At 38.2% G+C, this 144,179-nt stretch overlaps 1 protein-coding gene across 7 annotated transcripts; it reads left to right on the forward strand.

Annotated features, from left to right (window-relative positions):
- The first annotated feature begins 3,991 nt into the window (after nt 1-3,991).
- Nucleotides 3,992-74,400, forward strand: znf516 (zinc finger protein 516). Of its 7 annotated transcripts, none has more exons than XM_088601284.1 (6): nt 3,992-4,234; nt 47,982-50,061; nt 60,646-62,109; nt 66,788-66,892; nt 68,035-68,102; nt 71,614-74,400. In XM_088601284.1, the coding sequence occupies exons 2-6, from the start codon at nt 48,090-48,092 to the stop codon at nt 71,671-71,673; spliced, it is 3,669 nt and encodes a 1,222-aa protein (XP_088457410.1). In that variant the 5' UTR covers nt 3,992-4,234; nt 47,982-48,089; the 3' UTR covers nt 71,674-74,400. The 7 variants fall into 7 exon arrangements, with proteins under 7 accessions (XP_088457410.1, XP_088457408.1, XP_088457412.1 ...); XM_088601282.1 differs by having other exon boundaries at nt 3,992-4,167; XM_088601286.1 differs by lacking the exon at nt 3,992-4,234 and adding an exon at nt 4,675-4,719.
- The last annotated feature ends 69,779 nt before the right edge of the window (nt 74,401-144,179 follow it).

A 144,179-nucleotide genomic window follows, 5' to 3' on the forward strand; every position in this document is an offset into this window, starting at 1 on the left:
GTTTGTGTTTCACTATTTATGCTGAAGAAGTCTACTAGAATGACATTGTCAATGCCTTTGAGGATTTTGAACTGGGTACCCTTGAAGTCTCTGTTTGAGCCTAAAAATGTTATTTTAGCTGTGACTTAATACAAGCCTATGACTGGAGATAATCATATTTCTAATCTGGAGGAACCTATTTATTGTTTAAACCAATACCTAGATAAACTTTGTGTTGTGTGAAATTTAGAAGTTGGATGTACAGCAGGAGAAACCATATCACAGCATAAATGCTCAAAAATCGTATTTGTACAATTAAAGTCCTTGATCTGTAAAAATGCTGTGAAAGTATCTTGCATAAAGTAAAGCCTGGCACACAGCAGGAATATTTGCTTCCAGAAATATTTTTCTTCAGAACTATTCAGGAAGCATTTTCAGGAAGCATGTTCAAGCAACACATAATTATTCCCAGTGCCCAGCTGAAGATTGAAAGGAAGCCATATCACACTGTGTGATGCTGCACTGAAAATCGCACTAAAACATCACTGAAGATGAAAACAGCCTTTTCTGACAGTGTGCAAATTTATTCAAACAAATGGTCATTAACTGACATTGGATTTGAAAAAGATGCAGACAACAAAAATCCACAGAAATTATTTTTGGGAACAAATGTTGCACAAAATTAATAATAAAAAAATTAAACTGATGCCTTTGAGGTGTATCCAGGGAATGTCTATCCTGAATCTGGAAAAACTGATATATCAGCCTCTGACAAAAGTACAGTATGGTTACATAAAGTAAATGTTTTACACCATTCTCTTGAAAAAAATTGTCCTTACCCCTTTAAAAACCCATTGCTGTTTACCAATGATGGAAGTCTTTAATCACATTTTGGCATACTACTGTATATGTGAACTTTCTGCCCATTTTGTTTTTTGCAAACTTCCTCCAGCTTCTGCAAACAGTTACTGTTCTCTTTAACTCTGTCCAGAATATTTCAATCCAGTTGTAGTCCTGCAATTAAGAAGGGTAGTCAAGAGTCATGTTGTTTATATTGTGAGCTGTTGATTTATTAGATTCTGAAATTCGAATTCATTGGTCTACAGGCAGATAAAATTAATCCATCCATTTTCTGACCACTTTGTCCAGTACAGGGTCATAGGGGAGCCAGAGCCTATTCTGGCAAGCAATGGGTGCAAGTCAAGGTACGCCCTGGACAGGACACCATTCCATCACAGGGCACACACAGACACACACTTCCTCACACTCACAACAGGGCCAGTTTTCCCACAAGCCAATTAACCCAGTGGAAGAATTTACTTTTTAAAGACAGGTTACAATTCATGTTGCAGAAAATGTTGTGAAATGTACTTAATAAATTAGATGTTTCACAATGCATATTTTGTATCCACAGGAACATTGCAATTTTTGAAATAACAAATTATGGTCAAACTCTGTTTGCAAATCACTCATTAATTAAATCATTATTTTATTAAGTTTCATTCAATTGCTACTGTATGTATTTTACAGAGGGTGTGAATATTGTTTGCCGTAAAAGTGTGTGTTTAATTTTGTATCTCACATATTGATTGGAGAAGTAGGCGGGTAATAGCTTGTTAAGATAAATTATTGTGCAACACAATGACTCACCTTTTTCCTACATAATCAAAGGCTTTTCTCAGACGACTCAGTAGGTTGAAGAATGAATGTAATGACTTTCTTACTCTACCTATGCTTTTTTACAGTTTATTTTTCACTACAATTGCTTACAATGCCACAATTCAACTTCATTCAGTGATATGGTAAGTGAAAAACAAAGTCCTTATCTGAAACAAATAACCAGACCTTTCAACAGCTCTTTATTGGGATTTAAAAGGGAACCAGGGCATACATTTGTTAAAGGGACAACATGTATTGTTAAAATCCACTCTGAAAGATTTTATACATTTATTTTCATTGACTGTAAGAGATTAAATACGTGCCATTTTATATCACCAAAGGTGACAGAATGCGAACATAATGTAGCCTCAAATCACTGAAGTGCAAGTGTTTAAAGTCTTGGACAAATAAATACATAAAATAATAATGCAAACTCCATTTTCTAGTCATTGGTAAATAATTGACCATGGATGGATCTATGGTTAAAAAAGATTTTGTTCAGAAAGGATTTCAGTAAAGACAATGTATTATTCAAAAGCCTATATTAAAATGAAAGAATATGATGCTACTGTTAATCTTCCATTCAATCACAAAATGGGAATTTAATAATAAAATTAATAATTCAGTGTTAGAAAAACTACCAAATAGTTTGAGCCAAGAATTATCATATCCTGAAGGCATTTACTTAGCAATAACAATATCCAACATACTTTATATTAGTGCTTCAGGCCTGGCTTCGACAAAAATATGAATGATCTATTTCTTAATGCAGTCATCTGTTGTGTGGTCTGGCTATATTATTGTATTTGTTCCCAGTCTTATTTTGTTTGTTCTGAAAGATTCTGTTTTTTTCTCCCTTAGGAATGATTGGGATATTGAATCGCGAGAGATTTCTCTGAATGAAACGGTCGGCTGGCCATTAAGAACTTTAAATGTTCTAACGACTAACACACTTAGCCCGAATCCTTCACAACGGCAGCCTGGTGAACTTCTACAACATGACCTAGAAGAGCGATAGCTGAAAGAAAAAAACTGATCTCAAATACATATTACACAGTGCATAATTCTCAATTGTTGCAAATGTGCAGTCGGGACTGGACGGGTGATATTTACAATGAATGACTCTCGCAGTGTTTACCGGGAAAATGAAAATGTGCTTCGAATTCCATTCCCACTCACATGCAGGCGGAGACCTCCCGCGACCTTTAGTATGGATACCATTCAGATATACGGGTTCGGCTGATCGCCTTGGAATCTGAATGTTCCCAGGCTCTCCCTTTTCTTATTATCAGACCCGTGCCTTCAAATGGTGCGTATGAAACTAAACTGAACTAAAACTAAATATATCCTTCACGCTATCTGAATATAGCCTGTATTCGACATCAACAGAAGAAGAATCGGTCGATGTATTAAAAAAATAACCAACATAAATGCAAACGTTCGGCCTCAGGATTCGTTTTAAATATGACTAATCGCTCTGCCAAGGAGAAAATAGCTCAACATGAATCCAAACTTCTAAAAGGTACCGATTGAGTGTCTTAGAAAACAGAATGAAATAAAAATGATATTATCATCTGTCTACAGCTTGCATTAATGTTAAGACCAGACTCCTGTACTAATTCTGATACAGATAAAAAAAAAATATGACTCACACCTTTAATGTATGTTATCGGTCTTTGGGCTCAGTCTTATCTTTTTGGGAAAAAGTTTTTTTTTGAAAGCGTCCTTTGTGTTTCCCATAGGCTGCGCATCTTTCACTTTCTTAGTATGGACATCGCTTTTCACCGCATTTTTGGACGGAGACAAATGATTGGCGTGTCGATAAACACTTTGTGTGAACAATTTAGGCTTGAGTCTGTGTAGAGTGCAGACGCTCTTCAGCTATGAATTTACAGGGATCCAGCTTGTTATATATTCGACATAATCTGCCTGCAGTTTCGTGTCTCTACCGATTACGTTATGCGTACGATGCAGAGATCAGCCAAATTAACCTGTGTGCTTTAGAAAGACCAAAGTAAAACAATATGTTGAAGCAGCACAAGTCTTTCTAAGGATATCTAAAATCAGGAATATCTGAACGAATGTGTTCAATAAATGAGGTAATAAATTGCGCTTCTTTGTCACTTAACACGTTCAGACTTTCCCCGCATCGCAAGAACTTTGTGCTGATGAGACAATAGTAGATAGTGTATGCATTTAATACGGGAGAAACCATTACTGGCTCAGGTGTACCACGACCAAGACCAGTGCTTTATAAATGTTGGCTTTCTTTCAAAATCAGCCTGTGACGCGCATCTTACAATTCGACGTTTAAGGAGGTTGTTCTTGTCGCCTAGGTTTACAGCTAGAAAAGGAGCAGCTTGCGTTTTTTTCGGTCAGGAAATTTACGTCCGATTCACAGTAATCCCCTTTGGAATAATGGAGCCGGCTCAGTCAATCATGTGCAGTTCTACATACAGCGCATGGTTTCACCTTCAGCTTTTTTTCTTTATCGGTCTGTCCTTTCTGAAATATTGAATATATACAAAGGTAGGTCTGATAACTCTTCCTCCCGTGGGCTCATGTGCAACGTGCTTGATCAAGATGGTTTGCTCAGGTATATTACTGTAATTTCGTGCCACTTGGAGCTGTAAAACAAAAAATATTAAACTTTGCTTTTAGGAGGAATAGATCGTTTTAATATTGCGGTGCCGGATACATTGGCAGTAATCCTTTTCAAATCTTTGTAGTTCGCGTAGCGACAGTATCCTTCCATTCTGAAGTGAAGGGGCTTGCAGCACTTTAAAGTAAAAATTGTATGTAAACATTTATATATGGTTTGACTATTGTGGAAGATAGGATATAAAGCATCAAGGCTACGACACCTTTCTAAATTATTAAGGGTGTCCAAATGTAATTGATTCAGGTTGTGTATATAATGCTGGATGTTACATTTTTAATTGCGTTACCTTACTTGATGCTTCTATGCGCAAAACTATAGAATCAAACGAAGCGGACAGTTAGTCTCTCGTTTTAAGGAAGTTGCGGGCTTTGAATCGTTTTAAATGTTGACGGCAGAGGCAAAGACTGTCGGAGCAAAGGGTATGTCTTAATTACAATTGTCTAAAATCATATCCAGGTCAGCGCTGGGCTTCAGAAATCTCGTGTAAAACGAGGGAAAGAGTTTGAAGGCTCGGGAAGCGCTCTCCATTGTAAAACTATAATTGTGAGCGGAGTTTGAGAAAATGATAATGACTCGGTGATTGTGCTGAGGATGGAGGAGGGTGCGGGGCGGCAAGGGGGGGTCGATAGTGAAGTGAAGACTCACTATAGTTGATAGGCATGATGTGTCTTTGGATAAGTTCGTTAGGGAGGGAAAGGAAGATCCGTGCCCTGGGTGAGGACAGTTTCTTGATAAAAGAGCTTTAGCTTATGAGGTGTAACCGCAAATAAATTTCTGGCGGAGAATGTTGTTACTATTATTTGCTTGAATGACGTAATAATACATTTAAGAAACACTGGCTCTGTGCCGGGAAGGCTGTTGACTGCCTCCTGTATTTTTTTACGAACGGTTTAATGTCCTTCTTTATATGTGCAGATGATTTTATTATACATAGCTCATTGTCCGCTTAATTGTATTTTCTCATAGAAGAAGAAATGAAAGGACTGTTATAACCTGTGGAATTTGTAATGCAAATAAACGCCAGTGGGAGTTGAAGCATATTAGCATAGTGTTACAGACTAACTTTTTGTTGAAGAATGTGGATTTAGCCTGCCAGTGCATAAAGAATTCAAAGCATTAACATTTATTGAAAGTTCGGGGTTTCCCAAGTGCAAGAACGAGACAAGTGAAGACTACAAGATAAACATCTGTTTGCATGGCAGCTTTTCGGTAGACAAAAATAGGTCGCTGCTTTCTTCAAGCTGCCGAAAGAGATACATTTCGAAACATAACATTACAGCTTGCTGTAACACTTAGAAGCCCGCAGTGATATATCGCATCTTCAGATGTTTTTGATTCAAAGAGCTACAGGATCAAATAAAGGTCAAGGAGGTCAAATAGCCATTTTTATTATCGGAATCGCTTGGGACACAAGTGTAATTAATGGACAGGATATTCATTTTCGTTAGGTGTTGAAAAGGTTGTTTAGAGGTGGAGGGATGCATGTTGGGGTAATCACCTTTCTTTATTATTTTGTATTCACTACGTGTGTCTGTTCAGTTGGTGATTGATGTGCGCGACAGCAACGAGAGAATGAAGTGTAATGTAAAGACACTCTAATACAGTACACACAGCTCAGGGAAATGAGTGACAGATGTTTCCACCAATCCGGGGCCGGTTATTTCATTGTGGTGCCTGTATGCTGCATGACACTCCAACTGTTTATAGTACATCAGCAAATCAATGTAGTTATGAAAGATTGTGCGTAGTTAAAACAACACATTACGCTGAAGGGCGGTTAGCATATTGATTATTCATACCTTTCACGACAACAAACTTAAAAAAAATTAATGTTCACGGCTCCTGTCGATTGGGGTACCCAAGGCGAGGGTTACAGTTTACAGTTAATTTGTTCGTTGGACACATGGTCGAAAGTCCTTTTCGCTACTCTTTTTTTTTCTTCAGATTTTTTACTGCTTACTTTATCACGAGTTGTATTTTGAAGAAATACTGGGGTTAGCAGCCACTACAAACATTTCTATATTAAGATCATTTTAGGCAATCAATTAATCTACATCCATGTTCATTCTAGAGGAAGGCGGAAATTGTGTTCGACTTGGAGGAAAAACAGAGCTGAAAAGTGAAACGTTAAAGCTAACTGGTCATGTCTGACCCTATAAACTGTATTTTCTTTGACAAAACGCGAGCTGTTCTCTCCAGAGCTCCATTTGCTGTTGTAATAATACTGCCGCCGAGGGAAAGAACGGTGAATTGTAAAGGCCATATCTGCATTCATACAATAGACATATTCAGTGAGGGAAGGCAGCTACTCACTGCACTGTTCTCACATCACCCTCTTACAGCGCAGGGCCTGTGAAGCTCAACAGTTTTTGCTCATAGTAGTGGCACCTATAAAAAAAAGGCAGGGAGACTTCAAGTAACCTACACAATAATGGAAAATTGCTTTGTGGCCACACGTAACACTTCAAAGACATAAAGTAACGCTTTTGTTTCCAGAAGGAACAAACCTTATTCGTCTATCAAAATCAAAGATGTTTTCTGTAACATTGTTGTCAAAAGACTGGCCGTTGTTAACGAAGCTCACACTTGTGTTGATGTAAAAACGAAATCGGTATTTTGATGTTTTCAAAATTTCATTGTGCGGTGTTTACTAAATCCTAACTCTATCAGTTGTTGATATCGATACAAAACAGTAGCGTGCCCCCCAAACACACACACATTAAAAATAGTGTTTACAAACTGCAGTATGTCGAAATAAGCAGCACAGCTTTGTGTGTATTCTATTACGTTATTGTTATTATTTACACTGAATTATTTACATCTCACTTTGTATTCCAACCGACAGTTGTGCTGAACAGTTTATCAACATCTTTGTGATAAGGGAACAAACTTATTAGTAAGCATTTAGTTTGTTGGTTTTAACTCAGGATCAGTGTTTTGGGAACAAAAATGATTTGGGCATTTTCCTTCGAATGTACATTTCCTAAATGCGTGTTGTTGTGCGTTTAGTGTTGGAGGGGGAGGTGATGCAATCCGGTTTTTATTTAATGTTTCAAGCCCTTATGTAAACTAAAATGAATATATCCCTGTCCTAACCAGACCTCACCGGCCTTTGCGTTTTCGGATTTGCTGGTAGCAGGGCTTGCTCAAGCGTTTACCTGGCAACGGCTGCTCAATGTTTGCGGTCCCCGGGTATCAAAGGCGGGGCTTGGGACTGAGCAACTTTTTTTTTTCGAGTGACTTGTCCTCGTCTCCCTGTTGAGGAGACGTCACACAGCCACCCTGAAGCCTACTGTTAATACAAGTAGCGCAACAGCGGGGGTGAACTGGCAACAGCGACCTAACTTCTAACCCTTGGTGTACCGATAGAAAAAAACAACACAGGAATCCAGCGTCCAGTGGATACAGAAAACAGTACCGTAAAATGTTTTAGGATTTGGGTATTCAGGAAGTGCTGAAGACTCTCCAATATCTAAAAAAAAAATAAAGAAATTGCTCGAGTTGTTTTTTTTATTTCATTTTCCAAATTTTGGATTCAGCTGCTGCATGGATACTGCAAGTACAGATCCCTTTGTTACTCGGCGTAGGTTGGTAAGAGATTTATTTCTATTTTAAGATTTTTAACTTATAATTTTGAATGTAAGAGTGGCAGTGCCACTGTGACGTTATTTTCTGAGTAAAATGATGGCTTTTTTGTTGTTCGTTTCGTGTGTGCCTGCAGATGTGCTGAGATTACGTTTGATGAGGATGAAGGGTGTGTATTTAAATACTGAAAAATGCATATGAAATTAGGTGATCGACTTTTCGAATGTCTTGTGTAAAGAACTTAATTTGAGTATATCAAAGGTTCATTAATATTAATTAAAGTGTGGGCCTTCACAGCTTTTAATAATATACAAAAACATAGTATTGTTTGTATTCGCGCAGTTTAATAATAACAACAACAAGAGGAACAGTATCGATAACGTAATATTATTCCTGGAATATGGTGCTTGCAGCAGTTATGCAAAAGTGTGCCCAGAAGTGAAAAAAACTGTTGCTAAACTGTTTTGTTGTTTTTGGCTGTTGTCACTGTAGTTGCAGCACTTTTTAAACTACGTCGATCTTTGTTTTCGCGAGTTAAAAAAACACGTAGGCTATAATCAGATGTCTTCACCGTGCTAGTTTAAAAGCGTGCAGTTTCGTTCCGTAATGGGCACTTTGGGGTACTTGGTCCCCTTCCTGGAATCTTGCTACCTTATACTAAACATAGAACCATTCGCTACATATTTTACACTATGATGTTGGCCAGGTGCAAAATCTGATAAGGCAAGAATAGATACAGAACTAACGAGTGCGGACGTAAATGAACAGGTGAGAGCTCAATCCGGTTATTTCCACACAGCTGGAGACTGGTGAGCAGCTATTTAGCTGCGTGTAACCGTAAGCAAGCGCAAAAATTAGCGTATCACAACATCAGTTTATGACTACACTATTCTTAAAACGACGAAAAGTAAACTGTACCAGACTGAAAACCCATTATACCACCGTAGGCTAAGGCGAGCAGCATTAGGATAACAGATTTCTCTGGTGAAAAGGGTACACTGATTTTTCATTTATTTTTTAACAGATGTCTTCATATACTGTTTTTGAAGGGGAAGATACTGTATTCAAGGGGAAAATCTCCCCGAATATGAGGGGTCATATTCTGAATCTCGAATAAATCATGTTTTTTTCGGAGAAATATGCTGTTATAGAAATTACAGTTTTAAATGCAATGAGGCGTAATTTAGGTTTAGTCATGTTTTAAGCGATGTCAAATTAAGAGTATCAGTAAAACAATAGGGTTAATATGTATATTGTCCAAAGTTATTGTTTTGGACTCAGGAGGCTCCTGGAGAGACGTCAGGAAATGGATTCATTGTCTTTGCGTTGGAAGAACTCAGGCCCCCTCTTCTCACAACGCAGCTAGGCTGCATCGGTAAAATGCTTGTGACGTTTAATCATTCGCTTTGGAAGCTGTCCAGATGAACCCTGAAGAATGTTAATGCACAATGCGCCCCGAGCTGTTAAAGTATAAACAGACATCTTAAATATGCAGAATTAAACCGCTGGTTCCGTCGAATTTTTAATTACTCCTTTCACTAATGTTAAAGTATAAGGAGTAGGTGCTCTACATGTAGTTACAACATTTTTCGCAAAACGTGCTGGCAGACGTTGTAAAATAATAACTCGACAAGTGTTCTCTTCTTTTGATTTTGGTTCTTGTGAAGAAATTGGGATTTTGTTTAGAGATCTTCACTTTGAGCAAGTTTTCAGATAGATTTTATCATATCCGAATGCGACTTTATTTTCATTTTCAGTTCTCATTGCAGAGACCGTATTCATTTGTGATAAAAAAAACTGAACCGCCTCTGCAACCAACTTTGCACAATACTCTCTGCTGTGCATTCAGTTATTGCCATTTTTTAAAGAAACACAATGTTTGAATTGCAAATTCAATATTTGCCTTTTTTTAACCTTTCCAGGCTTCTAGAGTATTGATTTTTTGTGTCTTCCAAGCATTATTTTTAAAATTTCAAAACCTTGCATAAAATCTAAAAAGGGTGGGACCTAACATTTAACACTAACTACAAGTCTGACTGTCCCATAATGAAAACCAATCTTGAAATCTTGAAAACCAATCAGCTATCAAGGTATAAGTGTTATAAAAATCAAGGTATAAGCATGAACTAAGTGATTTCAATCTTGAATGTTCTGCCTGGGTTGTAATGCTTATTGATGGGCATGAAGTTGTTTTTGAGTTTTAAAAAGTAGCATGTTCAGATCTTTTTGCATTATACCTTACATGCAAGTTGGATACTGTACAGTTCCACTTTGTCGAATATGTAACCAAGTGTCTGATAAAGACAAAACTAGCTGCAACAAACATTATTATCTCTTAAAAAAAGCAGTTGGTGACTAAAATATACTCTAGAACTACATGTATACGTGATTAAAACAGCCAGAGTAGAACAAAGATTTTTTTTTTATGGAATGCTAAGTGGCTTTGGTATTTTAACCAAGTTCTTAAAGCCCTACTGTGAGGAGGTGCAACAAGCCATTTAACATTTGTAGAAACTCCCTGATGTTGGGCAGTAAATTATTAGGCATCACAGTCTCTGCATTAGTAAAAATAACTCAGAAGCTAGAAGTATGAAATTAACTTCTATACTTGGAAAAAAAGAGATGATTTTGAAACCAGTGTTTAACTAGGCTTAGTTAGCTGAAGTGGGGTTCTATTTTTCCCTGTGTGTCAGGGACTGCACTATTAACGCCATCCTGATATTACATCATGTTTTCTCTCGGGATATTACTTCATGCTTGCTTAAAATCTGGTAGACTTTCTCAGGATAATATTATGAATGGACAACAAGGCATGACAGGAGACTGAATTCCCAGTGAACTCTTTCCTTGAGTGTTTTTGAGGAAGGAACTGGGAGGGGGCTTGAGAGACAAATGAGTCTCTTAAATTGTGGAAAACTGTGATAGAACTGCCTTTACAGACCTTCTTTATAAACAAGGACTTCAGTCCAAATTTCAGACTTCACCTTACATTGCCTGCAGAAAAGACTTTGCTTTGCATACATTTCTATGCATATCGAAAATACAAAAGCAATATTTTGAAGCAAAATGGGCAAAAAAAGAACTCTACACAATGTAATGTCACACATGGAATGATAAATCCCTATATTAAGTGATATGAATTAGAGCTGTATGGTGCTCAGTGTGACGTGGTATTAAAGCAATAATAAAGAATAAAGCGGTAATAAATGCAGTAAAAATGACAAAGTATATAACATCTCAGATTATGTGAAATATTATGGTTTAGTTTCAAATCAGTCATGTAGTTGCAGTGAGGTTACATTAAATGATACTGTAGCTTAATATATTTGGAACTCTTCATCCAAACAATACAGTAGGTACTGAATTTACACTTCTTTTATGGACTGTATCCAAGTTATACCCAGCAGCCATATCACCCTGCAACTCACAACTGGCAACCCACTGAAGCTAAGCAGGTGTGAGCCTGGTCAGTACCTGGATGAGAGACCTCCTGGGAAAATCTAAGGTTGTTGCTGGAAGAGGTCTTAGTGGGGCCAGCAGGGGGCGCTCACCCTGCAGTCATGTGGGTCCTAATGCCCCAGTGTAGTGACGGGGACACTATACTGTAAACAGGCGCCGTCCTTCGGATGAGACGTAAAACCGAGGTCCTGACTCTCTGTGGTCATTAAAAATCCCAGGGCGTTTCTCGAAAAGAGTAGGGGTGTAATCCTGGCGTCCTGGCCAAATTTCCCATTGGCCTTTATCAATCATGGCCTCCTAACAATCCCCCTCTATGAATTGGCTACATTACTCTGCTCTCCTCCCCACTGATAGCTGATGTGTGGTGAGCGTTCTGGCGCACTATGGTTGCCGTCGCATCATCCAGGTGGATGCTGCACATTGGTGGTGGTGGAGGGGAGTCCCCATTACCTGTAAAGCGCTTTGAGTGGAGTGTAAGCAATTATTATTATTATATCAGGGTTTTTGTAGTTTCTTATATTTCCAAATCACAGCCAAATTAAAACAGCAGCTTAGAAAGAAAACAAACAAACATAGTTTCCCAAAAGTTGGCAGCAGTCTAATTTATCCAGCGTAGACCTGAACAGGAGTTAGAAAATAACTGCAGCAGCTAAATGATTAAATCCACAAGAACAACATCAGTTCAGATCCCCCAGTCCTCCCCAGGTGATATCTCACTTGATTGATTCCTGCTTTGGCTCTAGACAAGACTTTAATGTTTCACTGTCAGTTAGTTCCAGAACGCATAGTGGCATTGTGTTGAGAAATAGAGGGCATTAAAATAAGGAAGTAACAGATGATGGGTAAAAGTATTTTGACAGGTAGAAGTAATTCTGCATTGATAGCAGTGGAATGATTTTAAGTAAGTAGACAATAAATACAACCTGATACCACTTCCTGTACACTACCTGCAGCTACTAATGAGTCAGATACTACAGCTAAAGAAGTATTTGTGCATTAGGAGTAGCTGAATTAGTTCAGTTTTGTTAAGTACAGTATACAGTATTTACTAGACATGCTGTTGTTATGGGCTTCCTTTGTATCTTAATTTGAAATAAACCCAGCCACAAAAATCAGTGTGAAAATGCAGAGCAAGGTCTGTGTTACTCATACATGTATCTTTGTGTAATATGACTTTGACTGCAGTAAACGTCAACTGTTTCCTCTTCACAAATACCTTGTCTGAATCACATTTACATTTCTCTTTCTATTACCTGCAAAGATAGAACAAACATTCATCCAGGAATGCCAGATTCCTTTTTTATAGTTGCCTGAATGTTGTTGTTTTTTTGCGTGTGTCCTCAGTTTAATTGAAAAGGACACCTTTTGTTCATAACAACTCCTCCTGAGTAAGAAAGTTAAAGAAGTGTTTTTTTTTCCCCAAGTCAAATGCTGTTAGATCTTACTGAGTAAACATCAGGATTCTCTTCACCTGGCTGTGTAGTATTCACAGGGTGAAGGTCTTGTAGATGAGAAAAATCTTCATGTTTATGCTACCAAGACATGGAATCTCACAGGATGTCTTTTGCATTGTTTTGGAAAATCAGATGACAAACTGAGCTGTTGTCCACCAGGATGAGTTCTACCCATAAAGTTTGTCACCCTTGCTGTCCTCCAAGATCAAGGATTTTAATCGGAATCCGTTTGTGGGAGCTGTTTTGAGTCAAGAATTTGGGGTTTTGTGTGTTCTGAATAGATAACTTGGAGAAATTAAATGGATTTACAAATGACTGGGTTGTTTACGAGTTGACAAAAATAATATGATGCTGGCAAAGGAGTGCAATTGCTAGTCGAAGCAAGGCAATAACATTAAATCAGCTTTACCCAGGGTTTAAATAATTCAGCAGTTGGGTGTGGAAAGCTCACAGAAGTGGCCTTCTTTACAACAGGGTGGAGTGTTACAGGACGCGCTGGGAGCTACAAAGAAAAAGGACGCCCGGCAGTCCCTGTTTTTAGTGGTATTTAGCAGTTCTTATATTTTGGACAACGTGGGATGACTTCTCTCAATCAGGTTAAAAAATAGCCAGCAATGTAAATTGATTTATTTATAAAACAGGGCAAACACTAGGTTCTAACAAAACAAAAAGAGGAAGAAGTACTCTGTAGCAACAAATTAAAGAATATGTTTGAGAAAATGTAACCCACTGCTTCAGAAATTCAACAGGCACTGCTAAAACTAAAATAAATGCAGAAGTGCTTAATATTGTATTAAACATAAGCCAGCATTTTTGTATTTGAGGTCTCCAATAGAATAAAGCTGTTTGCCTTCAGTTAAAATGACAGCAAGAGTCCATATTAGTAAACTGTGTGGAAACAGGATGGAGTTGAAGAGCTGACTTGATTACTGCTTTCAGTACATTTTTTCCTTTCTGATTTGGAAATGTAAATGATGCATTGTGGGTTCCAGACCTGTTGAGTGACCTTTTCTTCCTTAATAACCCAAATACTCCCTTCCCATCTCCCTCTCTCCCGATAGAACTTAATTGCAGGAGTTTGTTTTTCAAAGGTGATTTTCCTTTCATTCAAATTTGACATACTTTTTTACAAGGATAGTTGGATGTATGCATTTGGAGCATTCAAAACAAAAGAGACAAGGCTGCTATTGTGACAGGGTATCAGTGTAGGAGTGTCAAATCTCACATAGTAGCTGAATAGACTTTCAGTTCCCTCATCTGTTAACAGAAACACATCACCGTTATTTGCAATTTACTGTAAGTATGTTCCTTTAACTCCCTCAAATGTCTTGTCTTTTTTGGCAAAAACACAGTATGTAGCATGTATTGAATCTACAGCCTGGGACCTAGAGAACGAGTCCTTGTTTTATTTTCTGGAAAGACTTAGTTTGTAATAGATGTTTTGGTCAGAGCTTTAAATAAACATCCTGCTTTTTTAAAAACAATTAGGCAGTGTTAAATATAGAAAGAAAGCTAGCAGTCACTCACAAAGTTTAATATAATTCCACCTTTCAGCACTTTTCAGTTACCTGAAGATCTGTAATGTTTTCTTCATGCTATTTGTGTGAGAGCTTGAACATTTCCTAATATTGGGTCACTATTAAGTTGACAAAACAGCTGTGTGTAGCTTCTATATGCAAAACCATGGAAGAACTCTGCAGGTACTGTAAATGTAAAGTAGGGTTGACTCTTTTGTAAGGCACACAACCAGAAGACAGACACTCCTGGAAACAGAGCTTTCAATTTACATATTACATTAATTTGAATAACAGTTTGCTTGATGAAAATGAAAGTTTTTCTATGTGCTGAGAACGGCCTTATTTTCTTCACTGAAATTATAAATGAGTAGCAGGCCATGGGGAGCTCATGAGAGATGTTCTGTTCGGAAAGACTGTGTTTTTGGAATGTGATGTGTTTGCCATCTACCTTCCCTTTGTGTTCTCCTCAAACAAACAGTCTCTGACTGCTTTGAAATTACGTGCAGGGTTAACATGTGGCTGCTTAATCCCGTTATTAAGGTCATCTCTTTGTTGGGATCGATACAAAGCATGCTCGGTGGCTATCAAGCGATGTATCTGGCAAAATTAGAAAAAGAAAACTAATTTGGTAATCACTGGGATTAGTGGATTCTGCCTGGGATTTGCCACGGTGTGTTCAAATTGCCACATTTATGGAGATGCAGTTGCCTTAAAAGGAGATTGGTTAGCCAGCGTTTTCTAGGTTGATTAGGGATTATGGGCTATATTGTCCCAATTTGGTAGGATTTAAGTTTAGGTCTAATGTAAGACTAATTTCCCCCCTCCAATCCTTTTAGCTCAGCAAAGCGTATGTGCTAAAAAAAGTCAAAACTACAGCACAGTAACATCCCCTAAATTTTGCATTATCTTCAATTCTGAATGCACTGAAATTCTGACTCTGAAAACTTTCGTTATTTTTTAGCGACTCATTTGAACTTAAACGTTTGTTTTTCTTAGTAACTTGCACTTTCTGAGTGAGTCATGCTATGTGATGGGACTATATTAAAATTTCAGTTTTTTAAGGTTCTGCTAAAATGTCGTATCAGCCCATTTTGTAGAGTGCCATTTTTGTCTTTACCTTATAACAATATTGTGCAGTAGACACACCGTTCAAGCTACCCTAATGATCAGCATCTTTTATATCTACTTTCTTCTACATAGAGATGACCAAATAGCACCACTGTAAAAATATAAGCCTTATGGTAACATGATATAGACTGGTGTGTCTAATGCTAGTTTTCTCATTTAAAGATGTGACTAAAAAATTACAGTTGCAGTATGGTTACATTTAACAAACAGAGGAAGCATATTTTCTAGTGTGGATCTACAGTATGTAAACCACTTGACTTTTGTGATGACCTGAGAGGAGAGGATGACTGAGGATGATGTATGATTCAATGGGCTGACGGTTTTGTCCTCGGACTGTGATGCATCTGGGGTTACAGACACAGAATCCTCATGCTTTATGTGTCCAGGCACGGGCTTTAAACAGGAGTACTGTGGTGACACTGTGCAGAACATACAGTACTTTGTACAGATCAGTAGGAAAAGAGCATGACCAGTTGTGTTAGACCCTATCCACGTGTCGGCAGACATGTGGAAAGCCAATGAGACTGTCAAAGCCAACTTTCCTCTTCTATTCTTAAACTTTTTGTCTCAGCCTGGTGCCATCTTGAGCCTTCCTCTCAAGTTCACACAAACATCCTGAGAGCTACCTACAGGAGTACTGCCATAAAAAATGCGGTTGATACCAAATCCGTGGATGTGCTTTTGTAATGAGCCTGTGAGCAACTACAGTTACACAATACAACTACAATGTACGTTACGGTGTTTCAGAGTAAGTGAACTAGACTAATAAAAATATTTCCTGTTAACAATATTCATATTAACAATATCAACATTAAATTGTTATCAGAAAAATAATTCCAGTGCCCATTTGCAACATTGAAAAACCCTCCCAAGTAAAGAAGAACTAATGCTTGTAGCCTGTATCATGTTTTATGCTAAAATGTGTATTTTTCACAGTGGATATTGATTTAGAAAATGATTTAGAATTGGATTTTATTGTACAATAAAAAAATCACAATATTTGATCACAATATTTTTTAAAGGTAGCAAAACCAGATCTAAAGATATGTGTTATTTGAAGTTTTAAAAAAGATACAACGATAACCCTTTTATTGAAAAAAAATATGACTTAAAGGCCTCAGCTTCTTTGCCTTGGCTGTGAAAGACTAAATATTTACTCCCACAAAGAAAGCAATATAATGTTCCTTTTTAAAGTTTTAAGAAATCTCTTTTACACGTGGACAAACATATTCATCAGTCAGTACATTGTTGTTTCCCTCATTTCCTGAAGCAGGTTTGAGTGTATTCAGATAGTTTCCTGGAAGCATGTTTTTTGGCTTCCGTCAGATCTGCATTGAATGTTTCATTTGGATGCAGGCTGGGGGATTGTAAAGGCCTGTCCAGAGCTACAATCCTTCCTCACTGTGCTTTGTTTCCCTACACTCACACAAAAGGTTGCATTCCCTAAAGACCTAAAGAAAACCATGATGGATCTTCAATTGTGTTTGCTAGAGCTTAGCATGAACTTTTCATTTAGACATTTCTTCTTATTTCTCTAAGAAACAAATCGGTGTGCTTGGGACATCTGACCACACAATGCATTAGACTTGTATACAGCATGTGCTTTTTTCTTTTCCTAAGATAATTTTCTATGAAAAGGCTAGCTCCTTGACCTTTATATGAATGTTGTGCTTGTTTAGCTATTGATGAATAATTCTCAGGTTATCTTACACATTTTGTCACAGCAACATATAGTTGCTTACCTGTTGGTTTAGGGTTTTTATGGGCTTCATGCCTCCTGATGTTATAGACACAGTATACTAAGTCCTTCAGATATGAGTTGAGTCCTTTTTGTTTCCTTCTGTCTTCTAAAGTACTTCTAAATTATTCATACTGCTGTACTTCCAAGAACAGCCTGTGCACCTGCCACCTATGTATAACTTTGGCATTCTTTGTGTAACTTTATAACCTGACTTTGGAATTGTGTGATATCCTTACAGTGACACATACTAGCAGTGCTAGTAAGTGTCACTGTAGTAGTGTAGTAGTGTATCACTATGAAACGTTATCAGCACAATTAGTAAATGTCATGGTTAATCCTCTCTTTACCTAACCATTGTTTGGAGAGATACACCATGTAACTGCAAAGTCGTTTTGATTGAGCAGATTTTGATCTGTAGTACACTGCATGTTCACTAATGTGCATAGCTCTGCAGAGACACTTTTTCAATGTGCAGTGAAATCATGAGACAGTTCGCTTGTTTTGTGCTGTTATCTTCAAGTTGTCTCCTTACAATCCAGTTGAGGGAAGTCCAGTGTGTAAAATGTGTCAGGAGCTTGAGATGTACAGTACATGCTAGATAGCCAAGGGCGGAGCTTGCCAGTCTCAAACAGTCAGACTGACTTCGACCCACAATGTCCTGGAAAAGTTGCATTCTCTTTTTCCTGTTCTGCATAATCCTTCTATCAATTCATTTTTAGTGAGCCTATGGGACTGTTTCTTTGTTAAATTTGCAACATTGTTATTTTACTAGAAAAAGGAAGCATTTTTTATTCCAGCTCAACTGTGTGTATGTGAAAGCAACAGCATGCAGTGTTAAATGAACACAGTGTCTTGGCAGGATGTTTAAAAATAGGAACACAAGGTTCTCCTTTTTTTTACAGATGTACTGCAGAAACTAGTTTATGAGAGGGTCGTCTTTGTGTGAGCAGAATTCATTTACAATATGTCCTGTTCACATGTGGGAAATTCAAGGCTAGAAAATCTGCTTTTGTGAGATAGTAAGGTAACGCTACTTTCAAAGTACATGTTTTATTCTTTCAAGTAGTACTTCAGTGATTGTGATTTCTGAGAAGGAGATAGATTTTTGTGGAAGATTTTAAACAAGTGTGTATAATGTAGTTGAAAACCTTACTTTCTTTGCTTTCTTTTTTGTGTAAAATATGTACTTTTTCTTTGGGTAGAGAAGAAGATGAACTGGGTAGTAGTTCAGTTTCAGAGTCAGTGTGGGCCAGTATTTTCTTTGACACCTAAACTTGTTAAATGTATTTCACATCATACCTGTTATTCTAGATTATTCCTGACCCTCTCTGTCAAAGAAACAGCCAGAGTTCAATTTGTGCCTACCTTGTTGTGTTTTAGGAGTATTATGTAATAAAACACTTTTGGGTTTCTGTACCTTCTCAGTGACGTTTCTCAAGTTACTATCAATCTTCAGGCACAGCACATCATCTTTTGTTCAGGGCACTAAATGCACCCAAAACATATTTTAGGAAGTTGGGTAGAGACTAAAATACCACATGGTTGTTCGTATGGAGGGATATTTTGCTAGATCAAGTTTTCTAAAATGACACGTGTAACAGATGATTGTCATCATCAGGCGTCAATTATTCAGTCATTCTTTTTTTCCTTTTCATTTGTGCTTAGATTCTGTTTTGGTCTTAGAAATGAATAAAAAAAACAAGAGAAGGCCATTGCTAGGAGACATCACCTCGACTACAAACTTTTCAGCAGAAGAAAATATGAAAGAGATGGAAATGGTTGAATCTGTAAGAAGTACACAACATTTGGGGATTATTTCATGAGAAGTATTGCACTGGTGAACACCTGTCTTTGAAACTGAGGCATTTTCCAGCTGTAAATTGTCGCTCTCCAAACATAAATGGCAAAAACCATGTTAAGAGTTTGATGGTCCTGGATATTTGTTGTGTCTGTGGGTTTGTTATTGTTTCAGAATGGTTGCCAACGGTAACAAGCTGATTTAGGTTGTTAAGGTGAAATGGAAACCTGGAGAGCCTGCAGGGGCAGGACTGGAGACCCCTGCTAGCGGCTATTAGGACTAGAACTCTGCTCTGTCTCTCTTTGCTTGTCTGATGTTGTGATGTTCCCCAGAACTTGGGCAGGAACACCTCTTTTTGGTGTGTGCATCAGTTTGCACATCCCTGAAATCCACAGTTGTGGCATAGATGCTTCATGTAACTGAGACACTGCTGGAGGAATCGAAACACAGATTCCTTCACTCTGATTCAAGGATGTGCTTAAGAAGAACCCAGGTTGTGATATTTTTCACTTCTTACTGCTGTAAAGCACATCAGGCACTCTGCAATCCTGTCCCAGAGGCTGTGTGTCATTTGGCTGCCTGCTCCCCAGGCTCCTCATGCATTTTTGATGGCTTCTGTGCCTGAGATTAAGTACCATACCGTGGCAGTTAAACTCACATTGCAAGGTAGGTCCGTGAAAGAAGCCTAATCCGGGTGCGTGCTTGGTGTGGAGTGCAGACAGGCCTTCTCCTAGGGTTGCCAGCTGAGGTTTAACTCAGCCATGCTTGATGTCTCTGTTGGTCTTGTTATTTCTGAAAAGTTTAGTTAAGCACTCAAATGGGCTTCCTGTTTATAAAGCAGAGTTTAGCAGCTGAATTACAAGAGGCTGGAATTTCGATAAAGCCAAACTCTGCTGTTTCTCGGTGACCTTGAGGAGACTGAGCTTTTGTTGGCACAGCACATTTTTTTTTCACTGATGTCAAGCCACTAACAGCACATAGTATAGTAATTAAATGTTCTCTCAGTGTTGTGCTGCTCTGTGGTGGGTGCTTAACATAATTAGATTAGTACTTTAGGAGTCACTGGACATCATGCATTTTCAAATAAGATTCATGAGGTGGAATTCCAAATCATTTTGGTTTTCATGTTGCCCCTGTGCATTGATTAAAACAACACCATATGTGTAATTACTGTTTCCATGGAGGAATTAGTTTGTTTGATGAAGTGGCATTAGGTACAACAGAGAGCAAACTGGTTTTCCGTTTTCCACTAGAGAACCACTGCTAAAGTACATGAAGATATTGAGCATGAATTGTCCCTTTATTCGCTGTGTATTCTGTTACCCTATCCCCATCATTTTAAAAGTTTATGACCTTATCCTACTTTTATCACAGCGTGGTCACATAGCGTTTGTTGCCATGGAGCTCCCTTCCTTCTGCGAATAAAGTTGGGGCTGTTTTTATACAGTAGTTTTATTTTCCCTACTGTATCTTAAGACTTCCCTTCTTTTTAATAATGAATTGCTTGATGACGCTCTCAATGACCTATTATAATTTAAAAAAAAAGACTGAAAGGGTGGCCAGTAACTACTGTTCCTGTAGGTGATAACTAAATGGATTAAACTCTTTCAATGACACTGGAAATCTCTTTTTTTAAGACATTAACATGTTTTTTATTGTTATGCCTTTTTATTGATCATTTATGCACCTGTCCATTGGAAAAATCAGCTATTCCAAGCTGCCTCATGTTGTCAGTGTTTAAGGCAATATCTCTCACTTAAAGGTCATTCAAAATTGGAGCTGAGATCTGCAGGTCAGATTAGGATCCAAGCACTTGTTCTTATTTCTATATTTTCTTAAAATCATTTGGCTGCAGGCTACATTAGATATCTGTTGCCTTATACCCAGGGGTGCCAGCCAACATAGAGAGGCAGCTTTCTTCCATTGCTTATTTAAAAACACCCTCGCCCTGTCGCCAGAGGGAGGTAATGAGGAAATTCCCTCACATGTCCCTTGACAGACAATATTTACACTCCTTAAATTTGTTACTTAGCATCAGAAAAAATGCTGACTTGATTTGGTTATGATCTTTGTCAAGCCCACTGATGGCACTGTCTGAATAATTTAGGGAAACAAACTGGAAAAGTCTCCAGGCAATAACTAATAATGTAATGCAGTGGATGTGTTCATTAACAGTGGATGTCACCCTAACCTTGCCTTAGTACACAGGGGGGATGCAGGATTTTGCAGATGAACTGCTGCTGCACTGCACACTGCCAAAGGCTGCACCAGGTGATCAACAAAGAAAATGCAGGTTAAGTGATGTGTTCTTTAGTATGAGTTTTTATGAAGTGTGCTTTTTTTTTTTGCATTACTCCCATAGAGTTTTTGTCTGAGCCCTGTGTCATTAATCTGCCCCCTCTTTTCATTGGTGCCGCATATTCATGTAGAAAGCAGCAGAGGATAGGACAACAAGATGCTGCTAAAGATTCAAATAGTCCAGAGAGAAATGTGACTCAGGATCACTAATATATTTCTGTGATCTTTTACGCAATTATTCCACCACTTCTGCAACTGCTCTTAAGCATCCTGTTTCATCTGAGAAGTGTCAAGTTCTTAAAGAATTCATGAAAACTTTCCTATATATATACTTCAACTTTGCACTTAAAGTGGTACATTTGTTGCATCAAATTGTGTTTTCTCTGCATAAACCTTTCATACGCATGAAATTACATAATCCATCCATTTTCTATTGGCTTCCAATTCAGGGATGTGGGGGAACTGGAGCCTTTCCTGACACGCAGCAGGAACAAGACATGTCCCTGGATGGGGCACTAGTCCGTTGCAGGGCGCACACAGACACAAATGCATGTACTCACACCAGGGCCATTTTTCCTTGAAGTTAATTAACCTACCAGCAGGTCTTGCCATTATTGGAGGAAACGGAAGGAACTGACAAAAACCCACACTAACACCAGGAGAACATGCAGACTCCACACAGACAGCAACACAGGTTCAGAGTTGAATCGAGGACCCCAATGCTGAAAGGCAGCAGTTTTAATCCCTGCTCCACTGTGTCTCCAGAGATTACATAATTTACCTAATTTAATTAACATAAGGAGTGACAAAGTCAGTTGAGCTTCTGAGCTTTCTTAGCAAATTGATTTTTTAATAGCAATTCTAATTGGGCCACGGATGAACATTTTTAGCATAGCTGAGTCAGGACACAGAGGAAACTGTACAACACATGCCCTCGATTAAAAAATCTAATATAATTGATTCCCAGTTTGAAAAGACTTTGCTTTCAGTGGCATTACCAACTCAAGTGTTAAAACCAATCTATGTTTTCTCATGTCAAACCCAGTCAGCACATATTCCCCTTATCTTCCTTACTTACTTTCTTACATCATCTAATGCATGATGTCCACTTTAAGAAGTGAAAATGAAAACAGTTTTCTGAACAGTAGTTTGTTCTGAGAGTGTCTCTCAGATTCACTGTATATTATTCATTCTCTGAAATTGTCTCTTATTTCAGGAACACTGTTGCTACATTCCAGTTCTGAATGAAAAGATTGAGTCTACAGAAGACTGTCACTAATTCATTTGATAACCAAGACAAATGGGTGCTGTACAGCTGTCACTACTGATACCTGCAGCGTAACTGGTGTCCGACGAAGGGAGTAGCTCTGCTGTTGATTTGAACAGACAAAAGTGGCCAAAGAGGAAGCAGATGTTCAAATTAGTAACGTCTCACCCTCACAGGAACCAAAAATAAAGCAGATTTTGACAGTTCTGAAGAAAGAGGCCATTTTAGATTACGACATTTATGGTGGATTTGGATTAACAGTTCCGACAGTAAATTCCACAACCATCTGTTTGATTTCTTTTGTGGGTTTTAAGGCCGGAAGATTTCAACAGCGGACAATCGTATTCTGAAAACAGTTGCTATTCATGGTGTCCAATGCTTGCAGCAATGATTTTTTCTGAAAACTATGGTAGCTGAGGAGCAATTTTGTGAGACTGATGAACATAACGGCCAAACATACAGGTTTGCAGTGGTAGAACAAGATTACAAAATGAGAAAACACAGTGATACATGTGGGATGCACTTGGTGACACCTAGAGAGGTAGGTATAGTTATTGATGATGCAAAGTCAATGGAAGCAGTACTGTAGGTATGGTACAGTAGACTGACTGAAAACACCTTACACTCTTAGTGTGGTAAACTTTCTTCTTGAACTTTTAGATGCTATCTTTGAAGCCTGTCCTGTGTGCCACATGTCCTAATGGTGTTATGTGCAGCCATTTTGTCTGTCATGGAGTTGCTGGAGGTTCTGTGTCAGTTTACAGCCACCTGTAAAGAATTCTTCAGAGGATATGAAGATTGACACTGCGCTCCTTTCTGTCTGTTCAGAATGCTGTCATTTCAAAACTGTGTGTTACGTTGGGAGAGGCAGCAGTATGGATCAGTATGGATCAGTGGTTAGGGGCCTTCACCTGGTACTTGGAAGTAGGGCTGGGCGATATGGCCAAAAACATTATCATGATAAAAATTTTCATATCAGTTGATATCGATAATTATCACGATAAATGTCAAATCATTATTTCTTTCAAGTTTAAAGGTAGAATTTTTCTCCTGAGTGAAAGTTGAAGAAACCAGACAGTTAATTGGTAAATTAAACAACTCTATATTTTAAGAACACAACAAACACTTGCCAAACAGCTGAAACATTAAACAAAACTGAGGTAGAGAGTATTCAAGTCTTTTTTATGTGAAAATATGCATGAGTAAAATTTACAAAATAAATATCTTAATATAAAAATTAAATACTGCAGTGTGATAAAACACACATAGAAGATAGCTCAGGCAGACTGCAAAGTTTAAAGTGCTCTGTTTTATGTCTGATTGTAAAAAGCCAAAATATCTCCAAATTACCGAAGTTGAATGACCTTTTCTGTCGACGGAGCTGGTTGTTGGCAGCACTACATTTGCTTCAGTGTCACTCATTTCTCCACTCTAACTACAATCCTGTCAGCCACCACTGTGTGGATAAAGAACACCACATAAGCTGCCCGGTTTGCAACACACACGCGCACTTGCGCATTAATTTGTGCGCATGCGCATATCATGCGCAAAGCATAAACATATATATCGAACATTTATCGAACTTTTGTTAAAATTATATCGAGGAAAATTATATCGTGATAATTATCGTTATCAAATCATCTCCCAGCACTACTTGGAAGGTTGTCAATTCCCAAGGGGTAGGCCCGGCCTGTGTACCCTTTGCTTAGAGTGCTTCAGTTTAACTATAATGTGGCCGTAGAAATTTAAGTTACTTTGGATAAAATAAATGAAGAAGAATAATCAGCCAGTGCAGAGTAAGTGTGCTTTTCCAGGTCCTGGCTGAAGACCAGAAGCTCTTGCTGTCACCTCCTCTTTCCCTCCACTTCCTCTGGTCAAGAGCTCAAGAGGAGGAGGACAGAACGCTACTCTGGTTTCTGTTCTCTCGTTTCTATTTGCTCTACCTAAGCAATGGAAGAAAAGGGAGATGCTGTATATGTTGGGGTGTAGGATTACCTGAAACAGATGAGGCTTTAACTGTTTCTCTGAGGTTGACGTGGTATTATCATACTCTCATTTGACCAACGTCCTGCAGAAAAACAGGCCGCAAACATTTGACTTTTTTAACAAATCATATAAAAAACAAATATTAAAGAGAAGCTATTATTATGTATCATATAAAATCTAATATGCAGTTATTTTTTGTAGAGTTTTTGGCATTAGTGCATTCAGGCATTAGACCAGCCTTGCCTTCTAGGTCTTTCTCAGCAGTTTGTTGTAAAGCAATGAAGATAAAAGAGAAAGAAACTCAGGGAAGGAAATATTAATAGAATTTCATTTCTAACTCAAATTTATGTTGTTCTAATAAACTAATCTGTTGAGGGAAATCTAATAAATCTAATATTCTGACTTTGTAGCCTATAGTCAGATGAATATTATTGATTTTAAGGACACGCTGTAGTCTGTCCTTCTCAAGCACAACACAATGTCATTAATCTTTCCCAGATTGTGTGCAGCACACCTGATTGTGTCATCAGCTGACAGAGAGGCACAGATCACAGAGTAATGGGAGACACGTTGTCCTCAAGGCAGGTCTGCTATCGAGTGCTCACTTGATTGTGGGCAGTGCATGGATTTTTGAAGGAACTAGGATGATGGCTCCCAGGATTGAATTTCTTGGTTAAAACACTACATGGGGATGGGTGGGTTTCTGAAACTTTTTATGACTGAAGCAGAAATGGCTGTATTAATGAATGTTTACCGTGCTATCTCTGCACAGTATGTGTGAAGTTCTACAATGGTTTCTGCTCTTGAAGTTGTAGTTTCCTGTGGTTCACTGTAGGTCTTTATAATTTACCACGTATTTACAGTGATTTCAAAGTGCTTTACTTCACTATATTTTGCTTTTACTATTGCATCTGGCATTACACTGTAATAAGGAAGAATGCTTTGCAGGAGGGTGCAAACCCACACTCCCTTCTGCTCCAGACTTTAAAACTTCACTCAAGACACAGTGAGCTTTCAGGAGTGGGGTGGCTATCTGTGTCACATGGCAGATGTGCTCCCCCTAGAATAACTTCCATATCATAAATATTGTATTACTGTGTGCGTCTTATTGATTATTTTTCTGGGTAACACAAAAAAAGTATTTTTTTTTTAAATAGAACATTCTTTTATTTTCACTCCAAGCCATGAATAGCCTGTGGTTAAGCAGCATTGCCTTGCTAGAGCCCCTGTACTGCACAGTAGGCAATGAGGACCTCCGCAGGACGTGCTTCAAGCTACAAGCGGAGAAGCTTTTTGGATTTGGGGTACCCAACTTGATTGCACCACCTCTGGAAGGAGCCCTTTTTGCAGCTGGCTGTTGACGTAGCCCAGACTGGGGATTTTTAGACGCACACGTTTATTGGTTGACCTTTACTGTTTCTAAAGTAGCTCACGGTAGTTAAGAGGGATTTAAGATTTGGACTTACAATTCTGTAGGCATGTTTTAGTAGTGTTTGCTTTACACTGCACAAAATACTGTAGCGCTTTGCTCTCTTTCCACGGGGGGTAATAATTGTTTGAACTAGTAGGAGACAGGCCATGGTGAGGAAGGTTGATCACATTTTAAGTTCCCATATTTTCTATTTGGGTACGGGTTACTGATTAATCAATTGAAGGTTGTTGACCTCTTTTGGACACCTCCCTGTAAAAAAGGTGCTGTATCCTGTCTCTTTGACTCTTTAGAACAATAGCAGTTTTTGACTTGCTCACTTTGGCCAGGGAAAATGATTTTAAAAGAACACAAGAAATATATTTAGATATATTCAGTAAAATAAGAGACTCATGTTACACTTTTTTGTGATGTAAAAATATTGCAGTTTATCTCTACCTATAAACTGTAGAGAATAGATTATTGTGTTTTTGTAGTGATTAAAGAGGGTTTTGTATCTTAACGTTCGGAACTCACTGTGTTTCTTACAAACACTGCCAAAACCCTAATTGCAAAAGGCAGTGGAGGAGTGTTTGCAGTTTGATGACAAGCTGAAAGAAAACAATGTTGGGCTTGGTGATTTAATGCCAGAGAAAGTCCCAAACCTTTTGTGGGAGACAATGTGTTTTTCTTCATATCTCTCAAGTGGATGGCTATATGTAGGTGGAAGTAGGACGTTATTTCTTACTACATCCCATTTCAGATGTGCAATTGCTACATACTAAATGCAACACTTTCAATAAGGGCAAAGTAAAAATGGAAATGTACTCTAAAACATTATCTTGTATTTGAGCAAAATGTCCCAACATGTCAGAAATTACTCAGTAGAAGAATATAATATTTTGCTTTACAAGTGGTTCACTGTGCTTTGAAACATATTGGTAGTAGTCCTTTTGCTTCTTGTGTCTAATTTGTAGAATAAGCCCATAACCATCATATTAAGTCCTTTGACATAATGCTGAGCCTAGCAGGGAGCTGAAGTTAATTTGAATTTAATGGCATTGGAAGAAAAAGATTTGTTATGGTGGCTGGGATAGTGTGACTGGATCTCACTGTCAAGCAAAGCAAAATTGCTCCCACTCCTCTACAGTCCTCCTTCCTGAGGAATTTACTTAAAGAGTCAGCTGAAGAAGAACTATCTGTAAATATGGATCTCTTTGGTTGTCAGTAGTGCCAGTTTCACAATTCCCCCTCGGTGTCTGACATTCAGCACAGTGTGAAAATATAAAGCTGGGCTCCAATCTGTTGATAGGAGTCACTTTCATTAGCTAAAACTTTTATGTGCTCATGTCATGTGAGATTTCCTTCCCAAGAGCCACTAGATATTGAAAACTCGGTATGAGTGCCTATACTTATGTAGGCCCCGAGGCGGTGTGGCACTTTCTACTGGGTTGCCTGGCAACCAATGACATTGTAACATGTGAACTTAATACTGTCTTAGGTAACTTGTTATGTTTAAACATTAATTTTAAATGTTAATTTTGTTTATTTTTATTATTTGTTCCTTGAATTATATACCCAGTTTAGTTTTCTCCTAGTTTCCATAATCATGTTCAATACTGTCCATCACCAGTATTCTGGCAATATATTGTATTGCAGAATTCTTGATGTGATTTTGTATTTAAATACATTTTATGCACTGCATAAAGATACTGTATCTTGTAGATCTGTTTATTTTTGTTTTTCTATGAATATGATGAGAGGAATTATTGTCTTTGTAACAAAAAAAGATATACTGTAGAAGTGAGTACATTTTTCCATAATTTGGAATTTGGCCATGATGATGTATCTCAAGGCTGTATTGCTGCCAACAGAGGAGATGATCTGAGTTGAGCTGTCTGGAAGCATTTAATAATCCTTGTTCACAATGCTTTATTTAGAGACTGAACCAATGGCATACCAGATTACACTTTTCATACTCTTAATCTCAATCATTAACTACCATACAAAATAAATAACACACTGGTAATGAGCTGCCAGCATGAGGCGTGTTTAGTGTCAGACCTGAAAGTACTCTTAAGTACTTTAAAAAAATTGAATAATTCTGAATGCTTTTAGTCTTCCTCAATCCTATGTGCCTTGTTTTTCTGAAGAAAGTACTTCCCATTCAGATACACGTAGAGCATGTTTGGTCGTCTGTCTTGGGCCAATTCTATTTTTTTTCTTTAGGGTAACTCAGTGTCTGTGTGCTGCTAAGAATTCAAAGAAGCCTTTGTAAAAAGTAAGGCTTTATCCAACTCCTTATTTAAAACACCTTGTGGAGCGCATTATTGTGCCGCAGTTGGAGCAGTTCCTCGGGGTTAAAAGGCATTGACACTACCTTTAGTGCGAACTCTTTCCTCATAGGTCAGCTGTTATATAATAGCATCTGCATTTGGCATATGATCTTCCATCAGCAAATTTGTGTTTAAAGTGCTTTGTTCTTATAATAATTTGACGTGTCAACATAAATAACAAAAACAGAAAAAACAGTGAAACCTTTCACTTTTACTGTCACATGTCATGTTTTTTAACAGAATTTGCTGATAATTGATGTAGAGGACTTGCTCTGTGTTTCTGTCACGTGTTGTGCAAAGGCAAAATAATAATAATCTATTCAGTGCTTGATCAAAAGCTCACAACAATAATCCTTGCTTATTTGTTGTGTAACAGGGTTAAGGATTTAGTGCTCAGGCATAGTAACAGAGCCCCACGTCAGAATGACACAGGCAGCACCAAATGACTCCCTACACTGAACATCTAATCTGAAGGCTGCACCTTTGGGATACAAATATTTCTTTTCACCATTTTGTATCACCCTTGAAACATTTTTATACATCTTTTGCAGCCTTTATATTAGCAACAGTGGTCATTTTTGCACTAGTACTGGAGAAGGTTTTCTGCACAGATACATCTGTAATATGTACACATGGCTGGGCCATGTGCTCACAGTTTCACCTTGAGTGTAAGTAACTTTAATCCGTCTTGGCTTTTAATATCGGGCAGGAGCTCAGTCTCACTGCCACACGCTATCACATCAGTTCTCTGGGAAGGGTGTAAGTGGTCGTGGTATATAAACATACCGATAGTATAGGCAGATAGAAGTATAAAAAAAAGAGTACCCTTTGTCAAGGCCACCCCAAGAAATTTTTTTCTGATATATAAAAAAAAGTATATAAAGAGTGTTAAAATATACCAGTAGCAATAGGGCGGTGACTTTGTATAAATTGTTTACTTTGTGTTATTAGGAAGTATATTTCTGTACCTATTTAGTAAGCAATCTCTCGTAGCAAAAAGCCTTTGTTCATTTTTTAAGGTTTTTGTCAATGATTGGAAGCATGAAGTGAACTGTTATAAATGAAGCCTTGAGATGAATATTCATATAGAAGAATGCATGTAGAACTCTTTTTTATTTGTCATGAGGCAGTTCGGGAAGGCACAGGCAATGTAGGGAGTCATATTTTGGCAAGGCATGGCTAGAGGAGCTTGTTTTGTGTGTGAATTTGAAAATATGTTTTCTTTGTGTGACCCTTCTGCTGAAGTGTAGTGGGACCAGGACAGCCTTTTTTTCCTGAAGACAAAAGCCATTGTTCAGTGGAAAGAGGAGAATTACTTCATTTTAATTATTCTCCTCCCCCATAACCCCGGTACCTGTATTAGCTAAGGCCTTGTGGGTGTCTTAAGAGACGGAGTGCTGCAATTCTTTTTAATCACTGGGAGAGGTCACTTTTTGTGGTGAAGGGGTTTCCTTTCATAGCCTTCCCAGAGCAGAGTACTTTTGTCCGCTGTCTAAAGTGGGCCGCTCCTAGAGCCGAGAGGTTCATTCTGCTTAAGCACACCAAAAATATCATCCTGTTGCCACCTGTTTGCTTCAATTTCAAAGAGTTCATGATGTCTTCTGGAATTCCACTTTGTTAGTTGGGTTTATTTGCTTGATCCACCCCCTTTCTCTTTGTTAAGGAAATGAACTTCACTCCCAAGAGCAGCAGGCAGATGGCACTCGACTGTCTCTACCAGTGCTGACTTAGCCCCTGTTGTCCAGATGTCAAGGGTTTGACCCTGACTCTGACTAGATTTCTTCCAGCCTGCTGTGCACTACTAGGACTGAGAAGGCACAGTCAACCAGGCTGCCCCGACTTGCTATGCAAAAGCCAATTTTAGAGAATCTTGCTGTCAGTGAGAAACACAGTTGCCTTTTTACTGATCACACCGTACATGTAAAGCTAAATAGTGTGACAGAAATACAGTACCAGGTGCATTATGAGCAACCACAGTAAATTAGAGTCAGGATCAAAATGATCTGTGACGATGAAACCTGTGATTAAATGTGACTAAAATGTATTCTTTCTGACAACCCAGCTATTACTGCATTTCATGCTGTCACATGTTTTCCCAGTAACTTAAAATATTTACTTATTCACTTTACAAGTGTACTAAACATGAAATATAATTATTTTCAGTCTGTTTGAATCATCTTTATTAAACGCCCTGTTTCACATAATGAACTCATTTGCTCTGAAGTGTTGAAAATGGTGTTTCTTCGAAGACCACAAGACCACAAGAAAAATGTATGAATGAGGGAGGCTGTTCAGTCTGTTTTGCTCACTTGGTTGGTAGTACTGTAGCTTAATGCTCTAATAATCTCATCTAGTCTTTTGTTTAAGGTTTCCAGAGAACCTGCCCTTTTTGTTCTAGATGTATTTCATGCAGATTTACCTATTCCAGGAGAAAAAAAAAACATCTGTGGAAAATGCATCTCTGGGTTTAAATTTGGGGAAGAAAAATAGCTACAGTACTACATTGACACCTCCACTTTAGTATCTTATTTTTAACAGATTTGTAACAGTGACTTTCTTCAAATGATTTTTAAAAATGCAATCACAAGTACAGAAATGGTGTGAACTCTCTCAGAACATTAAATGTTAATATTAAATGTTGTAGAGAACATAACACTACCGTACAAGCAAATCAGTGGAAGCTTGAATTTTTCATTGTGCGTGGCTTTACACAGATGCTCATAGAATGCTGTTGTGTACTATGCTGTGTGCCACAGAGTTCATGCAGTGCAGTGTGAAAATAGGGCAGTTCTGCTGTGTCTGGGGCCAGGCAGGGTTCTGTGTCGTGGAAGTGATTTTTTAGTAACAGGAAGTGACAGCAGACCCTGTTAAGTGTGCCTTTAACAATATGTGTTTTCAAAAAGTATAATATTAGTATGTTCATCTCTTGATCTTCTATTTTCCCTGTTTTGTGAAAAAAGAAAACCAAAACTAGCTACTGTTATCTCATATACAATAAATCTCAGTTGCAAATTAGCAAACTCAAAACTGAACTGCTGGGCCTTGATTAGGGTGGAGTGTTTACTGTAGTTCAGTTGATTGTGTAATGCAAATGACAGATCTGTCCTGTTTTCTAAAGTAGCCCTGCTTTTTGTTTTTGTTTCCTTTTGAGTAGTATTGGTGCTGTGTAGCAAGTCTTTGAATTTTAAAAACCTATCTACCATAGCTGATCAAAGTAAACAGGCTCCCTGTCCAGCACCTGCAACACATATTCCATTAACAAATCACTTGTTAGTATCCCAGCAATAAGCTTAAATGTTTGCTTAGTATTAGCTTCCTGTTGAACTGAAAGACAAAACACAGACTGCCATGCTTGCTTATCTGCAATTGCTGATATAAGAATTCATGCCCAATATCTCCAACAATGTTATTCACTAAAGTCTAATGTATATCAAACGTCGTTTCTTAAAATATACTGGTGTTATGGCAAAAAAAATCTGCCCTTTAAAAAAAAAGATTTTGAGTCATTACTAATCACTTGACAATGTTTGTAGCAGTAAAGATGTTAATGTCCTGGCTGATTTCACTCTGGCCTTGTGTAATGTGACCTCTCTAAAGTTCCCCTTTAATTGAATTGATGAAGCAAATTCTGCTTTCTCTATCTGAACAGCTGTGCAGTGGGGGGCTGTAATTCTGTTACAGGTGAAGTGGGTCCCCTCCTATATGCACAGCACCATTTTATCCATTGGGAAAAGAAACACTGTACAATGTAAGCAATCAATTTTAAACAATTTTAAGCAATCAATTTTAAGTTTATTGAACATGCATTCATTCTAGCTAGTGGATGTTTAGTTAAGCAATTACAGTGAGAATATTCCTAGATATAAATCTGTTCACATATATCTTCCTGAAAATTCTTATTTATTGAAAAACAAGAGTATGAAATAGAGATTTGATTGCTGGATTGTGTTGCTGTATTAAATCTGAAACCCCTCTTGGGCCATATTTGATGTGTATTAACAAAAGATCTTTAATGCGCTATTAAAGGCTAAGCTAAGTACTTGATTGCGCTTTGCATTGTTTAGATTTAGTCAGTAAAGTGTTTTCACAGCTGAGATATAATTGCCAAAACAGGTGTCTGAAAAAGAGATGATTGCATTCATCCATTTGAGCTTGTTCCCTTTGAGTATGTTCGAGATATTTCTTCATTTTGAATATGCAATATGCATGAATGGCTTCAATAAATTTGCATCCTTAGGCAATTATGCATATGTGATTTTTGGCTATATGCTGCTACTTTGTCTGAGAATGTCCTCTCATATACAGAGGATTGTAAATGATGGATTAGAGTCCTAAAGAAAGCTGATTTTAGCTATCATGCGCCCGAATTCCATTTTCACTATCATGACATCAATATTGTTATACAGCATATATAGTAACAACAAACTAGTTTGTGTGAGCTGAAAATTTCCCTTAATTGATTGGTGATGAAGATATGAAGGATAGATGCTCCACTGGTTAAAGAAGAAAAGGCAATTCTTTTTCAAGCCATGACACAGTTACTGACCTATCATGTGCTCCATCTAGAGATTCTAGAGATATCAGTGACTCGACAGTCATTTTTGGTACCAAAATTCACTAAACTGAATAATAAGGAAGACTATACAGAGTTATAAGTATTGTTAGTTGCTAAGGATTAAAATAGAGACCTCATTAAATATAAAGAAATCACCTGTGTTCTGAATGTTGGGTGATGCTTAAAGAAATGAAGTGTTGCTCAATTTGCAGAGGAACATTTGTTCTTTAGTGGTTTGGACTCAGTGAGTACGTCGAGAGAGACCGATAAAAGGTTTAAGATACTTTCTAAGGTTTTTCTTTATTACTGCCTTTTCTTCTTTCCCTTCTTCCTTATCCTGTTCTCTACTAAAATGCAGACACTAGAATGATTAATGTATGTTTCTACAGTGTATGAGCATGGACTAACAAATGTGTAAGAAATATGTTCAGACGGTGAAAAAGTAAACTTTGTAAACTAAAATAAAATCTAATTTTCAGGTAAGAGTTACTATTCTGCTTGCCACAGATGTTAAAATACACTTTCTTTTCCATTAGATTTGCTTTTTCTGGTACTTTAATGTACCATACAGCTGTAAATAGTGTTAGTGGACCGGCAGATGTCTGAATTTCCTGTGGACTGGAATTTTCCTGTGGACTGGAAACACTGTGCTTTAGAAGGTGCCTTTCTTCAGATAAGGTGTCAAACCCAAATCCTGAGTGCTTGGTTATTAAAGATCTCAAGGCTCTATTTGAAAGAATAAGGGTGTTAACCCCAGGGCTCCTGGTTAAATTTCACTCTAGCTTTGGACAATCTGGCTATTCAAAAGTTCTCCCTTGTGTGACCTGGTGAAGGATTTTGTCATTTGTCCATCTGATATTCTGTGTAGCGGGGCTGCTGGTGCAGAATGGCTATTGTGTGTCACTCAGGAGGGGACTGCTATTGCAAGTGGCTCCTTAGCACCTTTGGGATCAGAATTGCTTTGCTTCGACGCAGCTAAGTTGTGTCAAATAGTTAAAGCACTATCAATTTGACATTGCAAAGTTGTTTTGCAAAATATAGTTTTGTTTTTGAGAACAGTTTTTAGGGTAAAGTTTAACAGGGTGGTGTTTTTTGCGCATATCAGTATTCATATTCGCATATCAAGCTTTCTCTCTGATTTACATTCTGAGGTTTCTTGAATACTTAGTATAATTACCCTATACATTGTTTGGTCTTCAACCTGTTTTAAGTTATTCTACTGTTCTCTATATAATCTTTTTAATTTTGTTTTTTAGCTGGTCACTTGATATGTGATTAAGCTTAAATATACCCATGTACAGTATATTGTGTATGTCTTTCCCCCACCATTTGCAAAATGAAATTAGTTCTTTAAATTAGGAGTAACAGTAGACGACTAAAAGTCTTTTTCCCATTCCCTGTGAACCCCAGGCTGGGCAGGCGGTCAGCACCCAAAGCATTATTTAAAATATTCTTGGTCACGATGACTTAATCCTTTGGTTGTGTGCCTTTGATAGGGTCCTCTTGCTTTTCACTGCTCAAAATTGTAAAGTTATGAACTATGTGTTTTTGCATTTTAAATTACAAATACAGTAGCTATTAAGCACAATTGCATGTGATTTGCAAAACGTATTTATTTTGTAGACCTTGAGTTTCTCTGCATCATGGAGGCTGGGACCCTTAGAGGTTATATGACAAGATGTAATGTTTGCGATAGCAGCTTCGCTTTCTGTAGGTAAAGAAAGGCGATTTGTGGGACTCATGAATCCTGCAGGGCTTACAATGCATGGCTGAAGCTGTAGTGTGTTGATGTTGCCTTATTATTGTGGGTGATTTGAAGTGGAAGAGGCTGAATTATGTTCCCAACCTCCCCCTCTCTTCTTCTCACACACCTTGGAGACTGCTCTGGGGAATATTAGGAGTGTGTTTTTGTTCTGGTGTTTTTTGTTTGCCTGGCAGCTACGTGAAGTAAGTAGGTTGTTTGCCTTTTGTTCCCAAGGTTCGGGAGTAAAAGATAAAAGATCACAGCACCGTTGAGCTCCCAATCTGTGGTGAATGCCCAAGCCCCCTTTTCTGTGTTTGTGCTGAGCTGGTTATAACGTCAAGTAAAATAAATGTTCTGACAGCTGATTGGACGCTGTTCTTCTGCAACAAATGCACAAAAAAATTGCTAAGAGCAGGATAGCAGATTTTGCGTGTGCATGAATGTGGTTGTGTGTTTTTCATACAGCATTTTATATGGATGGCCAGCTTGTCTCACAAGTTTTTGTAGTTAGTTACTATATTTATTGTCCTTATATTATTTACTGTTGTAGAACTCTTGTTTCCTGCACACGCTTGTGAGAAAAATTAATACATAGCCGTCCTTTAGTCAGCTATCATAAATATGCATAAGTAATTTTGAGATTTATATGTGATGGGCAGAGCCAGGCTGTGAAGAATATTGCTTTAAAGTACTTCTCTTTAGGATAGCAAACCAGGCCTCCATATGTAGGGGTGGTGCTCTCAGACACTCCCTGATAAACCTTAGACACACCCTGAGTGTTACAGTACTTGCAGAATGGTACTGGAGACATTTAAGAAACAAACCTGAAAGGTTTATTCATTTCTGAATTAATCAGCAATGTACATAATTTATTTCCTTAAACTGCTACCTAAATGAGACCTACTGTATAACAAATTCACTTTTTTAGGCCTTTAATATTCCTGTACTCTTGGTCGGTGGATGGAGGCATGGAGTTTGCACATCTCACACTGCCATCTGTACTGAACCCTCAATAGGGCTGTACGCTATTTTGTACTGTTGTTTATCCTTTGTTTCAGACCTACAGGTGGATTGCTCGTAGTTTCAGACCTGCCACAGGTCTGTGTGTTGTTTTGGACCTGCAGCAGGATTGTGTGCTCTGAAATTTAGGCGGTTGGGTGTTTTGTACCTGCATCTAGACTGCACACTGTATTGGCTGGACAGCATATTAATAAAAGCCTGTGGAAATATGGAGAAATCAGTGCTGTAGGGAGCAGCCTTTTAATAGCACTAGTAAACACTGGAACTCAGCCCTGTGTTGTGCCTTTACAAAGTCACTGGCAGTAGCTGCTTTTGTTATTAACTTGCTATTGAAAGAGGTGAATTCTCACCACTGCTTCCACAGATCCTATTATCCTGTGGTTGTATCGGCAGCAGCTCTTCTGCAGAACATCCCACGATAGTCCCCTGGGTTGCACTAAACCCAACTCCATTAAGCACAAAAATTCCTAACAGTAAACGTGACTTCATCAGGAGTGATTAAATATGGAGACATTTGTTTCGAGGCTTAGTTTCCTCAGGGAACAATACTCAAAAGCTTTCACTGCCAAATGCCTTTCAAAGTAAAACAAAACAAAAGACTTGAACAGACATTATCAAAAAAAAATTTTCCTGGGCATTGAAGATGTTTTTTTGCACGTGTATACCCTTGTCTAGCCTTTCAGAAATGAGCAAACAAACACAGTTGCTTTCCTGGTTCTGGGGAGTGAATATCCTTGTGAACATCAGCCCTTGCTGCAGCCTCTGGTGTGGCTTTAACTTTGATAACTGCACAAGCAACAACATTTTGTTTTCTCAAAAAACAGTTCCTGTGGCAAAACCAAGAAGAGGAGAAAAAAATACACCCAGCTTTCTCGAATGAAAAATGCAGCACCTTGGAATGTCAGGTGGTGGAACAAACAGCAAAAGTTTGGCGGCTAAGATTCTTAAACATGCAGTTTCAATGCTGAGACAAAACGTGGTTCTTTTTTGATTTCTTGTCCTGCCTGGGATACGCTCCCTAACCAAATGGAATTCTAGTTCTAAAAAGGTCACACCAATCTACACAAACAAGGAAGCGGAGGAGCAGCCAGAGGTTAGTGCGTTGTGTAAGAAATAAAAAAGAGAAACTGGAAAGGAAACATTATAGGTCACAGGTTTCCTATTACTATAAGTGAAGCTGTTTGCATGTATACCACTAGATAAGTGAGTGCAAACAGACTCCAGGTAACCAGGGAAGCTTTGAGTTCTTTGATGTCCTTCTGCCTGATGAACCTCCCCCTCCCACAACTGTTGTGTTAGCGATTGTGTAACTGCTGCCAAAGTTGGTACTTTTCAAGCGACCGCAGCCCTTATTATCAAATCAATAAACAGCAACTTCCACTTTGGGTTAGACACGACTGCGTACAAAAAAGGGAAATAAAGAAAAAGAAAAAGAGGGAGGCAACATCTAAAAGTAGGGTTGCTGGTAGTAATGTAAAGTGAACTTCGACATGGCAGGAGCCATGTGTAGGAAAGTGTTGGGCCCTAACTTGAAAAAGTATCACAAAGGTTTTTGATAGTCTTGGGTTGGGGTTCTGTTTCCCTTGTGACAAGTAGATTGTGCAGGTTGCAATAAGCTAAACAACCATACTTACGGTCAACTGTAAAAGGAAAAGTGTATCAGAAGAACACAGCGCTTCAGGCTGTCGATGTGTGAGACTCTGGACATGTCTGTTAGCCTCGGGGTAAACTGCTGCATTCCACAGTCAAAGTTCCTGGTTGCTTTTCAAGTCCCATTTTAATTGGCTGTGTAGAATAGGATTGTGGGGTCTGGAGAGGCTGTTTCCACAGAGAATGAATGCCTCAACTTTTGGCATGGAGACCGTCGTCTCTTTGTAAGGCTTGCAACACGTTCTGTACCACAGTTAATGCTACTGTGCTCAATCACATGGTTCGTCCACCAGTTTTAAAATTTCATTCTCTGAAAGCAAGGTGTTTCACATAGTCATAGATTTGGGAAGTTTGAAAAAGCTGATCAAATTTAAAAGTAAAATTGTATAGTAAAAAAAAATGTGTGTGGTAGTAACTAGAATTCCCAGGCTTTGCAAATGTACACAATTTGATTTTTTAATTAGTGTTTTAAGGTATGTTGCATACTGAAACTTTGCTGCACATACTAACTTTGTCATATATTCTGAATTTGATTAAGTTGATAAAAGAACACATAAACCAGGAGTCAGGGGTTAAAGTCTCACAATTCTGTAACATACTAGTTATTATTATTGGGATTCAACAGTTTAATAAGTAGAGCACAGTGCTTTTCATAACAAAATCTAATGTGACAGTCAACCATACCACCTGCAGTCTCTGTCCTTTGCTGCTGTAGAACCAAAAAATAGCCTTTTATTTGCAATAATTGCACAATTTCGCATTTTGGGCAGCACGGCTTTGACTCTTTGGCATGTTGTTCCCTTTGTTCACACCCAAATATATTTGTGGTGCAAATCCTCCCTTGGCCAAACCCCTTCGTCCACAATAAGCTGTTTGAGACCCCTGCTGTTATCTTACTCCCTGGACATGACGTGTTCTGACAGCCCGTGTGATCAACACAATAGAGTTCCAGTCCAGCAATGAGGTAGGCCGGTCCCCCATCCTGGCAGAGTGGGAGAAGACATGTCACAGTCACAGTTAACTGACTCTTCTTCTGAGGCTCATGCTTGCTTTGGACCCAGAACACAATTCCCTGACAATTAATGGATCTGACAAATTCTTATTCTCAGCAGCTCTGCATACAGTAGGCTCTTTTTCCCAGGAGTCACAGTGGGTTTTGGAAGAATATGGTTCCAGGTTTCGAATTTCCAATTTCCACTCTTGTGTCCAAACCAGGGAGGATTGGGCAAGAGCTTACTAGTTTGATAATTAATGGTGCTTATAATTTTACAACTTTAAACTTTGATGTGTTAAGTTATTTATTGCTTCTTAAAAGAATATGTGGAAGTTAAATCTTCTAGTTAACTTCCCCCCAAAATATTGGATTTCATTAGCTAGATCAGTTACCGTGCCCTTATACAGTTATCCTTTTCATTTATTAAAGAAGTCAGAGGTACTGACATTAAACGATGTACTTTAATGAGTCAAGGCACCTTATAACATAACTTCCTGGGCTTTTACATTTTAACCATAAAATAGGTGATACAGCAGGGTTATCATGTATTGGTCTGTTTGAAAACTTATTTTGCTAGTTAATGACATGTTTACTATGATTCTCTGAAAAAAAAATATGATTAAAGAATACACTGTTTGGCACTGGTAACAATTAAAAAAAAAACTTGGCTTCCATTTACCTGAGCTGGAAATATACAGTATATAATAGTGGTTAATAAAGAGCTGAGATGCCTTTTTGTCTCTCATGACTAGATGATTGAGTTATTCAGAATGTGTATAAAGAATATCTTCCAGAGGAATCTGTATGCTTTGCTTAGTAGCAAATGGATTTTCTTTGCAGTCCACATGGATATGATTTGTTCTTCTTTACACAAAGGGCAGTGTGGGACCCTCTGCCCAGCCATGTTGTTGAAGCTGATACCTGCTAACTACCAAACTGTTAGTGGTAATTTATTTATTATTAATGTATTTAGGTCCTTAACCTAAATGTTCTGCCATGATACTTTTGTTCAGGAATCTTTTTCAATGTTTTTACCAAAAGTGGACACATTTACTACAGTATGAAGATTTGTTTTTCACAGATGCTGGAGCTACACACAAGTAATGAATTGCAAAAAAAGAAATATTTGTTCAGTAAGCTTGTGGTTAGATTTGTTATTTCATGGATATAAAAATGAAAGTGATATGTTAAACATTACACCTCTCTGACAGGCCAAAACATGCTTTACTTTCACTTTTCACCGTCTTTGAACTGCTTCGTCTTATCCAGGACTGGGAAGCATACACAGCACACTGGAATCTTTGTGTTTATAGGATAAAAAGACAGATTTATGGAGCTTAGCACAAGAAACAGATTTAGCTCCTTTTTTTCGAGGAAGAAATCTGCATATTTTGTTTTTCATTTCGGATTTTAGATACACAGTCAGTTATTCAGAAATGTCTTTTAGTTTGCCTTCTGCTCTTTTTAAACACAGTTTGGAAAGACCGTGGTTCACTATGATATTGTAGCATGCAAATTCAAACTCAGTAAATGTCTTAAAAGCACAGAAGAGAAAACTAAAAACTTTGGAGCACCGACATTTTTTGTAATCATTTTTTAAATAATGCTGGTGAATAAAAGTCATAACTTAAACAGCTAAGGTGACAAATCTAATCTTCTTTTAGGGCCTTCAGACAGCCTTTAGCCTTTGTTACTGTTTAATTGGATTTAAATAGTATTGAGGAGGAAATTTACTGGAAAAACGTATGGGTGGATATAAATTTGGCTTCCAAATGTCCCAATCATTGATTTTTCAACAGTGCGCAGGGCCCCTCAAAGATATTATAAAGTAGAACTTGTCCCCAATCTCTTATTGTGTGTCTTGTCCATGGATGGCTTTAGTCACCCTTTTCCATGTTGTCTACATTCAATTATTTCACACAAGAATATTCCTTGCTCGCACCTGGTGCTCCTCTGAAATTCCAGTTTTGGCCTTTCACAGCAGCAGTAAGGTGGTGGTCTTTGGCTTATCTCATCGGGCCTAAAAAGATGTTGTTGGTGTTTTGCTGGGAGCCTTCCCTTCCCTGTCATCACTGGATCCTGGCCTTTCTAGATATTATTGAAATGGGGCAGCTTTCTACTGCTCGGATTCATCATGCCAGGGGGATGGTGGAGGCACAGGGTCAGGCCTTTATTGCTTCTATATGATTTCACATCTGGAGTTCTTTGGCAGGGGACTAAGCGGGAGGGAACTAGTGATTGTGGAGATGTGTGTTGGGTGGGGAAAATGCTGCATTTGATTTATGTTCTAGAAAATTAAACAAAATTAAAAATGTTCACCAGATAATATCTCATTGTGTAAGAACCATGATTGTATGATTATGTAAGACAGAGGAAGGATGATATAATGAATCAGTTTGTTTAAAATACAATGAATGTGGATCTTTCTTATGCCAGTTCTATCAGTTCTTAACACTGTAAATATGGAAGGCACACAAAAGAATCAGGTCCAAATTTGGACATTTAATTAATTTATGATCCTAAATGCAATTAAGCATCTTAGGAAAAGCAGACAGCAGATAAACTTAAAAATAACAGAATCAGACAAGTTCCTGTCACGTATTAAAATGTGTATATACAGGATAACATTTCTTTAAACTTGGCCATTCCAAAAATGTAGAAGAACTTTAGTCAAAGCCATGTAAATGTTAAAGTGTATTGACTGGTCCAGTGATTAGTAATGTGAAGAGACAGGAGTACACCGTTTTTTTTCTCTGTGCTAATAAACACCAGTTTTATCATGGTTGATGGGAATGTTCTCTAATCTTCACACAGATGAGCTACCTGTGACTCGGCAGTGGTAGTAATTTAACGCTTGTACCTTGGAAAGCTGCTGTGGAGCTGTGGTTGCAACCTAACCAGTTAAAAGGTGTATATACCCAGTATAATAAAAAATTTGCTTAATTTAAGAAATGAGGGATTAAGTAAATTTAATTCATTTTACATCCTTGCATCTAAAAAAATAAGATTAATTAAAGCAATACAGTAGGATTAAAAGAAACAGTCAGACAATCATAGTGCAGTAACACTAGATCCTTTAATATTTAAATAGAGAAATAAAACTCTTTTTTTGGTTTCTGTGGTTTGGAATTGGACAGCCTTAAAATAATGCTCTTGTTTGCTATTTAAATTGAAGACCAATACACTTAGCATTACAACAGTCAGCACAGCTCAATTTGAAAAATTCTGTGGTCTTGCTTGATGGAGCCTAGAGAAGAAATAGCAGGGGGTATATAGGTCAGCACTAAGGTAGGCCTTTACAGTGGTGTTTCACTTCTTTAGAAACTGCTGTTGCTGTATACCTTCTCCAATACATCCAATTCATAAGGATGTTTTTGATAAACCTTTGAAAATAATTAGCACATCAATAAATTGCACTTTATGGTAACAGCTAAAAAATGTTCATTTTTGCATATTTTAAATGTTAAATTTGCAAACAATTAAACATATTCTTATTTTCTGTGCAGTATTGTTAATACGCTTCATTTATTATTGTTATTATTAAATATAAACCTATTATTATGTAATTACTTTTAATGACGCAAAGGAACAAGTAAAGGTTTATTTCATGCTGAAAAGAGGAAACACTTCGGGCATGAGTTTTAATGATGTATTAATAGTTTTGATGATGTCTAGTGAAATTTTCAAAGCAGGATGACAGCATCTGTAAAGTAATGCTGTCTTAATTGTTAAAAGCTAATCTGTAAAGAAAAATTACACAAGTACCGTTTATCTCCACTGCCAGCAGAGAACTGAAATATAGACATTTTTTAGATGTGTAATTTGCTCATATAGGATACAAAAGAGGTGAAAGACCTTATTAGACTGAATAAAAAGAGCATGATTTATGTTTTCCTGAATGCATTGACCCATGTTTGGTTCTTTTAACGTTTTTGGGGTATTATTTTTCTTTCTTTTTCTCTGGTAGCGAACACAGTGGGTCTCTTTGTCTTTCGTCTTGATGCGAGAGTGGAAATGGAGTTTGTTCATAATGGATTATTGATTGGTCTCAGAATAGGCAGCCCCCGAGGCCCTGTCATCACTGGTACTTACTCTCTCCCAAAGCAGAATGCCTGGCTTCACACAGTCAATTCAGGGCTCAGTCTATAGAATATAAGCCTCTAATTGTTAATTCCATTTAGGAGAGTTGCATAAAACAGTGCTCATGCGTTCATATAAATTTAAGGAATTTGCTTGGTTTTGTTTGTTTTTTCCCCCCTTTTTTGTTGAATGTAGTACTTTCTTCTTTGAAAGCTGATCACATTAGGATGGTGGATAGTAACTTAATATAAGACTTTATCTTAAAAGGCTAGTAAATACACAGTCTTGTTTGCCTGATGACTGTGAAAAGAGAGGTGTAAAGGGATCTCTTTTTCCAAAACACATTTACGAGTTTCAGCAGCTTTTGATTTTTACACAGTAACAGATAATGTCAGGATATCCTGATTCAAAGGGTGTGATCGCTATTTTCAAGAAAACTTTTTCCTTTTCTATGTGTTGGGCTGAAGATCTCTGTAATAATAGCAAAACAGCATATTATCCCACAATTAGTATTAAACATTTTGTTTTATTTATATATTTACTGGCAGTGTTGTCATAATTTAAAAATATTGCATTTTTAAAACTGATGAAGTTGGATCACCGCAGACATAGAAACTCTTGTGTTGCTTAAAACCAACGTTAATCTTATTACACATTAATTTGTACAACATGTGACTACCTAGTAGATGATGAGCTTAACTCTGCATTCTGATCTATTGAGTAACTGAACAGTTTATTAACTTGAACTTTTTTCAAGTGCAGAAAAACAAACAAAAATCGCCTTCATTTTATAAAGAGACTACACATTTAGTGCCAAAAGCATTCAATAATGCTTAACAATCAAAAAGGTGACCTGAGAGCAATTCAGGACATAGTTAGCAGGGCTCCCATTATTAATTCAGAATAATAATTCAGGTTTGAATAGCACTATGTGTACTGATTATGTTTCTATGGCTATTTTTTTCGGTTTTAATTGAGAGGGATACCAACAACAGTTTCTAACTGTTATGGAGATCTTTGAAATTCTTCATATTATGGAAAACTTAGATTTGGGAAACGTGTTTAAAAAGTATTTCATTACTTTTCAGAAGGGAAGTTTATGATTAAATAAATAGTGGGACACCAGCAGTAGTATTTCATTAGATTTAGATTTATACAGCGGTTTAGGATTTAAAAGAAGCGTGATCTATTCTGACATTATGTTACAATGGTTTAAAACACAGGCAGCTTATAAGACTGTCTCTTGGGGATCCCTGTTATGCCTTTTGGGCAGTTTTCCATGGTACTGTGTAATGACCACTCCTTTCCCCCACAGTAGAGCGAGTAGAGGAAAGAAAGATCAGTTTCTACTGTGCAAAATGTATCAAGGTGAATGGGGAGTTTCAAGGTGGACATGTATGTGATTTCCTTGCATCTCCTCTATAGATCTGAATGCTAGGTTACTCCTATCACCCTGGTTCCATGACAGGCAAGAACGTCAAATATTGCCATGCCCAGGGTAGAGGACTGAACATTGCCACCACCAGACCAGAAAGAGCATGATGCCCTAACTCTGCAACCTTTCCTGAAGTGATACAGAGCTGGCACACTTCCTCGCTCTTTCTTTGACATACTGTACGCCTGTGTAGGGGCTACCATTCAACACCAGGAGCTAGGTGGCTAAGCTTCTCTTTCATTTTGAAGAGGAGCTACCAACAGAGATGAAGGTGTACCAGTTTCATAGCAAGATATGTTGGTGTTAAGTGTGCCCAAGAACTAATGCCTAAGCATCAGGTTCAAAACGACATGGTGCCTCTAAGACTGTCAGCAGAATGACTTGAAGAATGAGCTACACTTAGGCAGTAGAACCTTGAAAGGTGTATGAATTAGCACAGCTAAGCTCAGTAAAGATATTAGACTGCACACTATAGTATTGGGGACCCAAAATGTGCCCAAGCCTACAGCAGTAGATCCACTCAGAGCAACCTGCTATGGAAGGAAAGCCAGGAGCCAGGAGCAGACTCAATACTGAACTAAAGTCTGTGAGGCCAATCTCTAGCCATGAGTAGGAAGACTAACACTTGCTTCCTTAGGACTCTCAGAAAGACCAGAGGTAGGAGTCAAACCCCTGAACTGGGCAAGGCATTGACCAAGCATGAGCTCAAGCTTGTGCAGTCCCAGTGCTCCCTCAGCTAGGTCTGATTTTCTTTGCTGAAAAGAAGAAGTTGGAAATCATTTGTAGGCTGGCCTGTGGTAAGATGTAGTCAGAGCTCCAGAAAAGCAAGCAAGAGAAATGTCGCACTCCCTTTCCAGATCCGTAACTGATCTATTTTGAATAATGCCTCATGCCAGATCATTTGTTGTGATGCGGGATTTATAAAAGCCTCCTCGTCTGCGGCGGCAGTGACACAGTGAAATGCATTATGATCTGCAGTGTGGAAACAGTGACAGGGACTCAGCGGTGTCTTTGAGCTGGAACTCATCCAAACAATTTATGCAGCAGCATTAATAGTACAATATCAGTTGTGGATTCTATGTTGCAATTAATATCCAAAAATGAAATAAATTGTTTTTTGGGGGGGGTTTAATCTATTCTTGGTATAAAGACAGACTCAGTCGTTTAATTGTTTCTCATGACACACATTTTTATGGACCTAATTTTAGTTGTAGTGATTGTACCCAGTTGTTACAAATGGCAGCATTGTGGCAGGATTCTTTTACAAAAAAAAAATGACATCAGCTGCCATTTTTCTTCTAAAATAGTTCTGCTAAGACTGTAAATATGAGTAGGAGTCTAAGTTTGTGGCTTTGCTGATCTGATAGACTGTAAGACAGATGTCGCTGAGATCTAACTGGGATCTGGTACAAGATCTGGTGCAGTATCACCCAAATTAGTTTTTCCCCAGATATTACAAAAGGCAGAACTATGTTTCAGTTCTGCCTCTGTTTAAACTGTAATCAGTTTTAATGAAGTGGCTTATGCATGCAAATTTAATGAAAGGAATTTGTGGCTGTCTGGTTTTAAGAATGGGTTTTTTTCTGTAGAAGATGGGGAACCCTATGATGTAGGTGGTGAGTTTAAGTTTGTACACTGTATTGAGAAACATTAAAAACACAAATTGGTTTTGGAGCTAATGTCATGTTTTGTCTTTTTAATGCCTTCAATATGTGGTAAAAAGAAGATTTGTCAGGACATGAAATTAGTCCAGAAAATAACGGAAGCTGGAATTTTAACAAAATTGTAAATGTTTAATGTTAAACATTATCTCCCACCATTAAAAACACTGTAAGATTTGCATTATATCATTACTGTCTAATTTATGATAATTCTGCAGTCCACAATATACACACAGAATCTGCTGTAATTATAATCTAGATAAGTGATGCATTTTTTTAGCAATGTTGTATTACACTGTGTATTGATTTAAATCCATTTTACCGTGCTCATAAACAGAAAGAAATGCACTGTATATAGAAATTTGCAGTTTTTTTCCTTAGAATTTTCCTTCATTGTAAGGCATAGTACTGATTTATAGTAATGACTAGATTATCGGGTCTTTATTTGGGATGTTGTACAGTATGTACTGGGGTTTCATAGCTTAGATTTGTTCCGGGTCTGACATTTTTTTCAGGTGAATAAATGTTTTTACCTTTGGATTAAATGAACACTCAGTACAGTGAACTAAAGATAATAGCTAACAGCAGAAAATAAATAGAATTATCCTCTGTTGATTATACAAAGCAGTTCATAACAGAAATTCCAATGTGCACAATTGCTGTAAAGGTCAGCAAAAACATACTGATACTGTAATAGCATGTTGTTTTGTTTTTTAAATTGTGATCTTAAATATATTTTATCACATAATTAAATAATTCACAAGCAGAATCTGAGAAGGAGGCTCTCAAACATGGTGTATATGTACTGTATACACATACATACTGTACTTGAAAAGCACTTGTTCAAACATGAGCATGGTTCTAGGTCTCTTTTTAGTTGAGTTTAAATTAGGGTTTTACAATCACATTCAATCCAGAGTTTACACTGGATATCTGATCTCATAGCAGGGTTTCAGAATGCAAGTGATAGACTGTATCTATTCCAGTGACCTATACAAGTGTTGTCTCATACTGTTCATGATAATACAAACAAATGAGTGATGTTTTATATCACTCATGTAATAAAGTTAGGTTAATCACTGAAATGGTCTAATACCATTGTGCTGAGTGAGAAGTGTCAGTGACCAATTTTCTTATGTTATTCATGTCAAGCATGTCAATCATTACATAAGCACAATATTAGTTTAGAATTTTGTACATTATGTGCTGTCCTGTTTTTCAGTGTTGCCATCAACCTAAAGAACTAGTTGAGATTTGTGAAATGCACATTCTGTTCGAATGAGATATGCAGCTACAATGTAGTTTGCAAATGGGGACAATGTGTCTGACAGTTTCCCTCCTAAGCTGAGAGAACAATACGTTAAGAAAGTGCTTAGAATCTCAGCTTTGTGTTTCATTGCAGCAGGCATTCATGCTGACATTAATTTTGTTTCCTACACTGATTGGTGAATGTGTTGATTCAGCGAGTTGCATCTGAGGCACTTTGATTTACAGTTCATATAACTCACTTACCTGAGACTCGTAAACTCCCAAGAGAAATAATAAGCCCTTAAATTCTTGGAGAATATTATCCTTTTTTGTAAATTGTACCATAGTACACACTGCTCCTTTTTACAAATATTTTTATTTCTAAGCACAAGGTTCTTCTAATGAACAGTTAATTCTATACGCATTGTATTCTATGCACATTGTATACTATGTGGTCACAGACATATCACTTGAAACAATATTGTTCGCTATTAATTAATTATTAAACTACCTCTATTTAACTGATCTATTTTTGAAGTACAGTATATGGAGCACAGATTCATTTTAAAGAAATGTTGCAATGTCTCTGGGTTAAACAACAAATTTTAGCAAGGAAAACCATTGCATTAAGAATTATATATCCCAGAATTCTGTGGAGTCGCAGAGGTACTGTATGTTGATTGAATTCCTTTGTGACTGTACATAATGGACAAGTTTATTGATTCACCGGAATTTGTAAATCAGAATAATAGTGCACGTATCTACTTATCCAGCTCAGCAGTGAGGCGGTCAGTGTTTGTAGTGGGTATTGGAAATTCTGAAGGGTGCATTGAGATTTTAAAGGGCAGTTTGAGGCCTGGTATGCAGAATTATTTTTGCAGTCACTGTGATGGCATATTCAGGATGATTCTGGCCCCTGGCAGAGGGCTAAGTGTTTGCAGTCGTTTGTTTCTGTTTAAAGCCTTAGACCAACCCATGCTGCGCTTTTCTCTGAGGCAGATAAATCTTTTAACGTGTGCTCCTCAGCACAATCAAAACTCTATTAAATGGTGAGCTTTAGCCTTCTTTTGGGGATTTTTATTTCATTCATGCTGCCTTTTTATAAATGAGGATGATGTGCTAAATATGTTCACTTCCTTTCCATGCACACAAATGTAAAAAAAAACTACAGGACAGCCCAAGAAAGGAAACACTGTACTTCTTTTTTTTTTGGAAATAATAAGTAGTCAGCAATCCTGAGAAGACATGGATTTCAATCTTCGCTGTGGTTTCTGGAAGTATTGTTATGATATTTTTCTTTCTCTTGTTTTTTTACAGGTCTGAGCGTTGAGGATGTGTGCCTGTTGGTGATTCATCCTGACTTGCACAGGGAAAAAAAAGAAGATTGATAATGACATTTCTGAAGAAAATGTCTTTAAAAAATGTATGACTGAAAAAGAAAAAACAAAACATCCGTTGCCTTCCGTGGGGCTACATATATCATTGCAGAAAGCCAGCAGCGCAGTCGCCATGGATCCCAGTGAAAACACTGAGATGATGGAGTACCAGGAAGCCTCCACAGAAGGAAACAAGATGAGCAGGAATGATGCTGAAGAAGACAAGTCTCTGTACTACGCCTGCAACATCTGTGGCAAGAGTTTCCCTTTCCAGAGCTCGCTGTCGCAGCATATGAGGAAGCACACAGGCGACAAGCCTTACAAGTGCCCTTACTGCGACCACAGGGCGTCGCAGAAAGGAAACCTCAAAATCCACATCCGCACGCACAAAATGGGCACCCTGAGCCACGGCCACGATGAGGAGGAGGTTGGAGAGGGTCAGCTGGCGGAGGCCGGCGTCTCCGAAGGCCTGGACGGCTGCACGAGTCCCACCAAGAGCACCTCGGCCTGCAACCGCATCATGAACGGCGCTGCCAAGGATGAGGATGGCAAGATCCTGCTGAGGAGTGTGAAGAAGGAGAAGCTGGTGGGCAGCGCCGGCGAAGGGGGAAAGGGCTCCTCCTTCCAGTGCTCCTTCTGCAAGAGGAGGCTCAGCAACAAGGAAGAGCTGGAGCAGCACGTCCAGGTCTTTCACAAGCCCTATCGGTGCCGACTGTGCAGCTTCAAGGCTCTGAGGGAGGACCAGCTTCTGAGCCACATTGAGAAGGTCCACATCACTGTGGAGGCACCTGTCAGGGAGGCTGTCGAGAGCGAAGCCGTGAAAGGGGAGCAAGGTGCCGGTGAAGGGGACTTCCCCTGTGAGGTGTGCAGCCAGGTCTTCAGCCAGGCATGGTTTCTGAAAGCCCACATGAAGAAGCACGTCGGCACCTTTGACCACGGCTGCCACATCTGCGGCCGCCGGTTCAAGGAGTCCTGGTTCCTCAAGAACCACATGAAGTCCCACGGCCCAAAGACGAGCAGCAAAAGCAAACTGAAGAGCGACCTGGAGCCTGTTACTACCATTAATGATGTAGTTCAAGATGAGATGGCAATGGTGAGTGGGCTGTTTCTCTACGAGCTGTGCCCGAAGTGTGGAAACATATTTCATGACCGGGAGAGCCTGAGAAAGCATGAAAAGGTCCACAGCCACAACAGTGAGACCATCCAGCCGGGTAAGAAAAAACCCAGTAGTGAATCAGAATCCACCACACAAAAATGTTTTTTCATGGAGTGCCTGAATCTCCAACCTTCTGGAGTGATGGAAGAAAGCTCAGACAGGAAATCTGGCAAAAGGATTCCAGAGCTCGATCCAGTGTGTAGCTACCAAGCTTGGCAGCTGGCCACCAAGGGCAAAGTGGCTGAAGTCTCGGAGAATGGCAAGTACTTCGGATGGGATGAAGTGCTGGCTGATGCAGATGTGGCGTACGACCGGGAGAAGGGAGAGTACATTCTTGTGGGGCGGGAGAAAAGGAAGAGGGAGCCGGACTCCCACAGCTCAGGAAGCGGGAAAAGACGATGCAGCACCAACAATCACAGCAGCAGCAGCAGCAGCAGCAGCTGCAGCAGCAGCAGTGGCAGCAGCCACGCTCACCACCGAGGAGAGAAGTGTAGCTACGCCTCTCTGGGAGACCTCAGCCCGGAGAGCCTCAGTGACTCTGACTACCGGCCCTCGTCCCGCCAGAGCCGAAGGTCCTCGCAGAACAAGAACACGGAGTGTTTCGAGTGCGGTAAGGTGTTCCGCACCTACCACCAGATGGTGCTGCACTCTCGGGTTCACCGCAAGGAGACCCGGAGCAGCAGTGAGAGTGGGAGGGCCTCACGGGGGGAGCGGTGTGGATCTACCAGCGATGGGGAGTCAGGCTCAGTGAGCCGGCCCAGCTCCCCTGGCTCAGCTTCGATCACCGAGGGCTCACCAGCGTCTGTTGCAGGCGAAGACGGCGCAGAGGACCCCTCAGAAGAGGGGGCACAGCCACTGTCTCCAGGTCAGCAGATGCGTTTCTCAGTCTGTTCATTTTTGAGTAGGGTGTGAGATTTCTAGTTTGTTATTTTGGTTTTTAAATCATTGACACACCTTGCTTACAAAGCTGCCTTTTTAGTACTGGACTATTCAGTTTCCAATCATATGATTGTCTGTTGCCACACAGTGTTTAATATGTATGTTAAAGGCTATGAATTGTTTTTCATTTATGCTAAAATTATATGTATACTAATATGTTAATGAAGGTTTTACAGCTATTCATTTTTTAGCTATAGATCTTAAATTGCCCCCCTGGGGATGAATAAAGTATTTTGAATTGGTAATTTTGCACAATATTAATGCATTTGAAAAGCTGCTGACACAGAGTATACCTTACAGATGCTGTATACACTGCTGTGCAGAAATCTTAAATATTGTACATTGTTGTACTATTTTGCAGAAACGTTTTTATTGTGATCTTCTACTAAGCTTTTAAGTTTATGGATGCGTAGAGTGCAACAAATGATGTTATACCTGACAATGAGTCAATTCAATTTAATTTAATGACATTTAATTAGTGAATGTGATGGATTAGCTACCACAACACTTCATATCGACTTCTCAAGTGTAGTTTACCTTCAGTTGCTGGGATCGGGTTTTTGAAGATTCTGATCGATGTGAATTAAAGATTAATAACTGACAAGCTTGGTTTCGTCTTGCCTGAACTGAGATGGATTAATAACAACCAGAGTTATTAAAGGGGCTAAAAAGTAACAATAACTATATTTTTCTGTAATCTGACATCTTAAATTTAATTTTTATGATAGCAGTTCTCACAGATTTGGGAACAAACAGCTGAACCACTGTATAATTAAAGAACTGAGTTTCCCAGAAAGGTTGACGCTTCTTTTCAGGGGAGTCCAAAGAAAATGAATATGAAAGTTTAACGGTAGTATCAAAATCACATGTACATCAAGTGACCAATGGCTTTGTAGCTAAATGGCTGTAGCAGGTTATCAGAGCATTGACACTGAATCCCAAATATGTGACACATGCATAGCAAGAAAAACACTGTACTAAAAATACTCGCACTCGGCAATGGAGCCTTGTAAGGCTTGCTTAATTGAAGGACTCTAAATGTGAGTGCTTCTGTATCGAGCAGCTTCTGAGATATTCATTAGAATTGCAAAGCCAGCATACGAAGTGGATGGTTTTTATAACGAAGTCTGTGCAACATAATACAAGGGTCTTTTATGTAGTACTAGCAATTATGAATACTAGCAATTATGCTCAGCTGAATTGTTGGAATTTGCATTATATTTGTAGCCCTTGATATCAAGATGTAGACAGGCATGAAAAACATTCTACAAACCTAATTAGTACCATTAGCTTGTGAAAGAAGTAGAAAGAATAACTGTATTATTCATGTATTCCAGGAAACAGTAATATTGACATTCACCGTGAAGGGCAAGGTGGTTGGGTAACTTTTTTAATCTTCATGGGGTTTTTAATATTTTTATTCCACAATGTATTTTCAGAGTTTAAATCAAGTCTCTAAGCTTAATGGCACATGTTTATCAAAGACAATGTCTATTTCAATGACATCTGAATACCCAGTTCTTGTTCTGTGCAATTGATAGATTTACATCTGCATCTGGTTGCTTGTGAAATGCCTTTTGTCAGTTCTCTCTCCTGAGGTGAATGCAATGCTTTGAACAGTGGAAGCAGGAGACACCCAGTGGTGAAACATGACACAGCAGACTGTGGATGCAGTGTTCATGAAACAGATATAGACAATGTACTGAGAGCCAGCTGCACGTTGGGATATTCATAAAACCTCCTTTATTTCAGTGTTCGTTGTTTTCACTCTCGCTCTTTTTAAGTGTGCAGGTCAAAGATAGATCTAAGATTATTTCTTTTACATTATGAGAAGTAATTGACCCAGGATATGAAAGGACAGATAAAGAGAACTACTGTTGTCAGCTTCTTCAATACATTTCACTCCATCTCTGTCATATTGTTTGGTACTCGCTGGTCTTCCTAATTCCTGTGCAAAAGAGTCTGTTGTTGGATTTACTAAGACTGTATGTGGGAGGTATGGTGGTGCAGTGGTTAATGTTTCTGCCTCACAGCACTGGGGCCCTGGGGTTGAGATGCTGGGATAGGCTCCAGCTCCCCCATGACCCAGAACGGGATGAAGCAGTTAGAAAATGGATGGATGAGTTGTATGGTATACTGTATGTTGATTGTCTGTAACTGTGCTGAAATTCCCTTTTTAAAATGGTTCCTTGGCGGCTAACCCTACCTACAAACACACTTTCTGCTGTCAGCTTTTAGAACTGTTCAACGTCTCTTTCTGGAAAAAAACAACAACTTTTCACTCACACCACTTGATGTACAGGAGGGAACTAAAAAGGGCAAGTAATGCAGAGTCTTGATTAAAACTGAGCTCCCCACTGAGCTGCGAGATTGTCCAGTTGTCAATGTTTCACTTAGTATTAGCAGTGGGTTTCTGTATGCACGTCTGTGTCAGGCCCTGCATGTCATTCAGGCTGTTATCAGTCGGTGGTGTTCATGTCTGTTCTGTTGTAGCAGAGCTAGGAGACACATTTATTTTGTGTTTCATTCGTGATGACTCTCCACCTAGCCAGGTCAAAATCCCAGCTCCAATATATTGAAGTACTGTAGTCTGCCCTACAAAAAAAAAAAAAAAGTTGGATTGCTGCACACCAAATTGTCAGCTTTTTTAAACGGGAACAGTTTGGCTCGTGCAGTTCATTTAAAAGAAATAGAGCTTGTACCCCTCTGAAAGTTGTTTCTAAGCCATTGTTCACCTGTGCAGTTGCTAATATAGTAAATGTGAAACAGACACAATTCCACTGAAATATAACTGGTGGGGAAAAAGAGCTTGAAGTGCACTTGGAAACCTATTTCTACACTTTTTGTCGCAGGGAGCCACAACTCTAAAGAGATAAAGCTTCATATACAAAAAATCCATTAATCTAAGGCATGGACATTGTGAAACAGGCGGAATTTGTCTCCTTCTTGGACAGCTAGACCTGAGGCCGATGCTGTGACCTCTACTTTCCTTGGCCTGACCCCAGTCCTTGCACAGACTTGATATTCTGTTATTATGCACATCACGTTTCTAAAAACTCTTCAGTTCATTTTTTAAAATTTCTTATCATTGATGTGCAAGACAGGCTTTTCTGATATGCTTGTTATATAATGTTCCTCATGTACAGTATATTTGCCCCCCAGGTTCCAGTTCACTCACAACTGAGTTTCTGGTTTATGCTAGGTGCAAATATGTATATAGCAGATACTGTAGGCACATGCAGTGTTCTGACTGCTATTTTATACAATGAAAAATAAATGATAAATTATAAATTCATAGTAATCTGTATTGTACCGTGGTCACAGTGGTATGACCATGGTGGTTAATATAAAAATATTCTGAAAACCTTATCATAAAATTTACACAGTGTCAATATAATACAACTGAAAATAATATTGAAATTAGGTGAAGAATATTAAATGTCATTCCTGTGTCATTCCCTTTGCCTTATCCTGCCTTGTATGTAGAGGACAATATTATACAACTGAAAATGTTTTAAAAACAATAGCAAAACAAAGAATAATTCAGCTGACAAAGATGTTTGAAATCCAATATATTTTTCCTCTTACTGTGGGCAAAATGCCCGTTTTAATGAAAATGAATTAGAGGGGGAAGTTTGCACATAGTTAGCCCACAGTGGAAAATTGCACGCTGCATTTTTCAAAATAAAAAAAAACTGTTTTCCTGGATGTTTCATTTACAACAGGAGTCACTTAAATGATCTTTAAAGAAGGAAGATGCAGTAGATACTGATCATCTAGTGCCATTCATTATAAAGAGTATTTTCAATAGCCTATTGATTGAGAGGTTTTAAATTTAATCATCATGCCATTAAACCAAGCAATCTCCAGACCAGATATCCTGCTGAAGAGTCTCATACAAACAAACTTGTACATATTTTAGATGAAATAGTGAATAATAATTAAAAGAGATTTTCAGATCCAGAGATTTCCTGAGATCCAGAGATTTGTTTTTTTTCCAGTCAAATGTTGCCTAGGAAATACTTCATTGCAGGACTTTGTGAGTTCTGAGCTGGTGACTTGAGTAAAACTGAGAAGAAAAAAGAGTAGTGTTTCCTTGGTATTGTGGTGTTCCATGTTCTGGTGGTGTGTAGTGTGTTGAACAGCCTTTTCTTAAACCTGCTGGGTGCTGACATGCCAGCACTGTTCAAAATCAAGGCAAGTGACAACTTGAATAACTCGGAGGTGATGAACAATACTGTGTAATTCTGCATTATACCACTGTATAAGAGTTTAGGTCCTACATGTTTCATAGATTGTTTATCTTGAAATGCTTATTACTAGATTCAGGCTGGGATGGACAGGTTGCTGCTGTAATTAATGTCAGGGACTAGTAGGGGGTGCTCTTCCTTCTGTTTTCCATGAAAAAATGCCCCAGAATGGAGACACTGTATTATAGGAGGCACTGTCCTTTGAATGAGCTGTTAATATTGAAAATGTTATGATTTTGAATATTGTGAATATTAAATGACTACTTGGTGATCACATGGCACTGTTCATAGGATTAGGAGTGTTAACCCAGGTGTCAAGCTAAATCTCATTCTAGGCTTGAACTGTCTGCCTCAATTAATTTAGGTCTCCCTGTGGTGGAGTGGGGCTGCTGGTACACTTCATTGCTGGGTGAAATGGGCCACCTCCTTTGTGAAGAAGTATTTTGGAATCCTTTGGGATGAGAATTCTGAATCTCAGAAATTCTTAGTCTTTTCAGAAGGTGGAGGATAATAATCATTTCTTCGACACACCATCTATTACTAACAGCAATGAACAATATTGTTCTGCATTACCTTAGTCTGGCTCAAATTGTGTAAATTAATTCTGAACCAGTTGTTTTGAAGAAACTGTGTTGGCTTACATCAAAGCAAGAATGCTCAAATAATATTAAATTGCACATCATTATTTCGGTGAATAATAAGTAATTTTTTACTTTGCAGTAAGGCCATTGGTACAAATAAACTTGCTAACAACACCAAGTAAATAATAATCCACTGACTTTATACAGATCTGTTGCGTTGTTATTGCATTTCTGTTCTGTCCTGTAGTGCAATTTTAAAAGTTGATCAGACATAATTCGATTGATGTCCCAAACATAATGAAACAAACTACAAACGTGATCGTGTTCCTCAGTTTATTGTTTTCCACTTTGGGACTAATAAAAATATATATGTCTGGATTATGCACATATGTTTCTCGAATTATACAATGTGTATTGTTACTGTATATTTGTCGCTGTAATTTGACAGTGTCTTTCACAGAATAATCAGAAGATACTGTCTAAATTCATAGACAGATGAAAGGCTTTATGCTGTTTTTCTGTAGTCAAATATTTTCAAATCAAAATCCTCAGGCTGAGGTCTTTGCGTGTTTAGTTTTAATAAAAGATAAGAAATGCATTTACCCAGACAAAAGCCATCATTTGCGCTTTTCAGCGAGAGTTAATTGTATGTTGTAAGTGTTAAAAAGGGCTATTTACAGTGCTTACAATTGAAAGAACAATGATATGCACATCGCTGTCTGCTGAAGACTCACATTAAGTAACCCCACTGCTTGTGTCTAAATCCAGAGCAGATGATACTGAAGAGCTCTGCTTCTCAGGTTTAATATTAAAGGATGTGTTATTTATACTGAGCTTTTCAGTTGAACCACGGGGGCACAAGATGAATTTAGAAATCCATTTATGCCTTTTGAGTGTTGATTAAGTTGTTCCAGCTTTACAAAGCAACGTGAAAGTGACAGTAAATTACAGGGAGGGAGAAAGTCTGTCACTTTCCTACTGTGGGGTATTTTCTTTCTTTGGTGTTCATCGACATTTTAGTCATGATGGGACAAATAATCTCCTTAAGCATACAGCTAAGGTGTTAAACCGTTTCTTGGCAAGTCTGACAACAAAAACATGGATGTACAGCTAGTGCAGATACACAATAGGCAGCGGTCTCAGGACTTTGTACCAAGCAAGACCTGAACTTGGTGTTTCAGGTCACTTTATTTGAATATGCAGGATTTTGTTTAATTTTAGGAATAAAATTGTGTACAGCATATAACTGTAAGTGCCCGTAAATTAACACAACCCCTTAGATAGCATGTGGTGTCCTTATCAGTGGGACACAAAATATTGCTTCACTTTGCTACACATTGGCAGAATTAGTGTGCTGTAACTGTGTTCATAACATCCAAATATACCGTTCTTGTTTTAGATTAGTGAGCACAGACAATGCCAGTTGGAATAATTTCTATTGCACTGTTGTATAGAGTGCATGTCAATCTTCCAAATGCATATTGTAATTAATCTCATTTTAAGATAATGATATTTATTTGCAATCAGCTTTGCATTAGAAAATACCTAAACACCAATATTGCAAAACTCGAACAGCCTACGAATTGCGTCAGACCAACCAAACTGTAGGTGTAATCTGACGACTGGACAGGATAACCCATTGCTTTTAATTGTAATGCACTTCAGAGAATGAATGATCATTATAACTTTCCATGGGGTCTATAAGATATACTCCCTTTTTCTCAGCAGTGTACATGTTTGAATCACCAAGGGGGGCAATGCTGAAGAATGTATAGGTTCCATCACCACATTATAGAAAAGACACTGCTGATCTGAAATCCATCCAGTGAAGAGCAACCAGACAGATTCCAGGGATTAAAGCAGTGGCCTACACCGACAGGCTGGAGGAACTGAACATTTGTAGTCGCGAACAAGAGAAGACTATGAGGGCACCTGATGCAAGTATTAAAATCTGCAAATGCATTCAACCCACCAGACGTTTTCAGAACACAAACAGTGGAACACAAATAGTGCATTTGAAGCCGAGAACAGGCAGTACATCTTTACCCAATGGGTTGTGGGAGTCTGGGATGAGCTACCCAGTCATGTTGTTGAATCCTTACTCTGGCATCTTTCTAGAAACAGCTGGATGACATCCTTAGATCAATTAGCTAGCAATTACCAAACAAGCTAGATAGTCTAAGTGGCCTGCTCTTGTTTGAAACCATTCCCAGGAAAGCATAGTGATACAGCACTGTTCAGCAATTTGTCTGTTGTGAACCTAAAATGATTTCTCCATTGACTTTTCAAGGGACTTGGTAAAGTGACAGTTATCTGCTTAGGATACTTGCAAGCCTCTGTTTGATGCCCTTTTGAAACACAGCTCGGTCTCAGTATTAGCTGCTACAGCTTAACTAAAAGCACCCAAATTAAAAACAGATGGTAGTCTGCTTGGTTACTGAAAAATTCTGCAGAGTTGTTTCCCATCTGTTACAGTAGAAAAAAAAAAGGCGTAGAGATTTGTAGTATTTAAATAGCTATATTCCTGAAGGACTCAGTAAGTGTAGAAAGCCCTGTTCCCAGGCCCTGTTTTACAGTAAATGTGAGTGTCATGCATTCTTCTGATGCTGTTTAGCAGCTGTTCTTCACATTCACAGACAAAATGATATAGATCGCCGTCATGTGGAAAATAACGGCACTGCTCCGTTTAGTCTTGATCCGTATTTCAGCGGCCAGACTCTTTCGTCTCATTCAGTGAAAAACTGCTGGCGCGCAGAATATTTAAGAATATGTTACTATTATCTAATTTCCCCATGAAGCCCATAGAGGGGAAAATTGCCATTGAAAGAGCTAAAACTGAAGACATTTGGATTTAAATAGTATTGTACTGGAATACAGAAGAAGAGGATAAACACGCTCTTTAATTCAGTTTAAATTAAATCTGTTTTCACTGCTGAAAATCCATGTCGGTTAATTTATTGTAAATGAATAAACGCCTATTAAGACTATCGGTTTTTCAGACATACTATCATAAAGAGTTAATTCTACAATAGAAAGTGATTTCTGACCATCCATAGAGTAATCAAATAGATTAATCCATAGAGTAATCAAAATCAAATGTATCTTCTTTCTACTGGAAATTAGTTTCAACTATAATATTTTTTTATGCATGCTTTATTGCATTTTCAGTAATAAATGCATTACCGAACCATTGTGTGAAAGGAACATACTGGGATCTCTTAGAAAACTTCACTATCAGTGGGAACTATATATACAAATAAAATATGTGTTTCTTCTTGTACGAAGATGTTTAACAACAAGATACAAAGTATCTTAAGATTTTAATCAACTTTCCAAGAACAGAAGGGAGATACGGTGTGATGATGCCATCTGCTGGCCATGATTCAGCATCACATTTTATTAGAACTGAGGTTCAGTATCGGATGTAAACTACACTTGGTCACTGTACAGGTTCTGCTAATTAGGTTACCGTATCTTTTTAATTACCAAACTTCCCCTATAACTGTTAGGACCCCTCAAAATTATTTTGTGATTTTTATTAGTGAGGAATTCATAAACCGTTGTGTAGCCAACTCATATCGGAAAACACTGCGGTTAAAAGTAGTATTTTCAAGCAATATCAAATAAAGAAAAGAAAATTTCCCAAATCGAATTATAGTGCACTCCTTAAACTGTTCACACTAATCTTTAAAATAGGCACTACCAAGAAAAGACAGAAATGCTGCCGTAATGCCGTAAAGAACTGCAGTTTATTTAAAGTGCAGAGAACACAAAATGAAAACCTAGCTCCATTTTGAGCGGCTAGTTAACTTATTTACATCCCTGTCTATCAAAAAGGGAAGCTAAACTGTTTACCATTTTCAAATTTTGGTCTCTAACAAACTCTTTACATAGCTGTTTCAAGAATAAGTTTCTCTTTGAATAAGTTTACAGTTTCTCTCTCAAATGATGACGCTGTGCACAGAGGACCGACTCTTTGTCCCTCTGACAACAGAGCAAACTCAGTCTTGAAAGCCCTTACTTCCTTCTTTTTAAACTATCACCTGACCAGTTGTCTCACAGTAACTGGTCAGGTGACTGAGGCCAGACGCTTTCTGGGGAATGTAGTCCAGATAAGGTTTTCCATCTTGTCTGAACCTTTTGTATCATCACAGTGGAAATGACTTTCAGAATTGTCAACATATAACCTATTGTAGTATTTTGGATATGAAATGTTCAAAATGAAATGAAAATGTAAATGTTCATTTATAAATTCCCTTGTTGTGTTCCCAGTAATTATGAGAATTTTAGGAGCTATATTTGACTTCTTCTTCAATGCTCTGTCAAAAACAGACACCAGCCTCCCCCTCCCTACTGACCCTGACACAATTGTTTTATTTTTGTACTTGAGAGTAATGAAATTTTCACTCTCATTCTATTGTTCTCTTTTTATTTACTGTTCCATACTGCACTGAAATGAAACTCCGTGAGTTGAAAATAGACAATTCTAAAGGATATTCCAGTTACTGTTAACAGTTGCTTTATGAAGATTTCCTCACCTGTTCTCAAAAAGCCCTTTTTCTCAGGAGTTACAGTACTGTCAGTGCTGTACCTGTTCCGTCATTAATACCCGTACACACATAGCTTCATTTTTGGAGAGCATGGAGCAAAGTGTGTGACCCAGAGGTCTGCCTTAAGCCAGTCTCCTGTGTAACATTGCTCTGAGCCCAACAGATTTTGAAATATTTGATTGTAGTACTTTAGAGCTCTCTGCTTGACTCTAAAGTCCTTGGGATAGCAGTTAAACAGTACTTTAAATTAGGTCCAGGAAACAATGCAGAGTTATTGTACATAAAAGCTGATCATATTGAATGGATATGAACGTGTATCAATATTTTGTATTATTTTTCTTGCTGAAGTTTTTATGAAGTGTAACTGCAGTTTAGAGTGACTAACACTTCCAACAAGGAGAGTTTTTACATTTTCTTAAGAGGAAGGCTGAGTCTTTCCTACCTAGACATCAGAGACATGGTATTCCAAACAAGATAGGATGTACATGTACTGTAACATGCATATCTGAACTCCAAGTCTCACATTGTCATAACATGATTCATTTATGGGCAATGAAGAGAGTGAATAAAGGTGACATAATTTGCAGCAGACAAAATCAATTGCCAAAACTTGAGACACATACATTTTAAATTAACTTGGACATATTGTAACAATACAGTAAATATTGTCAATAGCAACGTCATGTTTTGTTGTATCACCTGTGATATCCTAGTCAGGAGTGTTTGTGAATGTTGTTAGTCTATGTATTGTCCATGTTATCAATCTCCTCTAAGTTCAGGTTTAAATAGCAGCAAGTGAGTGTGTAATTTGCTGGGTCTGAGAATGTTTTTCTGCTGATTTCTGAAAGGTGGACAGGTTTCAGTTCCTTTAGCGGCAGATAGGGAAATTAACATGGCCTAAAGCTGTGATCTTAATACATAATATTCTACTATATATCATACTATATTAGCAAACAGTACAAAACAGTGGGATAGTTTTGTATGGACGATGTTTGGAGAGTCATTGAGAAGCTTAAAAAGGAAATCACAATTTAATGTGTTGTGTGAAACTGTATTCATCTATATGCATGCATACACATATGCACACAGGGTCAATATGTTGATTCTTGTGCCTCTGTGTCTTTTACAGATGAAAAGCCATACACTTGCAGCCACTGTGATTTTACTACTACGGAATCCTCCTTATTTATGTCACACATGAAAGATCAGCATGTGGCCAGCCGGCCCTTCGTGAATGAGCTCGCCGTTTCAGAAGTGGAACCCAGTCATGACTCTTCGCCACAGAGCAATCTGCGTGTCCAGGGAGAGAATGGAAGGTGTTCCAAAATGAGTTCCAAGATTGCCCAGCAGCCCTGTGACCCATCGGACTTCTACAAATGCCTCAAGGAGGCAGTGACTGATCCCAGGCCAGGTCAGGCTGAGTTCAGGAGAAGTGCTGGTCAGAGGTCATCAGAGAAGCCACCTGTCGAAGGAGGCAAGTCATCAGGGCATGAGAAAGAGAGTGGACTACAAGACGAGAATGACACCACCCCTTTAAATCTCTCTACATGCTCCAGACCTCAGAGCAGCAGCGACAGCGTCACAGAGGACCTATCTACCTCACCTGCGGAGAATGCTTTGGTTAGGCACCAGTGTTTGTACTGTCCTCACACAACCTGCTACCCAGAGGTCCTGTGGATGCACCAAAGAATTTCACACAAGATTAGCAGCAATGAAATGGCTCCAAAGTGGGTCCAGAAAAATGGCTTCAAAGGCCCCAAGGAGAGTTTAGCTTTCTTGAGCCAGCGGAGACGCACGGGGCCTCCTCCAGTCTTAGATGGGAAAGAATGCCAGCCTCTTCCAGGTCCCAGAATCACCCGCACACGGCCTCCGCTGCAAAGTGGCTCCCAAACACCAAAGGACAGGGCCTGCTCCAGCCAGCCCAGCACATCCCAAGGCCGAGATTCCTGTACCGCAGATAAATCAGGCCCCAACGTCTCAGGCCTACATCAAATCAAAAAACACAAACCCGGCAACCCCCAGGGCAACTGCAGCAAGCATGCCGAGGCAGGGCACGTCCGGCCCAAGGTGGACATTTATCCCAAAGTCGCGCCTGCCGGAGCCTTTGAAAAGAATGTCGGGGCGCCTCAGCGGCCTCCGGGAAACCAGAAGTCTGGAGGCAGGCATATGGAGAAATACATGCTCCCACCAGAAGGGCTGGGCTTCATGCTCTCTACCAAGCATGGCCTGTCTGAGCACACGAAGGCCAAAGCCTTCTCCACACAGCCCCCGTCGTATCACTCCCCTATAAAAGGTCAGCAGAAGAACAGGCAAGACATCACCCCAGTTACATCTACACAGCGAGAGCAGAGGGGGGATGCCCGTGCCATAGAAGGCTACAGTACGAATGGACGAATGCTGGGCGGCTCGCAGACACACAGTGGTGCTGCACCAGGATCTCCCTCCCTGCAAATCCTGATGAAGCAGGAGCAGCTGTCAGAAGGACCAGAGACATCTGTGGACATCCTGAGTTTCCTGAAGAACTGCAACACTCACGACCTAGCCACCCTCTACCATCGCTGGGGCTCCAACAATCCCATGCTGGACCAGACAGGTAAGGTGGAACATTAGCCGGCTTTGATTGCTTGTCCTCCATGAGTCTCCTTAAAAACACCACAGGATGAATCTTCTGGGTTGTGCACAGATCTCTGTGCTCATGCCAGGACTAATCGTAACCTGAAGTGTTAACCCTGAGCCGAAAACAGAGTTGTAACCTTCACCCCAATTCAGCTGGAGCCAGTGAACAGTCACACACAGAATGTTTTTATTTGGACAGCTGGCTAACCAAATGCCATTTAACACTTGTGTCCCGTCAAAATAAGCACAGGTGGAGGGAGTCAGGGTCATGGCAGTAGTCTCAATAGCTAACAGTTTGTTGTCTGCTAACATATATATCCTGATACTGTATATGTATTGACCTCTGATTCTTAGAACAAGGTGCAAATATGGTCAGGGAGTGCAGCAGGTAGTGAAAAGCGATTTTAATTTTAAGTACATTCGGACATAGATGTGAAATGAAGCGGGGAAGAGCTCATTTGAACTTCTTATTGGCAAGATAGGTTTCTCTGTTGTCACCTTTATTATTAAAGTGACAATGTGAAATACATAGGCTAGTTTTACTAGTTGTCCATGTGTATATGTATAAGAGGGTGCAATTTCACAATATGTAACAATGAAGAATAATATTTATGCAGTTGCATCTTTTTATAGATTAGGAATCTCCAGTTATGTGGAATTGCCAGCTGTCTAAGGCTTGAACAGTGGCAGGTAGGGCATGTGACAGGAGATGTGCCGCTGATTGAAAGAGTGACTCACTAACGCTTCTCTGGTTGGGGAATCCCAGTTGTGGTGAGCTAGTGGTATTACCAAGGGTCCGCGACTCTGTCAGTGCAGCCTGGTTGGTAACCCCTATGTGGTGTCACAAATGCAGGTGGGCAAGGAGGTGTAGGCAGAGGATCCGAAAACTTGTCACACAGAGAACACAGCAAGCTCCGGCTTCTACTGGCACAGTCAGCTCCCCGACTGGAGCCACACAGTCGGGAGTCACTGGAAAAGCCACTCCATTAAAATCCTGTAACAAGCCACTGCCGTGTGAAATCCATCTGGATGATGAACTGTCGAGGAAGCTGTCAAGGTCTTGTTCACACATTTTGCTTTTCAAAACTGACAGCTGTGAGTTGGGCATTTTCTGTTAGACCAGAAGTTTGCCCATTTGTATCAAAGTAACTGACATACACCAAACTGCTCTTTCTTTCATACCTTCGGTCATTAGAGCTCTTTGCACTGTATCAAGTACTTGCTGTAGGTTTGACAGGTCACTTTCGGCCTCTATTTTTCTTTAGGTCCAAGGTGTCAGAGCTGACCCTGCTGATTTTGCTCCGGTCTCAGTAATTAATTTATAAAGCTGTATTAACTCAGAAGTCACAAAATGTGGAGCACAGTAGAATGAAAGATACAACAATTCATTTTCTGTGCCCACTTAATCAGGGAAGTTTGGAGCATTGTTCCCTTTTTGATACCGTTTTGTCTCACCTGCTGAACTGCTAAGTACAGGGTATGTGGTATATATGGAGTGACTCTCTCCTTACCTCTTGTTTCCTTTGGTGTTTGTTTTGCTCTCATTGGTAAAAGGACTTTCATTAGTTTCAGTGGTTAATTCTTCTCTGGTCTTCTCTGTTTGTAATTTGGATGGATTAAGGTTTTGCGTTTTAACTCTGGTCCATATTGTGTCACACTAGCCCTGTTTGTTCACATCAAGGAGGCATGTGAGGCACACATGAAAGGACAGACACAGACACACTGCGGGTGAGCCCAGGCCGTGAGAGAAACAGAGACAGAGGGAACGACTGAACCTCTGAGGCGAGCTAGCCTGAAGGAAGAAGAGATTATGGTTGACTAGGAAATGTCCAGAAAAGCTACAGTTGGAAGAAAGTTTTATTTTTATTTTAAGCAATAAAAGACGTGGCTACACCCATCGCCGCACTATCAGCCTACAACGCCTGAGCTGTAATTTCTCTGGCCTGTAAAATATGAAGTTCAGTCCTACACACTTCTACCCTTATTCCCATCTTAACTGAAAATGATCTTGTGAGAGGAATAAGATGGGACTGGACTGCAGCTGTTTCAGAGTACCGTGAGGTGTACGTGCCATGTGCCGTTTGAGCTCTTGGAGATCCAGTGTTGTGTCTGATCAGGGGAGGAGGGTTCCTTATAATAAATTCAGAGTGGAAGTGTCAAACAGGGTAGTGAAACAAAGGGTTGAAGTCAAGTGTCACTGAAGTTTAAAAGTGAAATTCTGCTCATAGCAAAATACTTAATTAAATTCAGAAAGTTTTGAGTAGTTTTCACTATACTTAATGAACTGGGTGTTACTTGACATAGAGCATCTTGTTTGTCTCCTTCAGTTATTTTTTTCCTGACGCCTTTAGATTGAAAAGAAATACCTGTCATGAGATGAAGATGACAAAATGGGTGAAGGTGACATATGAAAATGGATTTGCAGGAGGTCCATTAAAGGACAGTGTTAATGCGTTACAGGCTCTGCTCATGAGCTTCAGAAAACTAACATTACTATCTTTGTGACCTCTCATATGAACAAGATTTTATGAACATCTGCACAATGTGTCACCCCAACCAACGAAATGTGACAAAAGTAAAAACAAAGCATCCTAACCCTCTGAAAACATCAAACCTCACCTCTTCTGAACGTCTGTCTGGGAAGTACCTTCCCTAGAGTGGCCCCCAACAGTGCTAGAGAGCTTATCCAGCAGTAAGCACAAACAATATGAGATTAAAAAAAAAAAGTTTATTTTCATAACAGAATTGCACGCCTTGATATTATTTTCACTAAGGAAATGTGGATGTGCACTACCAAGTTCTTAATGCTAGAAGGTCTCATTCATAATTGTGTCTATTGTGAATCATGAATTCTATGTTACCAAGCCATATCACAACTATAAGCAAAAACATTTATTTAAGCTCACAGCCAAATTAAATTCAAGGTGTACATGTATAATCTAAAGCCATTTGTCCTCAAAAGCCGTAGAAATATTAGTTTTTTAGAGTCTTGTTTTATAATTAGTCACCCAAATCCATTACGTTTTTTAGCTCAATTGAAAACTGGCTTTACTGATGCCAAAGCGGGTACACATCCCATCTCCAAAATGCTCATCAGGAATTAAAGGCAATCAGGAGAGAAAGGACAGTTTGGATTTTTAGCTTTTTTGTCCACACACTAACAGATTGTAAAATTGCACTCCAGCCCTTATGTTATTTGTTAATTTTTTTGTATCTTGGGGTATTTTCTCAAGTCATTTGCAGCTATGTAAACAAACGTCACAACTGCCTTCATTCCCAAATTTCTAAAGCAGGGATGGTGACACCCCATGTGTCATTTTACAAGCGCATACATAATGTGGAGCCTCAGGCGTGATAAAACCACGAGATAATGAAGTGTGGATTGATACAACAGATTATGACACAAATGCAAATCACAAAAATGCGAACAGCAGCACAGTCAGTGTGGAAAACAGGCTTTTAAAAATACACATAAACAAAGTTTCCAAAATGGATAGCACTGGTACATCCTCTATTTACAGTATACTTTGCAATCATTTTGATGAAAGGTGCTACAAAAAAAACTACAAATTACTATTAGAATTTTTCCAAACCATGAACTGGTAAAAGGGAAATCAGAATCATATGCCATCTGATGTACTTTGCCCTAAACTACATACTCGCAGTGACTTGTCAGGAACAGACTGAAGGGTTTGTGTTGTCGTTTATTTAGCCTCATGCCATTAATATGCAAAGCAAGGGTGGAAAAAAAAACTTAAATTAAGTCACAGCTGCTTTGAAAAATGGTGATTATAAAATCCCTATTCCGACATTTTTTTTCTGTATTCGGTGTAGCCGTTTTCCTAAGGTCAAGTACAAAACTTGATGTAGCTAGCCTCAATGTTGAAATAAATAAATAAAACATGCATTGTGGACAGATGAAGTCTCTGTCGTGTGTCAGGAGAGATATCGTCACATTCCATTTTAGCCCTTTGAGTCAGATACAATAAAGTGACCTTTTGAAAATGAGGATGTTTTCGGTGGTTTTCCATGAATGCTAATGGATCAGAAAACATGTTTACCAAGGCCAGCGGAAGGGCGCCTGAGCGGTCTGGCAGCGACACTTTCATTCATAGATGTCCGCAGTCCCTGCCTTCCAGGGCCCGGGTCAAAACGGCACCAGCAGGCAGGTGGACGGCTCAAGGTTTGATCGGGCCGTGATGGCTGCGCTCACTCTGCATTTCTCTGCGCGTTGTCCCTGGCCCCTGGGGGGGACAGGCGAGCTCTGGTCCCACTCACTTCCCATTATCTGTGCGACTTGTCTGCTGCCACGGTGGCGTCACAGTGATTTGCCTGATGTCCCGCTTGACAAAGCCGGGTGATGGCTGGGAAGTGTATCCAGCTGCTCTGAAATGCGCACACCTGACATGCCAGTCCTGGAGCGGGCACATCACGGGGCGACTCTTTTAATCGGCTCTAATTTATGCATTCTCGCAGTCCTGTGTGTGTCTGGTCTGTCAGCTTCTGCCGTGATGAAGGCTGACAGTTGTCATCCAGGGCCTGAAGGTAGCCTCGCATAATGACACATTAGACATACTAATGATGTTTTTTTTTTTTCCTGGCATAATGTTTTCTTCTTTAACTTTTTTCTTTTTTTTTTCCCCTGTGAACCACAGGGATGCTGAGGTCACCGGTCCGACAAGGAGATTATGTCTGCAAAGAATGTGGAAAAAACTTCAACCAGCCCAGCCACCTCCGGACACACATGAGGTCCCACACAGGTAGAGCTTCTTTAACTCTGGAGGCACCAAAAAAAAAAGACAAAGACAAAATATCAGGTCTCTTTCAAAGAATCGCAGGAAGAAAAAAAAATCTGGTTTGTTTCAGAATATACTTGATTTTAATAGAATTTAACATAATCAACAAAGGTTATTCCTTCGAAGATTATCTTTAAAACAATCTGGTTTTGTTCTTTGGTTCAATTTGATTGTACATTTTCTGCACTGCATCACAAAAGGGATATTTGTTGTCTTTTTCTTTTTTTTATATGAAGTAAACCCAAGTGATATGCTTGCAGTACTCAGTTTTTACTCTCGAAGACGTAAAGATAGACAGTTATAGTGAGTCTGTCTTCTGTGTGTGTGTGTCAGTGTGCGTCAATGTTCTGAGCCACAGCCACTGTCCTTGGACGGCAGAGGCTGGGTTTTGAGTGCACATCAGATTTGCTTGTGATGCTGACCTGTGAAAAATTGTATACATTATTAATCAGATGTCAATAAGGGAGATGTAATTGTGCATGCTAATGAGATGCATCACTACCAGCATTATGAGCATCAAATGTCCATTTCAACATGGTACCATTTGCCCATATGTATTTGTGTTTGAGCCAGTTTTTAGAAATATGTATCTTGCCCTCATGACCTCATCTGCAAGGATTGCTGTGATATCTGGAGTTTGCAAAAGAAGTGCAGATTCAATCCCTGAAGACACATTAGTTGCCTCTTACTTGCGCCCTTTGCCCGCTTCTTAACATTCTGCCATCAAGGAACCTGCATTTATCGCAGGAGACAGAGAGATAAGTAAGTTCTTTATTGAGAGTGTGAATGATGCATGTACAAGCCAGCCTGATGCAAAGTGACAGAGGCCAAATGGTAAGTAATGCAAGAAGTGGGTCCCCTTTATACATAGAGTTATAATTAATGTTGTCAGTGATTGCTTTCTTCAGCATAAATGTCCAAATTAAAAAGGGCAGAGGCCCCAGGCTGCCATTAGCATACTCTCTAACTGTAAGTGTCATATTAAATTGGTATTTTCAGTCCAAAGGCTACTTTTTTTCATTTCTGGTGATGGCAATCTGTAATGGTTTCAAATAATGTTCGTTATCTGAAGTCTTAGATTTTAACGAGCCCCCTTGTTCCCACAGTGGTATTTGAGTCTAATGGACTCCGAGGTACTGAAGTTCACACCACCTCTGCAGACGCCTCAAAACAAGTATGTTTTATCATTAATTGGGTGTTTGGTTTCATGTGCGTGTTGGGGAAGGCTTTTTTTTCTACTAACAGAGATACTCATCTTGGGAAATGAATTAAAAATATGAGAATTCAATGTTAATGGTCAAGAGTTATCACGAAAAACGGAAGGTGACTCAAATGCAGTGTTTTAGGGTTTCGTGAACAGAGCCTCGAGTCCAGCTACTTTTTAGACTGGGAGAGAAGCTCGCAGCCAGATTTAAGGCCGCCTGAAGTTTTCTTTTATACAACTGGTGGATATACTGTGGCAGTGCATAGATCCATTAATCTTTTGATTCTTCAGTGTTCTGTTCAGTCCACCAGGGTGTTTTTAAAAATCATTTCAGTATTGTGGTTTGGACAACCTACCTGTCCAGATGTAATAATGGACTCATTAATTTAAAAATTGTCCTTGTATTAGGTTTCTTCCAATTTCAAGAGATTTCTAATACAATACCAATGATATGGACAGTAGCACATTTTCTTTCTACATAAAGTGTGAATAATTATAGTGACTTTTAAAATAACATTACAAATCAGCAGTCTAGGACTTCACAGCTGAACACCTAAAATTTTATATTCGAGGTAATTCCTTAAATTAGCTTATTAATGAAAATATACATGAATATACATTCCCAGATGACTTCTGTAAAACCGGATGTCAGCAATAATGAGGTTATTATAATGAGTTAGTGATTTAGTTTTGCATGAACCTTTCCCAAAACAGGCATCATGTGATTAAGAAAAAAGTAACAAAATGTACTAGAAGAAAGCAACCCTTTGGACTTATTGGAGAGGTTAAGATTAAGAGAGTTTAATACAGAGGCAATTTAATTTAACCGGGATTTAATTAGAAGGATGAAATCAAGGGGTTGACCCACCATCAATTACAATTTAGACATCTCGTGCCTAGTGGAGGCTTTGTGTTTCCCAGAAGCCTCTCCTGGAACCCAGTGGAAACCCTGGAACCCAAGAGAAACGTGGAAATGTGCTGTTTGTGATTAGTATGTAGTTTCTGGTTTGGATTTCTCCCAGGCCTAAATCAAATACTCGCTTAAGTGGCAGTATCATTATTTTGTATTTTTTTGTAAATTTTGTGCATTTTTTTTGGTATTTTGTGGTTTGTGACCGTGACGTAGCAGTGACTCCTAATATTAATCTGATAAATATCAAACACCTATGATCATTTTTCCCCAATAAGAAAAGGCAAGACAGCACAGTGCACAAGTTTGAATTCGTTCTGCTGGACCCATGTCTATACTCATCACCTGTGATGAACTCTTGACCATATACAGTTTCATACTGATAATTAACAAAAAATGTACAATTTGAAACTGAAAATTATACTTCTTTACTGATCCACTCAAATTTTGGTTTGTGGGTGCTAACCCAATTTTGTTTTCCCATTTTGTTTGAAGTACAGTTTCAGATATCTCACCAGCTGTATGATGCAGTATCATCCGTTAAACAGGGAAAAAAAGAAATAATACATTACCGTTGAGGAATCTGGTTCACGATGAGTATTACTGTTAAGGTGTTTTATTGTTTGTGAGGCAGCTCTGTCTGCCACGGTTTCTCTGTGCTCTGTGCAGTGGTGTCCTTTCCAAATTTCACCCTGCCTTGCTGTTCGGTGTCAGCTCTGTTGGAAAGATTAATTTGCCCTCAGAATATCGTTGCCTTTTCCCAGTTTGCTTATGCAGTGGAATATTTTCAAAGACAAAACAACAAATGAATTAAATGAATTGTAGTTCATGTTCACAGACAGCCATCAAATGGTGCTTACATTCTGTAAGCTTCTCAAATACATGTATATAATTAGGTATTTGTCAGGGGCCATATTAAATCTATTGTTCACAATGTATTAGAGTTAAAATAAGCTTTTGTGTTATGTAGAACACTGTTTCTTTCTTTTTTTTTCTGTTGGCTATACTCCCAGGATGAAGCATTAGTCTTATGGTGCTCGGTGTATATTAACCATTTAAACTGCTACATTACAGTCTGTTGCAGATTGCTATGATTTATAGTCTGCTTCCTGCTTTTTCATGTGATATATTCATATGTGTTTGTTTGGTTTTTAGGGGAGAAGTTCTTGTTTTCAGATTCATTTTTCAAAATAATAATTAGGTACAATTAAATGGCAGACTCATTTGTTTCATTCAGGTCTGTATGGTTTATTTATGTGATCAATTGTGAAGCACAGTAGATCATTTTAATTAAAAGCATTATGCAGTGTCTATGATATTGCTGTTCAAATGAATAAGTAATAGGACAGTATTTATCAGCGTGTATCTATGTGGAACAGAATCCCCTCTCAGCCCACCACTGCACTTGATACAGATGGCTTAAAAAAGTATGTCTCTCCTGGGACAACATTATTTGTGTCTGAGCAATGGCATAACTTTGTAAAAATGTGTTAAAAATGGATTTACTCTGGGAACCCAGACTACCCTGAGCAACAGTCCCATATTTTTAATCTTAATAGAAAGAATAGGGAATGCTAAACATGTTCCCTCTTGTTAGCAAATAGAATTTACGCAGTAAGTTCAATCTCAGTCCTTAATGCTCAGATGGAGTTTTCCTTTTTGACTTAGGAATAATATAATTTGTTAAACAGTAAATGATCACTAATTTCTGTGGCAGTTGCTAAATTGAGTCGTTTTATTTGCGGTTTAAACTTGTGCAGGAATAAAGCAGAAACGTTGATAAATGAGAAACTCAATAGGCTCATATTTATACAGGCCAAATTAATAACCATGTGCTCCAACTACTACTAATGTCTGTTGATCTGAAATGTTTTACATAAAACCTGCTGGCTAAATTCAAATGAGAGCTTATTGCAAAAGGTATTTGAAACTGATATGGCTTTATGCAGTTCATGTTTTAAAAAGCTGAATTTGAAATGTTTTGTGTACTGACATTTTCTGTACAACCACACCTTAAGAAAAGGGAATACTGGTAAATCTAAAATCAAATCTGGTGAATTTTAGAAAACATTTTGTTAAAGATAACAGTTTCTCCAAGATGAACAAATAAACCTTGAATCTGGACTTTTGTGTCAGATATTATGATGTTGTGTTTTGTATTAACATTTGTTTGTTTTTAACTTTAATTATGTTGAATTTCAGGTTTTGGAGCTTGGAAGTTTTCTTTACTTTGATGGACCAGTTCAGAACTATTTGTCTAATACTGTAACAATGTACTGTACTGTATGTAGAGGTAGATAAGAGGGTAGTGACATGTTTACAATTTGTTTGTGAGGTTTAAAAAGAGGGTTTTCTCTGTTTTGATCAAAGAGTTTTGGCAAAACTGAAGCACAAAAAAAACATCATTTAAAAGTTTAACCTCAGGGTAAGACCATGGAGCACCCAGTACCATCCCATCAGTCACGCCTGTAGTTTCCATCCAGCTTATTTAGTTGCCTGCTGGCTTTGTAAAGTGACTGAAGCGCAATGTTTACTGTCTGTCTCCTGTTCTGTCTGTCTTTTTTGCTGCAGGGGAGAGACCGTTCCAGTGCAGATACTGTCCGTACAGTGCCTCTCAGAAAGGAAACTTAAAGACTCACGTGCAGTGTGTGCATCGCGTGCCCTTTGACAATGCGCAGTACCCCGATACGAGAAGCAGACAGTCGCGCGTTGACAACTTTGGCCAGCCTCTGGAAGAGCAGGTGGAGAAACTGCTTAAGGAACCCAGAGTGTCCGAAACCACTGTCCATGACTGAAAAAGAAACAAAAAACGAACTGCAACACATCTTTGAGTTTCAGCAATTGTATTAGAGATGGATACTTTAAGAACCTTCGGAATTGCAGCATAGAAGATTTCTTGAAATATCTTTTCAGAATGTGAGCGCCGTTTGATATATGTGCATCTACAGTATATAAAAAAGACAAACTCAAGAAAAAATGACACTGTGAAATAGTGCACTGGTTGTATGATTTCAGCCATTTTAGACTATATTTGAGATTTTCTAATTGCAAAGCTCTTGCGTTCCCGAATCTTGTCTTATTTACAGATTAACATGGTGCGTACTTCAGAATATGTCATGAAAAAAAAATAAAAGGCTACCATATACTGAGAGCCTTGGGGTGCACAGGTTTGCAGGGACAGCTGTGAAGGTTTTGCCCTGACCCTCCGTGTTGTCTGGATTCAACCAAATCTTAAAAGCCATTGGACTGAAAAATGCAGGATGCACTCCATGCTACCTTTGAGTTGGTTTGCTCTTATTGTTTTTCCTTGAGGACCTTGCTGTACTCTGGAGAATTGGTTACACTTGAAAGCTGCTTCAGATCTAACAGTTTGAAGTCCAGAATCCAAGCAAAGTCTTGAAGCATTTGAGATTGTCTGTAGAACACTAAAAGGCAAGGCTTTTCTGTTTTTTTTTCCTCAGGTCCTGTGCAGTACAGGGATATATTCCACAGCCTGTGTTCACAAAGAACTCTTGGTGGTACTACTGCAATGCATGATGTAGAAGTGAGAGAGTTTGATCTCAGTTTTGGTTCACAGTAAGAACTGATTGGTGTTGCAGTAACAGAAGGTGCAATGAACAGATTCCAGCAGCACAGTACTTGATACATGAGAAAAAAAGGCTTTAGTTTGGCAGTCTTTTGACCACTCTCAAAATGAAATCATGTGTGCGCTTTGTGACCACAGTTCTGCTGGCCCTAAGTGATGTTTTATTTCCCTTCTGAGTCCACTGGATTCTTCTCCAAGAAACATCATATACCTCCATTGCAATAATAGCTTTTATTTTGACTTGCAAGTCTGTGGCACATTAGGACAAAAAGCCATGTGGTAAATGCAACTAAAAGCTTTCTTTATTTTATTTTATAATGTGATCCTGTACCTGTTGCTGTCTACAACTAATATCTGGTTTGGACCTTCGCACACACAGCCCTAAGTTATTGCATTATAAAAATTTACTGCTGCCTTGGAAAGAGAGAGACTGTACTGGCGAATTTTTGTAAAAACATTGCTAGATTTTTTTAACTTGATAACATTTTATAAGAACCATAAAACAAAAATAGGAATTTCAGGCATGTGAACATATAAATATATATTTTCAAACACCGGTAGTTTTTAATTGTAAAATAATGAAATAATGATCTAAAAATGTATGTATCAAATGGTATATATACATAGATATGTATATTGGAATACAGAATAGTAATTGGCGTGTAACAGATTTATATTGCTTAACATGTAGCGTGATGTTGTTTTACTGATATTATTGTACAATTTATGTAACTTGCTTTAAATTTCAACTGGTTGCTCTTTAAAATTTACTTGATATGTTCTGAGTAGAAACGACATTGGAGAATATTTTTTCCAGTTTCTGTCTAACCAAACCCTTTACAACATCAGATACCAAAATGAAATTGTTGGTAAACTTTGGTGCACTCTGATTTTGCTATGTTATTTATTTCATTGCATATTGCTTTCTTCTCGTTCTGCAGAGAAACATCAGTGCAGCCGTGTAACTACATTCCAGTTTGCACTTGTATCTACTATGGAGTTTTAATTTGATTAACCACATTCTTCAAATACCATTTCTGAGATGGGCATTTGGCTTGAACATGTAATTCCTTTAGTTTATTTTGGTCTTTCGGTAGAGCCAGTTGAATTAATAAAAGAAAGTTGCTGTTATACTGAGAGAAAATGGCTGTCAGGATACAAGAAGCTTGCTGTTCAAAGGATGTCTCTCCTACTGGATGGCGCTGAGAGAACAGACTCTTTAGGAAGGGTGTGGCTTGAATATACACACTTCTAACAGAACCTGGTGAAATTTCCAGCCTATTTGAAATTAGACCTTGATTGGCACAGGGATCAATTTCACGCATGTAATGAGTACTATCCAGAACAAGGACCTTTAGCTGGCTTTGACTATCCCAAAGCAGTAGGAACCATACAGTAGAATGATTCACTCCAGTATGTTTTTAGATTGCTCAGAAGGGTGCCATCCCAAAGAAACTGGCTCTTCTTAGACTTTTGTGTGTTTCTTTGTGAGCAGTGTTGTATGGATTTCATTGTTATTTTACTTGTTGGATAGATAATAGTATTTAATGTGCGTTTGTTGGGTTGTAGTATTTATTTTCAGTCATTATTGATCAATTATTAATCATTTTTGGTTAACCCTGTAACATTCTTAGAAACCATCCACTGACTTGTTACCAATGAGAAATTCTCTACCTCTCCAAACAAAACATTTCTCACTCTTAACAGTTGTTTTGTACATTGTTCCAGTTGTCCTGTAATTTCCACATTAAAGAATACAGTAATCCACTGCCCATCTACTGAGCAGGAGTGTTCATTTATAATGTTATTTCTTGCAAGTTATTTTCAGGTGGTAAAAGAATCAGAACTTTACAATTTCTTAAAGCTTCCCTTAATATTACTGCCTTTTTAATTGCTTTTTCTCCAGGTCAGAATTTGCTTCCCTTTTTGCCCAATCTTTTTGCAAGTCTAATTTGTCTTTATTGTAAATGAACCTGTTCGGAGTTTTGCTCGATTTCAGCAGTGGAACTTTCAGAAAAGGGGAAGTCATTTCTGGTCTTGAACAGGAAGGTTTGGTTTTCAGCATCAAAAGCAGAAACATTGTATAAATTCTATTCTATTTCCATCGTATAAATTAAGGGGAAATACAGAGAATACAGAGGACAGGATGAAATCTCATGGTCTCATGGAATCAGGGGTTCTTTAATGAACAGAAGAAGGGTTATAAGTATGAGGAAGGCTTTTGACCCTTCTTGTTTGTTAAGTCAGGTCTTTTGAATCCAGACAATGGTCTCTATTGCCTCTCAGTATTAAAACCCCAAGTGGCTGTGAATATGCAGTTCTTGCACAACAGCTCACCAGCTTCATGTTCACCTGATCACCATGTATAGTTTTAATTCTAAAACACTTTCCCCTCTTAATTAGAGTATAGGATGCTGGCACACTGATCACAGGGGCATGCAACACTGTCATCTTGGGTTTTAGACTTAATGCTGTACTATGATGGTGTGTAAATCCAGATGATTTTTTTCACTGAAAAGCCATAATTATTTTTAATTGCCTGTGTTTCTACCTGTGGGATACTACCTGGGTTGTGTTACATCAGTTCCTGTTGATTATTATATATAAATTCAATTTTAAGTGTTAATCTTACAGATTATAATTACAGGAGCCAAATGATTATATATTAACCTAGAGTCTTACTTTCCAGACAAAGTTTAAATATTCGATTTGCTTAACATTTGCAGTGGGATTAAATACCTGGTTTTGTAGTTAGTCCTTGCTGGAGCACCCATTAATCTCTTCAACACTAGGTCTGAAGGCCTTCTGCCCTTTTTGAACACCAGTGGGTGTCAGCTCCCTTGAGTGAAGTCTGTGTACTCTCAGTGCCCAATTAAGGTCACTTTCATGACTGGCTGTACCGATTCCACCTGGCCATTTGTAGGCATCAAATGCCCAGACATAATCTGGACACCAATACACTGATCACTGACAAAATGTGTGCTGATGTGAATGTTATAGTTACCAGGCACTAATTAGAGGTAAAGAAAATAAAATGACACAGTTTTAACCTTTATATCCAAAAATTAAGCACAGATGGCTGTAAATTAAAACATCTGCACAGAGTACCACAAATACTGTATAAAACATCCGCACAGATTATTATAAACATAAAATGTGAAGTATCTGCACAGATTACCTCACATATTTTACATAACATTTGCACAGTTTACTATAAACATAAAACATTGGAAACATCTGCACAGATTACCATTAATACTTCATAAAACATTAGAAATATCTGCATAGATTAAAGTAAATGCTTCATAAACATATGAAACATCTGCACAAAGTACCATTAATACTTTACAAAACATGAGAAACATCTGCACAGGTTACAGTAAATACCTTAAAAAACATGATGCCAATGTCGGTGTAATCCTTTGGTATGGTATGGACTTGGAAAATAGCAATTACGTTTGTGGTTATTTAGAATTGACAATTACCATTTTTTGTTGGAAACCCAAATGATTTGGAAAATTGGGAAGTTGTAAAATTGTTGTGTTTTTTCACATCACGACGCACAGCTTTTGCCCTCATCTAGTGGAGAACAAGGACGTATTTTTCAGACAGCTTTGTGCCACTTGTCCACTAGCACATCATAGACGGCACTGTCCTGTGTCCAAGGCACATCCTTGGCCCGCATCGCCGCACACCTGCCAACACCCGGGAGGTCAGGGTGGCTGTTGTGTCTCTGAGAACCGAGAGGTCCCTGGCCGACTAATCCCATCCCCCCCTTCGTGGCACATGATTGGCTGGCAGCCTGTGCTTGAGGAATCCAGTCACAGTCAGCTAGTAACACAACACAAGCTCAAACCCAGGATTGTAGAGCTCTGCGTCCAGGTGCGATCTTTTACCAGTTGAGCCATTGCATTTTTAATAAAAGTGAATTATGTCATAACTAAAGGACTTGAGTGGGATAGAGAAATGCCCATCAAAATGAAGATAATTCCTTTGAAACATGAATATTATCAGAAATCTGCTATATTTGTTTTCCTTTAAGGACTGACTTGGACACCAGAAGACTGTGTACACTTGAAGAAGCTCCTCTGAGGCATAAACTATACTGGCTGCCACAGTGTTACTGCGAGAATAAATTCAAGTATTGATGAATGGGAAGGTTGCTCGGCGGCACTGCTTATAAAAGTCTGTCTCATGGGAAGGACAAAGTGGTTATCCAGTTGCCAAATACACTGTGCGAATTGATGCTACAGACAAACTGTGAAAGACTAGTTTAGAGTTGGTTTTGGGCAGCCATGATTTACATCTGGTAAAAGGTCATTTATTCTTAAAAAAAACTGAAAAGCAAATGATAAAAGGAAAATGAAGATAAGGCAATCGATGGAACATCATTTTTCTACAACTGTAGATCTGGGAGACCAGGCAGACTGAGCAGCTGACTGCATTTATATTGTAGAAAAAGACATCAAACAAGTCAAAAAGACCAAAGGCAGTACACCCTATAAGTGTGTTGGGCTGTGAGCATTCCCCCTGTCTTTGGACCAGATTGAAGAGCATTAGTTGGAGGCTGATTGCCCCTTGTGTGATACTATCTCCTCTAGTCCATTTTTCACTTTGACTTATTGTCTGATTCTTCCTTTTTGTGATTAGAGATGTTTTTTTTTTTACTTTTAGCTCACATTGTGCTCTTCTTTTCTGACTTCAGGGCTCAGTGGCACATTTTATTTTCCTTTGTTTGGTGAGTTATGTGCTTAGCATATCTTGATTGAACTTTATCTGCACAACTCTGCGGTACTGTTAATGGGCAGAGAAAGTCCAAAAATAAATCCATAGGTTATCTTGGCCTTTGCTCTCCAGACCGTTGTGATGGATTTAACTTCTCGCCTTGTGTGTCTGTGCCATAAAAAAGTCAATACTGGCATCACTATTTTAAAAAGCCACCATAACATTCTAATGCGTGCAACACACGACTTCAGTTAACATAATTGACATAATGGTTTATGTTTTGCAAAAGAGAATTGCATTTTTAAATCTCAGAATTCCTTATTGCACACCATTCACTTCTAAAATCCCCCTTTCCACATTTCTGTGTCAGTCTGTAGCAAAATATAAATGCTTAGTATTTCAACGAAGCTGTACTTTTCACTGTCAGAGTCAAGCCCATAATGGTACAGTAATTCTTTGGAACTTCCCTGATGGTTTTACTTTGACTCGAACTGACAGCAAGCCATCCAGCCCAGTACTTTGTCATTCTTTTCTGACACTCCCATGTAAAATGTCTTTCCTCCTGCCATTTTGTGGTGGTCACATGCATTGAGATGGATTAATAGTGACAGGCTTGCACAGAGGCGTCACTAAATTGCATTGATCTTTTCCACTTGTGTGTGCTTGCACCCCCCCTGCTGGTACACATTATGACTGGAGAAGGAAGGAATGCCTCTCTATGCACTAGCAGGCAAGCACCTCTGCAAAAAGCAACCTATAGTTTTCTGCACAGCTGTACTATGATGTCTTTTCAGGCACATGTAATTATGGTACGCCCCAGTGGATGGCATGTGCCGTATCTTGGTGTGACTACTGCTTCTGGCTTACACTAGGGCATTGTCCTTTTACATTGAAGATAATGATCTCATAACCACTTGGGCCTGGTGAAGCAGGATGTTTTAGGAAGCCTGTGTTTGTTCAGACTCTCTATTCAACATGCATTCTACACTCTCCACAACAGGTTAAGGGGAATCCTCACTCAATAGGGCATCTTGAACATATGAAACAAATATATAGTTTAAAGGACAGATTTGATGTGCATGCAGTTAGAACAAAATGCAATTTACCTTTGGATCAATGCTTCAAGTCTGGGACTGTGATTAATTTTATCATGTAGCATTTAGGTCAGACTCACTTATGATATGAAAAACATAGCTACTGTAGATGCTGTTTGAAAGGATACAGAATGACCTTTATCCAAGAGGACTGATGCACCCTAGTGCTACAAGCCTTGTTTTCTTGAAAAGAGCAGTAAATGGTGGCAATGCATATGTCACTCAAGAATATAATTTAAAAATGAATAAAAACAAAATAAAGCACATATTTGTACCCGAAGGCCTGGATCTCTCATCTGCATAAATGTTTTTGTGATGTGTGCAAATTATTCTTCATGGACAACGGCTGACACAGTACCGACTTACTATTTTTTGCCTGGGCAAAGTTGTCAGAGAGCACTGTCACCTGAGGAACAGTATAATGTCACCAGGCTCACAGATTGAGAGGCATCTGTGCCTTTTCATTTGACAGGATGCTGAGAAACGTGATTTTGTGAGAAAGGCTTTTACATAATCAAATAAAGTCTGAGACAAATCTGTTGTTAGGAAGACACCAAATGCACTCTCCAAGGTACTAGTTGTCTCCATGATGGCCATTGTGACTCAGAACAGGATGTACTATTCGGACATCCCTTGTTTAAGAATGTGGGAGTGGGAGAACAGTGGGAGCGCAGACTGGTTAAAGACACATAGGGTGTAAATTGGGCTGCTCACTCTGATTTGCCTGTAAGCTTGGGAATACTCTGTACACCGTGTAAAGGTCAACAAACCTGTCTACAGAAAGAGATAAAAATATTTAATGTCTAAATTTTCTTCTCTTTTAAAGATTTTCAGATTCCTGAGCTGCATAAACCTCATTACTGTGGTTGAAAACACATGAACAGATTTTATATTTTTAAGACTTGCAATGCTGTTTGCCACTAAGGATTCACGTGCACCATCTTAGTTGAATGTGCAACTATTTTACTACAGTATACTAACATTTAGCATTATCCACACTGTACCATAAGCAGTATTTACCACTATTCCAAATTTATTATATCTGTAGTATGAACACGTCAATATTTCAGATAACTTGGAGTCTCAGGTGCCTGTTAAGGTTAAAATCTCAACATCTGTTTTTTAAATCTACATTTCCTAAGAATTTGACTTATTTTCAGCTGTACACCCCACAATTGCACTGATAAAGATATAAAATAGTGTAGCACTCTCGGGTTCACGTGGGTATGCGCCCTCGCCACTGCCACCTCAGCCCGGCCCCCCCACTGCTGGGGACTCGAACCCGGGCCTCCGGCGTCAATCAACAGGGACCCAGCCAGTTGAGCTAAAGGGAAATCTCCCATCAGCCCGGCAGCTGCGGTCCCTGCTATTCACAGGAAATGGCGGTGACGTCACCGTGCTGGTAAGCCGGCTCGCACAACCTCTAATATCGTCCGTATGCATTACAATAGCTGTGGTATAACAATATTAAGTTTATGTACAAAAGTAGGCCTCTTTTATTTTAAAAAGTGGAGAATATGGAATATGCAGCACAAAAAAACTCCCACTCTCAGATTTGCTAAACATTTTCCTCTTATTAAAGAACATCTTGACAAAAAATACAGGCCCTCTTTGAAGATTGTTGTATCTTTTGTCTCCGTATTGAATAGTTGGTAAACTGCAGCTATTTTGGGGTTTGCATATAGCACTCTACTTTCCCATTGTTCAGTGGTGTGAATTGACTGATGTCAAATGGGTTTGCAAGCAAATGACATGTGACACTAATGCTTTTGAAGCCCCAGGCAGGATAATGAGAATTATCTGACACAATTTCTCAGCACTTGAAAACTGTGACTTCCCTTTTAGCACAAGAAAACCTGTTAAACAACTGTTACTTTTTGAAAAGTCCTTAATGTCTCAAGTGGGATATTAGTTATATTTTGTTTTTGAAATCCACCCATTATTAAATCATGATTTAAATTAAACTGCCTGTCAGTATATTACCTCTTTGGTATGGTCTCTTCACAAATTCTTGCCTGTAGGTTGAAGCCAGATGTCACTGTCAATAGGTGGGTAGCAGTTCCATGTAATAATATTGATCAAACCACAAAGGCTTGTTAGAGAGCACAGTGTACAAACTTCCTGTTGTTCGTATCTTTCCCAGTTCTATCTTAGATATATTATATCCAACAACTTTCTGAACATATCCCTAATCCAGTCACCAGACTATTTTGTTGCTGGGCACAACAAGTTCAAAGATGTGAAGTATGATATGGAGGCTCCTTCTTGACGTAACACCTGAGACAGATACTGTATTTCCAGACAACAAGATTGAACATAAAGGGCCTCAAATACAGGACTTCAGAGCTTGCCCTTTAAACACTAACCGATTAGGAGTAAGTAAAAAACAAACTGCATGGACACTCAATTAGTCAATCTATAGGGAGGATGTGTTTCTGAAGGTATTTTCCGTCTCTAGCTCCAGCCCATAGGTACGGATGACATGACATGCCCTTGCTAATGTGACTTCTGTAGTTTAATTACCTACAGTACCATGCGATGCCAACACAAAAGTCTTTTGTATGAAATACAACAAACCTTGCAGATGTAATAGACTCATTAAGTCAGGAGTCTCTTTATTGCTATTCTCCTGCATGATGAAAGTTGCAGGCTAACTTTTGTTACTGATATTTAAAGAGCTGTTTCCCTAATTGACAGTTTTCCATATCTTGGTCTGATTAGTGGCAGAAACATACAGTTGCTGGGAACATACAGTAAATGAAGCAAAGGTGTGATGCTTAATTGACATGTTAATTTCTTTTAGTTTAAGAACAATATTAAAAGTATCCTGGGGATTAGAGGGCCAGATGGTCACCCTGTTTATTCCTCCCCACGCTGTCATTTCTTCGTGTCTCCACCCCCCAGCTTCACCTTCACATTCTGCCCGGCTCTGGGGAAGGCCGAGGGCAGGGCTTCATGATCCACGTTCTCTGGTTCCCACTATCAAATGCTGTTCATTCCACAGTTCATTGAACTCTCTGTTGAAATACTAATGCTCTTAATTAAGATCTTTTCCAGAGATCTGGGTTCCTAAACTATTTGAAAATTTCACATTTATCATTCGCCCTTACCACGAACCGAAACTGCTCAACATTTCCGGAGCAGGACATGATTGAAATGGGCCGAATGAATAAATTACTGGTTCAATTAAATCTTAAAATGCGATAATCGATGCTGGTGAAGCAGAGGCAAGACTGGGAGCTCTTTCTCTAGAGCTTTTCCTATTGGCGTATTAATTTTCATTTGGCAGTCATTCATTTTTGTGTACACTGGATTTCAGATAATGTAGGAGATCCATTTTCTGAAAGAAAGACAGTTTGTCATTTACATAGGAGAAAAATATACAACTTTGTCAACCTCTTTAAGAAAAATGACCCTTAAACCTCACCTGTGGATCAGGTAGGTTCATCATGAGAGGAGGGTAGCAATTTGAAAGAGGAATTGATTATGTATACAGTATTGAGTGGTGTACTGGTGCTTTTCTGTACCTAGCTAGCTCTTTTAGACTTTGGTGTTTGTTAAAAACCTCTTTTGTTGATAAGGGCTGAAATTTCTCATTTCTTGAGTGGAATATCTTCCTATTCTGAGGAATAAGGCAAATGTGGACAGTACTGCTTGCTGTGTGACACCTGACATGGGCCTGGTTGTTGCTTGTTGTCACAAAATAAGGCTTAGTGCTGAGCTTTTTTATCTTACTGACAAGCTCTCAAAGAGAGCTTTATGGGAGCCATGGCTCCCAAGTGTTTCTTTATTGCTGTTTTTAAAATACTAGAATGCAAATGGTAATATAAAAACTATCCAGGTAGAGCCTTGATGAAAAATAATGGAATAAAATATAACCAATATTATATGACTCAGAAATGTCTAGTTACCCCTAGCCATATCTGATGCTTATTTTTTTAGAGTTATCTATTCCAACCTCTAATTCATGTCACCATTCCAGTGATTTCTGACTACTGCTATTTCATCTTGCAGCCCACTCTTGTCAAGTCATAGGTGCTCAGTTTGACCGGGCCTGGTCAAAATTGGGATGGGGGACCTACAATCAATTTTGTGATCTTAACAGTGTTGGTGGAGCTCTGTCTTCTGAATTACATCATCATCACCACATTGTTTTCAATAACCACTTATGCAATTCAGGGTCTAGGTGGCCGAGAGCCTATTGTGATAAGTTTCGTGCGCAAGGCGGGATACAAAAAAAAAATACCCCAACAGAGTGACTGGGGACACTGAGCTGTAGATGGTGCTGTTCTTTGGATGAGATGTTAAAGCAAAGTCCCGGCTACTTGTTGTTAAAGTCCATTGTTGGTAGATGACACTGTTTGTAATGGTAAATACAGTACGTTAACTCAAGTAGCCTGACTAAATTTAACTGTATGCGTGTACATTATGACTTACCCAGATGTTTCCCCTCAGTTCAGCTGGTGAATCAATTTTTCTATTTTCTCTACTTGATGTGCTGCTTAAGTAGATGCACCTCTTTAGCAGCGGATAATGTAGGTCCACCTCATTATAATATGTAGAGCTTTGGAATCTTTCAGGGCGGACAAAGCTTTATAAATCAAACAAATTATTATAAACCGTAACTATATAACTGTGAAATTCTATTCTGGTATTCTGAACAACACCAGTCACAGCCCCCCGTGACTGAATTAGTATGAACATGTTCTAATTGGTGCAAAGTTTGCATCTTCATCTTGACAATGAAAGCCTCTTCAAAGCCTGAACAACCAGATGATGCTATAATACAGTCGACCAGCCCTCTGTTAGTATTCCAAGCTCTGCGTTCCAGGCAAAAGGCCAAACAAATTTACAACACTTCAAGTGTTCCTACATAAGAACATTTCCACTGAAGAATATGTAAATATTGCACTAATCAAAGGTTCTGGAATTGCAAATGCCACAAAAGGTTATGACCCAGGGCCTTGCTAATAGAAGACTGAGGGCGTTTTCTAAGCAGGGACGAGTGACAGCTACCACAGGGTGTTTTGCATGAAAAGGACCTCTAGTAAATGACCTCTGCCTCCTGCTTTTCAGTGCTCTGACAGTAATGAATGTATATGGGTGTTTATGCATATCAAATGTTATTTACACCTTAACAGCTAAAACAAAAGAAAGAGAGGTTTGTCCTACTGTATGTTCAGTTTATCTCCTCACATTCTTGGTAGCTGCTGTAATTTGTTAATTGAACAAGTGCTCTAGCTCCAGAATATGCCGTACATCTTTTTTTTAAGGCAGTTTTTGTAGTTTTCAAAACTTACTTCAAGTTTATCCCAGTCGCTGGCTCGGATAGGTAATGCCTGCAGTTTTCAAGGTATGACATTGACCAGCCCTTTCTTTATAATAGAATTCTTGTACTTAACTTGATAATACAGTTGATGCATTCTCCTGCTCATCCCTGAAGAAAAGTTTCATATGTTTATACATTAAAAAAAAGATAATATTTAAATAGTTAACTATTACTATAAAGAATATTAAAATGAGCTCTGATTTTACACTTTGAGCATGGTAACATTGCAGACCATTAGACAGCTAGAGGATTCTTCATTTTTTTAAACTTAGTTAGGTTAATAGAGAACAAATTCTCATTTACAGTGACATTCTGGAGAGTTATATTTTTGTACAGCAGGGCATTAACTGGAGTGAGCTGGAGCTGCTAAAGGTTACAGCAGTAGTCCCATCTGGAATTACAACCTATAGTCCTCTGGTCTGGAGACCAGAAACCACCACTCTGTGCTGCTGCCTGATCTACCTTGATCACATGGTTCTCTAGGCCAGAACTGCAGACCATGTGCTGAAGGTTTAAGAACATAAAAAAGCCACAGATGAGAGCCAAATAATTCAAGACTTCAAATATGGAAGAATTTTATCTCTCCATATTGACAACTACATGAAAAGGAAATCAAGGCATAAACTTTCCATCAATAAATAACTTTTTACTTCACCATCTAAACCTCAGGCTAATCAGGTTTTAAATCTAATGCTACTGAGCCCATTTCTGGGATGGGCTACAGAGGATGATGGCAGCCTGATCAATGTAACACCAAGAACATCACTGCCCCGTTGTGATATGTTCCATTCTAGCTGAGGACTGGTGTCACTAAGTCTCAAAAACCACATTTGTGATGTCCTGCAAACAAACAGAAAGCGGCTTTGCATTTTTACTAAATTCTAAAGGGAGTGGCACTTTTCCACTGTTATCAGAGTCTGCAGCCACACAATATATTTGCATAATAAGTCATGGAACAAAACTCTCTTCTTAAAAATGCTGGTATCTATGCTTGGAACTAGCTTAGATACTCCTGGGATTACCCACAAGACACTATAGCCCTAGCTACCTATCACCTAGTCGAAGCTGCCAAAATAATGATTTTATCATTTCCCATTCAAAATTCTCACACCCTGTGGCAAAACCAACAAAGTGACCTGGTTAGGTAGACAGACAAAGCAATTAGACCATCGGGTAGCATTAATAACAGAAATCATGTTGATCAACAGTGACTTGTCTATCATGGAGATCCTCCCTCAAGCACAGAGCGGAGATTTAATCTATCTGCAAAGCCCATTGTGGCCCATACAGTCTATAGAGTGCTCCATGTTTGGTATCCTGAAATGTCGGAACTATGGAATTAAACCTTAGGACAAGACAAGCTTCTGTATCGGAAAGACAAAACGAAGAGTGTGCTGATGCTTCAAAAGGTACTGATTTCCTAAAACGCTTGAGTAGGTACAGTAGCTGTGTCAGCATGCATAGTCTGCAAAGGAATTGAAAAGCGATACACCTTAAGAAGACTCCACAACTGAAACATTGTGTCTCTTTTCTTTTCTTTTCAGCATGGAATAAACCTTTACCTGATCTCCTAAGCTAGGCTCAGTGCCCTGAGCTTCAGTGAAATCTAAAGATGGTTAGTACCAGTGCTATGACATATTATGAGCATATATTTGTATAAGAGCATAAGAAAGGTTGGAAACGAGAGGCCACTCAGTCCATCGACCCTTTGGGTAGGTAGTGGCAAATTCAAGCTAGTAGCTAATGCATTTTTAAAATTTGATTCTGCCGTGAATATCAATTTTTGTGTTGTTAGCTTTCCATTCTAGAATGGCAGCAGCACAGATCCTCATAATAGAACCTGAAATCCAGAGAAAATAATCTTTTACATGCCCTACATTTTTGCTTTAATATTTCCTGCCATTGGTTAATTACAGTATCGCACTCGTATCACTCAGTTTAAGAATTAGCTGGAACTAAAGTATGCAAATAAGAACCTATTCACCAGGCAGCTCTCTGAAAGTGAAAACTACTCCCAGGACAGACAATGACATTTAACATCTCCTTCACTAATTTGTGCTTAATAGCCAAAAAGTGATTAGAATTAGCACTGATGATATTTTATATATCCCCTCAACATTAATTTTCCTTTGCTGATTCTTAACAGCTTATACTCATGGCTGATCCTTACAGCTTAAATTAATGCAACACTTTGGCAGAAAGTCTTTTCTCAAACACTGCCACAGCAATAACAGGAAGCCATGCACAGTAGTTCCTTTGAACAGAGATTGGTTCTACTGGCTGCAACACTTCAGAATAGATGGCATCATTGCTGAAGATTAGTGGAGGTCAGCTATTTCTAGTACATTTCCTGATTTCGTTCTTTGTTTTTGTTTCAAATGAAAGCCGTCTAATGGTTTTCAGATGTCCGATTCTTTTCTGTACAGAAAATCACGCAGAGAATAAACTTGTCAAACAGAAGGCTGCTTTCTGCGCTGACGTCTTCCCAAGTGAGCAGTAGCCCTCACAATTTGGACCTCTGCCACCCCTGATGAAATAAAGCCCATGATGGGATACACCGACATGCTGCGGTTTTTCTGAAGCAGAGCTGCCTCCTGCCTGCCGCTGCTGTGTGCTCTTCAGTCTCTCGTTTCGTTCGTTGATCTTACTGGAACAGAAACATAACCTGTAGATCTTCCTCACCTACCCCAACCCCGTAATGAAGAAAAGTCCATCCTGCAGGCATAGGATAAAAATTAAATTTTTTTCCAGTTGAGATCCTTCTTTCTCCATATTTTGACATCATTTTCAACAGGTTAATTAGGTGATTTCAATTTAGCTTTGATTAATAGCATGTAGGGTGCCATGGTGGCACCGTGGTTAGCATTGCTGCCTCTCAGTGCTGGGGCCCTGGGCTCAATTCCTGATTCTACATGGAGTTTATACGTTCTCACTGTGTGCGTGTGGGTTTCATTCCCTCAGTCAAAAAATATACTGGTAGGTTAATTGGCTTCTGGGAAAATTGGTTCTGGTGTGAATGTGTGTGTAACCTATGTTGGACTGGTGTCCTGTCCACGATGTACCCTGCCTTGTACCCATTGCTTGCTGAGATAGTCTCTGGCTCGCCTGTGATCCTGAATTGGATGAAGCAATTAGAAAATGGATGGATGGGTAATATCATGTAAATGGGACACCTAAGAAGACAGTTTTCAGCTAGGTTAAACAAATGATTTGATCAATGATATGGACCTATACTTAGAAAGCTTAAATATACACATTATATCATATCCACGAAATTAAAGACAGCCCTAGAGGTAAGTAAGATTACATAACATTTGTAGAGTCAGTCATAATGAGATGTGGCAAATTCCTGCACGCCGGGAATGAAAATGAATCATTCTGTCCTTGGATTGCATTTCTGGTGCTATTAAATTACATTGTTGGAAAGCAGGACTGAGCTGGAACAGCACCCCCTAGATCTCCTAATATTGGTTGTAATTGCTGGAATTGTACACTTCCTGAGGGCTGTATGGGGAATGGCAGGACTCTATGGTGATGGACAGCCCAATCTCTCAGCCAGACAGCTAAAAGAAGGATGTGTCATTCTGTTCCACCACCAGGTGCCAGCAGGATCGTTTTGGTGCTAAATGTATATTGGCAATATGTCTGTGCCAATGTTATTAGTACTGAGGCTTAAATTTCTGTGTAATTGTCTTGGGGGCTTCTTTATTGGCACATGTGGTAGGCTAAGTATTTTTATCTGAACAGGGCTTGAATTGTGATTAAGTCTCTTAAAGGATGTTGTGGTTTATTGCCAAAAAAACATGGTGCAGGTTTTCCTTTATAATATATCCTTGTGAACCTAGAGAAACTAAGAGAATGGCTTTTTCTGATTCATCCTTATTTTAATCAAGCTTTCGAGGAACCTGGGTGAAAAAACACAGAATAATAAATTAAAATATAGAAAAAACAAGAGAATTATGAAAGTGATGTACTAAGATGCATCCTTTTCATAAATGCTTCAGCATTAATATATTTGGAAACATCCAGGTGACTCCAGATGATGGGAAACCAACCCTATAATAATAACAACCGTTATTTGATATAGCATGGTTAATCATATGAAGACACAGTGCAATAAAAGTTCTTTTTCTAACAGATATGATACATGATGTCAAAGAAGGTGTAATTTATTGTTTCAAAAACATTTATGGTATACAGCACATAAAACCAAATAGGGTCAATTTGAGCTCTTTATAATGATATAGACTTCTGCTGGCCTGAAACATATCTCTCATTCTGTGACATACTGTACATATTTTTTATTCTTTAAGGGATGTATTGAAGGTGCTCAATAGGAGCTCAACAGACTGCTTTTGTGAGTCTGGGCTGTGCTACTGTATTAGTCTGGGATTCTCTTACTTGCCAGCTGTTCCTGGGAGTGGGTGGGCTAGGGTCATTCAGAACATCTTCTGCCTGCTGCATCACAGTTACCCCTAGGTTCCTGTGAGGTCACAGTGCATGAAAAGATTGACTGACTTGACAGTGGGACTTCCCAAGTCCTACAGCTAGCAAGAAAGGATTGTAGCAGCATTTCCAAATTAGGAGGCCAGAAAAGGAAAAAAAAATCACAAACAATTCCAAAATAATGAGGAAACTATGAGATCATAGGGTTGCTGTGGGAGCAAATAACTCACATTTCTTCCTAAGGCCTCTGAAGTGCCAGTATCCTACTGTATAAACTGCCTGTACACCTAAAATCTACTGGGTGAAATATTACATGCAAACGTGAACTATAAACTGATAGTCAGGTTTTCTCTGAAAGGGGACAGATATGTTAGATATTAGAGCCAGTCATATATTAGAGTGTGGATCTTGTAAAGCAAACTGTAGCCTTGTACTTTGTTTCTCTGAGAAACTCCGAGACCACCGGTTATTTAGCTTCAGCTGTCAGCATTTTAACATCCTATATCCCACGGACATGTACAGTAGCTACGATAATATACAAATGTGTTATAAATGTGAGGAGGCCATTCAGCCTCATCTAACTCATTTGCTTAAACCTAATTACCAAGCAGAAATTAAGTTAAACACTTCAGTGTGGTTTTATTGGAAAAAGAAGTCTGAGAAAGAGGAAGTGATGAAAAAGGATTCTTTGGTCATCTTGGTAAAACATCATGTTCTATGGGTTTTTCTAACTGTTACATATCTGACGGCTGTTCAGCTACATTTGGTAGTAGTCTGCATAATGTTGGGTACATTTATATGAGAGCAGAAATCTGTCCAATGCAATTCAGAGTTCAGCTGTTGGCAGAAGGATATTGCAGTTTGGTCCAGGCACATAATTTCCCTGCCCTAATTATTTAAGTAACTTCACTGACTGATTCATCAACAATGGAAATACAGAAACAAGGACTTTTCACATAGAAATAGAAATTAAACAATCAGGATGCAGCTTCAAGTTACACATGGCAGTATTCTGACATGAAGTCTAATCTGGACATGAAGGGTAGTAAAGGCTGGTTTCAGATTCTTCATTCTGTGTGGGTTAACGTTTTGTGACCCTTAAATAGCTGTTAGTATTTGCAACTTTTCTTTTAAATGAAAAATATATCATTAAAATAAATATAAATATAAATATATCTAAATATACAATATATTCACATTACTGAATTGGCTTCATTACTCTGCTTCTCACCTGATGTGTGAAGAGCATACTAGTGCACTTTCGGCTGCCATCACATCATCCAGGTGGGTGCAAGGACATTTATTATTATTATTATTATTATTAGTAGTAGTAGTAGTAGTAGTAGCAGTAGTATTAGGGAATGTGAGAGCTGCACATGGAAACTGCAAGCTTTTGTGAACTTCATACTTCCACTCCATCAGATGGAGTCTCCTTTACATTTATAAATACAGTTTTATACATTACCGTGCCATGTTGGATAAAAGTGACACCAGCAATTGATTGTCTCATAAATTAGTCTGTACAATTTAGTTTTTCTCGTGTCAATGACAGACTCTTTGCAGAAAACAACACAAAAATTGAAAATGATGGGAAGGGCAGGTGATCTCTTAAATTGCCATATCATTAAAAAAGTTTTTTTTATTTTAAAGGATAGCTTACAGATTAATGTGTTTGAATGAGGCAGTATGTTATGAAAATCACCATGGAGACTTTCTAATCATTGCTCTTAAGCTTCTCAGTGGTAAATACAACATGTAAAACAAAGTATTTGAATCACAGAAATTTTGGTCTGAATATAGTGAAAATTATTATGAATTGCCTGTGCATAGAACCTGTTATCTCAGAGTGCTTTACATATAGGTTGTGACACCCTTCTACTAATACTAAACTAAAGGGGGACCTTTGGGAGGCCAAATAGTTCTAGCCCAAAATGTAATTTAGATCTAATCCAGAAGACAGCATCTCCTACAGTTTTCCAACATGGCTTAGCTTCTCACCCAGAGATGTTTGCTATCAAGCAACGAAGATGTACTACTAGAAGATACTAAAAGCCATTTTAAAAAACTAAAGCTCATCCAACAAAATGTGAAATACCCACTTTGGCCAACATCATAAAACCAACAAAATGAGTAAATAAGAAGGTAAATGTTGCTGCTAGTGATCATCATTATGGGAATTATTTGTTTACGAACATAATCATTTCTAGGCTTCTGTGTGGATTGCAATGCAAATTGTGCTTGCACCATAGCATTATTTGTACTCCATAAAGTATCAGGTATTTATAAAGGTGATTCAAAATATTATGTATTAGGTCAGAGGCCATTACCTCTGTTCTGCATAGTTCTGATATCAGAGCATCACAGTATCGGAACCTGTGGATATCCCTCTACCCTCTTGCACTGTGCAGCAACACAAAGACAGAAAAAAGGAGCAGCCAGCCTGGAGGAGTTTATGGTTTCTAAGCATTTCCTTAGTTCTAAGCATTTATTAGCCCTGTGATTCCATCCACTATCTTAAATTTACCTAGTTATCATTGTCGACAGTAACAGTACACAAACATGTAAACTTGAAAAAACATGAAAACAGCAATACTGCATTCACTTTACAAGGGGGCATAACCTTTTGTGTGCTGCTGGACTTTTTTAAAGTGAAATTTACAACATTTACACTTGTTCTGTAATCAACATACACGCCAATTAATCTTCACATGCGTCTCTAATGTCTGCATGGATAGCTAACTAAGTATTTCCTTTATGTACAGGAATCTCTTTTCAAATGTTGCAACACATTTACTGAAAGCCAGGAAATGTTGTCTTTGTTGGAGCTGCCTTCTCCCTGATTGGGGATCTGTCTTGTCTCTGGGTGTCACTGTGTCAGCAAACGATGACACAGTGATGTGACTCTTCTTTGTCATTTGTCACAAATCTGGATTTGTATTGACATGCTGCATATGTCTAATGATTAGCATCCTGTGGAGCAGCAGGCATCAATGTCAGATTCACACGTTGTGTGCAAGAAAACTGTTTGCTGTCTGACTTTGCTTAAAATGGATTGAATGTTTACTGCAGTGACCAAAGTTGTATGCAAACCAGAGTTTGTCAGTAGCAACATAAATACATTTCAACTCTGAATCCAAGTAATTTCATTCTTTTGTGTTACTCTTCACAATCACACTCGGCAATCACACTTGGATCCTTCACCTCAGAAATGGTAATTTCGCACAGCAGGTGTAACTTAGTGAGAAGGGCACAATGGTTTAATGTATTCGACTGTTGCTGTAAAGTCAACAAAATGCTGTAGAGTTTGGTTTCCATTGCATATAGAGAAATGTTTCATCAAGAGGTAGGAGGTTTGTTTTAATCAGCCAAAAATGACTTTAACAAGGTGAGTTAAAAATGGATGAAAGTGTGATACATGTGCAGGAACATAATCCTATAAACAAAACTGACACTGGTTTTCTTTGACCCTATTTTCAGTCACTCTCTATATCGAAGTACTTAATGGCTCATCCATTAAGTAACTGTCATCCTGTACGCTGATATTTTGCTGGCTGTACATTTTCTGAATTTGGTCTTAAGGTGAGTCATAAAATGACAAAGGAACAGGACTGGTAAGTACTAAATTATTGCTCTCAAAGAAAGCCATTGGCTAAAACATTCAGAAGAGCAACATGAAATGTGTAAACACTTGATTGTTGGGACAGTTACTGAATGTATCAGACATGATAAAGGGCTTCTTGTCCATAATTTGCAGACATCTTTAGCATTATAAAATTACTTTCCCCAATTTTCTACAAATACTGTAGCAGCTAGGCTACTGCATTTTTTTTTCTTTTTCAGCATAACATCCTTCTTTTCAGCTAAGGCCAGCAGAAAGAAAGCAAACTTTCAAGAATGCACAATTCGTTTATTTTACCAAACTACAGGAGCTTATTTGCAATATTAACATGAAAGGCAAATAAAGCAATATACTGTAAATATATGCATATACAGTATACACACGCAGTGCACATATTTATATCACGAAAACTCCTTCATTGAAAATGTATTAGGAGGTTCATATCGCTGCTCCTGTTTATTTCTTGTGCATGGGACAAGTCTTGGTGAGCGCCCTTTGCTTCAGATTTAACTTAAAATGATCTCGCTAGGATCGGTCCAGCAATGCCAGTCAACGTGATCTAAGTGACGGAACAGATTTCATTAAACAATTAAAAACAAACATTTTCTGGACTACTACCACCTTGATACCTTTTCATTTAGTAACACACAGAACAAAAGACGCTTTGAAAATACTACTTTTTTTTCTACTGTATTTCAATGATCGTTCAGCTATAAGAAGTCGAACCTATTTAGGAAGACGTGTAGTGTCTCGTGAAACCCCTAGCTTTGAAGCGCACATCTGGACACTGTCACACCTGGAATGTCACGATCGTGTATTTTCCTCGTTCTTTTCCTTTTCCTTATGTGTTTTCTTGGCTTTTGTCAGTATTTCCTTGGATCCGCGGTTCCATCCAGACCGTTCACTGCAAAACAGTGCAGGTCGGACACTAATGAAAAAACAATTAAGATTTTTTTTTTTTGTTTTCAAAACAAATCTTTAGAACAAGCGCATCAAAGCTTTTTGATCAGTGAAAGAGAATGCCAGTTTTCTGGAAAAAAAAAACAAAGATTGTGGGCTTTTCTCCTTCTGTAGTGCCGAGTGGTGTTGCATTGACTTATAATTTAAATTATATATGAGCAACACAATGGAAACAATTGACGAAGTATATGAACGTCAGAAAATTGCCGTGTTTCATGTGAATTTAAATTTTAATAATATAACTCAACATATCTGTAGTGTAAAGCAGAAGAATCACTTTTTAAATATTTTTATTTTAGTTTTTTTCTTTACATTATACAGCGTAAATGTGCGTTTGGCCACAAGCACGCAAATGGCTTTTCCATAAATTATCTGCGTTTCTATAACTCCATTTCCCATTATTGACGGGAAAAGAAACGTTTGTGTTTAAATATTATATTTCCTGTATCCTGCTGCATTCTCTCATCATAGAAATGAGCTATAAGACCTAAATAAGCGATTGTCTAGCCTCGTTATTGTTTTTTTTTTAATATTCGCCTTCGCACATTTGTGAGTGCCCGGAGTTCTTGTGTGAAAGGGTATATACTGTACAGAACGTGGTACAGGTCACAAGTGCGCCACATGTACTGTTTTTCTAAGACTTTACAAACCCAGACATAGTCCCCATTTTCTGAAGATATTTCGGAGTGTTTAAATGGTGGACAGACTACATATGAATTCATAATGCTGTTATGGTACATTTATTGACGAATACTATTTTACCTTGACTTTGGAAATGTGAAGCCAAATATGTACTAGAAATTTTGCAAGTTGTCCTCGTTTTATTATTTTCTAATTATAATACATCTACAGTAAATGAAAATTAATTACTTTAACTATTTTTAAAAAATCATTAAGTTTAAGTAATATAAGCCTACTTTTGAAATTAACAAAACCTAGTTTGGCATGTTGGCTAGACTGATTAAATGCTATTCACGTTACGTTTAGATTTTCACATTTGAAGGTGTTGCTTTATGTGCAAGATATTTATTCCAGGTGGGCTTGATATCTGCAGATTTTCAACACTGTTCTCGTCTTCTGGCTTCGGTAACTGATTTTCTGCCGCGATTAGCAAAAAAAGGCAGATTGAATACATCTGTGATACTGTATGAAAATTATTTTTAAAATACAAAGTGTATGTCATTCTCTAGATCTCCAGCAGATGGCGATCAATGGCAATAGGAACGGCGTTTTGTAAAATTGTAATTTGTGCAGATGGTTAACATCATCAACTAACAATGAATTTTCTTACTGTAGGAGGTACTGGTCATTTAAAGGATTTAGGGAGAAAGTTCCACTGAAGTAAGTGCAAAAAATTGCATTCATACCGATGCGATCTTTCCTTATTTTAATATATTAATGGGCTGTAATTTACAGCCTCTTAAGTATTGTTTTATACTCTGTTCATATGCTGTATTAACACTCAGTTGCATTCTAAGAAGCCGCAGAAATAACCTTTTAAAAATTACGTTTGAAAATGGTTTAAAAAGCATTAGGATTAGAATTTTTCTTTCTGTAATTATATTAAGATGCACCATTACAGAAGAAAGGGTGATTATACGGTATTTAGTTTACATAAACGTAAAACTAATACATAAACATTTGTAAGTTAACAAGTACTTGCTTGATATATCATTATAAAGTATTAATTTCGTGTAGTTTTCTTCTAGGTCAAAAACCGGTATAAACAGGTTGGAAAAAAAGATTGGTTACCTTACATGTAATAAGTGCCACTTAACCAGTAAGAACAGATTGAAAAAAACAGAAGTTTTGGAATTACAATCACGCTGTTTCTCTTCACTGCATGACAAATATTCTTATCCTTACTGGTGATGTATTATTATTATTATATTATTATTGCTGTTGTTCTGTTATAATATCTGCAAATTAAAAAGTGTGCGTACTCTACAAAGTAGCTTAAATGAATTGGTTGTAAACCCAATTAAATTATGTTAACCGTTTTGTTAGCCTTGACACCATCTCTCTTACACATGTTTTGTAAATAAGTTAATAAGCTGTTGAAAATGATCTTACTTTATTTTCATGTGCAATATCCGTCACGAAAATATGTGATATTGGTCATTTCATTTTTATTGAGTGAATTCTGTGAAATGTAGATTTGCTGTTTTGTTCCATTTTCCAATGGTCAGGACTTTAGCAAGACTGAGCTGCCTACAGCACCTTCTGAATCTTAACCTCTCCACATTGAGACTGCATTCACAGTTCACTGGAATATCTGGTCATAATTTCAAGTTACCTGCTAAATTACTGGAGGTGATTGTGAAGCACCAGGATGTTAGTCATGAAACCACATGCACTTAATATCAAAAAAAAATTATTTCAAAGCCGCACAATGGTCTCTCTTGATATTGATAAAATTAGTCTACCATTTTAATATTTATACAATGTATTTTTCTTTTATATCACATTTTTATTTCCAGTTTCCGTGATTTCTTCTGGATCTTTTTTTATCATTTTTTTTCAGACTGGGGAAATATATCTTTTTTAAATGTAGAAATTAGATAATTGAAATGTTTTTAATTATGTGATCATAGCCATGGATCCAACCAAACTTTTCACATTTCATTTTCTAAACATTTAGAAAATTATCCAATAAAATTAATTTGATTTTGATATTAATTTGATATTATTCTGAAATAATACAAAATTTTAAATTATTTAAAATCTTGGTACATTTAAATTAAACAAATATTTTGAATTAAAAATATTTTAAACAAAAGCAGCCTGATTGTCAAATAGCCATCTTATTTTAACATATGAAGGTTCTGTCTATTTTTAGAATATTTGTTCGATTAAGAAGTTAAGAAAATGTTTCATTTTAATAAATAAGAACAAAGCGAATTCTTCAGGGGATTATTGTAAATGTCTTGGTGCCAAGAACCAAAGAAAACAAGTTATAGGTATCTTTGCAGTCTAAGCTTAATAAAGCATAGTATTAAGTGTTTTAATGTGCCAACAGAATATGAAAATGAATTATTTTAATAATTCATAATCTGAATAAATTAGTCTCTGGAATCAAATGTTTTACTGTTACTTGAGGTATACTGAACATTATCGATCTGACAAACTGTTTGGCATTAGGCACACACAGACAAAACAATAATTAAAAAGAGTACATTCAAATATAGATACCAAATAAAAATAATACATATAACTAAATATTACACAGAAATATCTGCACCAGATTTTCAGAAGTCTTTGCAGACAATTTTACCCTAATACAGTGTTGGTAATACTGTGAACAATTGTAATACATTTGAATTCAAGCAGCAACAATCTATCCAGAAATCCCACTCTTTGTATCATTAAGCTGTAAAGTTTCCTCTGTCTTTAAATTCACACATTTTATTTATTGTCACATTCTTCAGACAATTTTAATTTTTACCACATTTTTACAAATGTTTCAGAAAACACAATGAAACATAACCTGGGAATTTCAGACTTTCAACTCTTCTTTGTATTTCAGAAGAGAAAAAGGGGTCATCAGAATGTAGCTTTTCACCAGTTATGCACTTTAAAAGTTATTTTTTAAATTTCTGATTGGAGTTAATGATGTATTCACTCAAGGGCATATAAAAGGATTTTAAATAAAGACAGTAACTTTTATTTGAAGTTGCAGACCGACATTGCTCCTTAAAATCTGCATCTTCTGCTGCATGAATAAACTGCTTGAAGAAATTGTGTAGTCTGTATCAGGGACTTCTGAAATGTTTGCCTCTTTTCCAGCCAGTTTACATAGGCTTCAAATTTCTTAAATGACATAATTGAAGCTACAGCTATGGGCAGAACTTTAAGCTCCTTCCCATCTGTTCTGTGCAAAATATCTCCATTCACAAGGAAATTGCTACCATGCAAAAATTTTTAGAATGCAATATTATGTATAATCTCGGCCATGCACTTCACACACAACGTTAGAAAAGACCGTCATTATGTAGGTGTCTTGTTGAAAGTGATTTAGCTAACATTTTATTATAATATTGGTGAATACTCCCCCATTGAATGTTGGTGTTCTTGCTAAATTAATTATACAATATACCACGTTTTTGGACATGTAGTTTTTTTTTTATTTCTGTTCTGAATAAAGGATCTGATCAGGTCTTATTTCACTTTTATCTGGCAGACAGTTGTCCAGTATGAAAAGACACCCAGGTGGGAACTATGATTTTGTTTTTTATTAACAAATACAGAGACCCCTAACCATAAAAAGTGCCCATCCTGAGGGACATCACAATTCTGTTGCTGGAGTCCATTTACCCCTATCATTTGTGATCATATTGGATTGATTCAAACAAAATATTCCTGAAGTTGGTATAATTTGAGCATGGTCCGCTGCAACAGAAGAATTCCTCAGCATTTTGGCATACCTGATCTTAGTAACTGATCCATGGAATGGTGTAGAATCTGCTAAGGGCTCATCAAAATATCATAATACATGTTACAAACGAGAGGATAACCCTTATTCCGCCTTGTTGAAAGTATTTTTATGAAGGATCTGATAGAACGTCCTTTATCAAGGCATATTTTTCCAAATACGCTCTCCTCAACTCATCACAGACTCCCCAGATTAGACACATCTGTCTGTGTGTAAGTGAGAACTGCTGGTAATTAAGATGCCTATATGAATAAATGATTCCTAAAAGAAAATTAATTAATCATGTTTAAAAACAATTACATAATATTAATAAGATAAATAATATTCATGATTGAAATATAAAACAACAATCATTATTATAATAAACACAGAAACCATAAGATCATCAATCAGGTCTTTGCTCTCTGTTGTTAGCATGGCTCCTTTCTGTATGAATGGCTGGTTGTGACCCAAGCATGTGGCGAGAAATCATGCTTTCTGCAAAATGTTGGCATTTGGCTAGAGCAGTTAAACAGCAAAAATAGTTTCAACCGCACGTCTGAGTTGTGCAGAAGGCAGGACTCCATGACACACCTCTTGGTCACAACCTGTTACTCGTGTAGACATCACATCAGCTCTTTGATCCCTGGCCTGGCTCTGTACAAACGCAGTGAGTGTATAAGGAATAAAATGATGACAGGGTAGTGACCAACTGGGTTTTGTATGCGCTAACCAAATTGAAATGTTTTTGAAAATCCGATTAATAAAGGGGATTTCACCTTCACAATCATAGCGATAACCCTGCAACTGACAACTGACAACCCACTGAAGCTAAGCAGATGTGAGCCTGGTCAGTACCTGGATGGGAGACCTCCTGGGAAAAACTAAGGTTGCTGCTGGAAGAGGTGTTAGTGGGGCCAGCAGGGGGTGCTCACCTTGCGGTCTATGTGGGTCCTAATGCCCCAGTATAGCGATGGGGACACTGTACTGTAAGGAGGTGCCATCCTTGGAAAAGACATAAAACCGAGGTCCTGACTCTCTGTGGTCATTAAAAATCCCAGGGCGCTTCTTGAAAAGAGTAGGGGTGTAACCCCGGCGTCCTGGCCGAATTTCCCATTGGCCATTATGCTTTGAGTGGAGTGTCCAGAAAAGCACTACAGTATATAAGTTTAAGCTATTATTATTATCCAGGTGGGTGTTACACATTGGTGGTGGTGGGGAGTCTACATAAGTTTGAGTTTGAGTCAAGTGTCCAGAAAAAGGCTATATTATTATAATTATTATTGTCGTTGTTGTTGTTGTTGTTATTTAATTCGACTAACACTCAAAACAAGCAAAATCACACTACAGGGTCAAGTAATCTATCTCTCAATCATAGCTCCTAGCCCCCAGATCAAGCTGGAACACATGAAACTGGTTTTGGATCAGTTCTACATGAATTAAAGTGAGTAAACTCTGAAATGGGCTCACTCTAAGACCTACAGCAAGCTCAAATGTGTGTTTAATGAGATGATAGTGAGATATTGTGATCATCCTGTCTGTTATCAGAATAAACTGAGTACAGAGGGAGCTCTTTGAGAGCATTAAGATCAAGGTGTGTGTGTGGGTGAGTTGAGGGGGAGGACGTTATGATCAAATGTTGTAATGAGAACAGCATTCTAGGTTTTCCAGATGTTTTTACAAGTGAGTATGATTCAGTCAGCACAGCAATTTTGAAAGTTTTTTTTCACTATGATGTATAGAATTCTTAATAATTACGAATAATGCCATTGACAATAATGTGCTGGAATATGTTTTGATTAACAGTATGTATGGACACATGTTAATTAAAAACTGTCACAATTACAACTCTGTCTCCACAATGGCCCATGTGTTGTTTTCTTGTCTTTTCCCCACTATTTAGATGGTATGTAGGCTTGTAATCAGCCTTTTGTTGATAAACAAGACGTACTGTAGCTCAACACCTCTGGCGAGATCTGCCCTCTTCTTTGTGTTTTATGTCTGCACTTGTATTGAAAAAAAAAGCTAATTGAAAATTATTGTGTCCGTATGTACAGTCTGTATGTACAGTTTTCCTTTTTCACATTAGTTTTGTAATTCAGGTTTCTTCGCTGATTAGTGAGTACAATAGCTGCTGCTTGATAAATATTATTTATATGTTTTGAGTCATCACAGCACAGGAGAACAACAATGTGCATTATGTAACTGTAACCATTACTTCAGTTGACCCAGAAGTCAAATATACACACGTATATTCCAAATAAGAAACAAAATGAGTGTAAGGAAAACACCCACTTACAAATCAAATACAAACAGAAAGGGAATGAGAAACGAAGAAAAAAAAAGCAAAGGATGTGGTTTTTTCAGGCTATGTGGTGCTAGAACTGAAAATGGTTGAAGAGGAAGAAGGCGTCACTGGCACTATCACCAGGCCGTCAGCCTTCCTCACGGGTATCAATCCCAGGCAGGCTATTTAAAGTATCCAATCAAGCCTAAGCTTTGGGAGGCTGGAGAGAATTTGTGCAACTGGAAGACTACCCACACAAACTCAGTAAGTCACAATGTAACACAATGAGGGAGCTGTTGTGGTCCGCCGAGGCAGCCTGTATGCTGGAGAAAAACAGACAAAGGAGATAGCAGCCGGCAGACGACAGTCTGATAGGATTATAAGGCAGGAGAGGATTGCCAGAGAATTAACAAACATCTTACATGAGAGAAAAAGTTTTTCCTGGTTTCGTGGGTTTTGGACCAAATCGTCAATTCTTTCATTACAGCTCAGAGAACAATGACTACATGAATTATGTCAGATTCCTGGCCTTTTTACCCACCAAACAGTACCCGGCAGATATTGAGAACAGATGTGTTAATATAAACTCTAGCCTCAACAGGTTAATTTTAAATACTGTTCGTTAGTTGTAAACAAAAGCTCTCATACCCAATGTTTTGCTGTACTTCAAGGTAAGGCTTTAATATGTAATTACTTAAAAGTGATCACTATAATTGGATAAACCCCTTGAACACAAAATCCCCAGCCGGTCTGAGAACATGATTAACTGGTGTCAAATTCAGCTTAAACAAAACAACAACCATAAAGCTTTGATACAATGATTTGCCCTGTACATCAGAAATCCTAAATGTAAAAGTTTTTGATTCCTATGCAGGGAATTACATTTTTTGGTAATAACAATATTTCCAAATAAACAAACTGTACTGTACAGGCTAGTGTATAAGTAGATTTAGTGAGAAATTTAGTAGTATCAAACCAAAAGCCCCACAGAGCGTGGCAAGGTCTTATTGTGGCTAGAACTGGTGCCTCACAGTTCTTGGGTCTTAGTTTGATTCTGACCTAGACTGCTTTATGAGTGGAGTTTACATGTTCTCCCTTTTTCCATGTAGGTTTCTTTTCAAATTCCAGAGGTAAGCTGGATAGCTAAATTGTGCTTCTGTGGGTTGCTTGCACCCTGCAATTGACTGGCATCCCATCCTGGTATAAGGATGTAAAAAGTCAAATTGCAGTTCAGTGTAGTTTTGAAATATGTTGCTTATAGTACAAAGCACCTTCTTGGTACAGAAGGAGAGAGATACCATATTCTCTTAGAGATTGGATCTGAAACACAAACACTTCTGAGTGCATTTCATTATCCAGGAACAGCCTCAATCAACCTCTCGTTTCACGGTAAATTCCATGTTTAGAACAAAAAAAGACCACGAGAAGCTATGTATTGGGACGGTGGTGTGAAAGTTGTCATTTTTGCTGTGTAAAAATTAAATTTGCATTTCCGATCAAAATATTAATATAAATGCTTTTGTTTCTGAATATTATTTTTCATACATACAGTATTTAGCCAGTTTTCATACATATTTTGCTATGTCAATAGTCACTTTCATTTCCCTCCCCCATTTCAGGTGAGCATGAGTATTGGGACAAATTAAGTTAAAGTAAGAGGCCATATATGGTACAGGGATATTTGGGATATTTGAAAACAACAGCACAGAATGTATAGCCTGATGTGCAGTTGTCTGAAAATGTCACACCGTCCATCAGTCAGTCAAATCAGAACTGGTCTCTGCCAGTCGCACAATAGGTGTGCGGCCTGCATTCTCAACATAAAGAGAGATGTTGTACCCTCTATGAATTGGCTACATTACTCTGCTCTCCTCCCCACTGATAGCTGATGTGTGGTGAGCGTTCTGGCGCACTATGGCTGCCGTCGCATCATCCAGGTGGATGCTGCACATTGGTGGTGGTGGAGGGGAGTCCCCATTACCTGTAAAGCGCTTTGAGTGGAGTGTCCAGAAAAGCGCTATATAAGTGTAAGCAATTAATTATTAATTAATTATAAAGGTTGTCTAACTGAATTCTACTCAGGTTGTATGTCCCTTTTGACCTCTATGCTTATGCTTCCGGGATAGGCTCCATGTTGCTCCATTACAAATATGGCTGTAAATGGAATTCAGGAAGCAATTAATCTTCACCACCATGTTGCTGTTTTGGCTCAGCTTTGCAGTGGGGAACTGCAGAATCCTAGTGGGCCCACCTGCTGTCCAAGAAGTCTTATCATACTTCTAGGACTTCTATTTTCAAAACTATATAATAAAATAACAAGAATGTACTAACACATAGACATTTACTTCTCTTGAAATTCTGTTGGTCAGTTGGACTTCGAAATGCACACATGCATACTACATAGACACGCACACACTCAAGCTTCTACTTCGAATGACAGACCCACCAGTAATTTGATTTGGTATTCCGAGCTCCACTCAAATACAACTCAGCATTGTGTAGCAGTTTTAGCTTTTAAAAAGATGCCAAAGTCATTTCCATTGTGGGGAAATTCCCTAGGAGTTACTATCTTTCTGATCAGTACAGAGACCCTCTCCTCTTTTGCTTCTTTTTCAGCCCCTTTGAGCGATCTGAAATGCCATTTGCATTGAGCAATGAGATACAGTTGCCATGTCAAATCCGGTTTTCCGCTGCATGTCAGAGCAGTGGCCTGATTGCTAGGTCTTCTGACAGTGTCAATCTGGTTAAAAGATGTGGATCAAATCCAGTACCAAAGGCAAGAGAACTGAGTCCATTCCTGCAGGGCCTGCAGAGAGTGGATAATGTGTAGAGGAGGTGTTTGTTCTTTGGCATTGAATGTATAGTTTACCGTGCCTTCAAGGATGGAGAGCAAAGAAACTGCCAAATAGCAAAGTGGTTGTACTTCCTGCTTTCTGACAGAAAGACATTGGCTTTATTTTTGTTCAGCCAGAGCTGAAATGGACTGGAAGCAGATTTAAAATGACAGCTGGTCTCGTAAGTGTGATTCAAAGATTCAAGACATGAGCTTTGCGCACAGATATTTTTATGTACTTAAGGTTAGGCCCAGAGCCTCCCTTCTTCACTGACACCATTCTCTTCACAAACAGGGAGTGTCCCTATTTGCAGGATGCCAAAATGGGACATAAAACCATTTTATCTAGCCCAGAAGAGGAGAAATGTATCGTTGCTGAGGGAAAAGCCATGGGCTAGGAGGAGACGGAACAAGTAAGCCATTTTAGGACATTTCAGTCCCTTCTTCACTGACACCATTCTCTTCACAAAGAGGGAGTGTCCCTTTTTTGCAGGCTGCCAAAATGGGACATAAAACAATTTTATCTGGCCCAGCAGAGGAGAAATGTATCATTGCTGAGGGAAAAGCCATGGGCTAGGAGGAGACAGAACAAGTAAGCCATTTTAGGGTTCATTGCACCATTTTAGTCTGTCAGCTTTTTATTTCTGATAGACTGATGGTTGGCTCATGCTCTTGAACCAGGTAAGTCTAACTCTGGTAGCAGAAAAAGAGTGGTAAGAGTAGCTCATGCAGATTACTGTTGTGTGCAAGTGGGTGGCCTGAATAAATCAACTGAAAAAGTGTCTGACAGACCACACAATATATCCAAAAGCTTTCCAGTCATTAGCAGACCACTAGAACTGTGCATTGCAGGTGCCAACACAGGGCGGACACAAGCAAGAACTTCTGTTCTGGATAAGACAGAAGCAGTGGCTGTGAAAGCACTCAACAGCAGCAAAGGCATCTTCACAATTTGCAGTGTATGTAATCGGGCAGCCTGCACTATGTTCCAACACACAAGTGTGCCTTCACTTAGCCCCTTGTCTTTAGCAGTTCTCCTCCATGCTAAATAAAATAAATTACTGTTACAAATGGGGGGTTATGAAACTGGTGAAAATCAGAGATTGACATGGCGGTTTAGTCATTGAGTAAAATATTTATAATCCCCAACTTGTAAGTGATTTCTTCAGAATAAACCTGAGCAGTTGGTATAATTAGAGGCATGTTCATTCTTTGTTCTCTGGCACAGCTTTGGTGAAAAGAGCAATACTCCAGACCCACTTGGTTAAACAAATGTTTATTAATGATAAGACAAGACACAAACTACACTTCACACAGCAAAACATACAACACACAAGTTAACCTATGTACAGTTTTTACAGACAAGGCGTTTCAAGGGCCTTACATTCTGGTCAAGCAGACTTCTAAAACTCTTGATGTTTATGGGGGCCAAATAAGAGATAAGCTGCCTTTCTAAAGGAATGTAATACAACCTGTAGCTAAATCTCTCTGCGCCCTGGATGCCACAAAATAAATGGGAGGCTATATCCCTATTCATAAAACTGCACCCTATAAAGGAAAGACTTTTCTAACCAAGGTATTTTTTACCTTGGAAACCCAAGTTCCTTAAAAACACAGAATAGCACACTCTCTCTAACAAGGTTCAAATACATAGCTCCAGTCAGGTTTTGTTTGGATGATCATGAAATAGGGGCACTCGCCTGGCGCAAGCTTCAAGTTCCCTCTCCTCTCTTGTCTCTCTCTTCTTCCCTCTTCTTGTTTCCTGTCTTCTTGTCTCTTAATGTGACCTTATATTATGTGTTTCTGTACTGCTCATTGACAATCATTAACCCACAACGTACCTAGGTATACCAAGGTAAACTTTATGATGGTTTCTGATCAAGAGACCCTCACATCTCAACAAACATCCTCTCTGCTTTGAAGCTAGTGTCACAAACGTCATCTAAAATCTAAGAGACACTCTTTAGTCACCTACAGCTGTAAAATAGCCATGGCCTTGAATATCTACAGGAAGCTGGTGGCTGTAACTAGGAGAAATTAGCATGATACCTGCTCAGTGATCGGTTACATTATATTGATATAATTGGTTTTCTATTACATTGTACACACTGCAGTATTACTGAGAAAGCAATAATAAAGCAGGCTCCTCTGAGTAGTTCAACCCTGTTTCTACCAAATAAATTAACAAACTCAGGCATCCAGCCAAACTTCTGGGGGTTAATAACCTATAGAGTACTTGTATGTTTACACTGATCATTCTGTAAGGGTGACTTTATGTATAATACTTCATCTAAGAATTGTCAGTGTAAAAGAAACACTATCCCAGCATGAAAAAAAATTACTTAGAAAAAACGTGAACATTAGGTTTGTTTGTGCTGACTGATAAAAAAAATATAACATGTTAAAAGAGTTCTAAGTAAAAGGTACAGTAGCACGCGCTCAGGCCCCCATTGAGGATGCTCAAATGGAGCTGAAGTTGAATCATATAGTTCAGCGGTTTGAGCCTGGGTTGTTTAATTAGCCAACAGCGACAGTTTCCTGACAGCAAGCTGTAGAATACTCCATCAATGGGTTGAACTTCATCAATCCCATAAAAAACCACAACCAGTTGTAGCACTCTACCTTGGATGAGATGCCAGTCCTCTGTAGTAAAGGCACTTGGAGGAAACACAAGTTGGAAGACTTGAGTTGGTTCAAATATCTTTGGCTTGTGGTGCAAAAGAGATGTCCGCAATATGGAGTATTGTCATTGGGCAATGTGTAGTTCTCCAGCTGGTGCAGTCCATGGACACTGTGCAACTCATAATGCTACTAAGAAGCAGATGGTTCCTACAGCACATCTTTAGGAGGAAAGCTTGCACAGTCCTCTGCCTTTCCAAACTGTCACAAATTCCTGTTGGAAAGGGAGAGGAAGCTTATGAATTAGTAATTCAATGTAAGAAAAATATTTAGGACTTACTGTACCTCGCAGAAAATAGCAAAATAGCATGTCTGTGTCGTTGATTTTATTTGACTTTGATAAGGTTTCTTTGTCCTTACAGAGGATAAAAGCAGATTTGTTCATAATTATTGTGTTTTTTTGTAACCTCGCTTGTAGGATCAAGAAGAAGCATTACTGTACACAGATGAAAGGCTTTTTTCTTGTCCAAGATACCAGCTGGAGGAAGACTGAACTGTCTTCTAAGCCAGTCTCCTCAGAAGGGTAAACCTTCATTACCTCACTATCAATAAAGGTCCTGGACATGACAAATAAATTGAGTTCAATGCTTTTGATTGGAGCAACCACAAAGTTATGAAATCTAAACCATGCTTAAATCTGCACACATAACAGATGTGCTGCTACTCTGCAAACCCCTGGGAAACCTGGAATGTGCTGCCTTAGATGCATTTATTTATATTTCTTTGACATCTTTCATTATTGCAGCTAGCCACTCTGTCAGGTCTCTGCTACCTAATTTGAAGTGAAATCACCCCTTAAGTACAGATGTTTTGTATTTAAAGACTTTGTTTTTTTTTTCCAATTGATTCAAATGTAAAATGTTTCTATGAGAGATCTGATTGACACAGAGGGACAAATGACCCATGGAGAGAACTATGTTGTGTGTGCAGAGTACTATGATAAAATCATGCAATTTTTGCTCTTTGAGCTTTAGCTATTAGTTAGATGCATAGAGGTACAACATATTTTCTTCAATCTTATTTACATTTGCCATACAGTTTGTTTAAAGTAGTTTTAACAATATCTTAATGCCCCACCCCCAATACTGCTTGACACAGTAATTTATCACTATCAGACAGTAATTTGAAAAAGAAAAAAAAACATTTTTTTGCTTTAAAATCTGCTTTGAGGGAATTAACCTTATTTTGTCATCTTCCTTTTGGGTGAAAACAGCATGGTATAATCTGATTCCAGTGGTAAATATTTATTTGGTGTTATAATCCCACATCCCTAAGTAATGGACAAATAGACTGAGGGCTCCTGCAATTAGATTCAATGGCTTATATTTCTATCAAAAGGGCTCCCAGTTCTAGCCCTGGCTGCAAAGGAACAAGTAAAGGTTTATTCCATGCTGAAAAGAGAAATGCTTCTTTGGGTGTGAAGAGATGCTTCTTTGTGTGTGAAGGCTCCACAGCCGAAACATTGTGTTTCTTTTCTTCTCTTTTCAGCATGGAATAAACCTTTAACTCGCTCCTTTGCAGCCTATGCATGCCGATGCAGCTACCTACTTAAACTGCTCTAGCCTTGGCTGTACCGCTGACTTAGTTTATGCCATCCTGATAATACTTCTGTAATGCAAGTTACTACACATCCTTTGGATGATGGCAAGGTCCTGTCATCAGTGCCTCAACAGCATTTATTAATGTTCACCCCACCCCCTTTCATCTCTGTAAATGATTCTGCATATGAGGCAGAAAAGTAACTCATTTCTGTAACACTGTAGTAATTCCTCTGTTCCCTCCTGTATTCCTACAGAGCTCAGCTTGCTTTTGTAATGACAACATGCTTCTAAATTTCAGCCAAAGCAGTGTCTCACCACAGTGAGGCTGTGAGTCCCACTATTGCCCATCTTACTCAACTAGGCCTGATTTAAAATTTAAAATTTAAAAGCATGAGTTTGTGATAAAAAAAACTTTTTTATGAGATTGTTAAAGCAGCCTGCGTGTTGAAGGAAGAGGTGCTGAATACCAATGTCTCCTTTCTTTTATGTGTGTATTTTTATGTGTAATTCCAGACTGCTTTGTGCACTAATGATTAATTACATTTTTAAAATGCCCACAGTGCATCCCATTAAAGAAAGATTTCAACAGAATGCATTGCTCAAGGATTTTTTTTTCACATTAACCAGAACAAAAAATTTTTCCTCCCCTTAGCATACTCTAATCCACATAATGTGTAAGGAGTATTTTATTCACAGCAGTAATTTGCATAGTTCTGCTCTGATACATCTTAATGGCAACTTAGTGGCAGGCCTGTCATTCCAAAGAGGGGCAAAAACTGACTGGCCTATATTCTAGTCCACCGTCATTAAGAAACGATTCCATTGATGGATAGGTGTAAGAGGGTGGTAGGTGGAAAGAAGATGGCTGTTCTTATCTGAACCACCTTCCCCAGAATGCAGTGGAAGAAGACCTGCCTTCCTTAGTCACTTGACCAGTTGGTGAAAGACAATTGGTTGGGTGACAGCTGAAGCCAGAAGATAGAGGCTTCCCATTTGTCTGATCTAGGGATTTTCTGACTTTGTTTTGAGTTTTGATATTGGGAGATGCTTTGGTTGTTTTGATTCTGCCAAGATTCTTAGCACCCCAGCTTTTTATGGAGTAATTAGTAGTTTATTTAGAGCTTGGAGAGATTAAGGGCACATTTTGTTTTTATTATACGGCAGTATCTGTTTCTGTTTCCTTAAGACCTACCTGTTGAAATATACCTGTCCCTAATTGTCTAGAGCACTCTAAAAAACTGTATCACTTGTCCCTGTGTTAAAAATGTGTTACAGAAATTTAAAGATGTTGATGGCACTCTCAATGAGCATTTAAAACAACTAAGTTAATGCTTTACTGTACTACCTAAGGTTGCTGCTGGAAGAGGTGTTAGTGGGGCCAGCAGGGGGCGCTCACCCTGTGGTCCATGTGGGTCCTAATGCCCCAGTATAGTGATGGGGACACTATACTGTAAACAAGCGCCGTCCTTCGGATGAGACGTAAAACCGAGGTCCTGACTCTCTGTGGTCATTAAAAATCCCAGGGCTCTTCTCGAAAAGAGTAGGGGTGTACCCCGGTGTCCTGGCCAAATTTCCAATTGGCCCTTACTAATCATGGCCTCCTAATAATCCCCCTCTATGAATTGGCTACATTACTCTGCTCTCCTCCCCACTGATAGCTGATGTGTGGTGAGCGTTCTGGCGCACTATGGCTGCCGTCGCATCATCCAGGTGGATGCTGCACATTGGTGGTGGTGGAGGGGAGTCCCCATTACCTGTAAAGCGCTTTGAGTGGAGTGTCCAGAAAAGCGCTATATAAGTGTAAGCAATTATAAATTATTATTATTATTACCTTTACGATATAATGTCAGTGCATTGCAGGGGTGAACATTTGTAAAGTACTTCAGTGGCATTTGTAATAAAGCTGGAGTTAATTCAGACAACAGATTCTCTATCCTGATAATAATTCCGTCCATATACAAGTCAGATTGGCTTTTTTCTTCCTTCATCATTGGGTGATGATTTATTTCTCTCTTACCCGGGCTGCATAAGTTAGTTTTTTATTTTTATTAAGTTGCACTGTTCTTAAATGAAACTATTGATTTGAAGTCAACTTAGTGAGGATTTAATTTGTTTTCAGGGGATTAGAGCAGGTAGCATGTTACAATTTTGCAATAAACTGGAATAGGGACATCTCTTCAAATTATCCTCACCTCTTTCTGTGCACGTTGCAAAGGCATTTAAGAAATGTCCAAGTGGACTGTGGAAATATGCACATAAATCAGCCTTGCTTTGTGCATCCCTGGGTGCATTTGTGAGAGCTGAAGAATTTCATGGAGGCACCACTTCGACCTCACGTTTGAAAGGTGCCTTCCTCTCTCTCTTGTTCACATGGTCAAACACTATATAAGGTCATTTCACCTCAATGCAATAATTGATGTTATTGTGAGATCAGCATTAAGATGTTCATTAACTTCATTCTCTTTTTATAGTCATTGAATTAAATGTGTTTTCATCATGGATGTTTCAAAAGGGTAAGTAGGTGGGGGGTGGAACTTTTCACCCACGCTCTGGCATTTTATATTATATTTAGTAATAATCACTGGTGTAGATCCCTTTTTTTGTTGCTTAATTTCACGCTAAACTCTCCCCCTGGGTTGTCCATGACACCTTGTCCTCACAGATGCTTTGTAAAGCTCCAGATAAACAAAAGGGGGAAGATTCACTATGCTGCTCAATATAAGGTGTCATTAGCATCTTTCCTTTTTCTAAGAGAAAGGAGGAAAATAACAATTTCTTGGTTGCAAACCCCCAAAACCCCCAGTAATTTCTTTTAGATTTATTTAAATTCAACTTTTTTTTTCTTCTGTGCTGGACAAATCTGAAATGCTGCGTTAATCCCATCACGTTTATCTACTCCCTTGCGTTTCATATGTTGATCTCTAACCATTTGGCTTTGTTCGTTGGTACTATTGCACATCTGTGCAAAAATTCCAATTTGCTCCGTGAACCAGGCTGGCTTAATTCTTTCTGGCCAAACATCAGTAAACTAGTTGGCTGTCTGGTGTGTACCTGTGCTTCACCTTGTTTATTTTTATTTTGATATGGAGTGCTTATAAGGTTGGAAGGGTTATAGGGTTTAAACACCCGTATGATGTATGAATTGGATGCACAGACAATCACAGTTCACACCACCATCATGTCCAGCACCCAACAGAGGTCAGAGCCATTAGGGACACAAATGAACATTACATTGAGTCAATATAGCACCCTCTAGAGTGTACTGTTGTCATACAGGGGAAGATGTAAATAATAATTTTGCCTCTGGTGATACACAAACACCAATTACAGCTGCAACCTGAAGGCCTTCAATCCCAGTAATGAACAAGCCCACTCTTATTTACTGTATCTTCTGTGAAGTTTCCCATTTCATCATTCTATAGTGCCCAGTTCTCACCATATACTGTACAGTAGTTATTATCCTCATGGTCTTATCTGAATGTGGTCCAAAATTCAGTTTCTCAAAGTGTTCAGATCTCTCTCAGTACAAATTTGAGCTGACGTTTTAGGCACGACATATAGCCATCTCTAGTTATCTATAGGTGTTTGCCCAAAACAGGCTCCTGAAGATATGATGCCCAGTGGTCCCATGTTCTGGTCCAACTCCTGGCAAGCGTTGTGAACAGACTGTGGGGTTTGATGTGCAGTTCAAATGCTGACAGCGCAATTTGTTTTGATGGGGTTTGTCTGAAAGGTGCTGCCACACTAAAAGGCAAGCAGATGGTGGAAGGGCTGAAAGAGTTTGAATATGTGTCACAGTCCCTTTGGGAGCCTGACCAGACTCCATTTATGGTCTGAAATCTCCCTCCCTTGTATATAATTGGCATGGATAACGGTTTTAAACCTTCTCAGTGACATTTGTGAGTGGATGACTCAACAATTTATTGCGACCATAATTCTAGAGAAATATTCAAGGCTGATCACTGGAGGAGCTTATGAGACATGAGCTCACAAGGGGAGTGCAGGACTGTTCTTGTCAACACATGAAACAAGGTCGCTTCAGACAGAAATCTATTTTCAAAACTTTCAAAACTGCTTCCCAGCTGGTAATAATACTATTTCAAGGCTGAAACATTGTGTTTTCTTTCTTCTCTTTTCAGCATGGAATAAACCTAGGACTTGTTCCTTTGCAGCCTACGCATGCTGACGCAGCTACCCACCTGAAATAATACTATTTCTACTACTATAAGCAATAGAATCATTATTATTACTAGTACTAATACTACATTTTTCACTGTTTCCACTACTATTACAAATTCTGCTACTGATTCTTTCTTCTGATATCACTGTTAGTGCAGCTATGGTACGTGTTCTGCTATTCTTTATGTAATAACAATAATATAATAAACTGATACATTGCTGCCAATACTAGTAAGTATGGGTACTTCTAATAGTATTTACAAAACTCATAACAGCGTATTTAAACTATTTGTAAAGTACGATAGTGCTTGAATGTATTGCAGGTTTTCACTGATTCATTTCTGCTTGACTGGAAAATGAGGGCTTTAGAATGAATGAATGACACGGGGAACAACTTTGTACACTACAGATCTTTGTCAGTGTAAGGACACACACATATCACTTGCATAATACCTTGTAGAGTTTGCCGATGGGGGGCTAAGCTGTAACAGAGTTTTATCAGGAGGGAAGTTGTTCTCCTGAGAGACACCCTGGTTCCCATGTTAAGGAAATGTGTGTATGTTTTACTAGAAACTACTTACATGAAGAAGGATGGTATTACAATCTGTATTAGCTTTCCCAGTTACCTATGTATATTTTCACTAGGTAGTGGACTTTTAGGTTTTCCAGGCACTGAAAAACACAACTAAATCCTGGTAGGAACAGTACATCTGGTAATGCACTATTAGGGATCAATGGGTTGAGACTGGGTGATGGGGCTACTTGGTGCTGACACAGTGCAGCCTGAGAGCTGACAGTGCTATCAGAGAGTGCTGCATCATTGCTCAACCTGATTCCACAGCTCCCCTGTGTGTGCAGTGGTCTTGCAGTGCAGAATAGTCAGCGGCCTGGCAAGTGTAAGGCGTGTACTTGTTGATTTTACATCACCTGCATTGTGGCAAAGGTTGTAGCATTTAACCCAATAGACCAGCAATCACCAATTACAAAATGTTGAGTGGCAGTTAAATATCAGGAGGCACCAGAATCTTACAGAAGTAGTTATGACCATAATAGAATGTCTTCTGCAATTTCTGCAAATGAGATTTAGTGACATATTCAAACAGGAATAATACGGAGAAATAGAGAAAGACGTTTTCCCAGGCTCCCTTTATAAATGTCCTAAGACAACATGTTGGGGCCAAAATTACAACAAACTGATAAAAAGAAAATGCTGTAGAAAAAATTAACTTTGCCTGCCCCTGGAGAACATTTAATTATTGGTGAAACCGCTGTTTTTTAGGCATGTTTCACTGCATCAAGCTGTAAATCAGTTGGAAAGGCCACAAACATTACAGACATGCTTGCATACTAAAGGATCCCTCCTGCCTCATGCAGACATAACATTTTAAAACACACTGTGACAGTGGAACACCTCCCACTGCACTTTCTACTCAGCGGCGCGTGGGAATGTGTAGCTTCCACACCGGACTCTAATCAGCGCAGGTATTTAAGATCCCCACACGCCCCGCAGATGGCGTTCACGATAGAACCGAATGTGTTCCCCTCACTGGGGACACAAACTGATTTCTCTGCTTAAAGAGATTTCTCTCCTGTACCAGAGAACCGATACCTCTGCAGACGACTACACACCGGCACACCGCACAAAAGACAGCACGCGGTCTGCCGGTGCTCAGGCAGCCTCCTTACTCTACCGACACTATCACAACACTGTGTCCATGAGATGTGAACCATAATTTTAATAAATAAATGGAGATCCGTCTTATCATTCAACCTGAAGGAAATGAGCCAAATCATGATAAAATTGACCTCCGATTTTTTTGGTGTAGTGACTCATATGTAATCTGGTTAGATTAGGAAAATCGGCCCACTGCATTTCCTTAGTATTATATAATCTAAAACATAACAAAGCATCTTTAGAGATTTGATGTAATGATCTCAATTTCTTTCTAAGCCTAAAGTAATGCGTGTCATTTTCTATGTAGAGATTGCTGACCAGGTGCTGACTGCACAGGACTTGTTAAATCTTATACAACAGCTCTTCTTTCCAACAGAGGCATGTTTTTGGAAGCATTCCAGTTTATAATGACCAGCGTGTCAATTTTGGTAATCTGATTTATGGACCTGTTCTAGTGTATTTACTTTTTTTTCTAATTAGCACTATATTTGGTGAAAATGTGCCGCAGTCAAAAGAAAAGTTATTTTTTGTTTAGCTTCCATAGGTATATAATTTATAAGATGCAAAGGAACAAGTAATAGGGTTATTCCATGCTGAAAAGAGAAGAAAGAAAACACAATGTTTCGGCCGTGGAGCCTTCTTCAGGTGTGTCATGGAATAAACCTATTACTTGTTCCTTTCCAGCCTACGCATGCTGAAGCAGCTACCCAGCTAATTTATAAGATAACAGCAGAAATGGTCATGAAATGCATTTAGCACTTCCACACAGACTTTGTACCAGCATGCTTACAGTGTTCGAACTCAATAGTCATTTAAAGTGTCTATGTTATTGGCTACTAATATACTCATCTGTTAAATGACTATAAATAGTAGTATGACATTAAAATATTAAAAGTGTCAGAACTACTGAATTTCCAGTGGCTTAGATTTTTTTTTCAGATCCTTTTAGGCAGCAAAGAGGATAGCTGAGAATGTTTAAAACAGAGCTCCTCAGTTTTTGTCTTGGAAGGTCAATGTGTCTACAGGTTTACAGTCCATCTGGGCTCTTAACAACTTAAATCATCTTGTTATTGGCTTAATTAGACCAATTTACCAACTTCTCTATGCTCATCAGGTGATGATGTTTTAAAGAAAACTGAAAAGGCTCCAGAAATATTGGACCTCCAGGATCAGGACTTCAGGATTGTAAAATATTAATGTGGCATTAAAAAATATTGTAACACTTAAAAATTAACATGGTACCTACAGTACTTAAGCCTTTGGTTTGGAGGAAGGTCTAATTTTACTTACTATTTTTTTATTGCATATGATATTAATGGGTATATATTTGCCAGCTTGGAAAGAAGGTACAACATTTTATTGAAGACTTAGTGCTTTTCGGGTGAAGATTTAAAAGTTTCATTTAAAATGTATTTTGATGATAATGTAATGAAGAATTCTTACCCTTAAGGTAAAATAATTTCCTCAGATGAGGTTTATGCCTGTAAGTACAGAAATGGAGGAATGTGTGGCAAATAAAACTAAATTTTAGAAACCTTATCATGTATGTATATCAGGATAAATTTAGTACACAAGAGAAATCACCCAGCACAAAAAGATTTCTGGATTGAGCATCTGGGTATTGAGAAAAAAACTGACAGATACATCATAAGCAGACATAAAAAAATATTCAAGTAGGGTTGCAATCTAGTACATAATGTGAATCAGGGAATGTGTAAACTGAATGTTGAAATTTGTATACTGAATTCACACTGCTGCTATGACACTATGTCCTATATACTGGAGCTCATTCCAATCTGGCAGAACCACTCCCATGTCAGAGCAATACTTAAGATCAGCTCTGCAGTGTGGGCAGCAGGAATTGCAGTCTGTAGTTCTGTGTCCATGCGCATTAGGGGATATAGCATTAATTAACAGAAGATGAGTATTAAATTTAAAACATGGAAAAAAGAAAAAAACAAAAGCTATTATGTTTCAGAAATGGCTAATGTATTACTAAGCTTCCAGCTAGTAATTAAGCAACAACTGAGCATTTATGAAGGGCTCAAAGCTCAATTTGTGCAAATTACCTTCAGTTTGGAGGCAAGATTAAAAACTTGTGTGTCCTGACAGTGTCCTGTAATTACTTGGGCCTGTCTCAGCCCCTAAATATTTCTCTAGAGAGATACGAAGAAGTTGTACAATGCCCAGTTTAGGACACACATATAGTATGAAACATCCCCATGGAGTTTCAGACATACACTAGGAGAAAAATGCAAGGGCTAATTAATGAGGGTGCAGTGTTTACTCTCAATTAGTTGGTAAGCAGAAGTGTGCGCTTAATGAGCTGATAGATAAGATACTCCTCCACTAAATGTAATTGGTGTTTTTATAAGCAGGGTTCATTTTGAGAAGCCAAGGTGTGTAGAGTGCTCAAACCTCTCTAATAAAGATAGAAAATTAATAAATTAAAAAGGTAAGGCTGTTTTTTTGCAGGGTGTCTAACTGGTTTAGAGGACAACCTATACAGCAACTTCACTTTAAAACATTTATTTGAATTGTTTTTTTCTTTATGTGTTTTTATTTATTTCCTGCTCTTAATACACAAAGAATGTAGAAACTGCTGGTCAGGAAAGGAAACTTGAGCACACAGCGGTAGAGCCGCTCGCCTTACTGCTTACACATTTGTATGAATAACGTACAGGCCATGTTCTGTGCAAAGAATATCTGTAATTGCACTCTTAACAAATGTTTATTGACATCTTTGCCTATATGTTTGAGCAGTGTTGACAATAGATCTTATTGTTCAGGATGTTTATGGAATGTTAGCTAAAGTAAAGTGAAATGTGCTCACCTATCTCTACTCCTTTCTATTCTAATTCTGCTGCACATCTTGTCATATCACCACAACATGTGAACATAAGATCAGTTACAAATGAGAGGAGGACAATTTACCCCTCTAAACCCTCTGGCAGTTAGTAGCTAATTGATCCAAGGACCTCATTCAGACTTTACACAAAATGAAGACATCCTTTGGAGTATCAAAAGAAAGGCAGTTAGATTCACGTGAGGCCTGAGGGGTTACGATGAGATACAGAAACACTTGCCATTAAGCCTCAGCAGACACCAGGTCAGAGGAAGCATCTGGAAAAATCCCAGCTTTGATGTCTTCTGCTGTGAGTTCTAAAATTGATGCTAGTGAGCGTCACTGTGGCACCAAGACTAGCACTTGGGGGTCTCCCACCCCACATTGTGGAGAGCCCATGTTCGGTAGGTTTTATAAGTAGACATTAAATCTCTGATTTCTAATGACCTGGGAAAATTTAGCAATGATCAACTAAGCTGGTGATTATTTTAAATTGAGCAATTCAGAGACCATTTGAGTCTAAATTCCTTTTCCTTAATTGAAGTTCCTTTACAGAACTTTCTTAATTGCACCAAAGTTTACTGTACATGTGTTCCTAATCTAAATAGGTGACCTATAAAGCTAACGTGATTGGGTTTCTCCAGGACAGGATTTGTGGGAGTTTAGTTGATCAGCAATAAAATGAAATGGAAACTCAGTGTGAAATCTGGAGGGCTCCCTCCTCTGAAATAGCACTGCATGGCCAAGTACCTCCTTTGTGTTGTTTCCTTTGTGTGCTTGTGAGCATTATTCAGCAAACAATTGTTGTTAGAAGTGGACTAATGGTCTTATTCAAACAATAGTACAATAAATTCTCTTTTATGAACAATAATGCAGCACCTACATTCTCTGCCAACGGTACAAAAAGATATTGGCAATGTGCTTTTCTGTTGCCTCTATTTTCACACTGGGTCTGCTGTGACTGTGAACAAATAGTGAAAGAAGATAAATTTAACAAAGGAAAAAAAATCTTTGTAGCCACCAGAACAGTTAGGGTTTGTGGTGTATGTACATTAAAAGTATACCTCAATTGTTAGCCACCAGGCCTTGCCTCAGGGATTTCTGAAGTGTGTATGTCACTGAGGCACAGCTACATGGTTTTCAGCACCTCATTTATCTGTAAACGCAGTGCAATTGTGAGAGAGGGGTCAGTATGAGATAGTATGACATCTAAAACTCTTTATTGTTTGACTTGTGCACCAAAAAGTTAATATCTAAGACATATAGTAACAGGAGCATGTCCTAAATGAGGTCAAGTAATTTGTGAAGTTGTCCAGTAGGTGAACTTTGCAGGGCTAAACCTGCCTAATTTGTATTTTCAGAAATGAGGTGGGCTTGGTTTATAGGAGGCAAGTTCTATATAGAAAGTTTCAGCTGAAGTCTTTATCGATTTGCAATTCATTCATATTTTTCCAATTTATGTAACAATATCAGGAAGATATTGTATTTTTTTGTATCATCTGCATTTTTTATTGTTTATTCACACTATATTTTGTAGTTTTCGATATGCACACTCAATATACAACCCCCAGTGCTCACAGCCCTCCAGATTGCACTTACTGATGTAGGAGTCACATATCATGCAAGACAGTGTATGTGCTTACAGCAGGGATCCCCAGTCCTGGTCCTGGAGGGCCGATGTTCAGTCCAGTTGGGCTCTTAATGACCTCAATCAGCTCATTAGTGGCTTAATTGGATGAGTTTAACAGGTTTTCCAAGCTGTTCAGGTGCTGGGGCTTAAAAGTGAGCTACTGTATAAAACCTGTAGATACACCAGCCTTCCAGGGCCAGGACTGGGGAAACCAGCTTTACAATGAATAACAGTGAGCACAGACAAAATGTTACCAGCAGGGGTCAAACCTCCTGCCACTAGCTGCAGCTGAAAGCAGCTGCTGGGACAGTACCCTGTTGTTACCCTTCGGCTCATGAAATACTATTAAGGCAGGGACTGGGCATCACTGGGTCTGAATGAATTGGTGTTCTGATAGTCAGGTGACAGGCACACCAAGCCTCCATTGTAAAAATCTACCAACAGCTTCCTCTGCTATCCAGAGAGGGTCTGTACCTGATCAATGCAGGTAGGAGACCCCACTGACTTTCAGGAATACAGGAGAATTTAAAATACAGTTATTTTTAACATACCAGAGATCCCTGTCAGATAGGCATTAACTAGAATTTCTGTTCTTTTTTAAATGTATTCAGTCAGGGAGATTATAGCTGTTAAAGACTGTATGCCTGTTACTGCCATCTTGGAATTGTGGTGACAGGGATGGTCGCTTTTCTGGAAGACAGAAATCATATGTCTGAAGTGACGCATGGTAGTACAAGTCCCCAATGCTCCACGAAAGATTCTTATAGAAAAGTGTTTTTTGTATTGTGTTAGTTTGCTGAACTGCTTTTAAAAGATGTCCCTGTGGCTGTGGTTGTTAACCAAAGTCTGTTTGATAACTAATTGTAACTGGAGCTACCACCATGTTAAAGTAAGATTACTGGTATTGGATTGAAATAAGGCAACTGTTAGCAACTGAAATCACAGACTTACTGTTTGATTGGATCAAGGTGCAATATTTATGATTTGAAGGTCCACATTACTATAAATGCCAATGTATCCAGCTTTTTCACCCATTTTTGGCCAAGACAAATATATCCGCAGCCTGAGTTTCTTTTGTTCTTTTCACAATCATTTTGTTTTTCAGTAGTATTATAATAGGGTAACTGAATAAAGTGATGAATATTTGTGTCTCCTTAGGCACCACATTTTCATTAATCAAAAAGAAGCTGGTTTCCCTGAACTAAAGCAGGCCCAAATCCAGTGCCCCATGGATAAAAACCACTGTCTCAAGCCATTGTTCTGTTCCCCTCCTGTGAAGAAAAAGGAACAGAGGGAGAGAGAAAAGAAGAAAAATGGATTCCGCGACTCTCCCCTGTTCTGTTTCCCTCTCCTAATAATGCAGAATAAATTAGAAACAAACCAGTGCAAGAAGAGTCAAGAATGTCTAATTGTGAGCTTTCGAGCCCCTTATGGAGGCTACCAGCTGCTGCGGGTGTTCTCTGGGTGAAAGCCGTGATGGATAGACATGTGCCAGCACACAAAAGAACCTATTTGGACTGATGTGTCAGCTCATCTTTATCAAATGTTGCACAGGTATATTCTCTGGCTATGCTTCATTACCCCAGAATGGCGTGCCTGAAATGTTTGACTGTTCTGTCGTCTCTTTCCCCCTTTCAGTTGTTGTGCTCTCTGTCAGGGAACTTTGCTATGTGAGCTATGAAGACAATCGACCAACTGCTATTACACGCAGCAGACAAATGAAGCAGCACCTCAGGGGTGAATGATAGATATTATTACAGCGCTTTGGCTGAAGGCAGGTGAGCTGCGCTAATGAGGACCCACCTCGCGCCCAGCTGACAGATGACTGTCATCGCTCTCCTATTGGCAGTCGATTGACACAGACCTGCTATGAACATTCCTGAGAGGAGGCTGTTTTTTTTCTTCCTCTGCTGAACTCTGGATGACACTGCTGCATAATTTAATGAGACTTAAAATATATCCAATTGAGCTATCACAAGGGGGGGGGAGAACCAGCTTGGAAAAGAAAAGGATACAGCAACAAATTAAAATTAAAAGGTTCATCTCCGTGAAAACACTACTGTACTGTAGGTCCATGACTACAGTATGGCTGACTGTAGACAGGAGAAAAAGAACAGCTGAGAAGCAAAATACCACATTTTGGTGAAAATCAGTTTATTTTTCCACACTTTTTAAACTGAAATATAGCATGAGTGATATGTTATACTTTCCTACAAGATATAAGCTCAATAAACTGCACTTATCATATAATATAAGGGATATAATCAGTATAAGGTCTTTCAATAGGCAGAAGGCTACATCCCACTAACACAAACATTTTAAGATGAGATTCAGACTTACAGTATATTATCCTATATACTACTGTCTCATATACTAATCCATGAAAACTACAAATAACCCTCACTAAAGTCAATGTTTCATAGTTCTTCTAACCCGAACCCTAACCATGCACTATTTCTAATCCTAGATGCTGAGTAAATTTAAAACAGGTTGCAATACTAGTTCAATATATCAGCAGAAGTCATAGAAATACTATATAAACTTATGAAACATAACATTAATACTGTATCTCAAACAACATGTATATAGGATAATCAATGCATGCATAATCAAAGGATTAAGAAATTAGTGCATCAGATATGTTTAAGCATTGAACTACTTTTAGCATCTTTGGCAGAATAGAAGTCCGTCTGGAGTTAGTGAAAAATTGCCCCTTAAACCTAAAATGCTTTCAATGTTACATCTACATTTTGAATGGGAATACTGATATAATATCAGTGGTATATTCTTACGTATCTGGGCAGAATGCATTTGGGGATATAATCAAAATAAGGTTTTTCCATAGCCATAACCTCGACCGAAGTTCTTCTAACCCTATCCCTAAACTATCTCTAACCCTAGAGGCTGTGCTGAAAAAACTCTGGTTTGAACTTTATTCTATATCATGGAAAGTGACAGAAATTCTTTAAAAAATGTTTGATTTGCTTCAGCCTCAAATATGACATACAATATTTGACTTTACAAAAAAGTTGAAAATTTGAAAGAAATGTTGCACTCATACATGCGTTCTGTTTGTTATGGAGTTGGCAAAGTTTCCCAGATCAGTCCTAAAAAACAGTAGTTAATGTAAACTACTGTATATTACATTGCAAAATTAAACACTGCACAGTTCTAAAATCTGTAGAGATATATATTTCATATATGTTTCAGTATCCCTGACGTTTGCTGCATTAAATCGGGCAGGAAGATTTTCAAATTCTCAAAATTATGAAAAAGGTACTTTTAATTTTTTTTACAGCTATTGAAGCAATCCTTAAGTTGTGTTTATTACAAGGCAAAAGACTTGGAAATCCTATCCCGATTCTGAGCTCCCGTTGTGTGCCTCAGTGGAGATGTGCCCAGAGGAAATGGGAGTTGATAATAAATACTCAGGAGCCTGCCTGCTTCTCCAGAGAGTGGGAGAAATCTCGCCTTGTTAGGGGGAAAACAAATTGCCTTGGGCAAACGGGTAAGCTACACAATGCCTATAATTCTTCTGATGAAAAGCCCATGTCTGATATCACCATTACAGCACAAGCAAGCTGTTCAGCCATGCACTGGAAAAGCCTGATTTCCTTTCAGGACTCGCGATGTGTTTGTGTTACGTACTGGCACAAAAGCAGATAGAAATTATCCCAAGAGAAACTGAGTTGCTAGGCTCAATGTGCCAATCTGAGATATATAGCAAAGATGAAAAGGTATTGTGCTGTTTGCTTTGCTCTTACGGTGACAGAGGTCATGAAGCATGCCACCTGATGTTCTTGCCGAGCAAACCTGTTCTTTCAGCATGGGGGCACTGTGAGCATTCTTGAGTGCAGAGGAGCAAGGACTGAATCCCCATGTAGGACTCAAAAAGGCAGCTACTGTATATGGTTAAAACTTCTTTAAATAGGATTCAGTAAAAACCCACTGCCCTGATAACATAAAATCAGGGCAAAATGCAAAATACTGAAGACCATTTTTATTTCTCAGTGGTAGTGAATGCTTTAAATACTCCCAAATGAGAAGATGCCATGCAATCCATCCAGCTCATTTGGTTTTTCAGTCACTAATTGATTCAAGGATGTCAGACAGACATTTTTAAAAAGCGAAATGTATCAGCTTTAAAAACACGATTGGGCAGTTTGAGTTGAACTTCCACAACCCTTTGTATAAAGAAGCATCTTGCATGTGTGCATTGTACAATTTTAACATAACATCCTTAGATTTGAATTCTAAGCTATAAATTATATACCCTACCATTACATTATACTGTATATTTACAATGCATATGAAAAATATGTCTATCCATAAACACCTAAGCTGCTGTACAGTCTTTTCATTGTAATCTAGTTTGATTTACAGTCCTTGCACTTTCAGTTAGTATTGATTATGGGTTATGATGATTATATATTCACATCGGTTTTATATGGTGAAGTTTTTAGCAAGTTAAGTTAAAAACATTTTTAGAGATAACATTTTTGGAAATTCCACTACAAATGTTTTTTTTCTTTCTAGATCAATATTGAATACACAGCTCCAATTTGCTTTTTTTTCTAAAAAAAATATTCACTAGACAAACAGCAGATAAGTGAGAATCCATAACGAAGTTTGTGTCCTGTCATCAGAAGTTGAGTTAAATCAAATGTTCTTTACATATTATTAACATTGTAGAAAGGATAAAATCTTACTAAACAATGTTTTCTGCTGCTTTTACCTTGTAAGCAATAATTGTGTGTGTGTTTAGGCAGGGACTTGCTGAATGCAGTCCCAGTGTCTGCAGATTCTACCACCAAGGGACAACCACTTAACTCTGCGTGACATCACCTCAGATATTCTATTTCTTCCATTTCTAAGGGTCTAGAGATGTTCCTGCAAAGCTAAAACTGTGCTGAAAGGTTTGCCCTGGAATGCTTTCCAGGTGTTTGAGTGGATGACAACTGGTTTGTTGTCAAACAGTGAATTGTGCTTCCATCGAACTTTTGATGCTGGAGATGTCCGCAATCTTTAAACTCTTTGGCTAATCATTCTCCACAATGCAAAGACAGCACAATGTTCTATTTTCAGTCTTTCAGCATCCCTCATGCTCTTTTAGTAAAAGTCAAGATTACGATATGTAACTCACAGAACTTGATTTCTGTGCCTTGGGTAAGTGGTGTATAAACCACATGTACTATAAACAGGCCTTTCCTTTATTTGCCTGTACATTTCTCACCAGATACCTTACTATGCAACATTTGTTTCCTTTTTTCCAAAATGAAAAAAAAAATGTCAGAGTCTAGACGGTGTCTTCATCTGCAAGGGACCAGACCCTAAAAGAGTGAGAGGCTGCTTTATCTTTTGCCAAACCAAAGAAGCACCTCTTCACACTTCTTAGAAAAGCTCAGCATTTTCTAGAATCACCAGAAGTCTTCAGACTTCTTCTGAAGTCATAAATCTTTGAAGCTCCAGTACAATACAACTGTGTTCCTGTTACATTTCTCCTCATCTATGCTCATATCTTTTAATCCTTATTCTCCTCTTCTCGTAGTCCCAAACTTGTCTCTCTCTTCTGCTTCCTTCTCTTTCTGTCCCTGTTTTGTCGTCAGGGGTCCAACCCAATTCTGGCCCAAGCAGTATATTTGTGTTTTTCCCCTGTTTCTTTGTTTGTGTTTTTACTGCAGGAGTTCTCCCAAACATTAAGCTTACTCAACCACTGGCACCAGCACATGGTGTCCATCAGTTTTCTTTCAAAACTCAGTGTAAAATTCCCTGTACGGACAATATTACGGAGGTACAAATCCATTAAATTGAAGGAAACAAAAAAACTTTCATCCTTCTGTTTTGTGACCATTTATCTGATACAGGGTCACAAGGAAGCTGAAACTTATCCCAGCAAGCCACGGGCACAGAGCAGGATACACCGTGGACGGGACTCCAGTCCATCACAGATGTTTAAAAACATATACAGTATACCAAAGTCATTCTGTCATTTACAAGTACTGTACAAGCAAAATCTTTATCAATGCCCAAAAGTTCCTTTTCAATGTCTCAATATAAAGCAGATAAATCTAAACTAAATATAAATATAAAAGTCATATTACTTTTCAGCATCTGTTACATCCTGTGTGCTAGCTGAATTGGATTAATCAAAACAAATTAAACATAAAGATCTTAACTGTAAAACTGATTCTGGGAAATTCCTGTAGTATACAAAGTTGAAATAAGTCATGAGTAATAAAAAACAATAACAAAAAGAAGTGAAATTTTGAAAGATACAGTATAATTAAAATATTTGGATATGTATCCTGTTGATTAATTTTGTGCAATGCTTTTGAAGAAATTCTTCATGGTCACATGCTACTTGTCAAGGGCATGTTGCAAGCTGAGTAACAGGAATGCTAAAGGTTCATTCTACTGAACTTTGAATTAGTTTTTGTGAGTGAATGTCCGACATCTTTTTTCAGACAAAGTGGGTTCACAAGGGGAGGTCTCTAAAACACACAAAGGAATTAGTTTTCTTTTTTTGTGACATGCTGCCCCATCACCAATACAAAAAGGTTAAGAAAGCTCAAGCTCCAACTGAACTTGGCAGTACATTTCCATGCAAATGTTGAGACGTATCACAAGGGCTCAGCCACTTAGCATTTAAAGGTTAGCAGAGTTAGGGCACCAGTTGGTAAATGGCTTTGTGCTTACCGAACAGCTACGGTAGTTTGTGTCCATTCCTCCTGCAGACCAAGGTTATAAAGACTCCATTTTCTGAGTTGTAAATCACAAAGGTGACTCTTCTCTCTGCCCATTTAGGCTCCTAATGAGGGGTGTAATCTCTTTAAATCCAATCTAACATCCCTAAAGGATGGTTTCTGATGCAATGTGGGCTCTAAACAACGTAAAACAAAGTGACAGTTCTGGTCGAGACTAGAACCAAGAACCAAAATGTCAAGTGCTGCCATTTTTGGGTTTGCGATACAGTGGGTGGTATCTTTTTTAAATCTGTAGAGTGAATCTTAACTAACAATAAATTAAAACAAACATTATGCTGTGTGAATGCTGTTACACAGCATTATAAGAATAAAATCCAGAAAGAAATTATATTTAAATTAAAAGCCATAATTACATAGATGTATGGCAGAAACCTGAATTTACTTACAAAGAAGTAACTACAGCTACTTCACCAAACAAAATCAGCTCTGAAATAAAAATATAGGGATAGGAATATGGCTAAACATGTAGTAAACAAAAAAAAAAAAAATCAAAACATGCAAACTGAAAATGGGACACAAAACCCTGTGCACCTTTAAGACAGGGCTGGTGCACACCCATGTACAGTACATTGTACTTTTTTATGGCATGAAATATTCTCATTAAGTTAATTTATAATAAAACATTATGCTGTGTGAATGCTGTTACTAATATGGCCTGTGTGTTAATACACAAACCTGCGCTTGTTTTAAGTTTCCTTGAACGACTGCAGTTACTGCTTTTGTTGAATGCTATCTTTACCTTTTTAGTAAATATTTTTTGTGTTTAAGAAATGTTTACCATGGAACATGTGTCATTGTCATAAGTGTCATAATAACCTCAGTTAAATAATGCCAAAACTGAAGAAATCCCATATTTACCCCCCAAAAGGATAATAATCAGCAAATAGGAATAATATTATAACATTACTTGTTCATGAGGGAATGTTGCTATTTTTCACAGTTCAAACATTCAGTTAAAAAAAAAAAGAAATATCATATTTTAAAATATAACTTTTATGATACTGGAACACATTAATCAAACCGGACAATTGCAATGCATTATTTTCAGGATTTGACAAGAATATAAATGTTTCTAATCCCTGATTGAACACAGTGTATGATTGCATGTTTAGAACATTGTGAAATTCCTGCTATCTCTCCTGGTACATCTTTGCAGGGCACCGTTGGAAGACAGGTCTCAAAGACTAAGTGAGTTTAGTCTTGCTTATAACATAAATCAATGAGCTGTCATGCTGTTATCATTGTTTGCAGACAGACAACCATTATACAGTGAACAGTTGTCCATAAACATCAGCCAGATTGTACAGATATCCAGCTTGGAATTAAAGTTTTTATTGATTCCTGGTACACAATCTGAGTGTACAGCATTTGCTTTAAAAATGTTTATGACTTCTGGATGTACGTATTTGTTATTATTTAGTATTCTTGCACTTTCACTGACAATCCACTTTGTGTACAATTCACAAATGTTAATCAATGTCTCAAAACTCACTCACCCAAAAAATGTACTTAAATGTATTCTTAAACGTATTTAAGAATAAACTAAGAATTTGTGTTGGTTTTGTCTTTTCCATGGAGAAATGTCCTAACCATTTAAGATCTATCAATATTAATAAAATGTAACACAGTTGAAAGTTATGATCTAATTTCATACACAGAAGACAATCTAAAATATAAAATAAATATAAACAAGGAGAGAAGTGTTCCTATCATTTACTTGTCTTTTGGAAACATGGTAGTAACTGTTGCCTGTTTGAGCACATCCTTTTATTAGATTAATTATGTAGATTAGGGATAGTTTTACACCCCATGGTGGCAAAATTAATTAATTTCTTTCAATCAGCTCATCTAGTCTCCATGTGCTGATAATCCTGTTCCATGATTTTCACCTTCATGCAACACCCATTAATACTGGCAAAATTCCAGTACTCGATCTACTTTAGAAAACACAAAGTACGCTTCACTGGGAAAACATACAGTATGTAATGCTCTTTTGCAGATATCTGCTGTCCATGCTTGGATAATTCAGTCTCCATTAAATGTGGCTCCAATAATACTTAAAAAATTTTAATGATCTGAAATCCTTAGAAAGTCTTGGGTGCTTTCTGTGTGGAGTTTACATGTTTTCCCCATGTCTGTGTGGGTTTCCTCCAAGTGCTCTGATTTCCTCCTGTTGTGCAAAGACATAACTGCAGGTTAACTGGTTTCTGTCAAAACTGGCCCTAGTGTGAGTGTGCGTGTTTGTCTGTGTGTACACTGCACTGGACTGGCATCTCATCCTGGGTCTATCCTGCTTTGTACCCATTGCTTGCCACTATAAGCCCCCCACAACCCTGTATTGAATAAAATGGTGGTCAGAAAATGGATGAATGAAAGACTTGGAAATCCAATTCCATGTCAGTCTAGATGAATTGCTAAGATATTGTTGCCTTCATAAGTTTGTAATGCGTAGTTGGTTTGTAATTAGGATGAAGAAGGCCTCTGGATATTTTTTCCATTTCATCCATTATCGTTATTCAGTATAATTTAGAGAGCTGGTCATTCCCAGCCAGAGTTGTGCCATGTCACAGCTTATCCTGGTAGCACAGGGCACAAGTTGGGCCAGTCATTTTCAGGGTAAAGTGTCACAACCACACTTGACCTTTCCCACAGACGCCGCCGCATTAACTAATCATCCAATTGCACCTCTCACCCTTCACTGCACCTTCTGCCTCCCAACATACTTAAGGGCTCACTACCATCATCTCATCGCTCAGTATTGGTTTTACCAGTGGAGCTCCTGTACCTCGCTTTCCGAGATACTCCTGACTATCACTGTTAATTTGATACTCTGGCTTCCTGACCTGTGACTGAATCTAGACGACGATTCTTGATCCCCAATTTGGCTAAGAACACCTGGCTTTTTCTCTGTGTCCTTTTTTCCTTCTCTCTCTTGCACTCAACGCGTTAGGTCTCTGGGGGCCACCTTATCTTATTTTTTGGCCTAGTAAGTATATCTTTGGAAGGTGGACACTGGTATACCTAGAGAGAAGCCCCCACAAACATATTGAGAACACGCACACTACAGAAGATGCCAGTAATGTAAAACACATTTTGTACTTCAAGTATTTCTGGCCAGGTAAATTGTTAGTATGTTGAAATGACAACAGCATACATCAGGAGTATGAAATGCAGATTGTACTGTTCCTTTAGATCTAGTTTACTCTGGTTTACAACAACAAAGCAAAAAAAATCTAAACCTAAGATATGAAAACACAGTGTAGAAAGAATATACAATTAACAAATATTAAATTCCATATATAGTATTTGAAATATCTTGTTAATCAATCTAACAAACTCCATTTTGTATCTTACTGTACTTCTAAATACTGTGCAGAGGAGATCTAAGCTTCAGAAAAATTTACAGCTCCACCTAAACAGAGAATGATTGTGTTTAATGATCCTGGACTGCTGTTAGCATCAGGTGCACACCTGAGGCCTGTGTTTTTTTGTTTTTACCCAGCACAGCCTCTAAATGGTTTAATTAGAATTTAACTGCCCTGCTATTCCTCCATTATGTGGGAGACGAGGTGAAGTGTTTAACACTGCACTCTCATAACAAGCAAAGCTGTGTGGTAGGCATTTAAAAAGAAACAGGAGGTCATAAATATCTTGTTAGCAGGCCGTGTAAAAAGTTTAAAAGCAGCGTTATGAAACCCAATGCTCACAAAGAGAAAAAAAGAAAGAAAAAATATCCATCAAATTAACACATCAATGACTTGATTGTAATCTCCCGGGCTCTGTGTAGTGCAATACTTGCTTTGCAGACAGCAGGCTGGTGTGATTTATCAATGCAAACCTAATAGCATCAATATGAATCTAACTAAAAATCAATATTTCATTACCAAATTGTTAGTGAGAATGAAGAAAAATTGCTGGAGTCAGAGCATTCTCCTGGGTAGGAGCATCTGGAGTTCAATGTGACAAGATGAGTGATGCATGACCACAGGCCCAGGGAAGGACTCGAAGAGGACAGGCCAGAGTCAGCGCCTAGACTGCACACCAGCTCTGTCTCTCTGCCTGCCTGCTTGCAATTACAAGGCCACGAAGTTTCCAGCGCCTGCTTAATTAATGCTAAACTTTAACATGGAGGTCCCACCCTTTTCTCTTTTTCTGGAGGGTATGTAAGCATTTGCTGTATAGATCCCACCCAGCCTCTCTGAATCGGTTCACTGTAGTCTTTTGAGCAGTAATAAAAAAATACTTTCAAAAGAGTGACAGAAAGCCTTATTAAGACATTTGCCTGGTTTGCCTGACATCTAATGTGATGTGACCTTCATGTGCAATACACTGTTTTTTACCAGTATTATGAAGGAGTGCATGTCTGACATGCAGGTCATTCCTTTAGTGAATGATGATCCACTCTACAAAAACGTTTGTCTGGAGAAGCTGCCTTTGAGAAAGATTCTTTTCCTGGCTTCTCCCCAGTTTCTCTCTTAAATAATGAAGGCCTCCTTGAGTTTCATTTCATCTACATACAGTAGCTGGTCACTCCTTTATTCTGAATCCTTTTGTTGAGAAGACATTATGACGAGGATCTGTCTTTGAAAAAACTCAACGCAAAAGTAATCTAATTCAGTTAGTTCAATAAACTTTCCTTAATAAGATTAATTAATCTGTAATATCATTTAGTGAATATCAGTGGATTCCAGGTGAATTTGGCCAGTGGTGACAATTCTTCTGTCTGCAACTGCTTCAGTATTTTTTTGCATTTGTTGATTTGTGTATGAAATTTTGGTGGACTGATTTTTAGGTTTTCTTTTCTGTACACATGTAATGTAAAATTAGTATAAAAAGTTCAATTGAGTCTACAACAAATTCATGATCCCCTCATCATCATCTTAGACAGTGGCTCATATGAGACATTACTGTAGGTCAAGACAAAGATTGGTGACAGCCTACTTTTCCCTCGCTTAGGATACATGTTAAGGCACTTGGTCAGTTAGATTAAAGTACCACACAAAAACCAAGATGAGAAAATGTAAGAGTGTAGAGTGGTGGTACACAGGCATGAGAGAAGTCAATGTAACTGTGAGCTGGGTATGTGTTATCAAGGGAAACAGGAAAATGGGCTCTTAAAAGACCCTGATGCTGGTGAAAGTACAGCAAAGTATTGGAGGAGCAAAGGAAGCTTTAAAGTAAATATGGAACTGGCTGGAATGGAAAAAACACAATATCCAATTATTTAGCATGTTAAGGTACTCTAAGAACCTAAATTGATTTATTTCAAGTACTCTGAACTTCCAGCATAATATTTTTTATTTATTTTATAATTCTTGAGTACATTTTAAAAATGCACCACATAACACCAGTTTACAACAGGGATATACAAGCAATTCATGCAAAAAAAGAGTCTAATAAAGTTATAAAATAAAGAAAAAATGAAAATTGTTGTCATTTTTTACTGTTATTTACTTGTTATTACTTAAATAGCAGCTACAGCTCTTGTGAAAATACAGCAAATGCATTTGTTTTGTTCCCATTTTAATTGGTTTTCAATAATTCATGCCAGCAGAGCTAGTAGTCAACCTTGTGATAGACAGCAATGGATATAATCCTCAGACTCAGGCAGGTTATTATAATTGATCATCTGAATGGTAATTTTAATCAACACAGGAGCAGTAAGGGGATCACAGTCCTGCTGCTGGGTGAAGAGAGGGGAATGTGGGTGGTCATACTGGTTAATTTCATTCAGCTAATGCAAATAAATGTTACTTAGTGGCAGATCCTCTGACAAACAAGGGAGAAGGGTCTATTAAGTCTGAGCAGGTGAGGTTCCTTCTTGTTAAAGTCCAAAGTATTTCATTATATGACCCAAAGTATCATCATCATGAGCATCTTTGCAAAGCAGACATCTTTGGATCTTGTCACAAAGCTTCAGATGAGAACACAAAGATTTTGCTGATACCTGTACACAGTAAACTGTCTGGAGCATATGAGTGTTTTCCAGATCAAGACACAGGCTGGAGCAGCTGCTGGCAACAGTGGTCTGTTATTCATATCCTAAGAGGGCTTGGCATGGAATCATCACAGCACAGGTGGAAACACTGTCATACCCTCTTGAAAAGCGCTGTAACCAAGCCCCAGATATTTAAGATCTCCTGGTCCACAAGTCCTTTATGGATTATTTCTATATAAAGCTGTAGCTCATTATTTGTTGGGCTCACATTCCTCTGCCTTTCCATAAATATTAACAGCAGTATTACCTAATGCACCAATAGGTGGTGTTCTATCCTCTGAAGCAAAATGCCTTTCTTGTAAGAGCTGCCTTGCAGAGTTTAATGGACTAAATTCCACTCTGGGCTTCAACAATCATCTATTATTATTATATAATAATCATCATCATAATGTAATATGTCTTTGTTCTCCTTCTTTAACTCTGATTTCTACGGGCCTAGCTTACTTCTTTTGAGGAGAGCCACAATTTTCCCTGTGGGTTTATCAGTATCTGTGGAATAGATGATGTCAGCTCAGTGCTGCCTCTTGGGTAGACCAAGCCCATACCCACAAACCTCAGTGTGCGACAGAATTTTGAGACCCCTTAGGCAGTAGTTCAATTTTTGAATCATACTAACAAAACAGAATTACTTTGTTAATAATGCCAAGCAGTGTCATACTTTTCTCTTCTTAATTAATCTTTATTGTAGTGTATGTTTTAAGTATGGTATACTGTATTAAATTTCAAAGTTAAGAGTGTAGCAGATAATTCTATCTTAAATAGAAAAGCAAAACCCTTATGTATTAGTTGGTACTGTGCATTTATCTTTGCAAACAACAGGAACCTGTCATGCAATCTGCCCCGGAGGCAATTTTTTTGTGAATGTGTCCTGAATCTCTGCTGACTGCCACGAAGCAGAATTTATCAGTGCATCATGTTATATCTCATGTAGCACCATAATACATCCCCCAGCTCATTCTTCAGTCTTCACCATTTACATGTCCTCCTACAATTTCTGGATCCACCAGTTTGAAAAGGCAATATTGTTCTGATTTTGGAACTGATCCATCATGTGACTTAAAGTCCTTCAAGACTGCACAAGATGCTTTGATTACCACATCTGTTTTTTTCTTTTCAGATGAACAGGAATATGCTGTGTTTCCAATGAAAGGCAGACTAATCTGCACTAGTATAGCAGGGCTACTAGATTAGTTCCCTGTCCAATATTGCATTGCAGTGCTTTGATACAGCTAACATGTTAAGTCCTATATTGATCCTGATACGTATTAAATAATTAAGGAGCTGGTTGTAGCAAAATTATATAATCTAGCAGATTTGGAGGACCACTGACTGATTTGCCTCATAATATAGAAGACAGATTAACAGTCTTTTTGTTTGGACAAAGGTAAACTAGGGATATGCTTAGAGAACTACTGTGAATTATTCTCTCTTTGTACAGTGCAAGGGATGCACCATTTTACTGCACTGCCACATAATGTTCAAAAACATTTCAAGACTAGTAAAGGAGTTTGTTTTCAAATATCCTCAGTATAGCGATATCGTATTTTGGGATAAATCAACATACCCCTGTTCGTTTGCCTGAGGGATTGGGAATACATTTCATGACTCTTAAAGTCTGTAGTGGCTGTTTATATGAGTTCAACAGATCTGAAGAGTTGGCTTCATCAGATTAGGTGGAATGAAACTTGTTTTTTTCCTGGATGCTAAGATACTGTATGTTTTACAAAACCTCTTGACATCACTTGTCAATGCAGTTTTATTTTCTTGTGCTACAGCAGTTCTCATTGGGAGCTGAGATCACACCTGAGAAGAGTTTCATCAACTTTTTTTATTTATTCATTACTTAATTCAAGGTGACACCTGATCCTCTTGTATGTATCCTGATACAGTTTAACTATCAGCTGGATGATAAAGTAGCTGGGTGTGGCAGAACAATTTGCTGGAAGGGACTAGAAGGACCGCAGACTGGGTAGTCCTGTTTTCCCTCCAGAGAACCACATACCTCCCCCAGACGAACTGCACTTTTAGATGGACAGGACTTTTGGAGGCAGTTTTAGTTAATCACCATCAGTCCACACTCTATATAAAATTAGGTCAGACATGATAGGGGCCTGGCTTCCAAGTATAAAATTGGATAAAGCAATTTTAAAAATGCATGTGGACACAATGCCACAATTTCCTGCAGTTAAAGGAAAACAACACAAAAATCCCTGGAACTAAAAGTTAGCAGAAACACTTTACAAATCAGCTGTGAAGCTCTTTACACATACAGGAGAACCTATCAGACTTCTTGGACTGATGTAAGTGAAAATAAATAACGCGTTTTTCACAGACACTTTCATCCAAAACATTTGAGCCTCAGAGACTGGGCTGTTTGCCCAATAGATTCATTTTTTTGCATAGAAATCTCTGCATCTTTGTGCCTAGGAACATCTCAGCCCTGAGAATATACTGAATGTGTTTCTGTTGTGTGACACTGTTGGCTGGCATATACTGAGTTGTTTTCCTATACCATTTTTAACATAATGTGCTCCATAGTACAGAACAGAGCCAAAAATGATGAATGCTATTTCAATAAAAGTCTCCTTATATTGTGGCTTTCTTTAGTCGTTCATCAGCTCCTGTATTTGTTGGACAGATATGTAAATCATCCCACCTTGACAAGGACCTAATTTATTAAAGAGCTGGACTTAGAAGTGAGATGTGACAGATGAGTAACATAAACAGATTATTCACTTGAAAGTCTGAAAACAAATATTGTTGATTTTTTGTGGGCACCATCAACTTAATGAGGACACCTAATAATATTCAAGGTTAAGATTCTTTCTTTTTTTTTCTGCCCATTAGTATTAATTTTAACACCATTTTTGCCTTTGTGCTTAGTGAAACTACAACAAAGGAGCCCACAAATGTAATTGCACTCTAATATATTGTCAAATTTCAAGCCTAACACAGAAACACAGCAGTTTAGAGAAAACTGCTTTGCAATAACTCATGTCAAGTACAGATCAAAATAAATCGTCCTAGAAGCTATTACTTAATGGGACGTCCGATTATAGCAAATAAACATTTTTACAGGTTTGAATGAGCTTTTATGAATCAGCATCTACTCTTTATTTCTGAAGTATTCAGAGGTATTGAAATTGGAGTGTTTTCTCCAGCAGCCTTCAAGTTCAATTGGATTCACATCAAGTGATCAAGTGATTGTGATGGACAGTCCAGTGCTTTGATTATTTTCCTGATAACAAACACTATCTTTTTTTTCTTGGTGGACTGTGTGTTTCACCTTGTTGGGCTGAAATGGTAAGCGACACTATGTCCAGTGAACTTTTCATTCTTTGGGTCAGTAATGCATCTTGGTACTCTGCCAGGTTTTAATTTCCCTCCATTACGCAGAGATTTCCAGTACCTCAAGAGCAAAAGTAGGCCTTCCTCATGATTGAACTGACACCATATCTTACAGTAGGTCTATAAACTAAAGCATAAATCATCTCTGTCTAAACTTGAATCTCAGTGATCGGATCAATGAGAGCTCTGTGAAGAATATTCCTAGTAAAAAAAACATGAAAAACAGACAAGTCAGATGCATCAAAATATGATTCCCACAATATCAAAAAGTGATAATATTCATGTGTCAGATATTAGTAGATGGTCATTAAAACGTTTTAGCAGCTGTGCAAAATCATAAATTTAATTTCTCTGAGGGTGATGCACTGGTTAGCATTGCTTTCTCAAAAAGCCGTGTTGATAATTTTCACAACGAATTAGGAAATAGCACAGTTTAATTGCTTTAACCGTACTCCATGAGGCCTTTTATCTCAGACACAAATCAACCTATTAATAAAAGAACATTCCCAACATTTACAAAATGTGCTTAGAGAGACAAAATTTAAAGTGCAACACTATGCTGTGAAGAGAAGTTTGTGAAATAATATTGTTTCAGGATTTCAAAACAATTGTCCTTGAAACTACACTTCCTTTTCTTTGCACTTTTTGAAAAGAATTTCACTTTCACAAATAAAAATGCAGGTGACATGGTGGCACAGCGGTTAGTATTGTTAGCTCACAGTGCTGGGGCCTTGGGATCAGTTCCTTGGGTGCTGTCTGTGTGGAGGTTGCATGTTCTCTCCATGCTCATATGGATTTTCTCTGGGTACTCCGATTTCTTTCCACGGTCTAAAGACTGTGGAAATGTTGGTAGGTTATTTGGCTTCTGTAGTATTTGTTCCTGGTGCATTTGTGTATTGTTCCAAGTGCCCTGTGATGGACTGGTGTCCCATCCAGGGTGTATCCCCAGCTTGCTGAGTTAGGCTCTGGGCCACTGTAAACCTGAATTGGATAAGCAGATATGCTCTGCTTGAGAATTCAGGTTTTGCTAAAAAAAATATCCACTTTAAAAAATGTATACAGTATAGAATTTTTAATTGGAATGAGTACTTTTGCAAGGCTCTGTATGTGTGAGGGAAGGATTTTAAAAGCACAATGGCTTCCTTAAGACATGAAGCAATATTTTAATCATAAAATACAATTCTTATTGGAGAAGAAAGGCTCAACCTTAGGAAAACAAAGTCAAAAATACACTTCATCATTAAGGTAACCTCTACCATAAAGAAACCTAGTCTACCGTAAAGAAACCTAAAAGTGTAATGAATGTGAATTTGCACACCAGCAGGACAAGGAGAAATCAAGACCACATGGAACTATAAGCATATACCTTTGCTCATTTGGAAATTTAGAATTACCCAACATACACAATATATATATAAAATGAGAATGATCAATAAACATTAGTTAAAATGTATCAAATGTAATTATATTTGTGTAAGTACAACAGGTATTATAATTTATGTATGAGTGTTTGTGGGGGTGTGTGTAGAGTGAGAGTGTGGGAATCTATAATGTGTGACGGTTGTGAAATTACACCTTTTTCTTTGTTCATTTTCACACAAAACAACGACACACGATTACCAAGAAGGGCAACGTGATTGCAAAACAATGTTTTGAGCAAGTGAAGCAGAATAAAGAAAAAAAATTAACTTCATTTGATGCCACAATACAATGATAGAAATGATGACAATAAAGCTCAGACACTAATATACAGTAATTGCGCCAGATAAAATTTTGATTCCTTACAATAATAATGAAACTATTAAGTACTATTCCTTAACGTTGCAGCTTTGACAGCTTTTGTTTACTTGCAGGTAAAAATGTAAAAAATTATGTAAAAACGAGGGGAAGTGCTTGTAAATAGTTCATACAGGAGCAATTTTGGAACAGGTTATTTCAATGAGTTCCTAAGAGTATAACATTTGCCTCTCAACATACAGTATGTAAGAGGCTTTTTCAGACAATACTGTCAACCCACTTCCACAGACAAATGGGTAGAATACAGCATATGCTTTAGAAATAAGACTAAAAAAAGTCTTTCTGAAATTCGTAAAGAGGTGATTCTCTGTTTAGGGACCACACCTTTTAGAAAGTTTTTTAAACATTGTTTTCTGATTCTACATGGGAATAAAACTCAAAAGATAAATTACAGATCTAGATACAACCCAGTGATCACCTGTTTGCACTCATGAATAAAGACCAGAGCCAATATTATGTCATTCAATCATTGAGTCAACTATCTTTCTATAAGTGTAATTCAGACAAAAAACCCCACTAAATACCTTTGACAAATTTGAATAGACATGGTAAAACCACAGTTTCAAATCAGGACCATATGCAAGACTTTTTATTCATTTAATTTGATTTATTATACTTGTATGCTATGGGATCTATTGTTTCCTTTATACCTACTTAGGGTATACTTTGTATATATTGATGTCACTCTGGATAACGGTGTCTAATAAGCCAATATTAATGTCATTTATTGACTCTAACAGAAATTCTTCATGCTTTGGAGTATTTTTGCCCATTCAGGCCTGGATGGGTTCAAATCTGGCAAGGTTACCTCCAGCTTGCTGTGCAACAACAACCTCATGTGTATTCCCAGACACCTGAGTGCTGTGTTAAACCTCCAGCTGATAGCGAACTCTAAAGCCGATGCTGGCAGCTTACAATCTGAAAACAAGGAGAATGACAACAGCAGAGCGAGTACATATTGTGCATTCCATGTGTTTTGCAGCAACAAGCCGAGTAGATTAACAAGATGGAAGATGAAACTGATTGGCATCTTATTTTTGACGGCACTATGAGTGCAGTTTAGAAATTACAACTCAATCACTCCTTGCTTACATGGGTTAATGATTCCCACCTTACTGTTTGCAGTTTCAGTTTCAACAACTTTTTATACAAACTTTTCCCTGTTTGATTACCCCAAGAGAATATTTCGCATTACAAATATCACTCTCCAGTCCCTTGTAAAATGCTTTTAAAATGATGAATTCCATAAGGGTAACGGAAGATAATTCAGATAATGATACTGTACAAAATGATAGCAAAATAACGCAAAGGGTAGGAAAACAATGAATTATTTGTTACTGAGGGATTCTGAGTGGTATTTTGTTTAATATTTACCGAAAGACATTCCCTTTTCCAGAGGGGTTAGGACAGAAAGCCTGTTTTGGCGCCCATTAGAAAGTGAAAGGCCAATCTGTCTTTAAAACAGCAGTAGAAGACACTTGCATTTTGCCTTAATGAATAAATGAAACAGTCAATGTATTATACATACATGGCTTCTTGTCCGTTGGTGTGATATATAATACATAGCCTCTATCATTTATTTAGTAACGTTAACTTTAGAGTTTTTAGGTTTTTGTCAGGAATCCATACAATGTGCGTTCCCTGTGAATCTTAGATAAGTGGCTTAACATTCTTCAGTTTCTGGCTGAGAGCGCCAAACCTTGTGATTCAAGAACTCTACAGTTTTGTTAAAAGATGAAAAAGGCTTCCTGTGGTCCTGATTCGCAGTCTGTAGTAAAGAAACTCCTCCACGCTTATCCTTCAGTCGCAGCTCTGCAGTGTGTTTAACCTGTGGCCAGCTTCCATCACTACATTTCTACACTCTAAAGGAGGAGAGCAGGCGAAGCCCATGTTAACCTGAAGCAAGCAAGCCGCGAACATGCTCAAGCTTGGATGAAGCCAATGGAGTTTAGAGGTCCGCTAGCAAGGCATTCAAAGGTTGCTCTACACGTTTAAGTGTTTACCTACAGCAGGCTTCCATACCATGCTGAATAGTCGTAGGCATTCCCTATTAACCTACTGCGTGTTCCAGGCAGACTTATTTTATTGCACCCATTCAAAACATCTGGAGACGTTTCTTGTATTCTCTGTACACCCACCCTACATACAATATATGTTTGTTGTGACATATTTGCTATTGCTGTTATTCTTGTTTTTTTTCTGGATCTAAAGAAATTAAGATGAGGGTCCTTTTAAGATCCTTCTTCTCTCCCTTCCTTAACCCAGCAGAGACCTATAGAAATGGGAAGAATGGAAGGAGAGACATAGTTTACCATAATGACAGTGTTGTACATGTGCTTCCTATGGTCTGGTATGAAGTGAACATAACCAGCCTATTCATTGATTTTGCTGTAAAACAATGCAGGGAAGCTGACCACTACAGGTGGAACACATGTACTGATCGATTGAAAGCTTGGAGAATTTTGAAGGAGAATTCTGCAGGGGAATAAAGTTACTGTAAAGTGCATACTGAAAATAAGGGCAGTATGTGCAATGGTAATTGAGTGTAAGGGACACAATTGTTCTATCATGCAGCACAGTTCACCAGGAATCTTTAGGGATGCTGATCAACACAGTTCTTAGAGGAAAAAATGGGAATACCATGGACAAGTTTCATTACATAAATGAGCAAAGAGGGATTTAAAGGTCCCAATTTCAATTACAAAATTCTAGACGTTAAAAAAAACATTGACAATGAATAAACTTGGAAAAGCCACGGATATAATTTAGGCGTCATTAATTTAGACATCAAAATCAAGTGTTTTCTACCACTGTTATTTCTGATGCTATTAGAAGCAGATTATTCAGACAAGGTTTTGAAATTGTAGTTCGTAAACAGGTTAAATTTTGTTAATTTAAACAGATCGATGTTCCAGTTCATTAACACTGGTGCTAAAAGCTACGCAATAACCCTATGTGTGTTTTCTGGAAAGACTAGAGAATAAAAACACAGATGTTGTGAAAGCTTTTCGTTACCATTTTTTCAAAGATTTCCTATCTTGGTAGCTCATTTTTTAGTTGTTCACTCTTTTGCACAAATGTATCCAAGCAGCCATTCATAGTTCTTGTAAGTCAGCCAGAACTATTTTGCTATTGCTACCTTTTGGTTGTGTAGTTCCATATGTTCCATAGTTACTTATGGGTCACTCACTCTCACTAACCTTCAAATTGAGAATGTGTTTTTGCTACAAATTGTCAAATTAGGGTACAGTAGCACCTCTCTCCATTGTTTCTTCTAATGTTTTGATGATTTGCACACCTAAAATTCACTGCTTATTCACTAAATTTGCTGTGAAACTGCCCAATTTGTCACTAGTCAGTTTTATCATTAAACTGTTAGTGAATCTCTCTTTGGTCCTGTTAGCGAATGCAATTCGGTAGCAAAGTAGCTCAGCTTTCAACACGGTGCTGCCTGGACTGCAGGCCGACAGCTGACATTAAAGAAGATATCTTTGTGAAGTTTTCTTCATGCTCCATGAGCTTCAGAATTGGCAACATCATTAGAAATTGCAAGAAGAAAATACATTAAACTTACTTGGTTTAATGATAGATTCACTTAGTCTATCTAGAGATCATAAAAGCCAAAGTGCTGTTTGACATTGCAGGTTGTCATGCATGTTCATGGTACTAGTCATTTTTAACAGGAGAACCTAAAACTGTTTCAGCAGTCACATTCAGCAATCACTGTTACGATAGGTCTGTGATAAATGTATTTTTATAAACATATGTAATGAAATTAGCTCAGTGTTTCAATTTCCAAAGAAATGAACTCAAGTGTGACTCCAATCAGAAATTATCTGGTATTCAGAATGTGACTGCCAATCTGCAGAAAATCAGTTTTACTGTATCATAAATCTCCCATTTGCAGCACAATTTGTGTACATTTGGAAACACTTGTTTGTCAAGCTCAAGGTTTGATGGTCCCATAAAGAGCAATGTTCCTACAGCTGGTTTGAGCAAGTTGTACAGTATCTCTTTCGACTTTTGAATCTCTATCTGTGCTGTAGATAATATCTTCTAGTACTCTCTCTGGCACTTTTCCCAGTCATTAAAATATAAAACGTGGAGTAAAAAAGAATGTAATAATGATTAGAATAACTGAATGTCATAAAATAACTAAAAGTCTATAAAAAATATATCTATTGTAGAAATTTGAAAAGTGAATTTTCATGAAGGTTATCTGGAGATTTAGGATCTTTCACACACAAGGATTTGAATTAAACATAGCTCTGTAACTGGAATAAATGAATAAATTAATGCTCTATATTATCTCTCAAATGTAGCTGCAGTTTTACCTTTTTTTTCCTATCACTGTGCACTACACAGTGCCTGGACCTTCCTCTCTGAAGGCACAGAAAACACTGCAGAGGCACCATAGGGTTTTGAATTAGATGTGAATCAGTTGGAATTGTAGAGTTAAACTGAAGCTGTATGTGCAACAATTAATTGATTTTTTTAGGTGATTAGAGAATCTAATCAAGCTTACAGTGGGAGACCAATTAATCCTGGAATAAATTACATCCTAGTGTTTCAATTATTGTACTGTATACACATAGCAATGCAAACAGATAAAGAGACCCAGTGGTGATAAGCAGTAGATGGACAGAAATGTGCTATTAAGCTGGTGTAGGGTTAAAATGAATTTGAATAGTCTACCTGGACTATTACCTTTGGTTGCCATGGTGACAGATTTACAGTTTGTCATTAGGTGCTCTAATGTCGAAGAAAGAGCTGACCTGTACTTTTTCCCCTTTCTCGTAATTTCTTCACTAAGATTTCAATTGATAAAAGAGCTACTCCAGGTCTACTGAATTCTTTATGAAGTGTCCTTTGGGCATTTGTGCCACGATTATATCAAGAATTGTACTTTACTGGCATATTACAGGACACATGGAACAATATGCTTAATTGAGTTGCAATGGGATTCAAAATGCGGTTTGTCTGCAATAACGAAGCTCCATACAATTTTCTTAAAATATGTAGCCATTTTCCAAAGCAGCTCCTGACACGGGGCAGACTGAAGGAAAATGACACTATAAAAAAAGGGACATAATTGAAAACTGAGCAACATGAACATCCTGTAATGTCTGGCGTAAAATATTGATAGAGTCTTTTACCAGACTTTCTTTTTTAAGAAAAAGAGTTGGAGAGACCTGCCTCTGTATTTTAAGAACACATTGTTGTGACAGGCCTACCTCTCCTCTGGTACCTTGTGTGGCCTAAGCACATAGAAAAACCATGATGCAAAACAACTACACAAGAACTTTTTTTTTTCTACAAAAGTCCTTCCAAATCAAACATACTATAATACACGCCATGAATCCCTTATATAACAAATTAGTCTAAATTCAATCCATGTGAGAATGTGCTTCTCTTCCTTTCACCAATTAAGTAATTAATCAATAAAGCACCGCATGTGAACCTATTTACACACAATAGAAGCCTACAGGACCTCTAGTGGCAGGTCAGCTGAAACTAATACCCTCACTCTTGCTGGCCTGCCTTGTATACTAAAAGTACATTTTCCCCCAGTTTATCAAAACAGCTAAACAGCTAAAATGTTTTTGCTAAATATCTTCAAAGGAAACTCAAATATCTTTCACTTACAAATGTGAAGTCTGGTGCTTTCGAGAATCAAGCTTTAGATTTGGTGAAGAGTAAAGAGACAAAAAAATTGAAATTATTATAAAAACAATACATTTTTTCTCCAAATATCATGCAACTGGTATCATAGGCGATCAGTAACAATGTTCACCTTAGCAGTGCTCATATCCAGACCACTCAGAAAAGTCCTCTTATACAGTACGGGACATCTGGGGAAGGCAAAACATTACAGGAGTGCTTCAAAATGGGAGCTACTGTTGTGGAAGTCTTGACACCAGAGATAAAGGCCTTATTTCACAAAGAAGCACACTACCTTACAAGTCACACATTTTAAACCCACGCAATCCAGTATTGCCTGAAGTTTGCAAATACAACCCTGAGGAAGTGGGTATTCAGGATTGTGACATCAAAACTGATAACTATGCTCTACTGCGCAGTTACCTTTCCTTCTTTACAGTACAGTGTTGAAAGATGGACAAATCATAGCAGACTCTTAAAAAAGACTGAATCACCCATGCCATTTGTGAAAGGTTTTATGTATCAAGTAGGACAGATGCACCAACACCATATTCTCTTCCAAGCAGACGCCACATGCGCTAAAGCTATAATAATGCACCATCAGCTCATTTGAGTTGGTCAGGTTGTCAGACCCCAAGCTTACAATGAAGGTTCAGATCTTTTAGCGTACCCAAGGCAATCACAGTACTGTAGATAAGACTAACAAACGTAGGCCAGAGGAAGAGGAATATCCAAGGAATTAATAAATAACTGAAATTAATGAAGGTATGCTGAGCTGTGTGTGGTGTCCCTTTAAAAAGTGCACAGGGGGGCATCCTGCTTCTTCTGCACTAAGCTCTCTTGGCATTACATAATTCCCAAACTCAATCATTGCAAAGATGAACCTTAAAATACACATTCTTCCATTGTCTATACACGGTCACTGGAATGTCTGAAAAGACTGTAAAGTAGTTTTGTCAAAGCAAGGTCCTGATGAGTGTTAGATTTAGATATTTACTGCAATCCAGCATACTTTTGTTTAAAAGGAAGACATCTTCATACATTTTGAGTGCGACAGAACATCAATATTTTCATTCAGGATGTCAGATGAAACGCACATCATGTCAGGACAACTTGTTTCCTCACCTTAGCTTCAAACTACTGTATAGAGAGCATTTACCATTTATTTATCTAACGGCCTTTAAGAGGAAATTATCATGTAGGGAATGTCATATGATACATGTATGTTTTTTTCATGCCCTAGGGCAGAGTCTCTATAGTTAAAATTTAAAGACTTCCAAAACATTTTTCAAAACATGTATCTGATCAGCAAACTAATATTTCCTTAAAGAAATGGAAACACTACAAATGTAGAACTGTTGCCCTTAAGATATGTATATCACTGTGCAATAACTCCCAAAGGAAAGATTGTTGTGGTTCTCTGCTTCCACGATTATGCATAGTGATCTTGGTTTTACACAGTGCTTATTTTAATGTTATGCTTTCACTTGGCATTCCTGTTAAAGTCTCAAGTGGAAATGATCCATTTAACTCAGGCAGGCAATTTGAGTTCAGTTTAAGGGTGCTTATTAACAATTTATGGCTTTGTTTTTCCTCCAGTGTTTCAGATATGCTAAACCTTGATGCATTACTGACAGAAAAGTACTTTTTATGTAGGAAATACTATGGCTTTTGACTGTATAAAAATACTTTTAAATATATCTACCTAGCATGTCTTTGAACTAAATACAGGGTTTTAAAACACAGACACAATATATTAGGTCATGTTTAGGATGAAAATTAAATATCAATACATAAAATTATTTAAATAATGACAGGCTACGGCAATGATAAAAGAGGAACAGATTAAAAAAAACACAAACCCTGGAGCCTCTGTTCAAGCCTTTTCTTCCAGTACAAGAAACCTCCTACATCCTGGTGTGATTCAGTTACCGCTCCAGTCTGCACTGCGGATAGCAATCCAGATCTCCTTGACCTCAGCACGCATACACAATACAACTGTTGTAAAAAACCCAACCAGGTTAAATGCGGCTGCAGGTTCTTGCTTTGAGTATAATTATTTTGATTCTGCTTCTTTCTTCTCACACACAGCTCACCATAGCATGACACAACACCCACTCAACCAGCTCCTGGAGAGAGTGTGGACACCTACAGCAACAGGCGATTGGTTTCTGCAGCTTACTCAAAGCAGGGTGTTCAGTCTTGCAAGTATTGCCCATGGCACGCATGCATTACCCATTGTAGTGAATGTGTTGCTCTGAGCCATGATGGGGACCTGGGATTGTGGGTCTTTCAAATGGTGCTGTGTGAGATGCATTAGTTAAGAGTTATTGTTATGTAGTTTCAGCACCGGACATTGGTATGGTGATACCTGGGTGTTCTCCACTCCAAGCCCTTTGCAGACTGTGTTCTTGATTCTCACATGGAGTTCAGCTAAAACTCTGTAGGTAACACGCAGTTGACTTAAGGAATACAATAGACATGTGTCGTCTTCCCTGGGCAGAAGAAACACCAGACCTCCTCTCCACTGAAAACTGCTGAAAGCACTGGCATGAGTTCCACAGATCAGCATTATCCGGACTGATGCTCATCCTGCTAAAACTACACAGCAAACGTTTCAATACTTTGTGGAAGACTTTGCCCAGGGAGTGTACCTCTGAGGTTCAGAGGCTCCAAAAGGAAAGCAAACTTTTATTGTTTCCTTTCCTTGTTCTTGCAAGGAAACAAAATGTTTGTCAAAAGTCAAACATCTTGCTGAAAGTTATTCATCTCTGTCAGTGTCTGCCCATCACTATCACTTCTTTTAAAGCCTGCCCTTATTAAAATAAAGCTTATTTGTACATTCTTATAGTATTCACTGTTTAAAAAGACAACGGGTTCCATTTCCAGAAAAGACCATGTCGGTGTCAACATTGAATTAATTTTTATCAGGTGCTAAATAATGTCAGCGTCAGAACACAGAAACAACTTTTTCAGAACACCAGCTTTGCTTTCATTCTGTGAAAAATTATATCATATACTGTATACAGTATAAAGAGGTTCATATCATGATGCCAGTTAAGGTTTTGTTTTTGATTTGGAACTGTTAAGAGTGTGAAGTTGTTATTCTTTGAGATTCCGGTGAATAGATCTGGAAGTACTGTGGTATATCTCAGTAAAAGCAGAGCTGGGTGTTACAGAGATGTGATAGGGAATGTGTTGCCGTCTTCAATTGGCTTAGGTGAGGATAGAATCAAAGACAATGAGCCTCTCTTCTATCACCCCAATAGATTTCTATTACTTAAAGAGTACTGTAACACAGATGAGATATGAAATTGTTACAACGATGTCCCAATCTAAATGATTTTTGTTTTATTTTGGAAACAGCAATTTGGAGATCAGATTCTATAAAGTGTCAAAAACGGTTTTAGTTGTTTATTGTGGCTTTGTCCAAAAAGGCTGTTGTAAAAGTTATGGGACTCGCTTGTCGCCTTCTTCACACAGTGAATGGTGTTTGAATGCCATGCTGAGACAAAAATCTGCAAATGTATTTTTAAAAACATATCCTCCTGAACTGGACAAAAAACGTCATGGCATAATGAAAATGCTATTAATAATATGTTCAATAATAGTCAGTAATCAATCTGAAATCAATATTTTATTTTAAAAAAAGGTTTCAGTCACATCTGTACTTATTTATGTCCAGATGTGATTGTGAAGTTACTCTAGAGTATTCCCACAAACTTTGATT

Source organism: Lepisosteus platostomus, chromosome 12, assembly GCF_059453375.1.
Source record: "Lepisosteus platostomus isolate fLepPlt1 chromosome 12, fLepPlt1.hap1, whole genome shotgun sequence".
Lineage (NCBI taxonomy): Eukaryota > Metazoa > Chordata > Actinopteri > Semionotiformes > Lepisosteidae > Lepisosteus > Lepisosteus platostomus.

Bases quoted from the DNA above. Each gene is read 5' to 3' on its own strand.
- znf516 (XM_088601284.1), top strand. From the start codon at position 48,090: ATGACTGAAAAAGAAAAAACAAAACATCCGTTGCCTTCCGTGGGGCTA. The intron at 50,062-60,645 runs GTCAGCAGATGC...TGTCTTTTACAG, and splicing joins GGCACAGCCACTGTCTCCAG to ATGAAAAGCCATACACTTGC. The intron at 62,110-66,787 runs GTAAGGTGGAAC...TGTGAACCACAG, and splicing joins TCCCATGCTGGACCAGACAG to GGATGCTGAGGTCACCGGTC.